This window comes from Anopheles ziemanni, chromosome 3, assembly GCF_943734765.1.
Source record: "Anopheles ziemanni chromosome 3, idAnoZiCoDA_A2_x.2, whole genome shotgun sequence".
In the NCBI taxonomy this organism is placed as follows: domain Eukaryota; kingdom Metazoa; phylum Arthropoda; class Insecta; order Diptera; family Culicidae; genus Anopheles; species Anopheles ziemanni.
Genome location: NC_080706.1, coordinates 95,229,715 through 95,340,650, shown reverse-complemented (window position 1 = coordinate 95,340,650; position 110,936 = coordinate 95,229,715). Strand labels below are relative to the sequence as shown.

Below are 110,936 nucleotides of genomic sequence, written 5' to 3'. Positions count from 1 at the left end.
TTCCTCCCTCGCACCGAAACTCAATTCCATGCACTTGCTACGGACGGCACACTCGACACAAACAGATAACCATTACCGACCGGCCACGCCGAAGGAAAACGGGCTCCGGCTGCAGAGCATGTTTTTAACAGATTGCTTCAATTTATTTCAATTCACTTTCGGCAATTTGCTCGGGAAACCCGCGCAAAACATCACTCGTTTTGCATCACTGATTTAATTTTCTCTTGATGATTACACAACCTGAAAGGCAGAAGAGAAGAAGTACTACAATTAGTGCAATGATCTTGTTTGGTTCAGAGTTGGAATTAAATTTCCCTTTTCATCATGAAAACGTGGTTTGTGAGTTCGTCTGATTTTGAATTACCACAAAAGGTTCCCCCAATACCCATTCGTACTTGTAGTTTCCCAGTACAAATTTTCTTAGCATGTTTTTCCAGACAACTTCTTTCATGTTAAAGTTCAAAAGGATGAAGTAATCGGGACGACGGTCGTTCGCCCGAACGACTTCTTCATACATGCGGAAGTCATTGGAAAACTTAAAGCGAAACCAAAGGCACCCGTTGGAAGAAAGACAAGGCAGGCCTTCGGGGAGGCATTAGAAAATGACGGGGGGGGGGGGGGGGGGGCGAAAGTTGAACCAAAGTCATTTAAACTTTCCGTACAAGCCTCCAAATAGTCCTCAAGTGCATCCGTTCCGCTCCGTGGCGAGAGTTTTGCCGCCTTCGGATGCAATCTCAGCTCGCGAATGAAAACCGACCGCGCCGAGTGTCGAAGTTGAAGTGAAAAGTTCCTGAACACTTTCCCCATCGATGAAGCCGACACCTTTTGCTCCGCTGGCTCGAACATTCCCGCGCAAGGAGCCCGAACACATTCGGGGCGGTGGTGATTTGCATCGGTACAAATTAAATTAATTTGTTAGCGAAAGTTTCCCGCCCAAATGTGCAGCAAAAGTGCACCATTGGCTGCTCCTGGGGGTTGAGCTAACTTGAGCTGCCACACAACGCAAACAAACACGCCGCGAATTGAACACCCAAACGTCTGCGCTCATTCGAACGAGCGAGTGTGAAAGCCGTGAACGTTGTGCTACTTTTTGCTCCAAGGTTCAGTGATTTCTGAGTGGAGTGGGTTTGCCACGGGGAACTACTTAGCCTTTTACCACTTTTACAGCGCCCAGCCCGGTGTCAGCTTAAGGGTGTGAAAATCTGTGAAAAGCGTTCCCCCATCCCAGCCCTTCTTCCGTCGACGGTCCAATAAAGAGTCTTTCAAAAGATGCTCGTTTGCTAATTTCATGATTAGAACTCCCGGCCCGGAACGACGCCCAGCTCTGTGAGGCTGCAGTTCCTCTGGCCCGAAGAATACGCCGGCCTCCATTTGCCAGAGCTGACTAACACATTCGAAACGAAATGCGTCTTATGCGCCCTTGTCGACCAAGCGCCAGAAAGTCTGGATGGCCGGGAGTGCTTCGCGGCGGTTCGGTGCAATAGCTATTAGGAGATTAAATACTTTAACTAAAATTAAGCTGAAACACGAGTTTCAGACCCCCTCCCCCCTCACTCCTCCTCCCACGGACGGGGTTTCCTTTCTTAAGGAACTCGAGATCGCGACCCGATGCTGGAAGGAGTGCGTTTCGAAAGTTGATTAGAAAAGTTCTCCTTCCCAAAAAGTTTACCCACCGAAGGAGTCGAAGTCCGCCCGGTTTTCCACTTTGACAACCATATCAGCCATGTGTGTGTGTGTTGGTGTGGATCGATCCATTAGAAGTGCCCGAAACCGGTCAGAAGGGATGCGGATGGGGTCGGAACGGAAAAGCGCATATGTTTCCGTGCTGCAGAATGTTGTACGGCTGTTCTTCTTCAATAGTTGTTCGTTAAGAAGTTTAATAGAAACTAACCGTGGGAAGGAGGGACTGGCTGGCTGGCTTGGTGTAATTAATTCCTCCGCACTACTACCTTCTAGAATCGTGGTATTTCGTAGGAGTCGAAGCATGCCGCTTAGATGACTTAAGAGATTACCTCAACATTTTGCCGTTAGGTCCTCGGGTGAAACATGATACCGCTCGAGCCACGCGCCGAGGGAACTTCTGGAAAGCCGTTGCACTTGAACATGGGCGTGATTGTAACGAGAGTACGGCTTCCTTCCTGTACGCAAAGATGTCTTACACTTCGGAGTTACGCCGCCCCCCCCGATTCCGGATTAGGCTGACTCGTGACACGGAAACTTGGGTACCGTTGATATCGACCGTTTGAAGGCTTAACTTGGATAACGTCAATTGTTCCATTAATGGCGTGTGAAGCTCAACATTATGCTGCGTACCTTCCGGGTGCCGTAAAAAACTGTATTTATTTCGGCTCGCTCCAAAACCGACCGAAATCAATCAAAAGCCCATTCGGAAAAACCGGCCAAAGGAGCTGCTCGGTTATGCATGGTCGATGCGAACGTTTACTCCATCACATGAATCATCCTGAAGGGTCATCAAAAGTCGTTAAACAACGTGACCCCCGACGAGAGTCTCCGCACCCCCCGATGGAAGCGGGGGATGAAGGATGTGTTATGCTTTCTAATCACGACTCGGCGTCCCACCGAATTGTTTACCTCAAAATGGGGTATCTGACCCCGGGTCGATCCGATTGCCGATTCCGCTGCGTCGTAAATCGATCCCCAATTTCTCGGCGCGGTTTTCGGCGAGTTTCGGCCGCCCACGAGGCTCCCCATGAATTTTCCCTTTATGAATAATGATTTTTCAATCCAATAAATCTTCCAGCAGGCCTCTTACACCGATGTTTCACGCTCCCCGGGGACCAGAGCCCGGGGGTTTTTGACGGTAAGCATGCTTACCCGAAAGCCCGGAATCATCGCGGCACGATCTCCTCGTAGGGTTTCGCGCTGACTTTTGGAGGGGCGAAACACACACACAGTCGGTTTCAAAGGATCGAGGCCAAACACCAGCGCACCTCCGCGGCCATTACTCGCCGCACGGCGAAACCCGTCGATATCCTCGCATTCCATTACGATGTAATCCAATTCAGCCCATCTGTTCCGAAAGTGCACAAGTTGATTCCGCGCGTACGGCTTCACGGCCCGGCCCGTGGAATGGAAAAACAAACTGATTCTGCTTCTTTGTCATGTTTTCCAGATCAACCGTAGCCTACTCGACCCGAACCAGCCGGCTTTCTGTGTGTGCTTTCCTGTTTCTGTCTTTTTTCTCTCCATCGTATCTGTTTTGTTTTACGAGTTCGGATTTCGACTGCTCTACGGCTTCACGGAGGACACACACACACACACCGGAAGACCGGAAGCCGGCGACGTCCAACCAGGCGCAAATAGAGCGTATAAACTCGGGGAAAGAAATCCTTTTAGCCTCATTACGGGCGGATGTTATTCTTCATTATGACTTTATGCTCGGCAGGCTCTGGAACTACTAACGATGGGCAGTGCTATGTATGGATTGTTGCTACCGGCGACGTACTGAGCCTAGACAGATCGGTGTGGAATGGACGCAGTAGGCAGGAAGTAACGCTATTTGTGTCCACTATTTTCACTTCCTTCCAACCTTCGATACTATGCCGTAAATTCGATATTCTGAAACCAATTTGAGATGCAGCACAACTGTGCTATTCCCTTTTTTAGGTTAAACCCTTAAGTGAGGTAGAATGAAATTAACAGCGATATAAATAAACATTTGCCTGAACTCGGCCATCGAACTAAATTATGAAATGTTATACAGATAAACCATCTATATCTATATATATATAAAATTTGGTTAGTAACACCCCGGCTAAGTGAGGGTAAAAACAATTTGAAAAATCAATAATACTCCAACAGTCCTTCCCAGGAGTGTTTCCAAATGGCATCCCTAGCGGTTCCCATCGACTGCTTCGCTTCCGGTGAGCGTTCAGTTCATTCCAACGTGTTTGTTGTAGCTTACCTTTAGCACCTTTTAAACCCCACCTCTCGTTAGACGGCGGGAAGCCAGTGGTAAGCTAATGGTACTCGAAGCTTTTTCGCTTTTCGAATTTGTCTTTCATTTTACTTTACCTCCGACTTTATGCCCCCACGCCAGGCATTGTGGCTCGGAGTGGAGTGTTTTATTGCGACCGAACGCTCGATTCTCCATTGTGAATTACCATCGGAAGGCACTCGCCACCATTATCCGCTCTAGGTTCGAGTGTTGGGGTGAATTCTCCATGATCTGATTTGGATACCGAAGAGCTGCTCAGGACGCATTCGGTACGGATAGTGGGTTTTATTTCCAAACTCCTCATTCGAAGGTGATTTATAGTGGATCATCAAAATGAGCTTCCCATCAACTTTATCGACACACATAACCCTGCTCATATATGACTTCAAAACATTCACCCCGCCACCCTGCGAAGCAGTAAACCCGCTCTCCTTCCTCTCGGTAAACAGCCCCTTTTAATGCTTTTGATTCACAAAGTTAACCCATTACGACGGGAAGTACCCCCGAGGCCGTGGAGCGGAGATACTTCCCGGGACTTGAGTAAGTTTGGTTTTTGTTTTGCGCCATTCCAACACTTTACCTTGCCGAAATAAACGCCATCGATTGCCACGTGCAAGGTGAAAGTGCTCGTTTGCTTTATGAACTATTGGTTGTGGAGCAGTCTTACATCGAGTGGCGTCCTGGGCGACGGACGGTATTGTTGCTCGCGTTGTTTTCATTGTGCCCTCGAGTATCATTATCATAGGGAAGAAAGTGTGTTATTGGGTCCATAAACGGGAAATGTTACGGGACGTACGAAAACAGAATCCGTGACCTAGGATCGATGGGAAACAAAAACATACATAAAGGATACAGCAAACCTGCCTCGTTTGCCCTGAAGTAAAAGGCATGGCGCCCGATGAGCATGAACAGTCTGACAAGGCAGTTTTTTTTTTGACATGGCAGAACTCGTTTCCCTCGCTTTAAGGGGTGAGATTCGCGAAGAAACAAAAGAAATCCATATATGGGGGCCCATAAAAAATCGTCATACGGATTGGAGCCATCTGACAGTGGAAGATAACGATGGTCAAATAGTCATGGGCGCCATTTTGGTGCACTGCTCTATGAAAGCGGATGACAGAACTCGGCCAATGGTCGCAGTGATGGCTGCAAATAGGCAGAACGCTAGTCGCTCTGGTTAGGAATAGATAGAGCCTTTTTGTTCAAATGCTAACGTCCAGCTCAGAAATGATAATCCAGTTCGGTGGAAGAAGATTCTTCCAGGTCGCTTCACTGGACGGACATCAAGTGAGCTCTGGAAGGGTAGAGATCGGATTTCCTACCAAAGAAAACACGGAGAATGCGCTCTCTGTACGATGGTCCCAATTCCTGCTCTCCAGGGATACGAAAGAATGGTTCACTGTTTCGTTCTGCAGCTAGGATTAAATAAAGGCGCGTGCTTCTGTTCCTACACTGACAGACCAGAGTAAGCATCATGTCCAGCAAATAAAAACATGTTAGTTAAAGCACTAACAGCGAGTAGTTATCTTTTACGTCATGCACAAACTACAACTAAATTTTTGCTCAGAAAACATTAAGCGATGCGTTACTGAAGCGATTATACTCCGATGCAAAACGTCCTCATAAAAATAATCTCTCCGCATATTTACATTTTCCCCGCTCGAACAAAAGCCGACTTCTTTTAGAAACACCACCAACAGTAAAAATCTGTCATCTGCAACCAATATCTTCTGCGATGTCCATTGGTGCTGAATCTTTAACCATCTGCAAACGACCGTAATCGAATTAGGGCTGACCGTCCCAAGAAAACCGGTGTGTCCATCGTCGAAACTTATGAATAATTGATGTTCTACTTTGAAGCGTGGAGCGAAAAATCTCCATCGGATGCGACAAAACGATCCGTCCGGTCCGGGGTGGTTTCCGGGGTTTTTTTTTTCTCCAAAGCATCCCGAACTGGAGCAAAAAACATGGACGATCCTGCGGGGACACCGTTCTTTTTTTTGCGCCCTCTATTTCCCTTTTCCTACGTTCTTTTCATCTTATCGGGTGGATTCGGGTTGGTTACTTTTTTTTTTACTAAAGACAGGAAGCATCCTTTTTCAAAACGGCCCACAGGAAAAAAAAAGGAAAAACTTATTCACATTTCGGGAAAGATATTTATGCAAACTAAGCCTCAAATCCTATTATACAAGTGTCCCAAAAATTGAATCAAACTTTTTTTTCTCTCAAACCTGAACACGGCCCGTCTTTCTTTTTCACTGAGCTGTGGTTTCTATTTTCACACGCCCAGCTTTGTGTGTGGCGTCCTGCGTCTGGTAGTCACATTTCGACGTGACGGATCTACGCGAGAGAAGGGCCGAGGGAGCTACCCTTACTGTGCCCGTAAATGAATCGCACGTTCATTTTGCCTTCGTCAACTTGCGACAGAAATCTCACGTTTCCTTGCGTTAGTACGTTCGTCGCCACTTTGACCGGCGAAAGAGTTTTTGGGGAGATAAAAAAGCTAACAAATCAATGTAAACAACTTTTTGACAGTTTCAGCAATGGATGTCAGACCTTCGTTCGATTCCAGGAGGAATAAAAATAATATAACCAACTGTTTATGTAGTTCATGAGTACAACATTTGATTTTGAAGAATAAATTAAATGGCATTAGTATTAATCACATTGGCACAAGAGACCATAAACAGATAGAAACTGAAATAAACAATGAGACCTAGATTTGTTACACCTAGGTCTACCTAGAAGATCTAGGGTACCTAGAAACAATGAGACCTGAAGTAAACAATCAGACCTTCGTTCGATTCCACGAATAAAAATAATATAACAGTCTGTTAATGTTCATCACTAGTACAACATTTGCTTTTGAAGAACAAAGTAAATGGTATTAGTAATAATCACATTGGTACAAGAGACCATAAACAGATAGAAACTGAAGTAAACAATGAGACCTAGATTTGAATATATTAAATATTTTGAAAGGAAGGGAAAAACAAAATCAACTTGTTTAATACAGTTAAAAAGCAACAACAGTTCATTTAAGGTTAATGAAAGTACCAACAAAAAGTTGTCCCATTATAAACAGTAAAGCTACCTTCCCTTTAATTTCGGCAAAAAAGGGTTTCTTTTTGCACTCTACCTCAGTCCAACGGTAGTACGATAATGAACCATCGTTGTTTAGTGGAAGCGGGTCCGGTCCAGCAGACAAAGGGAACAGTGATGATAATTTATTCTAGGCTACCACCGCAAGTCCAAAAATACCAGTGAAAACTCGATGCCAACAAGCCAAACGTAACTCAACAGCGTTCGGATAATGAGATGGGAGACGGGAAAAGTGTGATTTGATTCAGTTCCGATTCCCTTTGGTGCACCTCATTATTTTTGCACGTTGCGGTTTGTCAAAGCGAAAGCGTGGATGTTAAAGAAAAGATGCTTTGAAGCGCGTCGGCAACATTCGAACGCAAACATGTTGGAACAGATGCAGGTGTTTTAACAAAAAATCAGTCAGTCTGCATCCTGAATGCCAGCGCTGTTTTGTCGTGATTAACATATCAAATTGCGTAGTGGTCAGTTGGAAATATATTTCTCATGCTGTCAGTCGGTGCAAATCCTGACATCTTATTTGGAAAGCTGAATCCGCAGTCCAACCACAGTCGAGTGCCACTCTGCATACCGCATTGCACAAATCGACTGCTTTGCGTGCCGATCAACAAAAACAACGATGTCAAACAGTTCCACCACAACTGGATGACCGCACGGCACAGTTGTCCTATGTCGCTAGGACTAGGAAGTGAAAAACAAATATCACTCGATACGGTCGAACAGCTACGGAAAATTAAAGTCAAAATCGCAAACCGACAGCAAACGTTTACTCAAGCGTAGGGGGAAATTATGCACTCGGGTTCCAAAAATTCAAATTTATGTTTTGTTTACAAACTTTTCGGCAAGCATTCACCAGGGGCGCGGGGTGGTGATGAGGGAATCTTCCGGGATGGGCAACGGTTGACAGAACTAACCGTATTTAGATTTCACATTCATGTTTTCCCCACATGTTCCGCAAAACCCTCGAACCCATCCGAAAGGATTTCGGATCGACAGAAAGCTATAACCGGAAAATGAAAACAAAAAACCATGCTGAGGGGGTGGGAAAAGCGGTCTGATTGGCGCTGGCAAATTACTGAGACCAATATGAACGGTGATAAATCTTCTCACACCATTCGTACGTACCCCCCCCCCCCCCCCCCCCCCCCCCCGTACCTCTACAACCCGGAAAACGGTATTTGAATATCATCCCTTTTTCCATCACTGCAACTGTTCCGGGGATGAGCTGGTCGGGTTGTTTGCGATGCCCTATCTGTTGCCGCAACCCGTTAGAACCGAACGGCTTCCGTGGGACACTTTTCATACCCTCGTTCTAGCACAAACCCATTTCCCGGGGCTTGTTTATTTTTTTTTTTTGAGCGAAAAATGGGCTGCGTAAATTTTCGGATTTCTATCAACTTTTCACCCGCTTCAGCCCAACATATTTCGATCGGCCCTATCCTAGCTTCCGGCTCCGCTGCCGGGAAATCAAGTTCAATTCATCCCCTTTTTTTTCTCTGTGTGTTGTTAGAAATGTCTCTCTTTTTGACATCCTTTGCGCGCAACAACCGCGTAATGCCGAAACGAGCGATTTACGTAAGCATTCGTACTTGTTTTTTTTTTCTTTTCTGCGCATTCCGAAGCGTTGCTGCGTGTCCTATTTGCGAAATCCCCATGTTTGCCGTTACTGCACGAGCTCTGGAAAGGATATTCTTTTAATTCCACCCTTGCAGCATCATCCACTCCGCCAGCAAGCCAGTGAGGCAGAAGTTTAATTTTCTGTTTCATTTAAAATCCAATGAAACTGTAGCTCAACGCAAGCTCATATATTTATACACACGCCCGTGCGTTCGCATGTTGGCGCTATAATTTCGAGCGTGTATTTTTTCCTTGTTTCCGGCTATTTTATTTTTTAAATGGAATCCTGTTTGGGTAAAACCCTTCGCTTTTTTTGTCCTCATTTTTTCTCTCTAGGACCCATCTGTGCCCGGTGATGGCGCCTTTTGAACGTTAGAATGAACTTTATCGAACCCTCGATTCGATTTAACATCATTCAGTGCCATCGCGTTCCCGAAAGCCGTGCCTGGAAATCACTCATGCGAATTATGTAAAAACCTTTTACCATCACCAAACGCTCCCACATTCCCGCTTTTTTTTTGCTTTACCCCACTTTCAGCGTTTTCGGGGGTAAATGAGAGTGATCCACATGGATAATACCCGGTGGCAAAAGTTGTCACTTCCACAAAATGGGAAAACATCGTAGCAAAGGGAAACACGAGCAAACACTCTCACACACATCTAGGCGTGGGTGAGAGAACAACGCCACCCCGTTAAACATACCACGGTGGCCATAAAAGTGTTTTGATGCCAGTAAGCAATTCGGGAGCTTAGCGGGCCCCAAAAAAAAGCGGTCTTCCCCTCGCCAAGCTCGACTTACGAGAAAAAAAGATGCCCAGCGGATGCTAAAATGGATCAGTGCCTATAAAAGCGGTAACGGTAGCCGGCTTGTGGGGGATTTTTCTCGATCCTACCGCGTTGGCATGCTTTTGGGTCCCCGAGCCGATACATTCTTTCCCTCGCAACTAAACTCAACAATGTGCGTAGGTGGATGAAGTTGGTGCAAAGTGCTAATGGCATATTTTTAAAAATCCCCCCCGTCCTTTGTGCAGGCGAAAAACATGCACGGAAACATGAAACAGTTTAAAAATTGTCCCCTGGCCATGTTTTGTTTTTCCGCCACTCACAGCTGGCTTATCTAGATATCAACTCAAACCGGGTAACATGACCAATTTCACAATTTTAGAAGATAAAACAGAAATAGATAATTCAGTCTAAAGCTGGAGTACTCCGAAAATTTCATAGCATGCGCACATGTTAGAACAGTTTATATTGGACTACTTTGATTCGTTTTTTCACGAAAAAAAACCATCCGGGTCCAAATTGGACGAATATGCAACGGATATTTAATCACAACGAAATCGGAATCGGCTGAAACAACCCGATTACGGGATGGATGAGAATGAGAAGCAAAACGTGCAGATAAAAAAAAACTTCGTGAGTGGTTCTGGATTGTAATTTAATAGTTTCCATTTTCTCCCTGTGCCCCACCGGGCTCCGAACCGTATCGTATTGCGGTTTCATTAGCGTAGCAATAATTAAACCTACCCACACGTTCCACCAAAACCCCCCGGGTAGTTTATTGCGTGAACGTGGATTACCGGGCGCCTCCATTTGCCTGTTAATTTACGTCAGGCTTCCCGATCGATCGTTACTCGGAACGACGACACTCGTCAACCGAAGTGCAGCAGCAGTAAAAGCGGGATGAAAGCCTTCGGTTTTGCGGGGAAGTATGCTATGCTTTAGTACTAACTAATTATCACACCTTTCGAACGGTGAAATTAATGCAGTACGTTTCAAACGAATCATGATTGAAAAAAAGGTTGGGGAAAAACCGATAGCTCCACAATCAGACCGATGATGGAGTTTCGATTGCTTCTGCATAACGATGAAACATCTTCCTTTATATCTTGATCCCACTCATGATATTTCGATGGTATGTTTATCGTCTTCGTCTTCCTGAGTACAATCAGCCCACACTCATATCCGTTCGTACCATCGAGCTTTTCCGAGGCTTCCTCCCGGGCAGACAAATCACTCCTCACCGGGAATCATTCTCACTTGCATAGCGTATGAGCCGACTATTATCCCCATTTTGTACACAAGCGAATTCCACTTGGCTTCCGATTGGAAAATTCGTATCCGCTTCATTCAGCGCTCGCTCTTCTCAACAATCATGCAAACAGCAATCAATAACAGTTATAATAGAAACGTGTTCCGTACCGAGAGCAGAAAGACATATTTGTTCGATTTCTACACTTTTGCCACCATGCTCCGCAAAAAGAAGAATGGTTTCGAATTTGAACGTTTCGTTCCCATTTGACCTTCTTGACGGGTTTTGGTTTTGTTGATTCATATTTTTGCTGTACAACAAACGGGTCCCTCACCCTCGGGTTGATTTAAGGGATACATGCATGTTTTTATCAATGTCGTGTCGTGTATGAGCAACGACGATGTCTATGGGAAGGTTTATGTGTTTGCATGTGTTGCCTTCTTGTTTTCCTTTTTTGACCCAACACCACTTCCTCCTGATTGGTTCGATTGCATTCTGTGGTCACTATGCTAAAAGCTGTGGCTGCTTGAGAGCCAGAATTGCTTGAGGATGGTATCCTTGGAGTTTTACGACAAGCTGTAGAAACGACACGTGAATATTGGTTTTCTGGTCAGCAAATAAAACCTACCCAGCGACGATTGTTTTCGGCTTCTCGTGGTCATGTGTTCTTGTTTGGACGTACAGCAAAATTCTTCGACCTACACCAAAAACCCCACAACAGCCCATCCCGAAAGGGCATGTGCATGAGATCAGCGAATATTTTCATGGGTCATAAATCTCATCCACATTCAATTGCGAGGCTTGTCGAAACCAGACATAAAAAAAAAGCGAGAGGTAATGGACAAACTGCTGCTTGTGCTCGGGCGAGCACATTTATGTTTTGCTTTGATGTTATGTGAAGTGATTGAATTGATTGGTTAGTGAGTCAGTGGAATACATTTTGAAAACCCTGCTCACGTGCACGCTTTTTGCTATGAATTGTACGCTTCGATATTCTATCACGCGAATCGCTAGCTGAATAATTCATTCCAATTGAAATACAGTGAACTACAGATAATAAAAATTAAAATTAAATGTGAATTGTTTTTTTTTTTATCCAATCCATTGATTCCTCAAACATCATAGGAAATAAATTTATTTAATGTTTAATAAAAATCTTAAGTGCAATAATACCATGATATTAAGGATACTTTACGTTCCTGAAATTATTTCAAAATCACTTTGCTTTTCTATTTCAAATCGACTGAAAACATCATTTAATTTCCGAAGCCAATCACAAAATTCTGATTTCCGGAGCTGAGAGAAACATCAAATCTTATTTGCAATAAAATACAACACGCTGATTCTCCGACGACAGTATTACAGCATTTTAGATTGCAAGAAAACTCTTGTCAAATCAGTGCCTATTTCCCATTGCATCCCGTTTTTCCTCTCGTGGACAAATTTACTACCATCCTGAAGTGATTTAGTTAAGTTTTTCTACTTTAAACGATTTCCTTTTTCACACAATTTACTTGTAGCCCGGTACCATCAATTTCATTTGAACAACATGGTTCGAAGCAGCTTCAATAGAGGGAAACGGAGCTGAAAACGAAAAAGAGAAAGAGAAAATTCGAAACCACCGCTTTTCCGGATGCATTTTCCTGAATGTACAGCTTCGTTTTTTTCTTCATCCGATTACCGGTGCCAGTTTTGGATCGGAAGCGAAAAGTGCTGTCTGTTCGGGGAAAGAAAGAACCGAGAATAAACCACCCCTTCCATTTTCCTCTTTCCTCAGTCCACCCACCCACCATCTTGACGTGCAGTAACGTACGAACGAATCCGGTTCGTTGGTACCATTTCGTAAGAGAATTCCGTCGAATATTTACATTTTATCTACAATTTAAAATTCATTCCGACCAACCGGTGCAGCTACGTGTTTGTACAACGAAACTGAAACGAACCCTCGGTCCCGCAACTGCACGATGATGTTGACGTAGCAAAGTGTTAAGTAAAACAGAACGAGTGGCGAGCGGGGCGGGACGGATGGGAAAATAAATAAACATGATCGAAAGGTGGTCCTCGATACGAGCGGACGGAAGCATTTGGGTTTCTTTTGCCCAGGAACAACTTAGGAACTTTGGAGCTGCAACTGCATCGATGCAATGGTATTGGGAATGAGGCGGGTAGAACGGAGAACAACTTAAGTGGAGATGGCACCCATGCGATTCTGTTAATGAACATTCCTCTTCCCTTCAACGCGCGGTGTAAAGTAAGTTCGCACTCGGAATTGTAAAAGAACACAAGGCTTGAGCCGCAAAAACATGGTAATGTTCATGAAAACATCCTTAGAAGGATGAAAACATCCACATTATGTTTCGTACCAATCCAACGTAATAGTTTTCTCGGCTTCGTGACGCGTAGGAAACAGAATTGTTACGAACGCAACGAGTGTCAGATGACTATGATGCAATTGATTATTACTGTCAAGCCAGCCTTACTTATCTTACGAGATCCTGATAGGCTTTTACAAGACTCTTACGGATTAATACTTTTTTTCTATACTTGATTTTCCGCCTTTGCTTGTTGCTACGCTCCAAGGGCATTTATTTCAAAGAGGCATTGAATTCATTATACCTTTCCAGCTAGATAATTCTAAATCCAAGCTAATCCTTCCTAGGAAATTGAAATGTTTTCCATCCCAAAATGCCTGTGTTCCAATTAAGCCGCATGCCGTGTGTGCCACTAACGATGCTCAGCCGACCGTGAAAACGTTCAAAAACGCCAAGAATGTGTTTTTATTTTCCGGGCTCGACAATCCGCTGCATAAACCTTATTTGCGCATTAATGTGACATCTACCATCTACCGTAAATGAATATTATCCGACGCACGGTTCCTTTGATGTGCTGCACATGCTGTAGAGCCTCCTCCCCGGCACAAAAGGGGGTTTTCTCATCAACCGTGCGCATAAAACATTTTTCTTGCATTAAGCGAGTGCGGAGCGAAAAGAATGGCACCAAATCCTCACAAATCCTTCTCTCCCGACTGACCGAGTTCGTTCCAGTGAGGATGTCGTAATTGTGTGAGTGTGTGTGTGTGTGTGTGTACGTGGTGCAGTTTTCGGGTCAAAGGATCGCGGCAGTATGTCTTGCGTTGTCAGGGGCAACACTTTGAAGCGGGCGCCGCACACAGGAAGCCACCCAGGCCGTCGAGTGCATCGTTGCATGCGGCCCTTGCGAAAGAAACCACCGAGCGGAACCGCTCTTGAAGATTAACACTTCAGGATTCACTTCCACCCCTGTCCGGAATCGAGAAGCCGCGCAACCGCGTGTAAAATATAGTTGAACTCCTGCGGAAACTTTATGATCTTTTCACGCTTTTCCCACTTGGCCCCGGACGGCAGCTCGGCAGCGCTTAGCGATGCGGTTGCACGGTTCGAGAAAAATCTTCCCGACGCGACGTTCTAGCCACTGAAAATGTGTCCATCCCATTATACCACCAACTTGCTCGACATACTATGTGTGTGTGTGTGTGTGTGTATGTGTCACGGTTTCTGTGCACTTGTTTCAGTACCGTCCCTTTAACGGAACGAAGGCTTTTGTTTTATGTCTTCCAGAAAGACGGTCGGTGAAGACGTCTGCTTCTCTCGCTTTTCTCCAAAGGAAACCCCCCGAGGCAGGATTTTCCAACCCATTCTTGGGGCAAAAAAAAAGGAACCGTACAGAACCGGTTGCGGAAGAAGAAATTAAAGTACTCGACCACTTCGAAAGGCTTCCTGAACTTTGTAAAAAGATCTTCGGCCCTTTCGCTGGTTGCAGAGTGCTTTGGAAGGTTAGATTTATAATGTTTAGTAACAAAAAAAAACAAGGTTGACCTCGTGAAGGTAGTAAGCAAAAACAGTTTTGTGGCAAAAAGTAAGCAAAATATGGGCTACAATGTTAAAGAGAGTGTTTGAATAAATCAGTAAGGTATTATAGAGAACATTTGTTCCTACATTCAAATATAATTAATTCTTATTTACCATTTCCTTACAATGGTGTTCTAAGAAGGATTACAATCAAAATGAAGCACTCTTCTCTATTTAAAACAAACCCCTGCCTCCTGTACGGTATGAAAATAAGCCACCTTACAGAATAACAAGTAACAAGTAAATAAAAGTATATAAGCAGAAACACCGTCAGCTTTCCCATCAACCGAGGCTCCGTCTTTCACGTAATTCGCTATATATCGCTGCCACAGCGGGTGTAAAAAGCACTCTGAAGGATAAACGCAAGAGTTATGCACACTAAGACACTGACATGCGACCGGGGTTTTTCCTGCGCGCGATGGAAATGATGCGACACAAAAATTTCATTGTCCCATTTCGGTCGTAGATCTGCGCGGGCGTCTCTTCACCTCCACCAGATCCTTATTCCTTTCCACTTTCGCTTCTTCACAAACACAAAGACACACATTACCCATCAAATCAGCTCGGTGTGTCTTCCTGGGGGGGGAAAAGGAAGTACATTGGAGCTGCGAGCTGGAGCGATTCACGTGAACTCGTGCGTTTCCCTCACAAGGCGCACCTTGATTGCCGTATGTGTTTGTTTGTCATTCCGTCCCAGGACACCGAGCTGTCATAAAGTATGTGACAAACGGGAGGAGAATTCTTCCGGATTAAAGTTTTGTTTGGTTGACTGACGGAAGCTTTCATTTAGTTTCCTCATCCAAGAACAGGTTGAGGAAGTTGATGTTTTAAATGTTGGAAAGCTTTCCCATTACTGTTGTTAATCTCTGATCGTTTTTAAAATCATACTAAATTTATCTGAATCTCTGCCATTCATGATGGTTCAATAAATAAAGCTGCCAGAAACAACACTCGTATATTTGCCAGAGCCGAGATTTGAGCAACTCCAACCAGTTCCCATTAGCTAGCACCGGTATTCCCGCGTAATTGTGTTGCCTACTGCGTTCATCCGATGATTTGGTTTGTTCGTTTTGCATCCTTTACGCAACCTTTTTTCCCCGTGCAATACGCTTTCAGACGATGCCACGCGGAAGGATCGTAAATATTTGATCAACTATTCGCCGAGCTTTCAATTCACTTGTGCGAGAAACGGACCGAAGCAAAATAGCTGCACCGGGGAAACGGGGTTTGTGGCCAGCATTTAGCAGCTGAAAGGTTGATGATAATTTCATTGGAACTTTTCGCTTCATTCCGACGGTGCTTCCCGGATCCTTTCGCCTATCGAATCATCGATCTCATCGGGACTCATTTCTCCGGTGCGCTTTTAAGAGCCAAACGGATCGACGAAAATCGAAAGCGAACGGTGAAAAGGCGTTTATTGCTTACCTTTTTGGATTTGGATTCAACTTCGTCCGACGTGGCCAACATGGCCCCGGGGTTTCTACTTCCAATGGGGGAAAATTAAATTAAAATGAGTTTTTTGTAGTTCCTTCTCCGAATCGGAGGTTAGTGGTTTTTTCGAGTGTAGTTTCTCGGTAGTTCCGTTTCCGTTTGGTTCGCTTTCCCAACATGCGCGATTCCTTCATACCGCTCATGCATTGCACAAGGGTAATTTAAACGAAGCACATCGGAAGTTTGAGAAACAAACGAGAGTGAAATAAAAAACTATTTAACAACTTTTCTTCGCTGAAAACAAAGTTAACAACATTCGAAAGCCGTACGAAAAACCAACACAAGCACACTCGAAACTTTCAGGCGAAATTCAATTTTCATTCCTCTGTTCCATGTTCATGTGATTTGCATCGTCCGGTGATAATTTGGTACTCCCGGGCACCAAATGGCCACCACCGCTGGCGGCGATTAGCCACCGTCCGGGGAAGCCCGTTCCAGCTGGTTCACTTCAAACTTTTTACCTCACGAAAAAAATGCTTTTGCGCCAAAACCAACCTTTACCGTCGCGAAGACCTTTTGCGAGAAGGTTTCGGCAGCGCGATAATTAATTCAGGGCTCCCCTCTGGTGCGAGGAGCGGGGAAATTCAATGAATGGAAAGTAATTTCGTTTCCACATTTCAATTCCCATGGAGCGCTTTCCCTTTTTCTCACGGCGCACCAAGTGGAAATTGGCGACATTTGAAAAATTGATTTATAACACAACGCTTGTGCTTTTGGGGAAGTTCATTATTCAAAAAACGAAAAAAATACGTTATAAACAGCATAAATGATTAAGTTGATGTTGGCTCGTTTGGAACCCAATTAAAGCCACTGTGCGGCGTGTGGTTATACGACTTTTTGCTAACAACCCTGAACAAAAACTGGTCGAAGGGATTTAGGCTATTCCCTTGAGCTCTCGAGTAGCGGAGAGAACCAGAGGAAATGGCTTCACTCCCACAAAATGAAGATAAAGATTAGCCCAACAGGCAAATCCTCTTTTCCCTGTAACAGGATTTTCCGTTTTTATTTCGCATGGAAACGCAGCTCTACATGTTGATTTATTTATCTGGTTGGTTCGAAATTAAGCACGCTTGAACGGATAAACCGCTCGCAAACAAAGTGCTAACAGAACACCGAACCTGCAGTTCATCATGTAAAAACCTCCTGGCCAGGGTATTTCATTTGGGAAACTAATAGACGAATTAAACCGAGGAACCGTACACACTGGTACATTCCCCAAAAGATTTCCCTTCAATCGCTCATCAGAAGCCACCGGGGACGGACAATTGCTAAGGTGTTTCCCGGATGAGGAAAGTTGAACACACGCGTTATCCTTTTCCAACGAAACGATATCCTGGCTTCTTTTCCGCTCACACACACGCAAACAAGAGCACAAATCCACTAACATCACGTATGCATTGCGGTCAGACGAGTCCTTTATCCCACAATCAGCAGCTATCCTTACCGACTTCTGTTCCCGTTTTTCCTGTTAGTAATACCTTTCTCTCGCTGTTGTTTGCACAAGGGCGAGGGTTTGGCAGCGAGGAGAGACGTTTCGAATGATGATTAAAATTTGTTCCCCCCCCCCCCCCCCCCCCCCCCCGGACCGACACACACACACCCACACACATAACACATTTTGCTTAAGCTTGAATCCTTCCCTGTGCAAACACCTGATACCTGGGGTTTGTTTGGCAAGTAGATCCTCCGGAGGGATAGTTGGCTTTTATTATTTTCCTCCGCAGCACTGGCTACCTTCTCTTCTACTGGTGGCATGCTTTCCCCGCGGCCAGAAGTCCATTGTGAACACAATTCTGTGTGTTGCTGTTGGCACAAACCCCCAATACAGACGATGGTTATGCTGATCGTGTTCCCTTCCAACCTGCACTCGTCAATGTATGAAAAATAGCATCGTCCTATGCTTGGGAAAAATGGATGCGAAAATGGACAAGCGCAAAAATGCGAACCTCTTTTGGTCCGCACGTTCCCTCGATGATCTGCCTCGAACCGAAAATGGCAACTTCAAGGGGCTTGACCGGCTTAAAGTGACTGGATTGGACTCGTCGTTGGTGCTCGGTTGTACATCGAATGTGAAGGTGAATGTTAATATGAAATTCAAATTACGTGTTTGAGAACATTAAACCCATCCAGCGGCGGCGATGGCGGAATGGTGACCACCCCCGGGCGAGTTTGTTGACCGACCCGAAACGCAAAAAGGACGCGTCAGTTGGATAATCGTAGCACATCAACATTCTAACGCCAACGCTAGGCTCAAGAGCGAAAGTTCCGGGCGATCCTTCCTGGCGAGCTGGCGTTCGCTGCATAAATTCCACAAATGAATCGTTCGCTGACCGCGCCGTCGTCGCCACTGGGGGAAAGGGAAAGTCCTGGGAATGTAAACATGGTTGGAATTTTTAATGACGCGCACCAACGTTACCCTCGACCGGCTGCATGCGCGCAGATGTTGACCGACGCCATTTTTTGGGGGGGAGGACGCAGAAGGAGAGTGCTACGAACCCGACACCGGGACGCGTTGGAATCCATAAAAGGATTATTATGTAATACCGTCTGCGTGGCGAACATGCTTCGGATGATCATATTTTTCACGCACTCCAGGGATAACACAAATGCAACAGAGGGTACAAATTTAACATAACATGGTTCTTTTTATCGTGAGTTAAGTGGTTTTAAGCCTCATTCACGAAATTCTTTTCCATTAGCTATTCATTTATCTGAACAAAAAATTTTTTAATAATCTATTGAAACATTAAGGTTACAAACGGGAGGTTACTCCGCCAAACGTCGAAAGGAATCAGTTTTATGATGCGCCGGCAACACATTAATCTATCACTTCATCAAGCCGCTAAATTCGCCCTGGAAGAATTCGCGTGAAAATAAACATTAAACTACGCTCTACCGGATAAAGGTGTACGCTGGTGCGTTTTTCCTTCCCGTTGTGGGAGCATGGAAATCCCCTTTAGGCGCTCCTTTGGTGACTGCATAATCTAATTTATGGGTCCATTTCGTTTGGCCCGATTTCGTGGCGATGTCAAAAGGATCGCAGCGAGGGTACAGAGGCAAGCGGACCGAAAGTCCCTGGATGAAGAAAATGGAGCCAAACGCTCGTAAAGGCTTTCGATAAAGGCCAACCGAGATTTACCCGTGACTCCGTATAGCAACAACAACAAAAAAACGGACATCAGTTTCATTGCGTTGGGCTGGTCTGGGCCGGGGTCGGCGCGAGGGTTTTCGGCTTAACGTCATTTTCTTTTCAACCCAACTCACTGTACGACGGTGCTCTAGGGAAAAATGATACGCCAACTTTACAGTTCGGTGTAAAAATACACCAAGAAAGTCCAAAATGAAACGAACACCCCTCCTAAACGAGGAAGCATGTCCGGATAAATTTTGCACCAAGCGTAACCTCGCAACGGGGAAAGACGACACCTCGGCAGGCGAACGATGAAGTAGGACAGTTAACGTGGGAACCCGATCCAGCGTGAACGAGGGACGCTTCTATGCAAGATAGCGATAAACTTTTAACGCTACTGGCAGGGATCCGTTGGAAGTAAATTGACTTGACAAGTGATACAAGCAAAGAACTCGTCGGATCTCGAATTCGTGTTTCGACATGCAGACAATATTATTTCAAGCCTGCAATGCGGATGACTACCTCGGAACAAAGCAGATGACATTGCCACATACTGGTAACATTACGATGGTAGAATTTCAAAAGCATCACAAATCTTAATCACCCAATAGGAAGATGCATGTTATTGCAGGACGGGAAGATACAAATCAACAACGAATACAATTGACACTTATCTCAATACACTTAACTAGAATATATTAACCCTCCCTTAGCTTAATGCACCCAAAAAACTACATTTAAATCAGTTTCGGATGTTTCAACATGTAAGAAGTTGTATCGAAAAAACTAACCACGTATCGTGTAAATTCATACAAAATAAATATTTATTCTTCTTACGCCGTTAAGAACACATGTACGTCAGGACATTTATCTACTTTGCAATGAGATTAATCGCTCGCTCGTTTTGTACGGAGAATGTGTTTTGTGGCTACGTCCACTATCTCATTTGAAATACCCGAAAGAAACCATTTGTTTTAAAATACAGTGGTAACAAACTACAGGCTGTAAAATTCAGCTGCACTACGACGTGATACGAGATTGGTGTACAATATATAATTATAAGTATACGATTAAATTTAAAATTCATGCGAGAACCTTCATTGTCTCATTTCTGTCATTGTTGTCGATGAATGTGTTTTGTTTTTTTTTTTTTGTTTTTTCTTAAGTAAATCCAGCTAGACAATGCACTAATTCTTTTCATTTTATAGGCATGCGTATGTCAACCTTCGTTCAATCAAATAAGCATATTCTGATTATCAAATATGTTGCTATATTTGGTTTGGGATTCCTCATTACGTCGACCACGCGGTCGTTGGGTCGATCGTTGGGTTAAAATTTATGATTATACTAATTCATTTCAATGGCAAAAGTAAGTATTTAACGTAAAATAAGCTTTGTCATGGCTAGTGTTATGTTATCGTATGAAAACAGATCTACGAATCGATTAGTAAATATACGAATATATGAATATGTACGTAGAAAAATGTGTTGCACGATCGTCGTTCGCTTCGTTTAGTGTTTATAGTTATCGTTCCTGCGTATAGCGCAGCAGAGTAAAAGGGAGAGTATCAGTGTCAGCAGCTCGATGGCCACAATCGCGGCCCCTACATAACAGATCAGTTTCACGTTTTCCTTTATTGCTTTCACCACTTTATCCATGCACCCCTAGAAAAACAGGTGGAGAGAAATTAAATTATAAAACAAGAAATCGACAAGGGATTAATAATTGAGAGCGAGACAGTGACGGCAGTTCATCTCAGTCCCACGTTCAACCAAGGCGTTACAGACATGAGTACTCCATGTAAGCAATCTTAGATCAAGGTACTATTTTTAGAACAATGTATTGCCCCAAGGCATAAAGCGATGAGGCCCCTGGTCACATATTTCTTCGATGAACATGTCCCATTGGAATAGGCGAGAAATGCCGAACCGATGCGAGATGACGTCTGCCACGCCGTTCAAAGCGGCACACATGTTCATGATAGGGCGTTACCAGAAGAGTAAACCCAAGATGTTCGCACGAACATGAACACTTATTCGTAAGAAAATAATTCTACTCACGTCCGAAAATATATGTGCATCTTCCGTTTTCGATGCCACGAGATGCATCTGTGTTGCTCTTTTGCATTCTTCCGAAGAGATATTGGGCACGCAGCATGTTTCCGGGACCTTGTAGTTCGACGGTTGATTGGAAATCTCGATGCTAGGTGTCGGACGCTCTACGTTATTAAAAGCACTGGACTTCCAATCATTTGGCCCTTCCGCACCACAACACTTGTACTGAATGAATAATTTGTATTATTATAGAATATTAGCAAGCCTAGCTTAGTGATGCATACGTGTTTTTGGAAGGCGTCCAATGTTTCCGTGCGCGTCGGAATGATGCCGTATTGGGTCTGCACCGCTTCTTTTACAGCCGAACGCACCACATTGTCCAACTTGTCGGAATTTTGAAACGCCCAGGCACCGGCAGCCAGCTCAGCCACGAGCACCATCAGCAGGCAACAGAAAAACTACGAAGAGGGTGGTGTACGGAAGAGCAAACCCCATTTCTTAATATTCATTTTCATTCAACATGGGCTACAAGATTGTTAACCATTACCGATGTAAGCATCCATTGAGATTCCTTAAATGCACCACAGCAGCCAAAAAATGCAACGACTAGCATCAGCCCACCAACGGCAAGAAAGATGTACAATGCAATCAAGTAGTGCGTTTCGTTTTGGGTAATGGAAATCAGGAAGGTGGGGTCGGAAAGCATCCAGATGGCCAGCGAAACGATCAGAAATCCGACAACCTACATCGAAACAATCCATTACTCCATATTTCATTACATTGAATGTCCAAAAGTAAGTATGATTGTTGGGATATTTACCCAAAACAATAAATTCACAAGCACCACAAGGTATTTCACCACTGAACAGCACCCTTTTATAGCCATTTCGATTTCCTTTTCTTTTCAAGGAAGTCACAAGCAGAAAACTACACAGGCAAACACTAGTGTTTCGGAAATATTTCGGATTATTATCACTACTCGCACAGCAAACGCCCTCGGTTTACAATTTGTTTTGCTTCTGAAAAAACGCGTCAACTTGGACAGCAAAAGCTGACGCTATTAGTCCTACCTGTTTATACCTGTGTGGTTCAAGACTCATCATGTCAGTTGTCATGTTGACAGCGAGACATGACCAAGATCAATCTTGTGACAACCTTGGTTGTTTGGCCGTTACATTACCACCACGTGCCACTTTGTAAATAAACTTTACGCATGTAGAAATAAATGCTACACAAAATAACCATTGAAAACATGCATTCATGTAATGCTTCACCCCTAGGCGGAGATATTGGAGTGTATTGTGTTTGTTCATTCAACACTTGTACTGCTTTTCCACTTCTCACTCCCACAAGATGTTGCTTTCCATGCTACGGTTGATAAGGAATTGGATTGCGCAGTGTTAGTTTAAAAACGGAATATTTGGAATACCTGTTTATTAATTTTACTGAAAGTTTGGAGCTTACAGTAAATTTGAAAAAAAATGAATTTAAAATTAAGAAAGTGAAAGCATTGTTTGAAAAAATGTATTGTTTGTCTGGTTGGTATAAATCTATTTATAATTTGATTCTGCACACAACCAGATCAGATTGAAAGATGCATTGCCAAAAAACTTTCCAGATGATTCAAATTTAAATACCAATTGTTAAAGCTATAAGCTGCTTCCTCATAGCTCAGATGATTCAATGTTCTTTTAGTTGTTTCTGAATGTCTTATCCCATTTCGTCGCATTAATCGCTTCTCATTGCGGAAGAATTGCTGTAATATATAAAACCGAAGAGTTACGAGCTTTTGAATGCTACAAACGTATCAATTATTTTATAATATTTGCATACTCATGCCCAAGAGATAATATCGAGAACCGTCGACGACCCGGAAACATGATAGAGCATGATGAAGAAAGCTATTCCCTCGTGTAGCGTTATTCATATCTCGTAAAGTTATTATAATTTCGTGCCACATGCTTCCGAATAATGTAATATGCTGCGCCATTTGTCCTCGCTCTCGCTCTACACTGGCAGGGACTTCCACTGTGACCAAACCGTGGAACCGTGGGGAGGAAAAAAAAAGATGACAACACGACGCGACGGCACACACACACAGAGCGCGTCGAATGCGAGATGTCGAGATGAATTATGATACAGCTTAATACAGCATAATCATTAGCATAAAAATGAAACCATCAGGGTGACACAGCGCCATCGAGCGCAAAATGATTTTGTGAAAATTCCCAAAGTGACATCAGGAGCAACATCGAGTCTCGTGCTGGAGTTTCCCGGTACCCCTTCCAATCGGGTCGGCGTCCACGTTCATTGAAAACGCGAGGCTCTTTCCGAGACTCTGAAAGCGATTTGTTCAGCAATTCCCAAAGCTCCCTAAGCAACGAAGAATTCCGCGAACCCTCGGAGGAACAATTTCACCCACCCGGACCAGTTCACTTTATCATAAAGCTATCACACGAACATGATATTGATGTAATCATTCTTCCGGGAGTCATATAAGCGAAGTCCCGGTTCAGTCGTTTGCAAATCCAATCGGAAGATCAATCGAAAGAGGAAGTTAATAAAGCCGCAAGTAGATTTTCGCTTGGCCAAATTGCACAACGATGAGTAAGGGAGCTTTGTTTAAATAGATGGCTTTGTTAACACAGTTTCATCACGATACATACGGCTGGCAACATCAATCACGAAAGGAAGTAAGAAAAATTGGATACCCCACCAATCGACCAAGAACATTAAGGAAAAGGATCTTATGATCGTTAAAATTCAGAAAACGTTTCCAGGATGCCCTCAAATTAATCTTAGGGCAAGATTTACTACAGGAAAAAAGAAGAAGAATGGATTTAGGCTGTGAAAAGTAGGCCATATACTAAAGACAGCTGTTTTAAGATTCAAAACTTTTCCTGTTCCAGCGATATAGCTAAGCGCATCCAGTAGACCTACTGCCGAAACGACGGACGATTCCTTTGTTTTACTGATGTTTACCGAGGTGGAAGGATTTGAGGTGATGTCTTGTGGGCATCTTTTGGGTCACTTCCGAACATGCCCTTTTGAACCGTCAATGGGGAAACTTTGGCACCGACGGCAACCGACGAACGAAATGGCTGCGTCGTCCGCCAGTTCAACACACAAAAGCAACAAACAGATTCAAAGATGAAACGGAAAGTTGAACGAAAGGCTTTTCGGTACAGACATGAAACAAAAAGAACGATGGGTGAACCCTTGTTAACAATTCATTTATATGTTCGTATCTGCGCTTCTCTTTTGAAATCCGGTTATTATGTACCGGAATGTTTTTCAGGTCACGTGGATCGATAGAGCGATGCTGTTCCTCAAACAAATATTGATCTGTTTTCTGAATATGTTTGCTTGTTCACTGAATCTTGCAAAGGATTATTTGGGTGGCTTCTTTGAACAGCTTGTAGAAAAAAAATTAACAAGCGAATGAAATTAAATTCTGTTATTTTCATTAAATTAAAATATATTGTTCTTAGACGACTAATTCCTCGAAGACTGATCCTATTAAACCTTCCTCAGTCTTGATGCAGAAGGCGAACCGGGAGTGATGCATTCTGTCACGTTATCCCTATTTTACTGGCTTGCTCTGATTTTCGAGGCGAAACGAAACCGAAGCTAATCATTCATATCGATCGTTCTGCAGTGCCATTCTTTCTGGCGGTGATTAATTTTCCCGCCTTTGCCCAAGGATAGACGAGGCGAAGAAATGACTAACGCCAACCCTGAGCGGCAAGAAAAACGATTGGTGTGTCGCGTTTGTGTTTTTTCTCGCCGAGCACAACGCTAAAGGTAAAGCCGGCAAGCAGGCTTGATAAGTTGAACTCATCATAAATATTCATCAGCGTTTTGACCGGATTTTCCATGTGGCACCGGCTCCTCGTTCGTCGTTGGATCGTTCGCCCGGGGCACGCTCGTGACTGTAAAAAGCCTCCAAACGATTTCGACGCCGCAGGCAGAAGGAAGACAACTTCACTCGAAAGAATGACTAATTAAGCTTGCCCACAAAACGACACTACTCCAGGTGTTTCCTGCTGTGCGGAGGAGGGCGCATCATGCCATCGGCTGCCAGTGAGGGGGAGGGGGTCCTTACCGAAGATATTCCCGCTCGGAAATTCCAGCAGAAGTTGTGAGCCAAACTTCCAAGCACAGAGTAAGACAAAAAATATGCTGGATGATTTATGAAGCCTTACACGGATGATGGATCAATGATGAATGTGGGAGGAGATTGGAGAAAGTGGCGGGAACAACTTTTCCGATTCAAAAGTGACTAAAGCTTTCCTTCCTTCTGCCATTAGAAGGTGTGGGAGGAGGTAATCTTATCGGCTGTGATGGCGGAAAAACTTTTACTAACGAAGGTTATATCTCATTTGATAAGGTTGATCACAAGAAATCCAATTGAACTTCGGAAATTTCGAGCGGTTTTTTCAGTAACCTTCTTTTGAGAACGAATATAGAAAATAGGCTAGAGTATAATTGTTAATTTGTAATAAATTTCGTTTGTCTAAAATCGCGTACAAAGTCTCCATTGTCAAATTATCACAATAATACCAAGGAGCATCTGTAGCTAGTGTTCAGTGAATGGTCAGATAAAAGCATCTAAGTTGAAAATCTTTAGTTACTGTCTTCTACGTCAAAAGTTGAAGAAAACTTAAGAAAAGAATAATCCTGCTCTTACAAAAACCATCTTAATTTTAACGTTCAGCAAGGGAGATAGGTTCAGGGGTGTACTTTCATAAGCCATCATAAATTTCCAATGCAAAAGAATATAATGTTTCCAGAACGGATTGATTGCATGCAAACCCATCAACCTTTCTTCACTTAGAGGTTACCGGTGCATCGGTCGACAAAGAAACGTCACCTGGCCACAGAAACGACCAAATGATACGTGAGCGGTTTACTATTCCGTTCCAGTGCACCGGATTTAGCAGTTTTTTCACGTCAAAAAGTCCATCCCTGCCAGATGACCGCACTGCGGATCATCCGTTTGTCAAAAAGCTTTCGCTGAGCGAAGGAAAAACGACCGTGGAAAAGAAATACACTTTTTGGTGTGGGTTACCTGCACAAAGCAGCAACAAGATTGATAGAGTCCCTACGCCACAGGAAGACGAGATTTACCATGGAGTATCAATGTCCGTGAGTCCGCTCGAGTGCAGCACAAATCGTTTGTCAAGGTGCGCCACGTTGAGAACGTTATTTATAACCAGATGGTATGGAATTGCTTACTATTGTGCTTCGTTTTGAATTTACCCAAAAAACAAAAATTCTTATAACTCGGTCAAAGTTTCAGAGAATATCCTAGAGCTATTACATTTTGAATTTGTGATGAAAAATTGAAGCAATTTAAAATGGGAACACTGTAATGTCGGAAACGTTGAGAAGAAAGACGTTGCTAGGCTCTTGGGAGCTTTTTACAGGACCTTGGAGTCCTACCACCTATCTAAAAATAAGCTTAGACACATTCCTGACACATCCTGCTCAATTAACGTGATCCTAATTCATCGCCACCCTTTTAACGCGGGAGCTGTTACATGGCGTTACAAGCAAGTACTTGAAATCCACCGTTGTTCCATCAAGTACCTTCTTATAAAACATCGTCACTTTAACACGTTAAAATCCTTGTTGAGCGCAAACTAAACGTGACAGTGCAGATTGAATCAATTTTCATTATGTTCGTCGCAAACAAAATGGAATTTACTGAGAAAGAAATGAAAAGACTACAAGCTTTCTTTAAAATTAAATTACTGTCAAAAGTGGAGATAACGTCAAATCGTTATGCACTAAAACTAAAGCTTTTATTACTTATATAATTTTCTGTGGAAATATGTGATATTGTCAACAAGTTTATTTACAACAATATACTTCCAGTACTTTTTACAAGAAATTGAAGCAAAATGTTAACACTTTCACGCGGTCATAGAATACGTCCATCATAAGCCACGTTTCACTCAAAATGCGCTCGTTCTAGTTCACGGAACACGATATCTGACGATCCTACATGACAGGGCTATGAAAAAACAAAACCCAGTCCCGTACGGGGTAGATGTTATGTACTTTGCACCGAATCGAAAACAAACCACCAGGCATACCGCAACGGTTAAGCTCGCCCAGATTTACGCCGAACCGGAAAGAAGCGTCCCAATTAGCTTCTGCGCGTACCGTCTTCATCTTGCCCCCGAGTAAATGAGACGTCCACAGCAGACCCAGGGAAAGTCGCTGAACCCAGCGTTCAGGCACCTTTTCTCGGCGTAGGTTTCCCGGTTTGCAGCGTAATAACGATAGCGCTCATTAGCAGCACCCCGGCTGAAATGGGACCCGGGTTTGTGTGTGTGTTTGTGACGGGCTAGGGGGGATGGCGGCAGAGAAGCGGGAAGGGGTTGTTTGTAAACCGTGTTGATGGGGATGCTGGGAGAGATAGTTTTTAAGTTGCTGCTCTATTATTCCACCTCGTTCGGAAGCGGTTTTGCTTTCACTTCAGGCCACAGTAAAATCGACCCGAAGCGTTATCCTTGTGCAGTTGGAAAGCAAAAGCAAAAACAAAAGCTTGCCCACTACGGCGGGATGCCACCGGAAGGAACGGTATGCAACTGTCACCTGCAGGCAGTTCCTGGGTCAGTGCACACAGCACAAACACGGTCCAGAAGGATGCTTACACAAAAACACACAGACAGTTTCACTCGAGTTCGAATGAACAAGTGAGAGACGATCAGGAGCAGCCAAGCATTCTTAGCATGTTTAATTAAAAATTGTGCTCTTTGCATTTTCCTCACCACTATTCTTTTTCTAATTATTCTTCTTCTTCTTCTTTCATCAATCAGATTTTTCATATTGAACTCTCCTTGCTTTAAAGTATCATTCGTTTCATACTTGTTTACTCTACTTAAACCGTCAAGTATGCTATTCGGTATGTGTATGGAATTCAGCATCGTTATTTATTCTCAACGTTTGAAGAGAAAGAAAGAACTTGTGAGGAATTCCCCGCCATCTTTCAGGGAAAAAATAAACCTTAAAATACCTGCTGCATTCCATTGCAAACAACACGGGTGGTGCAATTCAATTAATTCTCCCATAAATTCCAATACCAAGGTGATAAATCTCCAAGCAAATTTAAAATCCACTCTAGCGTAACTGCAGAAGCTCTGGCAATTTGTTTTTTTCTTTAGTTATTCTTCTTCGCTATTGATGGCGAGCTAAATGCACTCGTCGTATGCTGCACCCAAGCTGCTCCGTTTCGTGTGCCTGTTTATTCACATCTCTTTGACCACATTCGCATTTTTCCCAGCCCGTATGCGCCCATTTGCTTCTCTTAGCCAACCCATTAGGCCACGTCTTTTGTCGATGGCTGTGATTTCGAACCGAGGCTTAGGTGGTTTCTGGTTCCTCGCCTCCTATGATGTCCCATGGGAAAACCACCAACCGAACCCCGTACGCCTATCAAAAGAGTCGCCTATCGATTTCGGAACAGCCCGCCGGTGTTATTTGCCAAGCAATCGAAGGATATACAAACGACTCCGGATACGCTGGACAGGTGCAAACAAGGACGAGGGATGGGGGAAAAAAACGGAGGGAAAAAATGGCAAACGATGCCAAATTAGGGATACAACACGCGAACGTGAAAGGATGCAAAAGAAGAATCAGAGCGAACAAATTGTTGAGATAGTACCGAAGGCCTTCTTTTTTTCAATTTTGTGAGTATGTGTGCTTGTGTGTGTGTTCTGCAGGTTGCGGGCCAGATTCTGCCCGGATGCGGAAAGTTCAAAGCGTATCCCGGGCGAGATGCTGGGAATCCAGAACCGGGCGGCGTAAAGACGGGTGCTGTACGTAGTATCGAATATCATCAACGAGTATAATCGCATATTCTCTGTCCGGAAATAAAAGAAAAACTCCACACAACGCAGGCAGGAATGGCAGGCAGGATAATAAAAGAAAAATCCGAGCGACTCTTTTTCCGCATCAGCACCGCACTAACGGATAAAATCAAATAAAAGAACTGATAGAAATTCATGAGACTATCGTTAGATGGCTATCGGGTGCGCGTTCGTATTGTGTACGGAACCGCTGGAAACCGAAATCCTAGGCCCAGTGGGAATTTCATGCTTTTTCCATACTGATTTGGACATTCTTTCTTCCTTTTTCTCGCATTCTAATACATAAAAACTCCCGCTAAACTTCCGGTAAAAATGTGTAGACTGCATTTAGATTTCCACGCTTGCTGCGTGGAGATCGAAACCAAACTTAAATACACTAGGCGTTTGTTCACTTCATATTGCCTTATCTGTAGACTTCTTCAACAGAGTCAATTTAAAAATGCTTTAAAAATTATATATTATTTTGAGAATTCATCTTGGTAAAACACGATGTTATACTTCTTCAATTCTTCAACGACTATATTATCTATCGATTTGTTGTTCGAGGAAAACAACATCTTGAATTTTATAAAAAGATGCTGCCAATAACTATACAACATACTTTAACACAGCAATCTCAACCAATCTTGCAAAACACATTCTTTTCGCCGCAAACAAACCACCTACTTCCCGATCCCAACGGTACGATAGAACAATCCCTCAAAACCAAACGAAATTCTTCTCCAACCGAATACCGGTTCCTGAACGACGTTCGCAGCTCGTAATGAATGGGTTGCAACATAATCCACAATCATCCTCAGCCAAACAAACAGCCCGTTTCATTATCATTATATCTCCCCGTTGGGATGGTTTTCCTTTCGTTCCGTTCTCCCGCCTTTCCGCCAGCAGGACTCATTTCTATTTATCGCGTATCATGTTTATCTCGTTTGCTCGATGCCATTTTCCACCGGCGAACAATAACACGCTCCGCAACAACAACTATAATTCAAACAAACAACAAAAGCGGCCAAAAGGAAATGGGGGGGAAAAAAACCAGTTGGCAGAAACGAAGGAAAATCTTTCTCCAGCCGCCTCGAGGGTTTTTCTTCTCGCCCGCACGATGCCAAAGGTGGTTTATTATGTGTGTCTTCCAATCGACCTTTTCGTTCGTCCTTTCGTTAAAATGGCAGCTCCTGCGGACGTGTGTGCTGCTGGCGGGGACACGGGCGTGTGTGTGTGTGTGTGCTTGTGTGCAAACGCCATTCGTTACCCGACCCGCTTTGTGTCGTCTCGACAGCGAAATGGCGACAAAATGCTACTTTTAAGACCACGCGCACCGAATGTGACAAGCATCTCATAATCATTTTCGTCCACGTGCCTCCATTCTTTGCCTCCTTCCCTGCGGGTTTCTGCTCCATTTTGTGACACACATACGACGTCGTCGTGGGAGAATGAAAACGATCGTGGTATTAGCGTCCTTGGCGCTGACTGTTTGTTTATTTTTTCCCTTTTGTTGATGGTCGTTCAGTCAGCCCGAAAACCTGGCTCATGTTGTAAAACCGTGATCTTTTCTCATCAAAAGGCATCAATTTCACACCTCACCACCCCTGCCGTACCCTTCGCCCCGAGTGTAATTCTAGGATTAAATCAACAACGTTTTACTTCTGCCGACTGCTCGGGAACGTCGTTTGCCGATTTGTTGTTTGCGCCGGTAGAGTGGAGGAGAAATTTGCCAACCATGGCCTCCCGCACGTCATCGCCCGAGAAAGACAGAGAGGCAGACGAACGTTTGTCAAAAGGCTTAGAAGAATTTTCAAAATCTCACCACTCAGTCATCGGGGTGCCATCTGGACTCGTCCGGCGATCGATCCAGCCAGGTCTTCTAGCAGCAAGTGAGCTGCTAAATCCTTACCAGCGATACGCTTTTACAAACTGCTAGGCGTTAAAATCCATCAGTAACGGAAGACGTGTCGGGATCACTCCGTTCTCTCAACACCCCCCGGATGATGAACGAGGTTTACCGAAAGGCTCAAACGCTCACACGCACAACGTATCGCCGGCCATCGCCATATCGTTTGGGAGGAACGTGAAGATGATCCATCCGATGGCCAAACGAACCGAGAAGCGCTGGTGTAAAGTGTCTTATGTACAAACACGAGGAAAAAAACTGGAGCCGTTTCAAGCGCCTTCGACGATCCATTGAGCGAATCCGGCGCCATTTTGGAGTTTTGGTCATTTACTTTAATGTGTTTATCCCTTAAATCCCGCACTTTTCAACCAACTCCAAAGCAAACAAATTTTAACCTCCGACCACAGTTATGGAGCGCGCTCGGTTCCGTTCAACAAACCACGAACGTGACGTGCGGAATTCACGTTACATTTAACCGAACCAACTACCGGCACAAATGGCAGGACGAGGGCAAGAAAAAGCAACACCAAGTCGACCAAGTCAAAGCTCGCTTTTCGGCACAGCTTGCTGAGGTGCCCGCTTTTCAACCCACCGCCATAAGGTAATGCGAGGTGAACGTTCTGAAGGTCAGGACCATGGTGGCAATAATTATAAATCATTTCTTTTTCGCTCCCGTTCGAAGAACGAAAGCACGAACCGCCGCAAATCGGTAAAAGAGTAGCTCCTGTTTACATTTACCTCCGATGGCTGTAACGGTTTTCTCTTCTTGCCTTTGGGGGGTTTGTTATTTTATGCTTCAATTTGTATGCCTCGATACACACGCACGCACGATAAGCCAACGGGCGAGTAGGAATTGAATTTTGATGGTGTTACTTTATTTACCACATTTTAAGAGAAGAGAAAACGTTTTCAACTGGCTCAGGATATACGAAATGGAAGTCTGATTTCCTATACATCAAGTTATTAAGAGTAAAAAGAAAACACTTTTCATACAGTTGATATTTCCTCACTATGTTAACCTAATAATTGAATCTGACAAAGCAACAGCTTCAAAACAGATTTTAAGGAAATCCAAAAATAGATCTTTTTATCCCATTTCATTATCAATTCTTACTTGAAATTAAAATACAAGAACAAATCAGATTACTTCCACCGTTCCTTTTTATGTTTGCTCACGTGTTTTCTTTCTCTTCAAAAGGCAGTGACGTGTTTTTATTTATTTAGTTTCTACCTTATTCTCTTTCCACATTTTTTTAAAATATTAAAAAATTGTTTTACGTACTTTTAATAAAATATTTCTCTCCTTTGCACGATCGCATGGCAAGATTTATTAAAAGACGTGTTTCATCTTTCCGCCGCTTCGTTCAATAGAGCTCGGTTCGGAGTGAACCGTCTTTCAAGCCTTCTGAGAAACCAAACCCCGGATCTTGTACCGTGTGATTAGCTTAACCGAGGACTCTTTGAACCTATCTTCCTTGAGTGCAGGATGAGACATGGCAAATGTTCATTAGCAAGTGTCTCGGCTTACCGTCTTATTTTCTTTTTACGTGCACAACATCAAGCTTACAGGAAATAGCTAAGAGTATGGTTAATTAATTACAACGCAAAATCCATCAGTTCCGGTTCGCATTCACGTGGACAGGAAATGATGGGCCTTTTTCCTTTCATCTCGTTCATTACAGGGTTCCTTCTTCCGGCATTGTTCTCAACGTGAGCCGGACCTACGGTTGGTGACACAATCAAATGGATGGATGTCAAGGCACATTTTCTCGCTATTTAGCGCAAGATGCCGTGATAAGAAGGAGCTAAAATACTTTGCGGAGTCATCAATATTCAACCAATTTGAAATGTTTCTTCCTCAAACATGCGTATAAGAGGAAAGATATGAAGCTTCCTGCTTTTCCGATTAAACCAGGTCGCAACTAATCCAGCTAAACGTTGCCATATCCGGCGAAAGGTTTCTTCCTGTTACCTCGAAGATTGCAATATTCATCTAAAGCGGATGCCACATAGGAAGATAAAGAATCGAAGGTAGTAGAACACCCCATGCGGAACCGGAAATTGAAGCCTCGTCGGTGCGGTAAATGAGCAACGATACCGTTACACGTGGACGTTTCCGAAGGGCGAAAGGAAAGTCGGCGAAGGAAGGAAAACAAATCAAATCATTCGTATTCTTTCGCAACGGATGAGAAACTCTGCATCGAACATCGAACCCGATGTCACCGATATCTCACTCGGGGTTTGGCCGGGGGTAAAAAAAACCTATTGCAGCTAACACCGGAAGTTCGGGAAAATTCTTCCCATCCCCCGGGAAAGGATATCCCAAGCGCGAGCTTATGCACCATCTGATGAAACACGGTTTCCACATACGCCCAGCTGTTTCCGCTTCAATTCTACCCGAAGAAGGTTGCTTAAGAAATGGTGTCAGTGAGTCCGCACGAGGTGTGACAGTGCGAACGGAGCATTTGTAAATTTTCACGCTCTTTTGGTTTGTGCTGCTTTTCCGGCCGAGCAGAACACGGTTTCCTCTTTCCTTCTTTTTAGTTACGGAAGAATAAGCTCGTGCGAAATGGATGAAACAAAGTAAGTTACTTCTGCGAGTCGCGATTTTTGCCGCACACAAAGACATTGTGGTTTTCCGAACGTCTGGTAGAGTCATTTTCTCGGTAAAACCAGGGCCCTGCCAACGAATCCCATCGAGCTCTGTTTCAATGGAGATTCTCCCTTTTCCAACACCTGCCGTTGCTTTTCCAACTATCCGCTCGAAAGCTGTTGAACCGAATGAAGCAACTTTCTTGCTGTGTTTCCCTCAACATCCCTCCATCACCTGCATACCGTGAAGAAGAAAAAAACGATCATGAGCATTTGGCAGCACAAGTGGAATCGATTTATTTACGCTTGCACAAATATTCCCCGGGAAAAGGCGAAAAGCGCTCCACCTCCGGGCGGTTTTATCCTTTCGGGTTACAAGTCAAGCCCGAACGCCCGAAGGTTTGGAAGCAGCGCGTGTGAAGTGGCCGTAAAGCGGACGTGGGAGCCGGCGTCTCACAATCGTGACACGTGATGCGTGACAATCAACATCGGTGGAAGTGGGCTGGAAAAATACACTGTCACACAGTATGTTAGGCATTTGTGCGCACGACACCGCCCGACCACCCCCATACCACACTCGAACGGGTGCTTGCCGGCACAAGTGTCATTCCGAGAAAAAGGATGTCCTTAAGTGCTCCGGAAGAAGCCGCAGCCCATACGGGTTTCGACAGCTTTTCGGGCTAGATTTACTGTTGACATGATTTTGACGCCACTCCTCAAAGAAGGGGGGGAAGAAAAACGATGTGGGAACCTGTTTTTAAAGGCACCCCCTTCAAAAAGCCTTAATGGATCCTAACACTTCACACTCACACGACACACACACTCACACGAAGGGTAAACGTATCGGTGGAACAGGTGACTACAATTTGCATCATCGACGTGGTAAATGATTGTTTGCCGGAGTTGTGGAACAACGGTGCGGAAAACCCTGTTGAATCGTGGAAAAATGATGCCCAGCTCGTTCTACCTTTCGCCCAGGAAGTTGGTGAAAGCTACCATCCATCTCTGGTGTGGCCTCGTTGGGAGGTGATTGATTGTGACATGATAGACATGGACAAAGCAATATGCTGATCAGATGATTTCGAGGAAAAGCCGATCCAATTGATTGCCCGGAAGAGTAATTGGCGTCATTTTGAAGGGAAAACTACATTAGAGCATATTTCTCTTTTATTCGAACGCAAATGGATATTGTTGTGATGCGTTTTACATCCTTTTCCACCAGTGGGCGCTGTTTCAATGATTGCATTTGCAAATATTACAATTGGATTTTCATTTGTTGTGTTCATGTCAAAAACAAAGTGCATTGAACTAAAAGGTCAAAACGATTAAAAGTATTTACAAATTGCCTGTAAAATACCATTTTCCAGCAAAACAAACGATTGCCTGACTTTTGAAGTTTTTCAGTGAAGTTAATCAAGAACAAATGAAATACTTGCTTGACAATCAAAAAGTTGCTCAAATTTCGCATCATCTATGACAATTATTTCTGAACCAAAATTAATTGATGCTGTCAGGGCAAACGAAGCTAAACATTTCACCCATATTTCCCTGCCTTTGTAGAAAATTCCCTCTCATAACTAACATGCGACCTTCTGGTACCAATTTCGGGACAATTACTTGCAACTCATCGCATCCGGAAAGCAGGACACCTATAAGTATAAGGGAAACAACAACGACAGGAACCATTTTTGGCCGGAGGAGCTTTAGTAGACCGACTAGCTGGTTGACTCTTCGGTTACACTCACATCACCAACAATCTGACCAAAAGGTTTCGGGAATGGAAAACGAGAGGGAGAGAAGGACATGATGCTTGGGAAAACATTTTCCTCGTTTCGGAAATTCGAAACTGCGGAGAGGGAAAAGATCACACTAGGCTAAGCATTTTTCCTCCGAGTTTCAGATTCACTACTAACATGGACCATCAGCTGCCTTGCATCGAGCACAATGCCCATAAACTTACATTTCCGCATCCGGAGCAAGGTACAAACAGTGGCGTAAAAGTTGCACCGAGGTTTTGCGATGATCGATGGAAAGAGAGCGAGCAACACAGAGGTTGTGAGTCTGACCGATGTACGACGAGCTGGCTCGACGAGTGGCGAAAGTTTGTGCTGGCAGCAAAACGAACAAGGGCCCGCGGTGAAGACTCGGTCTTTCCCGTCGGTGCCGTGCACTGATTTTCCGAGCGAAAAACATGACAGCAGCATTACATCCGCTTGGCCGTTGCAATCCCTGGTTCGGGCAGCTGCAACTGGCACACTTCCCTTACCTTTTTTTCCCGGTCCCGGTACTTGTCATCCAAGGTAAAAGGACACACTTCAGCCGGACCACCCGGGGATAGGTGAATCATGGAAAAACGTTTCAACCCGTTCCTGCGAAGGAGTGGACTTATACGCCTTCGGAAAACGGACGACCAACGGCGGCGGGAAAAAACGGAACCGGACCTTGCAGCTTATAGCGTCCGCGTGAGCCCCGTGTTTGCCCGTGTCGTGTGTCAAACTTTCTCCTACAATTTTCCAAAACGATGGCCACCTGATGGGACCACCTGGCAAGAGAACGAGCTGGACATTGTACGCTTTTGACCTTCACTGTCAGAACAGGAGGAGAAATGTGCGAAAAAACGTCCGGTGTTTATAAGCTTCAGCTCAGCTTGTTTTCTTTTCCCTCTCGATTTTCACACACCATCCCCAAAGGAAACACCGAAGTGTCCGAACGGCGGCACGGTGGGCTGATTAAGCATTTATGCTAATTAATTAGCTTAGCCCTAACTCTTGTTTACTGCTAACTCGAAATGGTTATACCTTCGACCAGGTGGTGAGAGTTTTCCAGCACCACCAGCACCATTGCCTCGAAGAAGACGCCTCCCACGGCGTTCCGTGTGCGTCCGGTCCGGAAAAAGGTAATAACATCCATGAAACAAACTGCGAAAAAGTTGTTACCAAAACCGGTAACGAGGACGCGCGGCCCGGCTTTTTCGCCGTCGTGAAACAAGTTTTATGGTTCGAGCATCGAGTTCGACCAACTATAATCGCATCGTCCCGTCCTGTCCCACAGTTTTCCCACTTGAAACTACATCGACGCATGCTGTGCAGTGGCAGGGGGGGATGGTGGCGACGTCTGTTCCAATTATTTACAACTCAACCAACCTGATTATGCCCTCTCCACCCACCGTTAAGTGGCCCTTTGGAGCAGGTTTGCGTCAACATCCCCTTTTTCGATGCGAAAGCTAAAAACGCAATTTCCATGCCCGCCTTTTGTTTCCGTCGTTTTGCGTTCGGTACTTTTTTTTCTCTCGCGCGCCGCAGAGATCCGGCTCATTTTCCGTTTAATTTATTTCATCAATGAACATTCACCACAGTGCTGCTTTCCCGTTCGCAATGTCAATTGCATTCAAATGGTCCAATCGAGCGTACTCCCCGGTGGCGGTGGGGGCTTTTCTCGATAGTTTTATTCCTTCCGTTCTTTCGCCACCTGTGTGTGTGTTTGGGTGCGTGCTTTCGAGAGGACATCGATGGAATTGCGGTTCATTGATGGTTAATTGGCAAACTCAAAGGGGGGAGGAAGAAATATTGCTAGCAAAACAAACGAGCAAACACATTGCATTGAGCGTGAGTACTAATAACGATCGAGCTGGAAATGTTGGCATTTGTGCTTCTATACATTAGAACATCAAGTGCTTGTTAGCCCATACAGAAGCGACTTGTACAGAAAAAGTTTGTTATAATAATTTCAACAGCATTCAACGTACGTTTTTTCCCCCCTATAAAACCTGTATCGTTCAACCATTTTTCCGCATGAAAATGAATGTGCAGAAGAACTGACAGGCGTGTTTTTTCCTCGAAATCGAACTATCAACATACATCATCATCGGTCCATTCAAGTGGAAAATGCAACATATATCAAAGAATGAAAACCAATGAATGGCTGGTGAATGATTTCGGAAACAATTTTTCCCCCCCAATCTTCCGTTATTTCCATCTCTCGTGCCAAAAACATACATCAATCATCCATCAACACCTGTCTAGTAGTGATCCCTTAACCGTGCTCTCATGCTGTTGCATCTGCCACACACGTATCTCTTTCCAAACAAGAGCAAAGCACACAAAAAAGGCGAACCGAACACACGCCCATTTGCTCCCATTATTTTCCACCGGGAAAATCGCTGATGAAAGACCCCGGCGGGGATTCGGATCAGCCTTTTGTGAACTATTGTTACATGATTGGAGATGCCAATATAGATATTTGTGATGCGCGAACAGCGAATCCCACTCTCCAATCAAAACTAAATTTGATGCCCGGATACGATCGTTGCTTCATTGTTCGAATTTCAACCGACCGCTGATCTAACATTTTCCTATCCCGATCCGATTGCACAATGCCAGAAATAAATGATGATTTAAATCATTCACTATGAATGAACCGGCTCGTGGATCATCGTATATCCGGCGTGGAGAATCAAACTCGGTTGCGTTTTCAAAATTTCCAACCGTATACTATTGATAAATCATACCGAATGGTTCGTACTGATCATTTCATTCCCAACCGTGCATTTAATTCGATAGGCTGTGATGAGAAACCAGAGAGCATCGAAGTGTTGATTTCATGCAACTCAACGGAATATTGATTATTGCGATTTCATTCATTTCATTCATCCAGCGAAGATCACTTCTATGGAGAATTTATGCCTCAACGAAGGCCCGTTTAGGTTAACATTCTTTGATCCAAAACCGCGGCTCTTAGCCACGCTGGTCCTAATTAGAGTAAATTACTTCACCGACAACCACCCAACCGTCGCTAACCATCCACGACGGGAATTCATTACTTACCCGGCCCGGCTGGTAAATCTAATACCAATTACGATGATTTTGACGCGACCGCGCGTTCGTTAAATGCCACCAAATGACGTCGGAATGACAAACGATTATGGGGCAGTTTGTCAAATTTCGTTCCCTCCAAACAAACGCCCTGGCCTGGTTGGGAGTCGACGACATTGTACCGACACCAATCGAGCGCGTCCGGTTGAGCACGGTGAAACTTTTCGCACCGAATCGCACCAGCCTGCCGTACCCCCGTACGCCTGTCGGCGTATTTTGACGACTCGAGCGAATTTATTTATTTGAAGGTGAAACAAAACCCCGAGTGGCTCGAAGGATGTAACGACGACGACACGGCATGATTGTTTAATGGCCGGTCGATTTGGTCTCCGGTTAATTTATGGCACTTTACTGCTCGCTACCTGTGGATGAATGGGAGGTACAATGGGGGAGTGGGAAGCGGGACGGTTGGCCCATTTATCACCATGATAGGCGCGAACTCGCTGCTTTTCCTCATTTTTAAAGCCGAAGTCAAAAGCACTCCACAATTCAGCAGTTTACTTCTGTTAACATTTATTGTTTCAGTTCGTTGCTGTTTGGTTTCTTAACCACGCTCGTTTGTTGGTTCCATTATAGATTTCAGACATTTTAAAAAGAGCCTTCATTAAAAAAGAAAGTAAAAATTTCTTTTGAGAATGGGAAAGGGTAAAAAGTATTTAATTTGTTCTTTCTATCCTATAAAAGTGGGATATCAATTCTCAAGCTAAACAATTTTCCTTCCTTTGCATTTCAAATGAAAGAAACATTATTTAATACCAATTCTTAGAAATTTTATGATTTTAAATTGTTAACACTGTTCATACGAGACTGGTTTATAGAAATATTCCATACATAAACTCCTTCGAATCATATTTTACAGGTATATCCTATCGATTCATAAATTCCAGAATAATTTGAAAAAGAAACTTTCCTCGCCCTCAATCACTATTCAATCAATACTATGCACTTCGAGTAAATTGTCTGCCATATTTAATGGAAGCAACCGGAAAGGAAACACCATCGCCCGAAGAAAGTCTAATTGAAATCACTGCCTGCTCGGAATATGATTTTAATGGATTTCCCTTTCCTCCGAGCGCTGAGGCGAAACCGAAACCGGTCTCGGAAAGCTTTATTATATTGCAATGGTGCGCGTGAAATTGAATTCCCCTTTTTGTCCGTCCGCCATTTGCCGGCCCACCCCACCTCTACGGCACGTTCGTTGGTCTCCAATTAGAGGGAAAAGATTATTGGAGACGACGCATTGTGCGCCCACCCCACACCAACAGACGGCACACGATAGCGATTCCGATGAATACGATTTCGGAAATCTGTTCAAATTTTGGACATTGTTACGATCGTAAAAACTAACGACCCCGGCCCCCGGGCGGTAACTTTCTTGAAAAGTACCGGGCGTCTCCATTCGGCATGCCGAGCTCACCAAAGCAACCAGGCGCCTCCATTACAAAATAAAATCTGGTGTCGTTCGGCGTGAATGCTGACAATAATTGTCCCAAAACAGCTCCCGGCAGCGGTGACAGTTTGTGTTAACGGAATATAGTCTGCCCGTGGTGTTTGTGTCGAGTGGCACTAGGTCGTTGATTTCGTTAATTTTTCACCAACCAATTTGACGTTGACACGTGGAGCTTATATTTGAAGGGGCGTAAGTGCTTCCGGCAAGCGTGCATATATATGAAACCGTTTTCCATCGAAAACCCTTCTTTGGCCTTAGACAACTTTATTTTTAAATTTGATTTCTTATACCAACCACCCCTGTTTCAACCAGCTGTCACCGTGTGACTTTCCGGCCAAGTTTGCAAAAAGCAATTCGGAAAAATATCGTATTACACAGAAACATTTATCACACCAAATGGCTTCCCACGGTGCATGAATTTTCCCCCCAGGGGGGCTTCGTACTCATTGCTCTAAATATTTACCAAATTTTAAAAGCTCTCGATTAAAACAAGTCCTCCTCGAGTGAAGAGGGAAACCGTTGACGCTCGAGTACTCCGTACAACATTGAGTGAGACTACACACGCGTCCCAAATGCGAACCAGCAGTTTCATTGGCTCTCGAAAGCGCGAGGTGAAACAATACTCAACATGGGGGCTGTTTCCATCCATCACGCTTGGTCATCGCAAGCTTTTACCATCGAGATCGGGGGCAGCCTTTCGGTACGCTTTTCCCCAACGGGAACGAAGCGAAAAACAATAAATAAAACAAAAGAACAAATGAGGCATCACTACACAACGGAGCTTAAATATTTTCCGTGCCAAGCGGAAACCTGCTACCCGTTTTGTTTTACGCGCACAACATACATTTAAACCGTGGCACAAAAATATCGCAACCTGATTTCTGTTTTTCTTTCCCCCACAAAATTTTCCAAAACCGGAACCAAGCAAACAGTTTGCATGTGGAACAACGAACAGTGTGTGTGTGTTTTTTTTCTCTCTTGTTTGAAGATGAACTTCGGCTCACAACGTTGTTGAAGAGATTGGGCCAAAAGTGATGCTTGTGGTCACCCACAGGGCACTCTAATGACAGGCACTCTCGCCTTCCGGTGCAGAAATGGCTGATGAATGTATGTATTTCCCCCCTCCCCTCTGTCCCACCCATTTTACAACCATCAACTGAACCGGAAAGGATATCAGAAGGCTTTGAAAAAAGCGGGCGTGTGTGTGTTATTTTAGTGTTTTTCGACCGTCCGTTTGTTCAGTGCGGAGAGACACAGTGAAGTATTCTTTTCCAACACCGTTTCATGTCAACCGCGCGCCCTCTCGAAATAAACCGTTGTTGATGGCCACTACACCTCTCTCTCTCGAAAAAAAAAAGTTGGGGTTCACCCTCAAAGGTAAATATTGAAAAACACGTATAAGCTTAAAGCTGTACCAGGATAGCGAACGGTATTTGCTACACACAACACACTGTATTTAATTAGCTAGCAAACAGCTACGGCAAACATTATCGTTTCTTTCGCGCGGTGAGAGATTTATTTCGGTTGTTTACGATCGTCATGGAAAACATCAAAGTTGAAACGGTTGTTCCTGTTTGTTGCACAATGACATAATGTTTGTTCAAGAAAACCTAATGAATCACAATTTAGAAACTTTAAACAACGAATAGGAAACGCTTTAAACTACTCTGCGCCCCCCCTCGATGGCCATCGCTCGCAGATGGCAAAGAGTTGATAATAAATGAGGCCTACAGTGTACCTGACATGCTGTAGTTTGTGATTTAAGTTATACGAGCAACTCGACGCCACAACAAGCGAAGTGAACGAACAAAAACCCGCAAACCCGGAAAACCGAAACCACAACCACCATGTAAAGCTACACATCATCTGCCGCATGCCTGACACCAAATCGGAAGCGTTCGGGTTTTGGGGGATGCAAATATGTGCGCCCACCCACGAATACCGGGAGTGCCTTTTTCAGCTAGGAAAGAATTTTCACCATTAAGTTCGGGCGCGATGTTTTGTTGCACAGTTCTATATTTTTGCAAATGTTTCGCACGATAAAGCGGCAATTCGCCGGATTGGAAGTGAACGCCGCACACAAACACACACACATGCACTGACTTATGCGGAGTACTTTACCGTAGGGGGAACTGCCCTTTCGACGACTCTGCTCGTTAACCTCGGGCTCAGGCACCGCAAAACTTTGGCACCGAAATGCATCGCTTCGAGGTCCCAAGGTTCCAAGGTTCAACATGGCGTCGGCAATCGGAAGCAATGCACTGCGACAACTCTTATCCTTCCTTTCCCACACACTTTCCCCATTGCACTGCAGGAGTGTGGATTTCGATCGAGGGCAACGCAATCCTCTGTGCGCGATATCTAGCTCCGAGGGCATTCCGGCAAACCGAAACAAAAAAGTACTTGAGCAAGGAAAGAAACGCAAAAATACAAACCAAAACCGTAGCCAAACTGGGGAAAAAAAGTTAATTAAATTTTGCACTCTCTCTCTCAAAACTCTCGAGGGTCGGGAGGGGCCAGACTTTCTGGACCGGCGCCAAATGTGCTAATCCGGATAATTGAAATTAAAAATTAACAGAAAAACAGCAGAACGTACATCTAGCGCCCGGCTGACCACTCCCGGCGGGTTGGTATCTGAACTTTATTGGACATCTTTTCCGGTATTTTCCACTCAAAGTCGGGAATGCGTGAAGCAATGTGATCGTCCACTGTTGACCGTGGCCTCCGGTGACGCCATACCTAATGGATATCGCATTAGAAAAGATGATTGTGTTGCACCGGTTTCATACAAACCACTGCTACCCTATCCACATAATGCCCAGTCAAGAGGCTAATGGACTAATTTTATGCTTCGAGGGGAGCTTTTTTAAATTCTTTCCACCTGTACCTAAGACGTGGTTTGTTCCACCCGTCAATCCATGATGTAGCTTTAAAACGGCAGCTGGGCGTGAAATTACAACGGCTTCAGCTGTTCGTGCTGGGTGGAAAACGTAATGAGAACCTCCGGGAGCGAACGCCCCCTCCGACTCTAAGAGGATGAAATTTCGACAACCACAAGATACCAAAGTTTGTCACGCGCCTTTCCACTTTTGCCCGAGTGAGCGGTGGCGGCGGTGTCGGGAAGCGTAATTACAAGCACTAATTAAGCCCATGATAGATGTCGATTGGAGATGGTTGGCACCTTTCCCGCACCAGAACGACGCCCGGGCATGATTTCAGGATTTAAGGTATAATTATGAATCATTCGCAAGATGCTGCTGATGGTTGCGAAAGCTGGCGGACGGCTGGTCCTGGGATTAACCACAACGATGGCGTTGTCGACTGCGAATGCCAAAACACCATCTTCCTCCCTCCAAAGTTCCCGGTAAGTTGGGGAAGGTTAACGATCCGGAAAAATGAAACGACAACCGTCGTCGCGGTCCAGACAGGTCGAATGTGTCGTCGCGGTCACGGCAGCTCAAGATGGTAAATGGGCAGGCTGTTTATCTTTTGGACGGGGGCGGCACAACACCTAGTCAGCAAAACGCAAGGTCCAGGGACGTGCCGACATGATGTCTAGGAGTTAATTAGGCTACTTCGCTGCCATTAGAAGCTTCATTATCATCATCAACGCGGGAGCGGCGAGGAGAGTTTCATTGCGTGTCTAGTATTTATCATTCCCAGAACATTGTTGTCTTCACCGATTTTTACCATCTAAGTTCAACGAACCTTTTCTGGGTAAAAGTACTTAAACTCTCAAGCAAAAAACCATTACTCCCTCTTCTAAATTCATGTGTCTTAAAATCGTCCATTTCGATCTTTCTACATTACGCGTTATTGGGGGTTTCTTTAATGCACATAACTGTGGCTTTAAATACGATTGTTCGCCTCAGCTCTTACAAGCAGGTTTCCTTAAAGCGATAGCATTTAAAAAGCTTTAATTGAATTAAACCACGTGCCTCACCACATATAATGGTAGACCAGCACACGAGACCCTGCGAAGAATGAGCTCAAGCCAGTAGCCTCGTTTTAGACAGCTTACATTTATTCCAGTTAAGGATACTCAAAGGAAACCTTAAGACTCTGACACATACACACAGCTGTCGTCACAAACCAAAGGACCGGATCTTTCTTTCCAAACCCCGAGCAGGTCTTTCTTTTCATACTGAAAACTCTCTCTCGGTAAAAAGTACCTTTGAGCAATCTTTCCCCAACAAGCCAGCGGATGTAAAGATGCAACGGTGTCTCCTCCATTCCTCCACTTGCCTGCAGAGCCTCGCTTCGTTTGCCAAATGCTAACCATGGACTCGTTTCGAAATGAAATACCATTGTTGACAAGGCTTTAACACAGAGAACGCTTCAGTGGAGTGGAGGTTGGCAACTTGGCAATAATAGCAATGCGTGCAAATACATCCATCCTACGCTCATACCTTTCTGTGTGTGTGTGTGTGTCTGCTGCGTTACCAATGCTCCTTTACATTGGGACCACCCCGGGGCCAAGTTTTGAGTGTTGTAAGAAGAGAGAGAGAAAGAAAAAGGCATCCTTCAACTTCATCTTCATTTCTGCTGCAGACGAGCAGTTCTTCAAAAGTCTCGTCGTCTTTCCCAAAGCAGCAGCAGCAGCATCGTCGACGCGAGCGTCAGGGCATCCTTTTTCACCATTGTTATCCTTACCACTCCACGCGTGAGGTTTGTTATAGCTCGTCCCACTCATAAACTCGCTCCGGGCGATAGAATAAACGTTTTACTAACCTTAGTTGGGGAATGTAAAATATCAGCACAAATGGCGCACCGTCGTGCGGTGACGATAGGTACGGCTATATGGACATGTGTTGGTGTGTGTGTATATGTGTATGTGTGTTCCAGTTTGTGGCTTTGAATAAACGACCTAAAAGCTGCAGAAGAAACACCACCAAAGTCAGCAGAATGAATCATTTTAATTTGAAGATATCTTTCGTGTTCTGGCAAACTACCAACTGTCGGCCATTAGCAACAGCCCTGCTCTTTGTCAAGCAAGGTAGTTTTAGGTTAGGCATACATACATACACCGAGTACTAGTTCTCAGCACATCTCACTTAACGCTAAGTTTCAATGAATTCTCCTCGGCGTGACGCTTTTACGATTAATTCTATCAGTCAAAGACGAGTGTGTGTGGCAAATGAATTCATGCTAACTATTCAAACCGCTTTTGTAGAGTGCTTGTTAAACTAACAAGTACTTCCTAAACGCCCTTTCATTGGAAGAGCTCACACTTTTGCATGATTGAATAGCATCTTTCCACGTCAACTCAAACGCATTCACGACCATTCCGCTCCGCAAGGGGAGGGTGGAGCCATTAATTTTCCATTTTCCACACTTTTTCCAAACAAAAGCCTTAATGAGGCCGAATTTGGAACATGATTAATGGGTCTTCACCGAGCACCATGTTGGATGAATTCACTCTGCGATGTTTGCGCATCGGCATGAGAATGCTTTTAAATATTTACATTTGATGGAAAATAAGACTCTCGTGAATTACACAATCAAGAATATCAAGTCATATATACTCCTAAGTTGCAAATTTGCTAATTGGTGAGAGTTTTATGAACGCATTACGTTTCCGCTATTAAGAGTTAATGAACCATCGCAATGTGTTACCATTACTTGGGGCGTGGGAAATGAAACATCTACGCTTAAGTGGAGATTCACGTCCACTTCCTGGCAAGATATGGATGGCAATTATTTATCAATTTAAACTGTCGGATAAAATGTACCCACCGAAAGCTCCTTGCGGCGAGAGACGTTTTCCAAGATTACATTATGGGTATCATTTCTCACCATATACATTTCGGAAAACTTGAAGCCGGAAGGGCGTTCGCGGTAAATAATAATCCATTTTCAAGCCACATTATTAAGAAACGCACCCCCCCCGGATGGGGCGGAAGCGCCGACCTGACCGCAAGCTATCCTACTCTCTCATCCCATCCCTGAAACTGTTGTCCAACTAATTAGATTAATGGAAAATGCTATCGTCGTTGTCTTGGCCGGTTTTTCGGTTCCCAGCACCGACAGTCATCTGTCCGAGCTTAATGCCAGCCGAAACGAAGACATCTTGCAGAGCAGGCGGTAAGAAGTAAGGTTAGGGATCCAAACCCACTCCCCCCGTCCGACATACCGCTAATGCCATTCCGGTGTACGGCCCACAAACAACAGCGCTTTAATTAACTATTTTTGCGCATCGCTGGTTTGTCCCAGTGACGAAGCGGAAAGGTGGGAACCGGAAAAGTTCCCGGGATGACTCCGGAAACCGCACCGGCATTTCTGCGGATAGCAAACACCCACACAAACGTCCGCCCGGAAGCCTTGGAGTCATGTAGAAAACTTTCCGATACAAACACGATAGGTTCGTTCGAGTGATAAGAGGCTGGATGCTTTAGGGCGCGCTGATGAACTCCCATCGCAATCCTAGGGTGCGTCCATCCTTGGATGACCAAGGAGTTTCGCTGAACGGGAAAATCTCTCGAAACGCGCTTCAAAGAAAAGACACTGTCCGTATTTATCTTTCCACCCAGGGCTGGGGAATGTTCGTTTCTCTGTCATGATGCTATCCACATTAAATCGGAAACTGATCTCCTTTCTTCCTTCCGGTGCTTTAACTAAAGGCAACGTTATCGTTGCAAAGCGTAGTTCCATCCCGATGCTGTCATCCATAACGCTGTTACAGATGACCGGCAAGCGAGGTGGGCAGAAAGTGCCTGCGGAATAATTTATGTTGCCGCAGTGGAATTTTTCATTTCTCCACGCCCCAGCAGTGGGTATTTCCACCTCCGATTTGTCACTCCTGACAAGAGATGTGATGTGTTTCACGTGAAACATTCGGTCCATGTTCATTTGTCAACACGCCATATTCCTACTGAAAACATTGGAATGGGATTTCGACCTGTACTATGGTGAGGAAAATTCAACTTCCCTTCGGTATGAAATTGAAATAAACATCTTTGTAATGCTGGTGCGAATCACCCCGGAGGAGGAAGGTAAGCTCTCCTTCATAACCACCGTAAAATACTCCAACTAACGAGCTTTAACCATTACGCAAAGGGGCAGATGAATCTAACCCCTCAATTTTAACCGAACAATCAGCCGGCTCAAATTCTCAAAGACCGGAGGGCAGGAAAAACAAAAGTGCTCCCAACGGAAGCCGCCACTACAACAGCTGCTGTCTTGATTAAACCTGAAAATTCATCCCCGTCAAGCGTCTACACGAAATGCCAATTTGCAAACTCATTTTCACTCTTTTGCTTTTTCCCATCCGTGTTGTTTTTGTTTGCCTTCGTACACGGGGGGCCCTCCCGTTTTCGACTTTCACCTGTGCTGTCCGGAGGGGAGGACGAAGACAAACTGAAAATGATAGGCTGAATTAAATTTAAATAAATTACCTTCTTGCGGTACGGTTTTTTTTCTGTCCGCCATTCATGCCCTCGTGGCAAGTAGGCTTATCATTCTAGCTGTCCTGATGGAGGTGCGCGTACTGTTCACGTGAATTTTCATCGAACTCTACCCACGCCACGACTCAGTTTTGCGACCAACCAGGTTTTGGAATCGACGTAAGAGATATTTGTTTACCTTGCCTTGTAGAAACGACACCCACAACCGATTGAACCACCTGCTAGCACATAATGAATGATGGATTGTGGTGTTTGCCACGTTTCAAAGGCGGCTATACAAAGGCATCACTTATTATTGTAAACGGATATTTGTTTTCAGCACTTCGTCCCATCGTACCATGGTGAATCTGTAGGATCTAATTATGAGAAAAACTCACGAACGGGTTGTGGTTCGATCGGTCATAGGCAGTTTCACTTTTATTTCATCTGAAGTTTCTGCCATCTCCATGCGAAAAAATCTGTTCCACTTGAGCACTAACGTACAACTTCAAACTTGATACAAATAAATCAAAATCAAATTCCATTTCCATGGCAACATAACAGCTGAAAAGTTGCGCTGATCCCACGTCACGTTCCGATTGAATTATAAAAGCGTATACATGCGCTTCTCGGAAGGAACGTTCGGTGAAGCATCTACCCAATTTGGCGGCCTGTTTTTAATGTTGTGGAAAATTTGCTTCTTTTGTCCGTTTTTTTTTTTTTTGCTTTCGAATCCAATTCAGTTTCGCTAGGCTTCAAGGGGAGAGTGTTTTTCTATACATTTAAGGTAGCTGCTTTTGTTGCACACCCGGAAGTCGCCCGGTCAGTCCCTTTTTCCTCTGATAACGTTTAGCTCGATTAGCTTTTGTCTGCTTTCAAGGTAATAACAAATAAAAGAACCTTTTTTAACATGGCCCAAAGAGTGGCCATTTTTTTTTTTCGACCAACCGTGAAGGCACATTTGTAAGTGGAAAATTTTTTGACGCAGAAGAAATCGCCAGCCCGCAAAACCCGTTTTACCCCATTCATCGTGTTGCGAAGCAGCGCTTACCTTGCGTTTCCATTGGCAACGAATCCGAATGTTTCACCAGCGTTAAACTCTCCTCGAGCAAGAAGGTCCACAACGACAGTTCCACTCGTAAGTTAACGTTAAATCGATGTAACCTATTTCTTTATTTCAACACTCTTCACGCCGCACGCAACCAACACTACTATTCACTTTAACTGTAGAGAGAGGAAAACAGCAACGGCGTACAACAGATGCATCTTACCGGACGATTATCACACGGGCGTTAAATATCATCATCATCACCATTACTATGAATATTTTATAATCCCAGCGTATCGTAACCAGCACGTTTCGTGCGGTGCAGACATACAGGAACACACTCTTTCACACGCAAGCACCAACGAGAAACACACAACAACACACCAGCGCAATTTCGGTATCGACCCTCGCAAACCTTGTGGGTGGGTTTTTCCGACGTTTAACAGTAACACCTACGAAAAAAAAGAACCGTAACAAAATGAAATTGATAAAACGAACTGACGGAAACCATGGACGGGGCATAGTTTCCGGTTTCTATCACCCACGATGATTCTGCAATTCCTTGAAGTGGGTTTTATTTCCAGCAGCTCAATAGAGATATATGATCACTTGTTGAATTCGATTTATAACTGGCTAACACGAAGGAACTTGCCCAAGTCCTTTAAAATAAACGAAACAATTGGAAGAGATCTTTAACGTGGTAACAATTATCAATCATTGCATTTTAACTGTCGCACGGTGCGTTATCTTGTCATTAAATTCCAGTGTCATCAACTACGTAGCGTGTATCTGTACATCAGAAATCTGTTTGATAAGAATAATTGATTTCCGATAAAACACTCTGTTGGCACCAGGTAACTCTAACTGCTCTTTAAGCAGTTTCGGGGTAGATGATTGGTAGTGTTTTATTATTCATTTCAAACATCGCACGAAGAATGTCAATTTTTCAACACACCTCCGAAACATCACCTTTCCACATTTTTTTGTGCTTCATCCGGCCCACCGGGAGGGGTGGTTGGGGAAATTTTCATCCTTTCCACTCGCCATCAATTGTTGTACACACTTTCTAAAACCAGGCCAGGCTTCTCGGAAGCGGTTCAGCCGTTCCAAAACACTGGCCCCAGCATTTCCAAACAATTCATCTCAAACACACCGGCGCCTACAGCACCACCACCACCACCACCCACACTGGCAGGGAAAGCGAAGTGGAATGAATTTTTCATTTCCATCTGGGACCGCTTTTGCTGCAGCGTTTTGCAGGCCCCCCCTCCGGAACTCCCCGGATGGCTTTTGCTCGTGGAGGCTTCCGATAAAAGCGCACTGAAATTGTTTCACCGTTTGTCGGCACACACACACACACACATACACCGGGAACATACACACACGTACGGCACGTCGTTTCGGGCACGCCCGGAGGGCAACATTGTCCAGCCCTCGGGGAGACCGGAAGTACGGCGCGGTATTCCACCTGAGTAAGCGTTTGCTTTTGCCAAGCTCCGTTTGTGACTTCATACAACGGTAAAACGCACGCTTCAGGGCCAGTGCAACCGATGCAACCGATCCCTTACTCGGGGTTTCGGTGGTTTGCTTATCGATTGCAGATAAAACGAGCCCGCGCCCTCAGGCGGAGCAAGAACGTGGGATGAGCTTTCCCACCGCTACCAGCCCGAATTCCATGCGACCGCCTCCAATGGATTCGTACCGCCGACACCGAACACGCCGCGCTCCGGTCGAGGTTGGAATGATACTGACAGGCGATCTGAAAAGGCGCCTACGATTTCGTGCCACGTGAAAAGCGTGGTATCTCACGCCGATTCCACTCACTCTCATGCTTTAGTTTTATCGCAAGTTCCCTTCTCTCGGTTTTCCAACAAGGACGATTACGTTCTCTCCAAGTGGAAACACTTTGGGGTTTTCCGAGAGTTCCTCCGAAAATGTACGTACAGTTGAAAAAAACATCCCAGCTGACATTCGTCGACTTCCCAAGAAGAGTTGGTGTGAGAACCAAAAAGCAGCTGATTCTGAGAAATTCAGTGGTTTCTGAGTTCCTTGAAACTCACGTAGAAACCAAACCGGCCGCTTGTTGACAAAATGGCGCTACTGTCGCCTCAAAGGATGCAATATCTGGTAGCAACAAACAAGTATTTCCACAGGTTTGTTGCATTTTAGTTTGAGATTTTTTTCTTCTTTAGTTTATGGAGTATATTTTAATAAATTTTATATTTTGCTTTGGATTCTTTCATTATTAGTTTCAAAATTTAAAAAACCATTTATTCTTTACAAAAAATTCATACATTTTTTCAAAATTTCCTTACCCTTGACAAACAGAAAATAACGAATGCAACGAAAAGAGAAACGAATCGCGATAATACAGCACGCAGGGCAGCGAAGGGCAGAGAGGGAATATTCTCATATTGCAAAAGTTGAACCAGTGTTTCGCCACGGCCAAGAAGCTCATCTTAACTCTAAACCGAACTGGGAAAACTGATTAAGCAACTCTGAAGTGCGGACCATGTAAAATCGCTCGCTGCCGGGGGAACCCGCCTGTCCAACCGGTGAAGTCAACGTTCCCGACACCCGGGAGACGCAGTCAAGAAGGAAACTTTTTCCGCTTTTGCAATTGACTGCCTGTCGAGCTGGTTGCCCTTCATCCCTGAGGGGGGCTTAGTTTTCTTTTTCTTTCCCTCCTGCTTGGCACACGGATTCACATCAAAACCATGACGTACGCGTCCATGCATCGAACTACCACCAATCCATCGCTATGCTAAACTGGCTGTTCTTGCCTTGCTGCTGCATCATCTTGTTGGAGTTTTAGTGAATAGGGTTCACAGCAAGACAAAACACAGGTTTATTAAAAAATCTTTCGAAAATATCAGTCTCAATACCTGTGTCTTACACTTTGGTGGTAAAAACAACCCCAAAGTCTTAACTGCACGTTGCCAAAATAGTACCACATACGTTCGCTATCATCTGCAACAGACGAAGACCAATCTTTCACGAATCAATTGCTCGCCAACACTATACGAACGATCCAATTCGCTCGATGGATTGAACTGTGTGTAAAAGGGATCGTTTTGTTTCGTAATTTGTACCGCTTCGTTATACTTCTCCTCGGCGGTAGTGTCGTGCATGCGATGCGACCAGGGATGAAAAGCGTGAAGGAAAATGGACGGCAGCAATCGCAATTGGACATCAATGTCGTCGTCGTCGCTGTCGCCGATGTCGTTTGTCGGTGGGCCAATTTCACTTTTCCCCTTCCAACAGCATCGGCGCAGCTCGCGTAACGTTCGCTTATAATGCCACCGCTCATCCGGCACTACTTACCGAAGAAATTGGATTCTGGTTTTATTTCCCCACCTTACACCGGGCAGGCGCTTGTACCCGCCATGGTGGACGATGTTGTTCGCGAAAGCAAGCGATGGAAATCGATTAAAGCGGAAGCGACGGCATCGGTTGAATGTCGCCCAAATTAGATCAGCTAATTCTTGGCGACTTTAATTTGGTCCAGTCTAATACCGGTGCAGTTGGGGGGGTGAACGAGTTGAGCGGTAAACTGGAAGATAAACATCTAAAAATGCGATGGGTAGTTCCAGGAAATAGGAGCTTATAATTTGATTTGGCGGTGCACGAAATTAAACAACATTCTCTGTCTATCGATGCTACTATACTGTTTCCATCTCACAAAGATGTACCGATCATTCGAAAGTAATCGTAGAAGCCACCCATTTGGGAAGGAAAACCCCCGTACTTATTATTATCAAAGATATGTTATCGTGTAGATAAAACTTATCACAAACATCACAATTATCTTAGATTTAATTTGAATGCATGCTTTATTCACCGGAAAGAAGCACTCGAGCCTTATCAAACCGTTTAGATGAAGTTAAGAATCCAGCTGCGCACGGAGGAGATACGCGTGAACACATCCGGACGACCAACCGCACAGGGAATGCCCCAGGATACCACCCCGATGGCGTAGTTGTCTAACACAAGCGCGCCACCTTCATCACCCTGAAATGTGCATGCAAACGGCTTTGTTAGTGAATGTTTCGATAACGCCAAAACTCACTGTTCACGTACATCGCAGATACCCTGACCCTCGCGCGTCAGCGTGCACAGCGAAGATGGTCCAACGCGCCACCCTTCGGCTCCCAGGAAGTTGGCACAGTCCTCGTTGCTGAGGGTGTTGACGTTGAGGAACTGAAGAGCGTTGGTATTGCTACCTCCAGCCTACAATTGGTAAAATCCTCGAATGACAAGGGTTCAAACTTTGAGGAGGGAGCTTGGTAAGTCACCTGGGAAGCGCCCCATCCGAAGACACGAGCTCGGACAGCAGTTCCGATCACTTCCGCTGAAAGCGCCAGAGGTTGGATCGACTGCGTCAGAATCAAAGGCAGAGCCGTCTGGAACAGGGCCACGTTGTTCTCGAGCGTGTTGACGTTATAGTTCGGGTGGGTGATGATTTGAATACCCCAGTAGGGTACGGCAACAGTGTTCAGGAAACGGGAACCAGCCACAGCCATCGTGGCCGTTGCCAACCGTCCCGATAGACATTGGGCCGACGTAAGAACGAACCGGTTGCTGAGCAAGGTACCTCCACACTGATGTATGTTGATGGAATTGCGCAGCGAAACCATCCACGGGGCGTCACCGGCCACTGCATCGATGCCACCGACGACACGCCTATCCGGACCAGCTGTTGCGGCGGAAAGACCTAATTAGATCCAGCGTCTTTTCCTCCTTCTCAGGAATGTGTTATAGCTACCGATAGCTGCCGCAACCACCAGAATGGCGCTCAACATCAACACGAACTGCTGCAAACGAGCCATGATGGGAATCGACCAGAATTGACTGACTACTGTGATGGGCTTCCGTTTGGCGGACACATTTTATGGGCTCGCACCGTGATTATCAGCCGCAGACCCCCACCGATTCCAGAGATTAGATTTGGTGACGTGCGTTAATGGCAAGTCACTCAAACTCAAAGAAAATTCCATCTACAGCTGATATCCCTTATCGGAGGGGGTCTGGGGTACGATGTGTAGGAGCAAGATATCGTACGATTGACGGAAACCTAGACACCGAAGTGTGACATCAAAAACTGGTTTATTTTGAAAGGTGGATCAGTTTGAAGGCTCCCTGACCGTTCCTAGCTTGAGCAACAAAAATGGAGTAGCTCACATTACGTTCGGATGATCGAAAAGGAAACGGGAATCTCCGGTCTAGTTTTTTCCAAAATCGAATGTTTATTTTATGATGCACCTTTTTCTTTTAGGACGTGGAATGTCTTCGAGCGGCCTCAGTACACTCCAGTCATTGCGGAAATCCAAGCACGGAACGATGCAACGCGCACATAGACGTCCGGATAGCCGGCCGCACAAGGAATGCCCCACGAAACCAAACCAACGAGCTCACCATCGTTCACCAGCGGACCTCCGGAGTCTCCCATGCAGGTGCCCTGTGTCTGCCGGCTATAAGTACACAGACTGGAATCGACCACGACTCGGTTCTGCAGGCGCTCGAACCGCACCTTGCACTCTTCGTTGCTGATCGTACGCAAAGCGACGTACTGCATCACGTCCTTCTGGTTCGACACGGCTGTAAGTGAGGACAGACCCCAACCAGAAGCGAGAACCGCGCGTCCCTCCGGAGTGAAGGTGCGTGCCATCCTCACCGGGAATACCACCGAGTTGAACGACATCGCCGTACGGGTGCGCACTATGGCGACATCGTTCTCCTGTGTCCATTCGTTAAAGTTCGGATGCACAATGATCTCCCGGACGTCGTAGCTGTGGCCTCCGATAGACTTCGAAAGCGCTCCAACTACGGCCACCATCTCGGCGGGCTTACGCCCGAGGCCACAGTGTGCAGCCGTGAGGATCCAGCGATCACCAATTATGGCGCCTCCGCAAAAGTGAAAATCTGCCAAAGTGCGCAGCGACACTTGGTACGGAAATTGACCCATTACCGCATTGAGACCACCGATGATGCGTCCATTCCATGGAGACGCACCTAGGGATTCATCTGAGGGTTACAAAAGTTGGAAACCGTTAGCGATAACCTTTCACAACTTTTCAGCAAACAACGGGACCCGTACCAGCACTGGCCAGTGCGGCCAAACAAAGCACCACCAGAGCGGAATAACGGTTCATCTTGGCACACAATTCACTTTCTACTTGGTGCGGGTATCTACTATGTCCGTTGCGATCGTTCGTACTATTTTATAGTAGGCTCTATTTCATGTTTTTCTTTTTGCTATATCACCTGCCAAAATTCGACACTCAACGGTCGCAAAACTGACAGCCTACAAACCGCGATCTGATTGCGATACGATAACGGTGGCAAACGGTAAGCTCTCGCTGGATCTTGTCACCTCACTGTCAGTTGATTATGATTGAGCGCTGCGCCGTCTGGCTGTAGAACCGTATCTCTATGCTCCATTGCGTTTTCGGCTACTTCTACTTAGGGCATAGCATTGCACTTTTATGAAACAACCTGCTTCACACCACGTTCGTGGTAAGAAAAAGGTGAGAGAGTATAGCGAACTGCATTTCAGGTTTTAGAGAATAACCGAGGGCCACAGGCCAGTGAAGATAATTTTACACATAATTTTATAACACCTCAAGCTTTGTGGGGCACCAACATAATTAGGTTCGGTTTTTTTATCCAAACATGGAAGAAGAACCATGCCTATAAAATGTGCTCAACTTTTTCTGTACGCTGGCGAACATTTGCTCGACTTCTCTGAAGTAATAAGCTTCAACACCGAGCGTGACCCGAAGGAAAGAATGAAACAATGGCCATTAGAGCGAGAGAGAATGCTGACCCACTGAAAGCTCCCGTAAGCTTCAGCTGCTCGAATAATGTGTTTCGTTTAGAGTTGTGTAATTTCAATTCAAATCCATGAATCTAAATGGCTCTTTGTATTGGTTTCGAAATACATGTATCTTTTTTGGGAGATTCATGAATCCTAAAGATTCATGAATGTTTAAGAAAACCAGAAAAGGGAATCCCAAAAAATGGATAGAGAGTTGTCGTTTTCTTGGTCGCACGCCAATACATGAATCGTGAAAGATCCATGATAGATTCATGCAGATTCATTAAGGTTTCGACAGGAAATTCATCAATCTTTCAAGATTCGAATCCCAAAAGATTCATGCATCAATCTGAATGAATCTTAGGTGAGAGATTCATATGAACGAATCTCACCAAAAGATTCATAAGGCACAACACTAGTTTCGGACGCTGTAAAAAGCTCACGTTCAGCACCTCGGTAGGATATGGCTCTTTTCGTTGATCCGATTCATTTTCATGTTGGTTGTAATTTTTCGATCTTTTAATTTGTGTGATGAAACTTATCGATTAAGGATTTATTTTACTAGAGCATGTTTAGATGAGAGTGTGGGCCAGAATCCAGCCACGGTGGGACGAAACGCGTGCATACACATCGGGATAACCTTCGCCGCAAGGGATGCCCCAGGAAACGATTCCGTGCAGTTCGGCACCGTGCACCAGCGGACTTCCCGCATCTCCGAGACAGGTGCCCTGTCCGACCGGGCTGCTGCTGCACAGAGTCGAATCGTAGATACGAGCGTCGTACGGTGCGGTGAAGCGAGCCCGACACTCCAGCGGAGAGATGATGTTGACCGCGATGTACTGCAGGTTATCCGGGAACTGAGGGTTTGAGAACTGCAAGAAAAAATTTTTGTTTGGTGAGAGTTCAAAATTGGTTAACGAGAGTGATTGTACCAACCTCAGTGCGTCCCCAGCCCGAAACGAGAGCTCCGTATGCCACATTAACGTTGTACGATCCGAGCTGCACGCCCTGCACGGCGTCACTCAGAACCATCGGGGAAGCAACACGGACGACCGCCACGTCGTTGGCAAGCGTCTCCGACGCAAAGTTGGGATGAATGATGATGCGTCGTAGGCCGAGGTTGAATCCACCCTGGCTCAAGCGGTAGGCACCGACAACTGCGAAGGTATCGCCCGGAGTACGGCCAAGCACGCACGACGCTGCCGTCACGATCCACTGCCGGTTGAGGACGGCTCCACCGCAGATGTGCATGTCGGTGACCGTGCGGAGCGACGCCTGGTAAGGGAAATCACCGTCCCTCGCATACTGCCCACCGACGATACGACCCCTCCATTGCTGATACTTAGGATCTTCCGCAAAGTTTGCACTGACGGCCACCGTCAGGAAGCCGAGAATCAACACAGTGGCGGCGGTACTGGCGCTACGGAACATCTTGTCACTTCGTTACACTTTCTATGGAAATTGTCCTCCACCGTGCGACGATCACACGATTTTATACACCTACATGTGGCTAATAAAACGAAAAAGAAGGGCGCTTATCATCCAGAAACAAGCAGCAGCCATCGCAGCTGCGCCTTTGGTTTGGATTAGGATTGCCGATAAAATTCGCCACAACCCCCACCACACCCTGAAACGAGACTATTACAGCACATTGATAACAGAAGGAGTAACATTCCACCTATCAACGTGGAGAAGTGTAATCAGTCTCATGGGCGCTATCATCAAAACGAATGCAATCCTACCACGCACCTGATGCAGGTGTTTATTACAGGTCAATCAATGCAATTAGCTAACTTAATCGACTAAAGCTTCCCTCGGCGCTTATCATGCAAGACTGAATGATAGAGTTGCAAACCGACAAAATAGAAATATGTCTATCCGACTAATTCCTACCCGTCATGCTCGTTATCATGGCTATCGCCAAATATAACCCTAAAATAGAAAGCTATAAGGTAAGTGCCTTGCTATGTCGCTTTGATAATTGAAATATAATCGTTTGTGTTCCCAGAGATTATTGTCGATCAAACCCCGTCTGCGCGTGATGTATATTTTTGGATCGAGCCTGGTTTCAATCGTAGCCATGAAGCTTCGACGCTACATTGATTGTAAACTTGTGTCCATGAGAAAAAAAGGATATGGAAATTTCGAAGTTGGGCATCCACATTCCTGTTTTGCTGATTATGATCTTCATATTTAGAAAACTAAGTAATAAATACAAAATACTTCGCTTATTTACGTTTTAAATTGCAATGTTTATTCACTTCTTCAATTTCTCATTTTCCAAAAATCATACAACGCTATTATCATTTTCCTGTAATCCAGAATACTAAACAGCATTCGCAAGTATCCAGGTGACATAGGAAGCAACCCGAGTGAAAACGTCAGGACGTGGGAATCCACAGGGTAACGCAACCCATGAGGCTACCCCATGTAGTCCTCCGTTGTGCACCAGTGGGCCACCTGAATCTCCTTGACAAGCTCCTTGACCTTCCGGATTGGTGGTGCATATGGTACTGGTGAATACTGTTAAAGTTTGTGTGACATCGGACCAGGCATCGTAGCATTCTTCAAAAGAGATAATCTCCGTGTTGAGGAATTGCAGATGATTTGGAGTGGGTCCCTCAAACTAAAATGTATAGAAAATGTTATCAGTCCTTCACTTCTAGATTTACCTTCATTTATCTTTACCTCAAGGTCGCCCCACCCAGAAACAACAGCCGGACCACTTTCAGCATAATGAGCTGCGATTGGCATCGGTTGCACTGCCGCGTTATAAGTGATGTAAGGGCTCACTTTCAATAGATTGATATCATGCTCATAAGTATCGTTATTGTAATTTGGATGGTTGGTGATCCGAACCACTTCGTGTGTAACACCTCCATTGTTTAAGAAAATGGAACCAACCACTACAAATTTGCTCCTTGTTGCGTCCACGTCACAGTGAGCCGCCGACAAGATATAACAGTTGTTGATGATCGTGCCGCCACAGAAATGACCCATGTTAGCATCCCTTAAAGACGCTTGATACGGAAACTGGTTCGGTGCCGCATCTTGACCTCCAACGATGCGTCCAGGATAGTTATCGGGAACCTTAACTAGAAAGTGTAGATGAAGAGTGCGTTAAAAACCCCCAAATAGAAGACTTCTATGAGACTACCTACTCCACCCGAGAGCCGAAGTGGCCAAGCCGATGGCGATCAGAATGCTCAGACGAAACATTTTCTTGAACCGGCCTTCGATTGAATGATTGTCTTGCTGCTAGAGATTCCTTTTATATGCTCTTTTCTTTTGGCAACATTTAATTGAAAAGCTCGGACACATTTTCTACACGTAGAGCCTATTGTCAATAAGGCGTATTTCCAGGAAATTGCACTCAATCACCTAATTTTTACACAAAAGAACCGGTGATGGATCAAATCAATTTAGGTTATCTTAATGTTTTATGACAGTGGCACCAATGATGTACGACACTTCTTTTGCCGTGATTTGGACATTTTCCGCGAAATGATGGCTGAGGTCAACATTTGTAAATAAAAGGAATAATGTAGCTTAGCGCAAACAGTATTAATAATAATAATTTAATATAAATAAATTCTTGTTATTACTATTCGAACATGATTGTTAAACCTCATTTGGCTCATAGTTTTATCAACAGTAATTTATATTTAATTAATAATCTAAATTTCAACCCTTAAAGGGTAAAGGGCTCATATAATTCAAACACATATAATAATGTGTTACTTCAATCATTTTCGGTAACATTTCTTCATTACATTTTTTTAAACCAGCCAAAGGCAAAGCTCCTATTTTTTATTTTTTTTTTATCGAGTTTTTATTTGTTTATGGGGCAACAACTTCTTAGAACCCTTGTCAACCAGTCACCCTTGTTTAGTAGTACTTAGTTTCACAGTCTCGTTCATTGTAGAACAAACCCAACTTTTCTTGGTTTTCCCAGCACTCAACTAAGGCAGTTGTTTATAAAAATCCTACATGCAGTTAGCTAACGTAATCTACTAAACCCTCCCTGGTCGTATGTCAGATAGAAAATAGGAGTTGAATTGCTTGTGCAAATAAAAAAATGAGAAGCAGGTGACAAATTTACATATGTGACATTTGTATTCAAATGTATTTAAAATGTATAAAATTTAATCCTACACATTGCTGTCACCAAAAGTGTCAGTATGATTTGTAAATATGATATATAATAAATAATATATAATAAAATTCTTTCTGCATAAAGCGCATAAATTGGCATTGGCTAAATCAAAAATAGTTTAGGTGTTTCCGTTTAACAACTGTTCGATACGTCAAAAGATGAAGTGGAGGCTTAATATCTGTTACCCCTATCGCGGCGTATTCAGACTTCCTTGCCACTACACAATCAGACTTCCTTGCCACATACATAATTCGATCCAGTATTTCATAAAGCAAGTAGAGTTTATATTTGAAGCTTTAAACAGGGTGTCGAAATATTTTTATATTGCATCATTTATTTTAGATTATGTTCAATCGCTCATATTCGTAAAATCAGATATAATCGCTCATATTCGTAAAATCAGATATAACGCGAATGTGTTACACTCGAGTTGCTTAAACCGCATTAGCAAGAATCCAGCTGACAAAATAGGCCACCCGAGCATAAACATTGGGACGAGGATCGCCACATGGTCTTGGCCCCCATGAAACTACCCCATGTAATCCTCCGTTATATACCAGTGGGCCACCTGAATCTCCAGAACAAGCTCCTTCACCTTCTGGATTGAGAGTACATATGTTTGATTCCAATACTGGAAAATTCCCTGATGTATTTTCAGTACACTCTTCATTTGAAATTATCGGTGTGGGTAAGAATTGCAGATGATTTGGAGAGGGGCCATCCGTCTAAAAAACATGTAGTAAATTAGATATTTGTCACTTAAACAAATAATTATTTTCATCTGTCATTACCTCAGTACTTCCCCAGCCAGAAAGAACGGCCTCACCACTCTCTGCATAATGTGCTGCAATCGGCATCGGTTGCACCGCCGCGTTGTATATAATGTATGGACTCACTTTCACCAAATTAATATCGTTTTCGAAAGTATCCACAACGTAATCTGGATGGTTGATGACCCGAACCACATCGTGTGTAGCGCCTCCATTGTCTAGGAAAATTGATCCCACCACTACAAATTTGGTGTTTGTTGCCTCCGGGTCACAGTGAGCCGCCGACAAAATGTAACAGTTGTTGATGATCGTTCCGCCACAGAAATGATCCATGGAAGCACGCCTTAAAGACGCTTGGTACGGAAACTGGTTCGGTGCCGCATCTTGACCGCCTACGATGCGTCCAGGATAATTATCGGGAACCTTAACTATGAAGTGTAGATAAAGAGTGTGTTAAAAACTCACAAATAGACGACTTCTATGAGACTACTTACTCCACCCGAGAGCCGAAGTGGCCAAGCCGATGGCGATCAGAATGCTTAGACGAAACATTTCCTTGAACCGACTTAAAGTTGAATGACTTTCTTGCTGCTAGAGACTCCTTTTATATGGTCTTGTGTCTAGACGACATTGTATTTGAAAAAGATCGGACACAGTTTTTACACTTAGAACCTGTTGGCAATAGGCAACGATTAGGTGATGGATTGCGAATTTCCAGGAAATTGCAATCCATCACCTAATTTTGCACAACTCGCGTGCACTAAAGAATTGGTGCTAGAATCAAATCAATCTAGGTTATCTCGATGCTATATGATACTGGTGTCCAACATTTCTTTCGCCGTGATTTGAACTTTTTCCTTGAAATGACCACTGAGGTTAACATTACTAGATAAAAGGAATAATGTAGCTCTGCCTCGGCATACAGGTTTGTTCACAATAATTTATATTTTAATAAGAATCTCAATTTCAACCCTTTGCGCTCATACAATTGTACAAACCATGTACAACATAAATGTGTAGAAACTATCCTGAAAATAGAATAAAAAGTCTGTTGACTCGAAGGTATCGATGAAGTTTTTATTGGAACATTTGAATAGTTTAAGCCGTAACATACGTTTGGACTTAAATGTAGGGAATCAGTTCATGGCGTGTTACCAACTGCAGGACTGACTAAAAAAAAAAGTTAAGAATACATTTTAATACAGTCATTTTTGATAACATTTCTTTATAATTTTTTTTAACCTGGTAAAGGCTAAGATAACGGGGTGCCCATGGCGCAGCGGTAGCGCGAGGAAACACCACGCCACAGGTGTGGGATCGAATCTCTGGCACCCCCCGGTATTACGAACGGCTGACCACCGACCGTCTTTCGATCACAAAAACTCTCTTCGGAGAGAGGCCTTATTCCACTAGGGGATGTCGTGCCAAATACAAAAAAAAGGCTAAGATTCCAAAGAACTTATTTTATTTACTTTGTTATAAAAGGCTAAGATTCCAAAGAACTTATTATTAGTCGAGTTTTTACTTGTTTATGAGGCAACAACTCCTTAGAACTCATAACTCTTGGAATCTCATGTCAAATGAGCCTGTCACCCTTGTTCAGTCTTACTAAGTTTCATAGTCTCGCTCATTGTCGAACAAGCACAACTTTTCTCAGTTTTCCCAGCACTCAACTAAGGCAGGTGTTTAAAATCTAACCAATGCAGATAGAGTCCCAGCGTGCAAAATCGTCATGCTTTCTTCTTTTGTTGTTAACAATTGTCAATTAGACAGAACGAGAAAGCATGAAGATTTTGCGCGCTGGAGTAATCTACTAAACATTCCTTTTTCGCATGTCAGCCGAAAATTAGAAGATGATTTTCTTATGCAAATGAGAAAATGAGAAACATATTCATAAGTCAAATTTTTATTCGTACCATTTATAATCAAATGTATTATGAAATTTAATCCTACATGAGTTCGTCATTATCGTCAGCAGAAATGTTTTTATAATTTTAAAATATTGAAATCATCGTTTTTATTCCTTTAGATTAATACCAATGGATAGCATTGATAGATGTTTTCGGATCAAGCCTGATTACGAAACTCCGTAGATAATCAGCCATTTCCATTTAACTAACAATAAAGTCTATACGATCTTCTACCAACAACATAAAAATACAGTATTCGAGCAGAAATTTCATAAACGCTGGAATGAATATGCGAAGATAATGATGCGAAGAAATATGAAACGCCTTCAAAATGATGTCATAATGCAATATTTATTTAACAAGTTACTCGATTGTTCGTTATCATAAAATCCAATCCAGTCGTAATCTTTATCTGATGAATCAGAATATTAAACAGCATTAGAAAGAATCCAGCTAACATACGAGGCAACCCGAGTGTAAACGTCTGGAAACGGACCTCCGCAGGGATCCTCACCCCACGATGCTACTCCATGCAATCCGCCGTTATGGACCAATGGACCGCCTGAATCTCCACTGCATATTCCTTGACCTTCTGGATTGATGATGCATATGGAGTTGGGAGAAAGCACTATGTTTCGAGTTACACCGAGTACATTATTACACTCTTCGAAAGAAATTATCTCCGTATTGAGATATTGCAGATGATTTGGAGATTCGCCACCAGTCTAAAATACATGCAATATGTTTGACGTTTATGATGCTTTCACCATTTATCCTTAAAAAATTGTGTTAATATCGTAAACTAGTTATTACCTCAAGACGACCCCATCCAGAAACAACGGCCTGACCACTTTCTGCATAATGTGCAGCAATTGGCATCGGCTGCACCGCCGCGTTATAAGTGATATCAGGGCTCACTCTCAGCAGACTAATATCGTGTACCAAAGTATCATCATTGTATTCTGGATGGTTGATGACCCGAACCACATCGTGTGTAACACCTCCATTGTCTTTGAAAATGGATCCCACCACTACAAACTTCGTAACTGTTCCGTCCGGGTCACAGTGAGCAGCCGACAAAATGTAACAGTTGTTGATGATCGTACCGCCACAGAAATGAAACATGGTATCATCCCTTAAAGACGCTTGGTACGGAAACTGGTTCGGTGCCGCATCTTGACCGCCTACGATGCGTCCAGAATGACTATCGGGAACCTTAACTAGGAAGATAAAGAGTGTGTTAAAAACTCACTACTAAACGATTCTATAAGATTACTCACTCCACCCGAGAGCCGAAGTGGCCAAGCCGATGGCGATCAGAATGCTTAGACGAAACATTTTCTTGAACCGGCTTTCGATTGAATGACTTCCTTGCTACCAGAGGTTCCTTTTATATGTCTCTTGTGTCTTGGAGACATTGTATTGCAAAAACTTGGACAATCACACATTTCCTACAAGTAGCAATTGTTCTTAATCGATCAAATTTCCAGGAATCGGCACCCCATTTCGTTATGTCACCCAAGTCACGTGCACTAAAGGATCGGGGTTGGATCAAATCAATCTAGGTTATCTCCATGCTATATGACAGTGACAACCTCGATGATCAACAACGCTAACTACGTTTGCCCCGATTTGAACATCGTTCATAGATAAAAAGCAAATGAATTTTATACCCCAACTGTAGTAATTAATCGTAGTCTGCTTAATTTTAAGACTTTATTGTTATTTTTATTGAAAGTTTGTTATGTTTATTAATCATTAGCAAAGACAGTTAAGATTCATGTTGCTCATCTAAAGCGACTTGCATCATTACGAACTCCTCATTTTTAACCCCCAAACCTTTTAAGTCTTTATAACTGTACGGTACCTAGCCTAAATGTTACGGTTTTCTTCTTTGCTATCATAACGACCGTCTACGGACATGCCTGCTCCATTAAAGGCTTACTAGTCTTGTTCCCTTTCTGTACGTGGATAGTCCGCCCTCTCGTAGAGGGCTGTGATGAATAGTTTAACAACCATTCGGCTGGTTCTTGGTTAAAATATGCGTTTCTTTACTTATACAGTCCGAAATGCCAATGCTTCAACTGAATCCAGATTGTTCAGTTAGTTTTAACTGAGCATTGGATAAATTTTCCATTGTCTAGGGAAAAATGATCCAACCACCACAAATTTCGTCATGCCCGCCTGCAAATCAGCTATGATTCGTGCCCGTCTGCCTTAAAGACGCTTGGAATGGAAATTAGTTAGGTGCCCCATCTTGACCCCCGGGATATTTTTTGGGACCTTAACTAAAAAGTATAGATAAAAAGTGTTATGACTTCTATGAGACTACTTACTACACCTGTGAGCCGAAGTGGCCAAGCCGATGGCGATCAGAAGGCTCAGACGATACATTTTCTTGAACCGGCTTTCGATTGAATGACTTCCTTGCTGCTAGAGGCTCCTTTTATATGCCTTTGTGCTTTGACGACATTTTATTGAAAAAGCTCGGACAATCACACATTTCCTATACGTAGAGCCTGTTATCAATTGAAATAATTTCTAGGAAATTGCATTCCGTCACCTAATGTTACGTGCAAAAGTCACGTGCACTAAGGAATCGGTGCTAGGATCAAATCAATTTAGGTTATCTCAATGCTATATGACAGTGGCACCAATGATGTACGACACTTCTTTCGCCGTGATTTGAACATTTTCCTAGAAATGATTGCTGAGGTTTTTAGTCGATCGTTTTCTAGTCAAACTGCTAAAAAACCTCATGGTGTAGTTCTGAGAAATAGTTTTCTTATTTGTATTACTTTCTTGAGTCTGTATTCTGTATCGATTACTAATAAACAATACATATAAGGTCTTATAACTGATAATGAACTTAGATATTATGGCATTTTGAAAAACAGAAAAAGCATTCTTTAGCTCGAAGGTACCATCTGGTTCTGGCACAAAATTTTAATTTTTTAAAGTTTAGAATTTTTGCAAGCAGTTCGTGTTGATAGCTTGGCCAACTCCATGATGACGGTCTAACAGTATTAAAAACTAGATATGAAAACTCTATTGCTTGACTTTTAGAACTGCTATAAAGGAACCTGTTGGGGCCTTTACTTTGTAGACCAATCATTGATTAGATTAGAGATTGATAGACCCCTTATTGCATACTATGTCTGACTTTAACGTCGTTGGCCACGTGATTGCCACAACACATCCTCTGTCAGTTTCCGTTCTCATCTCTAGTATAGCGCTTCCTCTGGTATATTGTAAACGTTATCCCCTAAAGGGTACTTCATTATCGCCAGCAGGATTGATATAGTAATTTAGTAGTTTAAAAATAATTATTTGTGGTCTTAAAGAATAACGCCGGCGAGAGCGGACTGTGGCTGATAGATATGTCTAGAAACTTCGTTAAATATTTTATGATGTTAGCATTCGTTCGGTATAGAGGAGAGAGAAACAAAATCTAAGCTAATAATTTAAAGCTTAAGCTTAAAATTTAAATAAACACGCTTATGCTGCTCATCTACGTTTACATTATAACGTTTAGAAAGTAATGTAAAGCTCGTTTAAAATTTTATTTTATGCAATGTTTATTTGACAAATATCTTAACTATACGTTTTCATAAAATCCAATAAAGCCGTGCTCATTTTCTTATAATTCTGTTCCTTAAACAGCATTGGCAAGAATCCAGGTGACATAGGAAGCAACCCGAGTGTACACGTCAGGACGCGGAGCTCCGCAGATTGATGGTGCATATGGTGGCGTTGTATACTGTATACGAGCCCGTCAATCCTGACCAGGCATCGTAACAATCTTCAAAGGAGATTATATCCGTATTGAGGAACTGAAGATGATTTCGAGAGTCACCCCCAGCCTGAAAGAGAGTAGTAAAGAAGATGTTATCAGCCTTACACTTGTACATTTACCTTCATTTATCTTTACCTCAAGGTGGCCCCATCCAGAATAAACGGCCGGACCCCTCTCTGCATAATGTGCAGCAATTGGCATCGGTTGCACCGCCTCGTTATAGGTGATGTATGGGCTCACCTTCACCAGCTCGATATCGTTTACCAAAGTATCATGATTGTAATCTGGATGTGTGCTGACTCGAACCACATCGTGTGTAACACCTCCATCGTCCAGGAAAATCGATCCCACCACTACAAATTTAGTATAATTTGTATCCACGTCACAGTGAGCCGCCGACAAAATATAACAGTTGTTGATGATCGTGAATACTCAGAATGCTCAGACGAAACATTTTATTGAACCGGCTTTCGATTGAATGACTTCCTTGCAGCCAGAGATTCCTTTTATATGTCTCTTGTGTCTTGGCAACATTGTATTGCAATAGCTCGGACACATTTCCTACATGTAGAGCGACATCTTCGACGTACTACAATGTTAACTACATTCGCCCCGATTTGAACTTTTTCTATGAAGTGAACGCCGAGTTTATTGTTTGTAGATAAGCAGCGAATGAATCTTGTGTCCCAACTGTAGTAATCTTAGTCTGCTTAATTTTAAGAATTTATTTTTATTCCCATTTTATTTTTCATTTATATTTTTTATGTTTTATCTCGCTTCCCCTACTTGTAATAATTTGATTCGCTTGCTAAAACTATATGATTCTCTGAGACGAAACATACAAATTAATAGCCCGGTCCTTAGGTAATACAGGATACGCTCTGCGCAAACGGATGCCTCGCGCGCCCTTATGTCGATCCCAAGTCGAAGAGTGTGATCGTTGGATGCTGCACATTGACCCCGATGGATACCAGGCGCCCACATTAACTGATAACGGCTTCTGTTTTTAGTGAAAAACCCAAGGCTTACCCATCTGATCAAGTCCCATTACAACATTATTAATCATTAACAAAGACTGTTAAGACTCAATTAGCTCATCTAAAATAATTTGATTCATTACAAAAAACTCAATTCTCACAATTTTGAACTATGTACTACCTCTTGCATTGCTTTTTTTTTAGTGACCGGCATTGTAAAATGCCTACCTTGGTTTTATTTTTTATGACAATTGACGATTTGATGCAAGACTGAAAGATAGAGTTGCAAATCGACAAAATAGAAACATGTCTATCCGACTAATTCCTACCCGTCATACTCTTTATCATGGCTTTCGCCAAATATAACCCTAAAATAGAAAGCTATTAGGCAAGTTCCTTGCTATTTCGTTTTGATAATTGAAATATTATCGTTTGTGTTCCCAGAGATTATAGTCGATCAAACCCGCCTGCGCGTGATGGATATTTTTGGATCGAGTCTGATTACGATCGTAGCGAAGAAGATTGTATGCTTCGAGGCTACTTTGATTGTAAAATTATGTCCATGCGAAGAAAAGAAAAAATTAAAAAAGTTACAAAAGCTAATTTAGTAAAAAAGGATCTTAGCTGAATTGTGGCAGGGATTTAATGAGCAAGTAGGATTCATTTCGAATGTTTAAACTTGAAACTCCAAATAAAACATTCGAAGCTGGTCATCCACATTCCAATTTTACTGATTATATTCTTCAAAACTCAAAATTGAGCAATAATAACAAAATTCAATGATTATTTACTTTTCAATATGCAATGTTTATTACTTATTCAAACATGTTTTCCTAAAATCGTGGAACGCCGTGACCAATTTCTTATAATTCAGAATTTTAACACATTCTCGTTCAGATACACGCATAGGTGTAATGGCTCCGCATCGGTTTGCATCCGATCACATCATTTTGGTATGCTGTTAACGCTGTCTCCTGACATGCGCCACAGCTTACTGGGTGTAAACAAACATCAAATGGAGTGTAAAAGAATTTTACAAGGCGCATTGCTGTTCTACGTAAAATCGATTAAAGATTGGAAAAGAATGATTAAACAAGGCGGCCAGATACGGAGGAACTGGTGTAATCGCGCCGGTCGTAAAGCGTTGCAACACCTTGAATTGTACGGACATTAAAGTGTTAAACAGCATTGGCAAGAATCCAGCTGACATAGAATGCAACCCGAGTGTTAACGTCAGGACGTCCATCTCCGCATTCAATTGAACCCCATGAGACTACACCGTGTAGTCCTCCGTTGTGCACCAGTGGGCCACCCGAATCTCCCTGACAAGCCCCTTGACCAGCCGGATTGGTGGTGCATATGGTGGTGTTGAAAATTTCAAAAGAGTGTGGATCTCCATAGTAGGCATCGTAACAATCTTCAAAAGAGATAATCTCCGTGTTGAGGAATTGAAGATGATTTGGAGAGGGTCCCCCAGTCTGAAAAAGAGAAGTATAGAAGATGGTTTCAGTCTTTTACTCCTATATTTACCTTCATTTATATTTACCACAAGGTGGCCCCACCCAGAAACAACGGCCGGACCACTCTCTGCATAGTGTGCAGCAATCGGCATCGGCTGCACCGCCGCGTTATAAGTGATGTAGGGGCTCACTTTCACCAGATTGATATCGTGTTCCCCAGTAACATCACTGAAATTCGGATGGTTGATGACCCGAACCACTTCGTGTGTAGCACCTCCATTGTCAAGTAAAATTGAACCCACCACTACAAATTTCGTATCTGTTCCATCCGGGTCACAGTGAGCCGCCGACAAAATATAGCAGTTGTTGATAATCGTGCCGCCACAGAAATGACCCATGTTAGCATCCCTTAAAGACGCTTGGTACGGAAACTGGTTCGGTGCCGCATCTTGACCACCTACGATGCGTCCAGGATAATTATCGGGAACCTTAACTAGAAAGTGTAGATAAAGAGTGTGATAAAAACTCACAACTAGATGACTTCTGTGAGACTACTTACTCCACCCGAGAGCCGAAGTGGCCAAGCCGATGGCGATCAGAATGCTCAGACGAAACATTTCCTTGAACCGACTTTCGATTGAATGACTGTCTTGCTGCTAGAGATTCCTTTTATATGGTCTTTTTTTTTGTCAACATTTTATTGAAAAAGCTCGGACACATATTTTCTACACGTAGAGCTTATTGTCAATAGGGCGTATTTCCAGGAAATTGCACTCCATCACCTAATTTTGCACTAAAGAACCGGTGATGGATCAAATCAATGTAGGTTATCTCCATGCTATATGACAGTAACACCTATGATGTACTGTACTTCTTTCGCTGTGATTGGGACATGTTCCTCGAAATGATGGCCTATGTTAACATTTGTAGGTTAAAGGAATAATTTAGCTTAGATCAAACCGTACTAAGCTATTTCTGCTAAATTTTAAGCGTTTTTTCGTTCTTCTGAAAATAATAACTATTTACTACTGATCAAAAATGACTTTTAAACCTCAGTAGACTCATAGTTTTATCATAACTGTAATTTATATTTTAACAATAATCTTAATTTCCACCTACAAACCTTTTAACTCATACAATTCAAACCATGTACAACATAAATGTGCTAGATATGACGGAATTTTGGAAAATTGAACGAATAGTCCGTTAAATAGAAGGTTTTTATTGTCAGATCGTCAGAGTCTTTATTGGAAGTTTTGAATAGTTTAAGCCGTAACATAAGTTTGCGCTAAAATGTAGAGTGGCAGATTATGGTGTGTGAACAGCTCCTCGACAGACTACCAAAGGTCTTAAGAATACGTTTTAGTACAGTCATTTTTGATAACATTTGTTTATAATTTTTTTAACCTGGTAAAGGCTAAGATTCCACAGAACTAATTTTTGTATTACAAATACAGTATTCAAGCAGGAATTTCATAAACGCAATTTCATTGATGTAACAGCAACGTACACTAAGAAATGTTAAACACCTCCAAAATTATGTTATAATGCAATATTTATTTAACAAGTTACTCGAATGTTCGTTATCATAAAATCCAATCCAGTCGTGATCTTTATCTAATGGTTCAGAATATTAAACAGCATTTGCAAGAATCCAGCTTACATACGAGGCTACTCGAACGTACACGTCGGGATTCGGACCTCCGCAGGGCATTCTAACCCACGATGCTACTCCATGCAATCCTCCGTTATGGACCAATGGACCACCTGAATCTCCCTGGCACATTCCTTGACCTTCTGGATTGATGATGCATATGGAGTTGGGGGAAAGCACTATGTTTCGTCGATTGAAACCGAGCATATCTGCACACTCTTCGAAAGAAATTATCTCCGTATTGACGAATTGCAAATGATTTGGAGAGTCGCCACCAGCCTAAAATACATACAATATGTTTGTCGTTTATGATACTTTCACCATTTATGCTTTACAGAAATGTATCGTTATCATAATTTAGTTATTACCTCGAGTGCGCCCCATCCAGAAATAACACCCTCTCCACTTTCTGCGTAATGTGCAGCAATCGGCATCGGTTGCACCGCCGCGCTATAGGTGATGTATGGGCTCACTCTCACCAGATTGATATCATGTGCCAAAGTATCATCATTGTATTCTGGATGGTTGATGACCCGAAGCACATCGTGTGTATCACCTCCATCGTCTAGGAAAACTGATCCCACCACTACAAATTTCGTAACGTTTGCATACGGGTCACAGTGTGCCGCCGACAAAATGTAACAGTTGTTGATGATCGTGCCACCACAGAAATGACCCATGGAAGCGCCCCTTAAAGACGCTTGGTACGGAAACTGGTTCGGTGCCGCATCTTGACCGCCTACGATGCGTCCAGGATAATTATCGGGAACCTTAACTAGGAAGTGTAGATAAAGAGTGAATTAAAAACCCCCAAATAGAAGACTTCTATGAGACTACTTACTCCACCCGAGAGCCGAAGTGGCCAAGCCGATGGCGATCAGAATGCTCAGACGAAACATTTTCTTGAACTGGCTTTCGATTGAATGACTTCCTTGCTGCAAGAGATTCCTTATATATGCTCTAGTGTCTTGACATTGTATTTGAAAAAGATCGGACACATTTTTTACACGTAGAACCTGTTGTCAATAGGGCGAATTTCCAGGAAATTGCACCCCATCACCTAGCAGTTGCACAACTCACATGCACTAAAGAATCGGTGCTAGGATCAAATCAATCTAGGTTATCTCAACGCTATATGGCACCGATGTTCGACAGTTCTTTCGCAGTTATTTGAACATTTTCCTCGAAATAACCACTGACGATAACATTACTAGATATAAGGAATAATGTAGCTCTGCCTTAGTCGTACGAATAAAACTAATTTAATAAAACTAAGATCTATTCATTACTAATCAAAATTGATTGTTAAAACAAGTTCGGCATAGAAGTATGTTAACAGTAATTTATATTTTAATAATAATCTCAATTTCAACCCTTTACACTCATACAATTGTACAAACCATTTACAACATAAAAGTGTAGAAACTATCCTGAAAATAGAATAAAAAGTCTGTTGACTCGAAGGTATTGATGAAGTTTTTATTGGAACATTTGAATAGTCTAAGCCGTAACATACGTTTGCACTAAAATGTAGGGTATCAGTTCATGGTGTGTTACCAACTCCACGACTGACTGAAAAAGAATTTTAAGAATACATTTTAATACAGTCATTTTTGATAACATTTCTTTAGGAGGTAAGGGGGTGCCCATGGCGCAGCGGAAGCACGAGGAAACACCACGCCACAGGTGTGGAATCGAATCTCGAGTCTGGCACCCCCCGGTATTACGAACGGCTGACCACCGATCTATAATATACCGTCTTTCGATCACAAAAACTCTCTTCGGAGAGAGGCCTTGTTCCACTAGGGGATGTCGTGCCAAATACAAAGAAAAGACTAAATTCCAAAGAACTAATTTTTTTAAATACTTTCTTTTATGTCGAGTTTTTACTTGTTTATGGGGCAACAACTCCTTACAACTCATAACTCTTGGCATCTTATGTCGAATAAGCCTGTCGCCTTGGTTTAGTCATTCTTTGTTTGATAGTCTCGCTATCGTAGTCAACTAAACCTTCCCTTGTCGTATGTCAGACAGAAATTAGAAGTTGAATTGTTTGTGCGAATAAAAAAAACGAAAAACATCAACCACTCCAATATTAACTCCCCTTCCTTGCTTGCGGCTATGCTTCATTCTACCAACTCTACGAGCGTCTGGATTGACGATACATACAGTTGGTGGAAAGCACTATGTTTCGAGTAACACCGAGTACATTCCAAACTGGCGATTTTTGTCTCGTTATCATATCGTTACCATCTCGTTTGTTAATTTTCGATCTCCATAACGAGACAAAGTGTCCAAAAAAGGGGTGGGGATGCAACATTCAATCGGTTAAATTGTGGTGGTGTTAGTGCCAAACAGAGGTTACGAATGTGTGCGTGCTATTTCACCATAATGGCACGCACACAACTATATAATCCATTTCGGATGTCAAATGAGACGGAGAAGACGGTGTTGTATTCTGCCCGAGCCGCCAACGCAGAAATTTTTATTTTTCGTAGAATTCCTCCGTTTCTTCAACATTCTGCTCTCCCAAGGGCGGCTTCTTCCTCCGGTGTTATTTCTGTTGAACGAAACAAACCAAGGAATAGAATTAGTGAATCGCTGTTATAAATGGTTATGATTTTGCACTACCACTTTGTTTACTTACCGATTCTAAGATCCGGCCAACGCATTCGCCTGACACTGTTCCCGACTTGTTGATGGATCCTATTAGTTTCCGTTTAGGTGCCATGAACATTGAAAATTCAACACACTTTTGCGGAAGGTACAACACTTTACACTTTCTCACTCGACTGTTCTAGCGCTGGATGTTTCGAAGACTGAAAACTTCATCGCGTCGCGATTGGCAGTTGGTGCGTGATGGCATGCATACAGACGACCTTTTTTATTCTCTACATGATTGACCGACATAAAGTGCACCAACACACATTCGGGTTGCTGTGCAGTGTGGGAATGCTACACGATCGGCTCCGCTATTGTAATGTGTCAGACTGAAAGGGAAGATGTGAAAGGGCAGATGTGACTTCTCCCCTAGCACACCGGTTCATCATTAGAACGAGAAGGAAGACAAAGTGTGCAAGAGAAAGCTGACAGTTCTAGACTCGCGGGGGTAGGAATCTGTAGAAACGGGGCAATGTTGCATGTCGCCGTCAGTTGGGTTATCACACTCTTCGAAAGAAGTTATCTCTATGTTGAGACATTTCAGATGATTTAGAGAGCCGCCACCAGCCTAAAATACTGGTGGTTCGTTCGTTTATGATACATTCACCTTTTATGCTTCAACAAATTGTGTTGTTATTGTAAACAAATTATTACCTCCGTATATCCCCGTTTTCGAGCAAACGTCCTACTTCATCCTACTCACCATACAAAACTGCTTGATATTTGTTTCGTGTAGGACGTTTTTGAGGACAATTTGCTCGAAATCGCCTAACGAGTTGCCGTAACTACATGATAGCAGCAAAAAAAAATTAACATTCTGTCAACCGGGACCCTTTCTGCATAATTTGCAGCAATTGGCATCGGCTGAAATTAAAATAGTTTATAAATAATTAATAGTTATTGAAAATAGTTTCCGTGCAACAGCTGTTCGTGATAAATAAGGTATTGATGTACTTATCTGAAAAAAAGAATTATTTCTAATGCTAACCAGTCACGCCTTTTACCAAGTGAAATGTAAAATAAAACCCAATGAAATTACACCATTATCTTTCTTTTGGAATTAAAAATACATTACATAATTCGATCAAGTATTTCATAAAGCAAGTACAGCTAACATTCAAAGCTTGAAACAGGGTGTTGAAATATTTTTATATAGCACCATTTATTTTAATGAACATGTGTTACGCTAGAGGTGCTTAAACTGCGTTAGCAAGAATCCAGCTGACAAAATAGGCCACCCGAGCATAAACATTGGGACGAGCAGTACCACATGGTCTTGGCCCCCAAGAAACTACTCCATGTAGTCCTCCGTTATATACCATTGGGCCACCCGAATCTCCCCCACAAGTTCCTTCACCTTCTGGATTGTAAGCACATATGTTTGATTCCAATACTGGAAAATTCCCTCCTTCATATGCTTCAGCACACTCTTCATTTGAAATTATCCCTGTGGGCAGGAATTGAAGATGATTTGGAGCGGGGCCATCCGTCTAAAAAAATGCATCAAATTAGACATTTGTCATTTACTCGAATAATTACTTTCATCAGCCATTACCTCAGTACTTCCCCATCCAGAAACGATGCCATCACCACTCTCAGCAAAATGTGCAGCAATCGGCATCGGTTGCACCGCCGCGGTATAAGTGATGTATGGGCTCACCCTCATCAGATTGATATCGTTTTCCAAAGTATCATCATTGTAATCTGGATGGTTGATGACCCGAACCACTTCGTGTGTAACACCTCCATTGTCCAGGAAAATGGATCCCACCACTACAAACTTCGTATCTGTACCATCCGGGTCACAGTGAGCCGCCGACAAGATATAACAGTTGTTGATGATCGTTCCGCCACAGAAATGACCCATGTTAGCATCCCTTAAAGACGCTTGATACGGAAACTGGTTCGGTGCCGCATTTTGACCACCTACGATGCGTCCAGAATGACTATCGGGAACCTTAACTATGAAGATAAAGAGTGTGATAAAAACTCACAACTAAACGACTTCTATCAGACTACTTACTAGACCCGAGAGCCGAAGTGGCTAAGCCGATGGCGATCAGAATGCTCACACGAAACATTTTCTTGAACCGACTCTTGATTGAATGACTTCCTTGCTAGCCGAGATTCCTTTTATATGTCTCTTGTGAATCGAGCAATGTCTTGACGACATTGTACTGAAAATTCGTATCCAAAACACACATTTCCTACAAGTAGCAATTATTCTCAATCGGTCAAATTTCCAGGAAATGGCTTCCCATTGCCATATGTCACCCAACTCACGTGCGCTAAAGAATCGGTGCTGGATCAAATCAATCTAGGTTATCTCCATGCAATATGACAGTGACATCTTCGATAATCGACAATGCAAACTACGTTCCCCATATTTGAACATATTTGAACATCGTTTATAGATAACAAGCAAATGAATCTTGTGCCCCAACTGTAGTAATCTTAATCTGCTTTTTGTTATAAATTTATTGTTATTCTTGGGAAAGTTTTATATGTTTATTAATCATTAACAAATACTCTTGAGACTCATTTAGTTCATCTAAAGTAACTTGCTTCATTACAAAAATCTCAATTTCAACCCTTTAACCTCTTAACTCCTACAATTTAAACCATCTACTACTTTTTGTATACGGAACTGTTACGCCGATTGCCGCGTCTAATTTGCAACGTTTTCCAGGAAGCAATTGGCATAAAAGTTGAGTAGTATGGCTGAGTAATGTAGTAATAAAAGAGCACCAACATAATAGCCGAGGATCATGGCATGGACGACGGTATGGAGCGGTAATGAATGTATATCGCCTTCCAAAGTATAAACATTATAATGACCCGAATCACATCGTGTGCAACATCCCCATTGACTAGGAAGAATGATACCACCACCACAAATTTCGTCATTCCCGCCTGCCTTAAAGTCGCTTGGAATGGAAATTAGTTAGGTGCCTCATCTTAACCACCTACGATGCGCCCTGGATAACTGTCAGGAACCTTATCTATGAAGATAAAAATTATGTTAAAAACTCACAAACACTTGATTACTTCTATGAAACTACTTACTCCACCAGAGAGCCGAAGTGGCCACACCAATGGCGATCAGAATGCTCAGGCGAAACATTTTCTTGAACCGGCTTTCGATCTAATGACTTTCTTACTGCTAGAGATTCCTTTTATATACACTTGTGGCTTGGCGACATTTTATTGAAAAAACTCGGACACTCACACATTTCCTATACGTAGAGGCTGTTATCAATTGAAAGAATTTCTAGGAAATTGCACCCCATCACCCGATGTTGCACAACTCACGTGCACTAAAGAATTGGTGAAAGGATCAAATCAATCTAGGTTATCTCATGTTATATGACATCAATGATGTACGATACCACTTTCGCAGCGATTTGGACATTTTTCATGAAACGATCACTGAGGTTGTCGTTTTCTAGACAAACTACTAAAAACCTCATGGTCTTCTTCTTCTTCTTTTTGGCGTAACGACCTCTTGGTCATGCCTGTCCGTTAAGGACTTACGAGACTTGTTTCCCTGTTGTACGTGGATAGTCAGTCCTCTCGTACAGGGGAGGGTCCGGTCTCGGTTGGGATTCGAACCCACGCCGTCGAGGTGGTATAGCTCTTGGAAAAACCTCATGGTATAGCTCTTGGAATCCTAGTCTTCTTATTTATATTACTTTCTTGAGTATGTATCCTATTTCCATCACATATAAACAATTAGGAGGAGGAGAAGGAGGATAATACAACGATTATTGTGTTCAAAAAATAATGTAAAATTCGTTTGTTTTTTTTTTGCAATGTTTATTTCGAAGTAATCCAATAAAACATACTCAGAAAATCCAATAAAGCTGTCATCATTTTATTATAAATCATAGTCTTAAACAGCATTGGTGAGAATCCAGGTGACATAGGAGGCAACCCGAGTGTACACGTCAGGACGCGGAGCTCCGCAGGGTGTCGGAACCCATGAGACTACACCGTGTAGTCCTCCGTTGTGCACCAGTGGGCCACCCGAATCTCCCTGACAAGCACCTTGACCATCCGGATTGATGGTGCATATATTACTGTTGACTATTACTAACGATTGTGTGATATCGGACCAGCGATCGTAACAATCTTCAAAAGAAATAATCTCCGTGTTGAGGAATTGCAGATGATTCGGACGGTCTCCGTCAGTCTTAAAAAGAAATGCATAGAAGATGTTATCAGTCTTTCATTCGAATAATTACATTCAATTATAATTACCTCAAGACGACCCCATCCAGAAACAACGGCCTGACCACTCTCAGCAAAATGTGCAGCAATCGGCATCGGTTGCACCGCCGCGTTATAGGTGATGTAGGGGCTCACCTTTATCAGATTGATATCGTTTTCCACAGTAACAGGATTGTAAGCTGGATGGTTGATGACTCGAATCGCATCGTGTGTAACACCTCCATTATCTTTGAAAATTGATCCCACCACTACAAACTTCGTAACTGTTCCATCCACATCACAGTGTGCCGCCGACAAAATATAACAGTTGTTGATGATCGTTCCGCCACAGAAATGAAACATGGTATCATCCCTTAAAGACGCTTGGTACGGAAACTGGTTCGGTGCCGCATCTTGACCGCCTATGATGCGTCCAGGATAATTATCGGGAACCTTAACTAGAAAGTGTAGATAAAGAGTGTGTTACAAACTCACAAATAGATGACTTCTATGAGACTACTTACTCCACCCGAGAGCCGAAGTGGCCAAGCCGATGGCGATCAGAATGCTCACACGAAACATTTTCTTGAACCGGCTTTCGATTGAATGACTTCCTTGCTACCAGAGATTCCTTTTATATGGTCTTGTGTCTTGATGAGATTGTATTGAAAAGTCATTTCCAAACACATTTCCTACAAGTACCAATTGTTCTTAATCTGTCAAATTTACAGGAATTGGTACTCCATTTCCTTATGTCACCACAACTCACGTGTACTAAAGAGTCGGTGATGGATCAAATCAATCTAGGTTATCTCCATGGTATATGACAGTGACATCTTCGATGTACGATAATGCAAACTACGCTTCCCGATTTGAACATCGTTTATAGATAAAAAGCAAATGAATCTTGTGCCCCAAATGTAGTAATTAATCTTAGTCTGCTTAGTTTTAAGAATTCATTGTTATTCTTGGGAAAGTTTTATATCTTTAGTCATCATTAGCAAGGACTCTTGAGATTCATTTAGCTCATTGAATGTAATTTGCTTCATTACAAAAACCTCAGTTTCAATCCTTGAACCTTTTTATCTCATAAATATAAACCATGTACTACCTTATGTAAATGAATGTTCGGTACCTAGCCAAGACGTTACGTTCTTCTTCTTTTTTAGCAAAACGAACGTCTACGGTGATGCCAGCTACTTGAAGGATTTACTATACTTGTTCCCTTTCTGTACATGAATAGTCAGCCCACTGTCCATGCCGCTAGGCAAAGTTCAGTTTCGGTTGGGATTCGAACCCATGCCGTCGAGGGAGCGAAACCTTTGTAAAGTACATCATTATCTCCAGCAAAAAAACAGAATTAGCATGGATTGTGTACTTCCATGAGACTACTTACTTCACCCGAGAGCCGAAGTGGCCAAGCCGAAAGTGGTGATCAGAATGCTCAGACGAAACATTTTCTTGAACTGGCTTTCGATTGAATGACTTCCTTGCAGCTAGAGATTCCTTTTATATGCACCTGTGCTTTGAAAACATTGTTTTGAAAAAGCTCGGACACATTTACTACACGTAGAGCCTGTTGTCAATTGGGAGGATTTCTAGGAAATTGCACCCCAACACGTAATGTTGCACAACTCACGTGCACTAAAGAATCGGTGAAAGGATCAAATCAATCTAGGTTATCTCAATGTTATATGACACCGGTGATGTACCATGTTACTTTCGCAGTGATTTGAACATTTTCCATGAAATGAACTCTGAGGTTATCGTTTTCTAGACAAACCACTACAAACCTCATGGTATAGCTCTTGGAATCCCAGCCTTCTTATGTGTACTACTTGCTAGAGTCTGTATTCTACATTTGTCGCTCGGAACCCATACAACTAGCAGCGCACTTAAATTTGTTGTAACGTGTGACTTAGTGGCTAACGGCGGCATCCAATACAAGGGCGATTAGTAGGTCGAATCCAGTCCACAGCACTTCATAGTTTTGCTTAGAGAGTTCCCCGCATATTGGGTTCCCCTTCATGTTGGCAGGCCCCCGCAATCCTGAAGAAACTATCTGGCTGGTCATTGCAAGGTGCGAACTAAGCTCAAGGCATTCTCCAGAGAACAAGCCGGGGGCTATTGGCCGAGCGGTTTGGTTACTGTATTCCAGCGGTAGCACCGGTTAGAAAATCGGCTCATGAGCTCTGGGGCTCTGCGCGGCGTGGGTTTCGAATCCCAACCGAGACCGGACTGGACTCCCCCACGTACAGGGGACGAGAGGACTGACTATCCATGTAAACTTAGGGAAATAGTGTCGTAGGCTCTTAAAGGGCCGGCATGACCAAACACGGTCTTTACGCCAAGACGTCCTCGTGGCCAACTTCTCCCGACGACTCGTCTCACAGATTGCGCACCCTCCTCTCTATATTCCTACATGCCGGTGTCTGCTCACCCAGAACAACCCCTTGTTGCATGAAATGTCTGACTTAAACGCCGTTGGTCACACCACATCCTTTGTCAGTTTAGGTCCTCATCTCAAGTCTACCGCTTCCTCTGAAATAATGTACATGTAAACCGTGAAAAAGTACTTACTTCATTTACGCCAGTAGGATTGATTTGAGGAGGAGGAGAGAAAAACTAAATCTAAACTAAGAATTTAAAGGTTAAGCTAAGAATTTAAATATACACGCTTATGCTGATCATCTACGTTTAGATTATTGTGTTCAAAAAGTAATGTAAAATTAGTTTAAGTTTTTGTTTTTGCAATGTTTATTTAACAAGTAACTCAACTATACGTTTTCATTAGATCCAATGAAACCGTGATCATTTTCTTATAATCCAGAATATTAAACAGCATTGGCAAGAATCCAGCTGACATAGGAAGCAACCCGAGTGTAAACGTCAGGACGTGGAAATCCGCAGGGTTGTGGAACCCATGAGACTACACCGTGTAGTCCTCCGTTGTGCACCAGTGGGCCACCCGAATCTCCTTGACAAGCGCCTTGACCATCCGGATTGGTGGTGCATATGGTGGTGGTGAATACTGTTAACGCTTGTTGGACATCGGACCAGGCATTGTAGCAATCTTGGAAAGAGATAATCTCCGTGTTGAGGAATTGCAGATGATTTGGAGGACCTCCTCCCGTCTGAAAAAGAAGGAAAACAGTGGATTTATTAGCATTTACACGAATCATTCCTTTCTTCGTTATTACCTCAATTGCGCCCCATCCAGAAACAACGGCCTGACCACTCGCTGCAGAGTGTGCAGCAATCGGCATCGGTTGCACCGCCGCGTTATAAGTGATGTAGGGGCTCACTCTCAATAGATTGATATCATGTTCAAAAGTATCTGGATTGTAATTTGGATGGTTGATGATCCGAACTACATTGTGTGTAACACCTCCGTTGTTTAGGAAAATTGATCCCACCACTACAAATTTGCTGTTTGTTGCGTCCGGGTCACAGTGAGCCGCCGACAAGATATAACAATCGTTGATAATCGTTCCGCCACAGAAATGACCCATGTTAGCATCCCTTAAAGACGCTTGGTACGGAAACTGGTTCGGTGCCGCATTTTGACCACCTACGATGCGTCCAGAATGACTATCGGGAACCTTAACTATGAAGATAAAGAGTGTTTTAAAAACTCACAACTAAACGACTTCTATCAGACTACTTACTCCACCCGAGAGCCGAAGTGGCCAAGCCGATGGCGATCAGAATGCTCACACGAAACATTTTCTTGAACCGGCTTTCGATTGAATGACTTCCTTGCTACCAGAGATTTCTTTTATATGCCCTTGTGCCTTGACGATATGTGCAATACAATTATTGCAAAGTCATATCCAAAACACACATTTCCTACAAGCAGCAATAGTTTTTAATCGGTAAAATTTCCAGGATATGATACTCCATTTCCTTATGTCACCCAAGACGTGCACTAAAGAATCGGTGATAGACCAAATCAATCTAGGTTATCTCCATGTTTTATGACAGTGACATCCTCGATGAACGACAATGTAAACTACGTTCCCCATATTTGAACATTTTCGATGAACTGATCGCCGGGCTTATTGTTTATAGATAAACAGCAAATGAATCTTGTGCCACATCTGTAGTAATCATAGCCTGCTTAATTTTAACAATTTATTGTTATTATTGCGAAAGTTTTACATCTTTATTACGCATTAACAAGGACTCTTGAGACTCATTTAGCTAATCTACAATTTAAACCATGTAGGCACATACATATGTAAATAAATCTGCGGTACCTTGTCTAGATGTTACGTGTTTCTTCTTTGTTAGCATAACGACCATCTACGGACATGACTGCCCCATTAAGGGTTTACGAGACTTGTTTCCTTTCTGTACGTGGATAGTCACTGCCTTTTCAACTTTTACAATCCGAAAGCCCAATGTTTCAAATTAATCCGTATTGTTCAGTTAGTTTTAACTGAGCATCGGATAAACTTACTCCCGTTAACACTCCTTGCCGTCGTCCATGCCATGATCCTCGGCTATTGTGCTGCTGATTCGTTCTTTGAGCAAACTAGCTCAACTGTTGCACCGATTACCTCGCCTATCTAGCAATTGTACCACATCGTGTGTAACATCTCCATTGGCTAGGAAAAATGAACCAAACACTACAGGTTTCGTCATGCCCGCCTGCACAACAGACATGAGTCGCACCCGCCTGCCTTAAAGTCGCTTGGAATGGAAAGTAGTTAGGTGCCCCATCTTGACCTTCTGGATAACTATCGGGAACCTTAACTATGAAGTATAGATAAAAAGTGTGATGACTTCTATGAGATTACTTATTCCAACCGAGAGTCGAAGTGGCCAAGCCGACGGCGATTAGAATGCTTAGGCGAAACATTTTCTTGAACCGGCTTTCGATTGAATGCCTTTCTTGCTACTAGAGATTCCTTTTATATGCTCTTTGTCTTGACGACATTTTATTGAAAAAAACTCGGACAATCACACATTCCCTACACGCCTGTTGTCAATTTGTAGAATTTCTAGGAAATTGCACCCCAACACCTAATGTTGCACAACTCACGTGCACTAAGGAATCGGTGCAAGGATCAAATCAATCTAGGTTATATGACACTGACATCAGTGACGTTCGCCACAATTTTCGCGGCGATTTGAACATTTTCGAAGAAATGATCTTTGACGCTGTCGTTTGTCGATAAAAATCGAACGCTATTGCTCCTATTTTCGTATTCTTTTTATTTATAAGTATTTCTTTTCGCTCTAAATAATGTAATGTGTATTTGTCACTTACAAACATAACTTTTAAGTTACCAGACTTGCTGCTTTGCCACAATAATCTAAATTACAGCCCTCAAACCTTCCTATAGAAATTTTAAAAAAATAGTAATTACTTTTTGTAGGATAAATCTTTTGAACCTAGCCCAAATATTAATACGTTTCTAAGAATGTAACATATCTAAATACGTAACTCCGATTCTATCGTTTGATTTACAGTGTTTTATAGCAACTTTTGAAATTTGCTAAAGCTCTGATGTAATTCTGCGCCAAAATGTAGGCAATTAACGACGCATGATTTTTGAAATTTGAGAACATTACATTATTGTCTGCTTCTTAGTTCTCCTAACTTATTGTGTAGTTTACCTCAAATCTTCTCTCAATCACATCCCATAAAATATGAATACAATTCTTTACATTCCGTTCATTTGGTGTTATATATAATTATATAGTTCTATCGGTTTCCGTTACCAAACGGGACTTTGTCAAACGTGGAAAACCGAGGCTGACGAAAACCGGGACCAGACTGTACATTGTTTTTCATTGCACTTTCATTCATGGCATTACGTCATACGAGAAACTTTGGCGCCGTCGAACCACGTGAACTCTACTCGATACTAAGCTTGCTATTAAGGACGCCAATGTTGCTCTGATTATAGTTAAACTACTTTTAAAACCACCCATCAATGGTGCCCTCAAATGGGATAGCTTATCTTTTATTGTATAGAAGTTGATCTAGCGCGAAATTTCTGGTCATTGTTTCGAATTGCGGACGCGTCAAATAACTACCCAAATGAAGACAACGAAGTGCGAGAAGCAAAAGATAGAGTTAATTTATTGCACTTTTTTGTATGCATTTCTAGGACCAAGAGACGAATGACCAATAAGGTCAAAGTCTCTAAAATCTAAGGAGGTAAAAGAGTAAATGAGGCCCCGGCCGCCATGTTTTCGATCGTGGCTACACCTCTTGTGAACGTTTAAACTGAATGTATGCAATTGGTGATACATTAATTCGTTAAATTCAACCTACGAATATTTGAACCGTAGTGTGTACCGTTAATTTCTGCTACGCAATCAACCTAGGGTGTGCGGTATGAGGGGGGCCCACGGGCCCCGCTTATTTCTGAAAACTATAACAAACTCTCTTTTTCGGTAGACCTAGCGCAGTCCGCTCGCTGCGCTCGCTGCGGGCGCGCCGCCGTTTCCAAATCATTTCTTCGGCTAAACTCATTGTTTCATGCTGTCCATCATGTGTGGTATAGTTTACTTACTAGTAACTTAACATGTAAAAGTATGTTAACCCGCATTCAACCTCCACTGCGTGATTAGTTTAAACCGTTATGTTCTTTTAAGCGAACCGTTAGCGTTCAAAAATCGAAACGAATGCATGTGTCGCGCTTTGCATAGCTTCAGGCGCTTAATGTGAACCAGCAGGAAGAGGAGAATCTAGCCCGGGGCCTCATTTAACCCCTGGTCACAGCGTTTTTTCCCATGGGAGAGATAGGAGCTGTCATGGGCTGTCACCGCAGACGCAAGACCTTGCGGTTTCTGTACTAAAAAATCAAACGAGTTTGATTCTTGCCGCAGACTCTTGCGTTTTTATATGTCAACAGTAAATATTGTTCCTAGTAGACTTTAATGAGATTGTATGCTCACATAAGTGGTATATTCAAACATAAAAGTATTATTTTTGGCAAAAAGCTGTGCTCGATTGACAGATCAAAAACGCAACCGCATGCGGTTGCGGAAAGCTGTGACCACAGGTTTACTCTTTTACCGTCTAAACTTGATATTTCTACTAGTACACACAGAAGTCTTGAAAATTAATGGATACCCCGTACAAAGGATGTGCTGTTGAGCAATAGTCTATTCATGCATTAACGGCGTAATTTTCTCGGTGGTTTAGAGCGTTTCAAACATATGATACTGTAGAATCATATTATCTTATTTTCGCTTGTCATCCCGTGATACTGTACTAACTGGGTCCTACGACCGATCTTACCTAGGCTTTCCCCCGCTTCAACAACAGACATACACTTTTCTCTTACAGTGTGATTGGAACAACAGCTGTTGCTGCTATGCTGCGCATACCCAGCAAGGCACACAAATCTTAACGAAGGCGTAAGGCGATTTTGCTCGAAAGTAATGTTGATAAAAAGATCCTTTATTCACTACAAATCAATTCCCGTTCGCATGATCACAATCAAATACATGTCTTTAAACGATCTAACGACCATTTAGACAGCGTTGGCCTGGATCCAGCCGATGAAGGAAGAGACGCGAGCGAACACATCAGGCTGGCCAAGTCCGCACGGGATGCCCCACGACACAATACCGTGCACAGCGCCTCCCTGAACCAGCGGGCCACCGGAGTCTCCCATGCACATGCCCTGGCCGTTCGGGCTGAGCGTGCAGACGGTCGAGTCGAAGATGCGGCCAGCGTTGCCAGTAGCAGTATGGCGATTGCGGCAGTCAGCCAGCGTGATGATCTGGGTGTTCAGGAACTGCAGGTGGTTCGGGATACCAACGTTGGCCTGACAGAGAGAGAAGAAACGGCTCGATTACAGCAGATGCTTGCCGAGAGCTTCATGCAGTGGACTTACTCCGAGCTGACCCCAACCGGAAGCGACGGCACCACCGCCGGTGACGAAGTTTCCTCCGAGAGCGATCGGCTGGACAGCGGCGTTGTACGTGATGACCGAGGCGGTCTGCACCAGCGAGACATCGTTGGCGAGCGTGTTGGCGTTGTAGCTCGGGTGGTTGACGATGCGGGCCGTGCCGTGAGCAATTCCGCCAGAGTTCAGGAAAAGGGCTCCGACGACGGAGACCGTGTTACCGGTGGTGCGGCCAATGGTGCAGTGAGCCGCCGTCAGGACGTAGCGGTTGTTGATGATGGAGCCGCCGCAGAAATGGGCATTGCCTGCCGAACGCAGCGACACCTGGTACGGGAACTGGTTGGTTCCGGCGTTCGTTCCACCAACGATACGTCCAGCCCACTCGGTGAACTCCGGGGACAGTACTAGAACGACGAGTAAGCGATTGATTAGACCCAAACGTCTCCCATGAGTCCTTGGGATGTCGTGTACATACCGTTTCCGAAGGCCGATACGGCCAAGCCGATGGTGAGCAGAACGCTAAGACGGAACATTTCGATGAGCGGTTTCCTACAGGATGAAAGTACCGTCGCTACTGGTTGTTTTTATATACCACCCACCTTATCTAGCCTAGTGCTAGAGGGTGCTAACCCCTAGACACCGCGGAACGCCAAAAGTCCAAGGATTTGAAAAGTGTGTAGCAGCGGATTTGATTTATTACGGTCCAGTTATCGGGGCACTGATAAGAAATAAACACACTCTCAGAGGTGAATGGGAAGGGGGAATTGACCGGGGGATTTCCCAGAGCACCTATCACCCTAGGGCTATATACTAAAGTATGTCCAAATCAATTGGCATTTAGTAACCTATTCTTGTTTCTCTATCTTCTATCTATCTATCTATCTATCTTCTATCTATATCTATCTTCTATAATATATAAAATTTAGCAACTTGTAAGGTGTACGATTGTACAAGTCGGTAGTCTGCTGCAGAATTAGGAAAACAATTCCAAACCAACAGTCCCGCAACAGAAGAACTGAATTAGCGTCTTCATGCGCTTTGTTCTCGATTTGAAGTCACTAACTTGCCACGGATGTTTAGTATTTTCTTTTTTTTATCCACAAATATGGAAGATGAACAAAACTTGCTAAACGTTTTTACTTTTGACATAAAGTACCGAACAGCTGTTCCCATTACATAGCATTGATTGCTATAGCAACCAGCTTGATTTGGGAAAGTGTAAGGATACTTGGATTATCAAAATACTTTTCAAGCTGAAATTGTGTTTTGAAGCAATTTTAAAATGAACCGTAGCACCGGGCCCAGGCCTTATGAAATACTTTCAATAGTGAAGATGCACAAATCAACCAGAACGCAATCCAGAGCTAACTCCGATGGAAAAACACGCAGAAACTGAAGGAGATGTTTGATAGACAGTTTTTAGCAAGAAATAGTTTCAAAGCTTCCTAAGATTGATATGAAGTCGGACAGTACCGATTTCAATGGTTTGAAAAGTGACCCAACTGGACGTGAAATAAAATGTTGAATGAATGTTACACTTGACTAAAATTCCATATTTCACCTCCTAGATAGCTTTCCCATAAAAACTACATAGTACAGCCCGTGCAACCGGGCAAATGAGCTAATAGTAAACAAACTCCGTTACAGAAAAGGCAAAGGTAAAAAAAAATGTATACAATTTATCTCAATTATCCATCGAAATGGTAGATTGTAAAAGTTTTGTTTTGCCAAAAATAAAAGCGTAACTCAAATCGAAACGTCATCGTTGACTTATGGCGATAAGTTGTGCGTTCGTTCGATGCATATCTGTATTTTTTTTTATATAGGTCTCGATGACCGACATCAATTACGGAATAACCAACAATGCCACACATGTAACGACACCGATCACTACTTGTTGCACTTTTAACGGCTCGTGGCGTGGCGAGGACGTTATCAGTCCGATCAAAGTGATACTACGACGTCACGGGAAATGTCGCTTCCAGGTTACAAGGTGAAAACCCGTTCCCGGCCCCCCCTCGGCTTTGAATCAATCTGGGTAGTCAAATTGCACGCGACAGTTACAACTTTGGAGTCACTTAGGATGGCCTAAAAATAGTCGCTAGTCAACAACGCCATCAGTCTAGCGAAATCGGGTCCATTGTAGAAGCCACCGAACGATTGCGGTGTCGAACCAGTTACTTTTTACGTGGTTTCTGCAATTGCAAAATAATGTCGGTTGTCGATAGCACGCTGATAAGCCAAGGAATCTGAATTAAGCAATCGGTAATCTTACGGAGCTTAGCCAAGATTATCCGTTATTGGAGGTTCATCGTCGGTCGTACTGATAAGGGGTTATCCCGAATTGGAACAGTGGTTGAGGCGTGATACCGAATTAAGGGTTCAAGTTTTGGGAAATTCTCACCATGGAGTTGTATATCATTTAATCTCGTATTCAAAGATGACTCAACCGATATCCGATAGTAGCAATGTTTTCTCTATATCTCTCTCAAACATGTTGTGAAGTTTGCAAGGCGTGGGACAGAATGGAGGAAAATCAATTTAGCTCCCTTAACCCCGGTGGGGTGTCAAGGAACTGCTTCAAAAGTTCTTGAATAAATTCGCCCGCCGCTCCTTCCCACTTCCCTTGGAATCAATCCAACTCACCCGAAACGAATGAAACGGTTATTTCTCCCCCGGGGGGAATAACCCGAAACTAATCCAACAGAGGAACGTGCACCGTACGGCATGGCGCGAACGACAATCGCACCCGGATGCTAATGTGTTGTGTCGCAAAAAAAAAAACGGGTCAAACAAAACTTTCCTACGCCTCCGTCGTCCGGTGAACTTCCAGTACATATACGGCGCACATACATTGGGACGCCTAGCTGACTCCCACCCCCGGGGATCCTATCGATCCAACAACGAATCAGACCTGGGGCGGTTCGGGAATCAAAGCACCGGGCACACTTCCTGTGCAGCAGCTCATCCATATGGACGCACCCGAGGCTTACGGCTCCAGCGAGGATCCAGAAGTGCGGCAGGCTTTCTCTGACAGTATCCTGCACATTTTACGGCCCTTGTCCGTGCTCGAGGTGGCGTCCAGGGTAGGTTCACGGCAGGGCAAGCTGGACCGTGCCTCGCCGGATGGCTCCGACTCGACCCGCAGTGCGCTCTCGGAGCCATTCTCCGATCTGGATGAGTCGTACATCCTGCTGGATCAACGGAAAAAGGTGAGTTTTTGCTGCAACACTTCCGTTCCCAGCCGGATTTAACAACTGGAGTCCCGTGTTTCAGAAACCCGGCAAAGATGACGGTGACGACATGATGTTGCTCAATCAGTTCACCTCCGAGTTCCGGCAGGTGTACGACCAGCTCGTCAGCGACAAACAAGACAGGGTTGAAGAAAGTATACTTCCTCCGGATGACTCTCCAGAGGATGGGATTCCCACCTCGGACGAGCCGATACCCACCGACTTCGGAGTGACGGACACGGACAGCTTTAGCCCACAGTTCCAGAGCTACATCGCTGAGATGCTGCGAAAGTGCGACCTCAAGTATCATCTAGACGAGAAGAAGAAGCGACTCGATCAGCACCGACGACGCCATCGGCGGGTGCGGAAGGTTCAGCCGGTTGATCCGCGCGATCCGTCGGAACCGGCCGAGCGGGACTCGCTCTCCGGCATGTGGCGAATGCTGGATGCCGTCTCCGAACCCAACGGGTTCCCCATCACCGACGGGGAGTACGACCTGTACGAAGACGAACGGTTCGAGTGGCTGATGCGGGAGAAGCTTCCCTGGCATCGGCTGGAAGTGTCGAAGAAGAAGTGCGAACAGTGGCTCAAGATGGGCCCAACAGTGACGAAGGCGGACGAGCGCCGATCCCGCGAGTCTCAGCGAGCCTCGGGACATCGGCGATGGTAAAAGCGAAGGAAAGCCCAATGCTCAGTCAGTATTAGGAACCGTTGTGTGGTAGGACCTTGTGGAAAAGACGAAAAACTCTCATATTGGTGGTTATGGAATTCCATAAACATTAGTATTGAGCTATATAAAATATAATAAGCAAGAGCTTTGGTTTATCCACTCAAAATGCTTTCGTTTTACTTCTGTGAGAGAAAATGTTTGGGAAATATTGACCTTCTACAGCAGTGATGTCAAACTCGTTTGACCTCGCGGGACACATTTTATCCCAAAACAGGTTTGCGGGCCAAAACGTAGAATTGATTGGATTGATGAAAATTTGTTCTTATTTGTGTGTTTTTATACAAACACTCAATCATGTTTTACACTTTCATATTTTTTTATATTGTAGTACTTGTTATAAAATTTACAATTTCGAATAAAACAGACGGTTTCTTGATCTATCGTTTTTGAAATTTTAACGAATTCACATCAAGTTTATTTAAATATATGTTGCAGTTCCACACTATTGTGCATTTTGGTAATGATTTTAGAAAAGTAAAGCTGGATTTTTACTAAAGCCAACTTATTGCTCCACATCTGTTATTTTATTTAGAATGCTCTTGTAGTTCATCACGTTTGTTTTCTATGAACCCTATTTATTCGCTTGTATTGAAAAATCTGTGTGAAATCTTTGCTCTTGTCAACCGCTATATGTCGGCGTGATGTTGATCAAAGTAGTATATCACTTTCTTATAGAAATTGTTTAAATTGATGTTCGTTCAGTTCTCTTGCAATTCGCAGTTCTTGGAGACATTCACAAAAAACATATTGCTATTCAAACGAAAGCTAATACTGAATGATCCAAACTTTCGATGTATTGTTTTAAAGGGGTCGCGGGCCGCATCCAATGGGCCGCATGTTTGACATCCCTGTTCTACAGCAATTATTTCTATCTGAGCAAATGACAAACAATCCTTGAGTTATTAAGTTATTGCTGAACATTTGATTTAAGATACAAATCGATCGAAGCGTGCATCGTTTTTCAATGTCTTACGATCAATATGACTCGCTTTAAAGCCAGCATCAGAAAGCCACCGCCGCCGCCGGAGCCTGAAAGTAAACTCTAACGTGCCTATTCGAATTAATTAAACGAAAACTTTACGCTCGTGCCAGCGAAGCAAAAATGACACTGCTGGGAAAAGTATGCTGTTTGTGATAAAGCCACGTCGAAGGAAGATGGTACAGGACACCGGTGCGAACGATGCGAACGGCGCTTCCTCAATATCCTGCTGACGTGACGTGACACGGTACGGTGTGCCGCACAAAAGCATGCGGCAAACACACGCACGTGGCGATCGTGCGTGCGTGCGTGCGTGCGACCGACAAACACGCCAACACAAGACCCTGGTATTAGTAATGCTGGGAAGCCCCCGGGCCAACACACATAAACCTGCTCCCGGTTGGAAATGACTCAACGCACCGGCACAATCCATCGTCTGCCGGTTTGCGGCAAGCAACAACCGACCAACCGGCATTCGACCGAGGTGTGAGGAAAAGGAAAACACAGGGAAACGTGTGCGCGGGACGAACTTTTCCGTCCTCCTTCCACCTGCCTGATTTTACGATCCTTTTTAAAGCTTCCTGCGTCCCTTCCTTGGCAGCTTTTTACTACAAAATTTTCCCCACCAGAGAAGACACACAAAAGTGCAAAGTACGTCAGTGTCATTCAGATATCAGGGGAAACCGAAAGCCCCGGACCCGGTTTCGGGGCGAACAAACGAGAGGGAGAGCGATGCTTTTGTTTCGTTTCATAAATTTAATCAAAACTAATGACAACGGCATTAGTATGCCAAGTCAGATTTTGCCAATTAATTCAGCACTGCGTCTCCTGGTGGGGTCCGGTGAGAGGGGGAAGTGGTGGTATCGAGCCTCGAGTGAAAATTTATTGAAGCGAGAGAAGACCGGGAAATCTAAAAGGGCCATGCTTGGGCGCTCTTTTGCAGCAAAGGAAAATAACAAATAAGTGGCATTTTGAGACACACTTCGGTACATGCGGGAAAAGGATGAATGGTTGCCAAAGATACGAAAAGATAGAAGAAAGAAGAACGGCATTTTTAGAAACCATTTTTAAAATTTTATCGATTGTCGATTTTGTGAAAAAATGATTTGAAATTGTTTTATTAAACTTACATGTTTCACAAAAACAAAACTCTAAAATTAATCCCTCCTTCTTTCAGATTTTGGTCGTACATTTTAGAGGATTTAGAGGAAAAATCGATTTATGCTCGTTGTTCAAGAGCTTTTTGTCCCCCGTTTTGCATGAAGCACATCCAGTGTGAGCTATTTTTGGAATGTCGACGCCATGAAAAGGGTCGTCGGTCGGGGAAACGTCGTTTGTACGAATGCAACGGATGTTGCAAATGTGTTGCATCGTGGTTCGGGACACTCTAATGATCGATGGAAGGTACTTCTAGCCTTTCGTCAGGGGCAGGACATTACCGGGAAAACTTGTAAAGTAAACTTTCACCGGGAAAAGCGATCTTAACCAAATGCGTCGGGGCGGAAACGAACCGTTCCCTTTTGGGACGGTTCCCGTTGACGAACGTTGGAGCGGAATTTTTCGATAATTAGTAACGGGAGATGGATCCACTTTTGTGAACATCATTTTGGACCCCGAAACAAGGTGAATAAATCAGTTTTATTGATTGGGATTTGGAACGGAAAAACGGAAATATTCCTAATACTTGTTTTATTACCAAAAGCCACAGAAGAGGGGTCGACGTCCAACCAACGACCTGGACGGTTCTTTCGGTCGTGGTTTTGCGGTCATAAATGGTGGCCAACGAGCTTAATTGAATTAAACCATCACTGACCGACCGCCGGATGCCGAGCCTTCCATCAAGCAGCATTACATCATTCTTGGCACTCGTTAACCAGCTACGGATGAGTTCTGCCGTAAGCCGAGACCGGGCTTTCGTGGACCTTCATTCTTCCCCCACGCATCTCCCCACCTACCCCATCGAGGTGCACTTGTCAAGATTGTTCGCAAATGTTTCGCTTTTACGAGCCACATCCCCCCCTCCCCCAAAAGCCACCATCTAAGCCCGGAAGCCCCGGCGAAGTACACAACTCGGCACAACTTTATGTTAATTGTCATAAAGGATTACAGCGGAGCTGACGGTAAAGCTGATGGTTGACTCCGTCTGTGGTGGTCCGTGGTCGGTGGAAAAACTCCTAACTTCAACCCTCCCAAGCCAAAAGGGACGAAGTGGATCCGCAAATCGCTGACTGCACGCGGCGTTGGTGTGAAGTGAAGAAAAAGGCGACCACCGAAATATGAAAGTGAGTGTTGTAATTTATCTTGATAATTTATGAGGTGTCGCTTCCAACCCCCGTGGGTGGAGCGAGTGAGCGGGCCGGGATTGAGGAAAGCGCCCCAACGTCTAACCGACTCATTTATGGAAAACGACAACGAGCCAAGGGATTAGGCAACTCGACGTAACCGCAAGATGAAAAACTACGACCAACGACAACGCTCTTACGTAGGAAAACCCCCGCGCAAACGTATGCTGTGTTGCTCGCGAATCGGAACCAGCTCTCCCTCAAAAAACCGGTGCCAATTTACGTACTTACACTGAGGCAAACACTGGAAAGTGCACCTGCACTTACTAAATGCAAGCAAGCTTGCGGGAAAACTCAAACTGCGGTTGGAAATTCTACGTCGGACGGGATGTGGAAATCTTTCCAGAACCAGCCGAAGACTCACCAAAAAACCAACACCTCCCCGACGTTGCCTGCTTAAGAGGATTAGGAATGCGTTTTTGGTGGCAGTTTAAGTTCGTGCTCCCCCCCCCCCCCCCCCCTTTTCCCCGCAGGGAACAAGTTTCCCTACCAGAGAGCGAACCAAAAGCAGCTGCGCAAAAACCAAGCCCGGCGGACTCATGAACACGTTCTTCCGTTTGTCTTGACCGAGGCGTGCAAGAAGTTGGGAAAAGCGGGTGTGTGTGTGTGTGCTTTTTCTGTTTGCAATAGTTAAATAGTCCTTTCCCCGGGCAAGTACTACTCAGCACAAGATTTTTGCAAGACAATTCACTTTGCTTAACATGCAGGATATAATGGAGCCCGCTGGTGTGTTCAAAGTTTTCCCGTGCATGTGGATGAGGAAAAACCCAACCGTAGGAAGAAAGGTGGAAGTATTGTTCAACACACGCCAGAAGCGCTCTCGTGTTTAGATGAAAAGAAACTCTACTCGAACGACTTTCACTTTATCTGAATTCAAAAAAAAAATCCTGGACGTAGAATTGAGTGAATAATTCAATGCTTTGCTGGTTTTCATTGGGAAATAGCTTTTCATTTGACCATTTCCTTTTTTTTTAGTTGTAAATGTACTAGCCATGCTACATTGTATGAGTCGAACGAAACCCAATTGTGTGAAAGAAACAGTTTTCCTAGTGGAATCAGTGTTCAACCAAAGCCTTTCTTCTCAATAGCCACCTACGGAACGTATTGCAGATCCTTTTCAGAAGAATCTACGACCGCATGTGGGAAGAATCTTTTCCTAAAGGAATTGTTTATTTTGCCTATGCAACGTGTAACATCATTTCGCGTATCATAACCGCAAGCTTCATTCAACAAAACTCCATGGGACCTTGAGCTCGTTTGCGACCGAGACACAAAACGACAAAAGATACACCTGAACACAAGCGTTTCCCAGGATAGACATTCCACGTCAGTCATGTGAGATGCATGCAAAACCGCGTCAGTTTCAACGTTTGAGAGCTTAACATCTTTTGTGAAACATTTTTCCACTCCATCGACCATTGGAAGACGAATGACGATATAATCTTTTTTTGCGAAAAGTATACAGAATCCCTTCACCAATAGACGTCCCATACCGACTCAGACATGGCTACATCCGGATCGGACAATTGAAGTAATTTTATGCTTCTTTTTATCTTGTTTTGGTGGACTTTTGTACAATGAGCATCAAAAAAAGAATTCATACGATAAGCCGGTCCAGACATGAAAACAATAAATGAGTAAGGAAAGCTTTACAAATGTCCTTCTTCGGGAACAAGAACTATTCACTCGCGGCCGCACACAGACACACATCCACCAGGAAGGAGTTTCTAACCGGGTTTAGAAATCGGGAACAAACGGAAGGCAAAGTCAACTGGCGCGAATAAAATCGTCACTAGATAACCGGTGTCCTTATGTCATTCGCAAATAAAAACCAAACCCAGAGACGAAGTGGGAGAGGAGAAGAAAACCCTCCCCCAGCGAGGACGAAGGGAAGTTTCGCCGGATTCTGGTCCCCCCGACATTCGGGGCCCGGATGTGGCTTTTTCTTTTTTGGAATTCACATTTTCATCATCGAGATCGGATGCCATGCCATCGTGGATAGCCCCGGGTGAGGAAGGAGGGTGGGGATGTAGTTGAGAGTTACGAAAGAAAAATATGTTGGACATACATTTTTTATCAGCCACCCACTTCTCCCACTTCCATCCTCCGACCCGAAGGATTTCTCTCCCATGGAAATAAAAATCATCCACACACGCACACGTCCTTAAGCAGCAGCCAAAGGGAAGAAAAGCAAATGGAACATAATGGTGACGGGCCCTTTATGCGGCCTGCTTCTTCTCCCCGTGGCAGAGTGGCAAGAAATAACGATCTCACAATAAAACCTCGTCTCGCAGGGCGATACCAACGCCAAGCAGCCACCTTAACTCTTTGCAGCAAATTATGGTACGGCGAAGTGTTAACAAACTACGCGAGACCGTGTCCATTTGTTTTTTTCCCTTTTCCCTGGAATCGTCAGGAAAAAGACGCCAGCCAGACAAAGACACACACACACACACGCACACCTACCCGTCAAAGTATGCAAATTACAGCAAATAAATTCTCACGCCATTCCATGTGCCAAGCAAAGGGCGAGGAAAAATATGGAGAAGCTCATTCAACGCCGGCCGTCGTCCCCTTGCCGTTTCCCGAAGCGAAGGATACTCCAGTCCGTCTTCCTGTGCCTGGTTGAGATTGGGATCGCCAAAGCCAACCGCATGCGACCGAGGGGTGTCGTGCTCGTGCTGATAAGACCAAGCGATGCGGGGAAAAGCGGCAAATAAAACAGGTGAAAATGAAGATACATACACAACTCGCACCGGGGCGCTGGCAACAACTAGAATGTTAAATAATCAAAAAGGCATTCCTTGGCGTCGTCATCGTCGTCGTCATCGTCGTTATGTCACTTAGTCACAGCGGGCCGCCAGCGAGACGATGTTTATCGTCTGCCGCATCTCACTGCCGGTGTCTGCAATTGTGTCACCGAGGATCCGGAGCCCAGCATTCCATTCCGCTCATCATCCGACATTCCGGTGAACTTCTGCTTCACGACGCAACGGCTGAGGAAAACACATATCTAGGTAAGCATGTGTTCAACATTTCCCAACCCAAGGAGCAAAATTTTGGACGCACACAAACACACACGCCACAATGGCACATAACAAACAGAACGATCGCATCAACCGAGATGGCATGTGGTACGCAAATCAGAGATTTTATGAGAATTGATAGCTCGAAAAGAATGTCGAATGACATAAAAAAAGGGGCACTAAATTTGCATCTTTTCAGTACTTTTCATCCCGGCACACCTTTATGGCACGACGGTCGTCACCATTACCTTTTTTCACCAAAAGATCAGATTGATGCATCATCATCAACATCATTGGCACCACCAGGCATACGGTAAGGGAGGGGAGGAGGGCAAAGGTAATATCCATACATTTTATTAATATTCATTTCCATCGGCTTTCCTCTCGAGAATGGATGCAGCCAAGGTTCATCATTGAATTATTAGTATCAAACTTTTCCAAACGGCCTCCCTAATACCTGGTGTAGAATGCCTTAAAAAAACGGGAAATATAATTTAAGCCACTTTTTTACATTCTAACTAAAAAAATGTGTGTCCTCTACCTCTCAAGGGACCAGATTGAATCATAAATTAGTCATCAATATCGTAAAGTGTGACCACTTCAAACATTTCCTGTGTGGGACATAAAGTTTTAAAGCTTTTCGTTTATTTTCCTCCCCTTTTTTATGGCCCCCGAAGAAACGACCAACCATTCGCTAGCGAGGTGACCCGAAGCTGTGTCTTTCGGTGAAGTGTGGTTTTTGGAAAATGTCTTAGTTTTCCCCCCGCCAACCCGCTCGAACCGATACCCGGGCCGAGAGCAACAGGTCGAACTTCTCGCGGTTGCAAGAATGCACGCTTCTTTGCCTGGCATCTTCTAACCAAATTATAAAAGCGTACGTACGCTGCTCGGTTGTGGTTTGCACTTTACGGAAAAGTTTGCTAGTGGGGCTGCGTTTTCTTGGGCGACACATGTGCAACTTTGGCAAAGTGGCTCCTGTATGAACAGCTCGCGAAAATAAACTGTCGGTGGGAAGACAAACAAGCGAACAGACGGACAACTAGCTCAACGTAAATACAGTGCTCCGTTATTACCTGCTCCAAAGCGGGGTTGGTTGATTTTGGTGAAAAGCTTCCTTGGCGAACAGGGAACGAGCTTCTGTCAACGAGCACGCAACCCGGGATGAGTGCATTGTAATGCGAAAAGAAACTACACTCTGCATCCCTTCACACAATGTACTCTTGCTTGATGCAATCGCTTTTTACCCCAGGTCCTTTTAGCACGCTTTTATCCCTCGCCTTCCCGGGCTGGCGGCTTCCGGTTTTGTTCTTCTGCTACAAAACGAACACACCTCTCCCACGTAGCTTAACCGTGATCCCTTTTTCCACCGCCTCGTGGGACAGTAGTTTTCCGACGCGTTAGCCTTAAAACGATCTGGCAAGAGTGAACGGAACCAACAGACCCTCCTTCTTTCCCCCCGGCCGACGAGAGAAAGGTGGTCGAGCAAGCCGAGAAGATTTCCACGCAGCGTTAAGATTCGTAGAACCGACAGAAACACTCCCCCTTCCCCTCTTCCCCCCCATTGGGGTGATCCTGTTGTTGCTGGATTCACGATCTGGAAAGATAAATTCACGCTCAAATTGTACCGACGGGACGGGAGGACATGACAACGGGCCCGAAACCCTGGTAGGGGGAATAAAAGGCGGAAAATGAAAAGCAAAACACACATCTCCCGGACGGCCGGAAACCAGACGTCAACGGAATGGTATATGGAATAGAAATTCCTCTCTTTCTCTCTCAGGACATTCCTTTATTCCCGAGGCCAACCCCACGGGCCCCATCCGTGCGTGAGAGTTTTTTTCCCCAAAACACACGTTAGGTTGGCCACCAACATCATCGTCGTCGGGTAGATAAATTATACGCCATGTCCACCCGCTCCATCTGACACTCCTCCCCGGGGGGCGGAAATCAAGAAATGCATAAGAAAACTGCACTTCCTGCGATCGCATTTTGCTTTTCCGCTGCGCCGCACATTTCAGCTCGGCACCGGAAGCCGGCCAAATGCACTGCACTCACGCCCGTACGCATGTTGAAAGCGTTGAAAAGATCTGCTTCGAAGCAGGAACGCAACGAAAAAAAAACCAGAGTAAGGTAAGCTCGGAAAAGTTTCCGGGAGCCGTTGCGAAGAGCTAACTCATTTCGCTGCATTTCGGCTCGGTGAATAATCTACAAACACTTGTTTTCCGGCATCTCTTGCTGTTGGTTGGTAGGAAAAAAAAAAAACAAGACAACCACCAACCACCCACGGTGCCTTTCTCCATCCATCGGCATCGTTGTCGACATATTGTTACTATGAGAAAGTTTTCCACTTTTCGGCACTCTCATACACTGGAGGAAACAAGAATAGCACCACCCTGTTTTTTGCCAATATTTTTTATATTTCCATAAAATTGGAGCTTTTTCGTGTTTGGTACGTTATTACAATCAGTTTCACAACTTTCCAGTAGATTACGGTCGCTTTAATGCGGAGAATTACCATTTAAACCGAAAAAAACCTAAAAATGGGGAGGAAATAAAAATAGCACCACTTTGGTTTTCTGTTCAGCAATTGAAGATATTCTAACAAAACCTCAATTAAAATAAAGTTTAATCATTTTATTAGTAAATATAAGCTTATTTGTATCTAATCCCTTCAATATGCTGGGATTTGGAGGTACAAAATACATTTTTTCAGAGAGTTCTGCTCATGGCGCTCCCAGCATTCACGAATACGAATTAGCACGTAATTGTTGCTTCATTGTTTGACATTTGAAGTCAACCACGATGACCATGAATAGGCCAAAGGTTTTTTACGCGATTAGGATACAAAGAGCCTGCTGGCCACCTTGATAGCTCCATTCTTATATCAGGAATTCAGCCTGTAGTTAACATCAACTCATGGAATCCGTTATATTTTTATTGGAAAACGAAGTCTAAGCTCATCCATGTTTAATTTTGTGCAATTAATCTTGTTTCTAGTATATCAAACTTCATTCTCAGTCAGATGCATGGCAAGGTAAGCTTTCGTTGCAGTGAGAGAACTCCCCATATCAATGGTTTAACACCAAAAACGTTCGGGCTCATTTTAACACCAGGTTCTTGTTGAAGATCTAGCTAAAAGTATTGTCAAAAATGTAGGAAACCAAGAATGAACTTTATTTAGCCTGAAAAGAACTTTTTTTCATGCGTCGCTGCAACAAGTATACCTTAAAGCGAATTTGAACCGATTCAATGCATGTCGCTCTGTCATGTTGGACTTGCGGAATCTTTGTGGCTACTTGTAGTTTTCCCCGTTCAACGTAATTTGCTACAAACGTCTTATTGGCATCTTAAGTTGAATTCTGCATGATTTAGAATCACTATTCGTCCCTGGTTTGCTCCTTATTTATAAATTATTCGCATATCCATCTCCGTCAGCTGGGTTTTACTCCCGCGTTGGTCCTTGTGGCCGTCGTTACCGGAATGTTTCATCAACCCTACAGCTATGATATGTAATCGGAAGGTTTTTAGAACGATTTTCAGGGAACAGGCCTCTGCTACCATGGTCAGTTTTGATGTTTAGCTCGGTTTTAACGAAGCGATGCTGTTCCTGACCCATGTCTTCTAAATGGCTAGGAAAATCAAATAACACACGACTAATAATATTTAATTTCTATAGTTTAGGTTCCATACTAACTACTAATATCTTAAAAACTCATTTAAGATTATTAGTTTTTTAAATATCTTCAATTGCTGAACAGAAAACCAAAGTGGTGCTATTTTTATTTCCTCCCCATTTTTAAGCTTTTTTCGGTTTAAATTGTAATTCTCCACATTAAAGCGTCCTTAATCTACTGGAAAGTTGTGAAACTGATTGTAATAACGTACCAAACTCGAAAAAGCTCCAATTTTATGGAAATGTAAAAAATATTGGCAAAAAACAGGGTGGTGCTATTCTTGTTTCCTCCAGTGTATATCGATGCATAAGGATGAAGTATGCCTTCCGCTATGTTCAGAGGAGGTTTTATATTTCTCCCTCAATTTTTACGTAGCTACTTTGTTGAAACTCATCAACGCAACTTTTATTGTTATTGAGGAGATTTATCGAAAATTGATAGTGGTATTGTGTATGTTGAGTTATCGATTACAACTTCAACAATCTAGTAGTCTATAGTCATCTAGTAGTCCAGTCTGTTCTGAGCGTGGAATAAAAGAGGATTGTAATAAGCGATGTACATAACCAACAGTGTATTGGTTTTTACCGATTACCTAATTATGGTTAACTCAAGGATAAGCGCTAAAGCATGACTAAACAAACACAAATGAACCAAACTGGAAGATTAGCAAATGATGGTACATGTAATTTCCATCCTTCCATTGGAGATTAGTACCCTCGTGTGGTCATATCAATCCCGAAATGTATGCACCTCCATTGCACAAGCTGACAATTTAACGCCCATCGTGATGCACCAAGGCGTTAAAGGGCGCCAAAGACAGTGAAAGAAGACCCACGCCGATCCGCGGAAAACCGCAACCGTTACATTCTAATTGCCTGCTACTATTAACAGTGTTACTCCCGTGGCCATGGGATGCAACGCGAGCGACCGAAATAATGCAGATTCCATGTATCGAGGTTTATAAGACGACCACGACATCCTTGATGACGACACGCCGAGGCCGGGGCGCTGGAATCTTTTCACGCTCGACATGGCACGGCCACAACCGTGCAGCACAAGCACTTGCATCCGCTGCGAAAGGATAATGGCGTAAATGCATTATCCAGGCTGCGTTCCGGCATCTTCACGCTGGATGAACAACGACAGCGACCCCAATTGGCAAACCGGTCCGTGAGACGGTGAGTCATCTTGTCATCCCCCTTCCAGTGCATCCACTCATCATGTTTTTCATACCCTGCGATGCACTCAGCAAAGGGTGCACTTTTATGCTGCACAAGCCGGGGTTAAGATGGTGCTCCGGATTGCACGGCCCTTTCTTTTATTACTTCATCGCGCTGTAAAGTGTGGCCCTCAAAGGCTTGAACACATTGCAACTGCCTCACGACGAGTTCATGAGATCTTGCTTCGTCCTTTAGGGATTTCAAAAAAAGGAAGGAAATCTTCGGGCAAGACGGCAGGCTAGTTACCCTGAAATGCAACCAAGTGTGCGGATGAAAAATTGGACGAAATGGAACAACCAAGTTCGTTCAAAAATGTATCCGCATGATCCGCACCCATGCGCTCCCGGTCCTAGTCCTGGTCAATTATTCATCAATCCATCCATCTATCCGCAATCCGACAAACGGTAAGGTAAAGTAGGGACCAAAATAAGATCCGTACGGACGTCGAACGGGAAGGCAAAAGTTCCCGGAAAAAGGGCACTTTCGAGTAACAAAGGTATAAAACTTGGTCGCAGACATTTCCTTCGAATGGGCAAGTTACAAAAGATGGTGCGAGTTAGATCCTCTCTCGATATTAGAGGCCACACTAAAAGATCGTGAAATACGTTCAAAACATTTTATTTTCACCTACGTTCCATTTAAACAAGGGTTTAAAGCTTTTGAATCAAAATCAAAGCAGCCTTTTCCCGTTATGTCACATGCTTGATGGAAGAAATTTCCACAAAAATCGACCTGAAATCAGAACAGCAAAGCCCAATGCGGGCAGACGAATGAAAAAAAAGGTATCCCCCCGTTTGATCTTATGAATTATTGCTTACATTTGCCGTATGTGCAGGCTGGGAACCGGCATCGATGCTGCAAGCAGTGGGCAAGAGTGATCCGTTTTCTCAAAAACTGCATAACTCCTAGAAGCGTGTGAAACTTGGCCATTCCCACTCCGTCATTGTTTCCGAGCGTCTAGAATGCTTGCTAATGGTTCATCGTACGAACCAACTCGAAAATTTCTCCTGGTCAACAATCACCTCGGTTGGAATCTGACATATTCGAACCGTCGGAAAATGCTCCGTTCGTCCGAGCCTGTCGGAAGCTTATAAAAAATGCAGCCATCGCTAACGATGGATTTCAGGTTTTCCTGCTCCGTTTTTTGCCGTCATTCTCTTCCTGTTAGCCCGGATATTTAGATCGCCTACCAATTCCAATTTTCGATACGACAAAGAGGAAGAAACCGGTTGGGATTTTTTTTGTTTTAGCAGGAAAGAAACGAAGCTCTTCGAGAGCGTAGCAAATGAAGAAACACGATCCCATGTGAGATTGGATGGGGTTTTTTGCTTTGTTTATTTGCCATCCTTATTGCCTCCCGGCGTGAAGGACGACGGTGCTTATGAACGATAGGGAAACAGGAAACAAAAACGGCAATTCTATTGCTCGTTCAATCGTACATAAAATTGCATACAGCAAAGAGCGTAGCAAATAGACTATCAGTGCTGGTTGTTTCTTTCATTGTGTTTTAAGTTGCGTTTTTACTTTTTTCTTGCGCATAAATTGACTAAAATTGACACCGTTTTGGCATTGGCATGCATGGGTGCCACGCTTAAGGACGCCCGGACTGCTGACCTTGCTGTTGCTGGTGCTGGTGCTGAGTGTAGATGAGCAAACCGGCTGCCATGAGCAGTCCCGTGACCAAATAGCTGCCCTCGATGGCACCGATAAAGCGACGAATGGTGGCCAACAACCAGCGAAGCGGCCCATTCCACGATGGCTCCGACAAGGGCACGGATAGTGGGAAACTCATCTGCTTAAGCTTTTGCTGCAGACGCGCATCATCAAGCGAGGACACGTTGAAGTAGTCGCGCAGGCGTTCACGCACCCAGAAGTCACTCTCGGCAAAGGATGTATACGCGTACCGGTACAGGGAGGCACGGATGTACTTCGGGGGCTTGGTCGGCACGTGTTTGCCATCGAAAAGATCCAATACCGGGCGCTGGTGCTGCAGAAGTCGCTGCATCATCGGATAGAACCACTTTTGAGCGTCCGTCTTGGAACCGGCTGCATCGTAGAACTTGAAATCGAACCGTGGAAAGTAGAACCAACCGTAGGAAAGCGACGAGGCGCGCTCGGGCGTCCACGGTTTGTAGGGAAACCCGAACTCATGCCAGGTATCGTTTGTGTCATCCGTGTACTCGAGCACTATTTCGTGCCGTTTCGGACGCATCTTTGTCAAATGTGTCCCGTACTGGTTCACCACGTACAAGCTGTGCAGGCCACCGTAGGCACGGGTCATCACGGGGGAGGTGATAGCGGAGCTCGGCAGAAGTCGCGAGTGTGGCACGAACGACATAAGGAGCACGGTAAACGCGACAATGGTAGAGATCAGCAGGCCAAGATTTTTAGAAAACAGACGCATCCCTTCGGCCTAAACAATTAGAAAGAAAAATCAGTTATGGGTCCTCTGCTGTGTCCCTTTTGTTATTCTCCTACTTACCAAACTTCCTACACTGTCTTGGGATGCTAGCAACTTCAGAAACTTTCTGATCATAAGACCGAAAACCATCAACGGAGCTGCCCAAATCATTGCATACATCACATTCAGGTACTGGTCCTTCGTAAACGCTGGCTTAAACGAAAGGAAATCCTCATTCGAAAAGCCAATTCCGAAGCATATCCACGATCCGACGGCCATAAGCAACCCTATCACTTTCACGATGCGTCCACCATGACGATCCGGATCGTTCGCAACCGGCGCTGTGCGTCCCGGAGACTTTCGTGGTGAACGTTGCCGTCGTTCGCCTCCAAGATACTCCTGCGCCCACACAATAAGTTTGTCGTTATCGTCCAGCAGCGTCAGCATGAGGGTGAGCACGAGCGGGGACAGAAAGCCGTAATTTCCACATCCGATAATGTTGAGGTGAAGAAATACGTGCCACCCGAGGGCAAACCGACGCACGGCTTTGCTCGGGGCGAAAAACAGCCACGGACAGACGAGTTCGCTTAGGTACACGTAGATGGTGCTGAGACGATGGAATGCATCGGGAAGCTGATAGGTGAACCAGCTGTACGATGTCGGCAGGGGCATTGTTTCGTAGTGCCGCTTCAACCCATCCAGTGACCACCACAATGGGCAACCGCTGGCCAGCTTGACCGAGCCCGAGGCGAACATGAAACGAAACACCAGCCACTTCAGCAGCAGCAGTGCAATTTCTTCCATCGGATTGCGACCGTCCGATAGCTGCGCCGGAGCCAGCAGGATACAGAGAAAGCCGGCCTCGAGGAGAAGATGATCGGCTTGCTGACGGAAGGATTGTGCCACCTGGACCAGTGAAAAGTAGAGCGTCCACATGGCGATGAAGCTGACCAGACGGCAGTGCGCGCGCGAGACGAGCCCAACGAAAGCGATGGTTGCGCCGGCTAGACACAGCAAATCGATCGCCTCGTGGCCATTGTCCAGACCGATGAATGGAGCAAATTGAAGTAGGTTCAATCGTTCCTTGAGCGTTCCGTTCACCAGCACTCGTCTAGCCGGTAGAATGCCCGCATCGCCGTACAATCCTGCAAAAGACAAATCCGGATGATTTCGAACCGTGTCCTGGGGTGGACGAATTAATCGAAACACTTCAAATGTATTCCGTCCTATCCTAAACAAGATTCTGAGCTACTGTCTTGTGTCATCCTTCAATCTACCCATCGAAACAGACCAGCAAAGGAACTTGCCATCTTATGATTGACTGCCCTTGGGGAAGCAACAGAAAGCCACAAAGCGACGCGGACGAGCGAATCGATTGCCGAGATTCTTCTTAAATTGAGAGATAATTAAATTACAACATTCATTCATTCGATTCGCTCGCATGAACAAAGGGAGGGACAAGGGTGGTTGCTTACGGAATCAGATTACCGAGAATGGGTCGCCGGAGTCAACACGATGGATCATACAACCAGTTTTAGAAGTTTCCGTATCCTTGAAGTAGATTTTCTAATTCAAGTTGAAAGCAAAATTATGTCCATAAAACACGCAGGATTTTTTATATATCCATATAGCTTCTTCTTCTTAGCGTAACGACCGTCTTGGTCATGCCTGCCCGTTAAGCGCTCAATAGACTTTTTCCCTTTGGGTACGTGGATAGTTAGTCCTCTTGTACAGGGGAGGGTTCGGTCTCGGTTGATATTCGAACCCACGCGGTTGAGGTTGTGAGCCCCGGAATTACATAGCATTAACGGTAAGAAATTTAAAAAAAATTTCGGGTCTTCGGTCGCTGATAAATCACTATGCCTACAAATTTTGATTATGAATAGGTTTAATCCGTAACAGTTTTTAGGAACAACGAGTATTCTTTTATAACATTTCTCATTGAAAACAATTTCCTTACAAGTGTTGTAGACAAGAACTAAATATATTCGTAATTTCATAATACTAATTTGAAATGAACAGACTCAAAACAAGTTGGATAAACACTGTACAGCTATCTACCGTATAGTGCCATCTCTTTTCTACACACTCTATTTTCTCAAAAACAAGAAAATATGGCAATATACTATTTCGTTCAAAGTTGTTTGTCTTAAAAAGACCTTTAATTTGAGGGGTATATCGTACAAATCGGGTTAGGCTTGGAAAAGTTATTAACAAATTGGCTATTTTAACCACTATTTCAAACCGTGACCAAGGAGGTTACAGTTTGCTCAACTAACCTTGGTCGCTAGGTAAATGCAGCCCACTATGTTTTTGATCGTGCAGACCCCTTCGATAACTATTACAATTTTTGTTTACCCACTTACCTTCAGCTTGACTGTAAAAGCTAACGAATGCCATCAAATACACGCCACACATTGCCCGGAGAAGGATATTTCGTACCCGTGGTACGTCGTTTATCTTTTGTACCTTTGCTTCATTGCTCTTGTCGTTGCTAACCTTTTCCATGGTTATGCGGTTGAAATAGGAAGGAAATGCCGGGTAACTTTCCACAGAAACTTTTCTTTTCTTCGAACAGTTCTTTCACGGGTAGTGAAATGTTTGCAGAAATGATAAAATAAGTACGTTGTTCATTTACTACGCCGCTGGTGCAGCTATCACGGAACACTGGTTCTACAAGAAATCAAAACAAAAACATCTGCGCATAACGAACGAAATGCACATTGTAAAACACACTCCAAAGACGCGCAAGACGTTGTGTCAGCCGTCAAAGCATAAAAAAACAACGCGATCCCCGGAAACAATAATACCGGCGTCGAACACAATCACAATTCTTCGCAAAATGCACCGCTATGGAAAAGACAACTGTTCCCGGCCACTGTTGGATGATAATTACCTATCTGATGTTACTAGTCGTTCGATTACGTTTCATCACGTACTTGACCGAAATCGATAACTTTGTAATATGATCCCATTGGAAAGGCAGCAGGCAAGAACGGTAATTTACACCACTTTTTGCCTTCGAACTGCATCGGGAGGAGCTTTATTATTTAACACGATAAGCGCTATGCGGAAATTGTACGATTCGAAGAAACGCCGGCCTACCAAACCGGCTTTGTCGGTCCAAACAGACCGACGTCGGCAGACGGGAAAGAACGCTGTTGGTCCCCCGGAATCGACGTTGCCCTTTACGTGTTAATCTTCGTTTTGTTATCACGTAATGATTTCAACTATAACTTCGCGTGTGCATATCTACGCTCAAGCGAGCAAAATGGATTGATCAAGCTCGAGCTGCAACAGGCGTATCATGCAAATCAAAACGAAGATTTCTGTTACAAAGAGATTAAACCCAGCACCAAGCATTTCTTTCAGTTTCCCCGGTTCATTAAACCCAAACAACCATGGCAATATATACGGTTAAAGGATATGAGTTTATTATAAAACTATTTGTTCTCGCTACTGATTTACATTATTCTGAGCGTCATTGAACTCGAACAATCGACGCCCTCTCGAAGGCTGCTTCTAGCTGTTCGATCAGCAGGCGATAGCCAACCTGCTGGAATTTCGGATAATTGTGTTGCCATAACGGTAATGCTTTCGGGTTATGACAACAAAATACATCAGAACATCGAGGACTTCTCGGCTGCTTACTGGCGTGCTCGCGGATCGTTTCTTCTTCCCGGGTAAAACTGCGTACCGGGGACGTGCGCTCGTCTCGGTCCCGCTGGTAAGCGCCTTCCATGGATCCACAGTCCAGTGCGTAGGTAAACGGGTAATAAGCAACCACTAATATTTCTGATAATTTTACTGCCATAACGCTGTCATGGCAGTAAAATGTATCAGAACGTTGCAGATGCACACGGCCGCATTTCTTCGAGTAAGCCATTATCTGCGAAAGAAATGGACAAACATTTCACGACAATTATAACCTCACTCCCGTAACATGCAGACGTGCAATCTTACCTTTTCACGATGAGACCAACTATCGGAATAGAAAATGTCAAATTTTCGCATCTATTTATACCCCTTTCCAGTGCTGCCAGCTCTATCATTCGTGAGATCTTGACTGGACGTTTGTTTATACTTAACACTCAGGGCGTTCAATAAATTACCTGAACTACAGCTGTTTTCATTCCAATTTAATTTGTTTTTAATTGAATGAACATAAATTATAGCAATAAATGATGATATAACGAATAATTTTCGCAAGCTAATTAGCTTTTCAAAAGATCATCAATGCTCAAGGCATATAAGCATAAAATCTTTGCAATCTTTTTCATAAGATACCGGAGGCCAAAGCATATGAATTTGATAAATTTCCTTATTTTGCCTAAATGCCGTATTTTTCTCACAACTTTCATAAATATGTAGCAATGTCCCCTGCCACAGACAGGTAAAACAGAGCAACGGTAAAATAATTGCTTTTAATCCTGAGGGTAGTTTGACGAGTGTGGTAAACTGAGCTATTAGTTGGTAGCCGTAAATAAATATATTCATAACGGAAATAAGTTTTTAACGTATGTTTGGGAAGTAATAAGTGCATGCCAAATCGACTCTTTTACCTGTAACCCTTGCCGAGGCGAATCGAATAATTTGCCTAAAGGCACATTTTCGGTTCAAGATAGGAAAAGGACTGCTCGCAATTCTGTACTGTCGTACATCGGGAACCGTTATATTTTGATGCTGCTTCACAATTTCCTCCGAACACAGACACCACTTTGGCAAGAGCATTTTCCCGTTTCTGCTTGACCCATTAACTCCCTCTCCCTTTCTTGGTGATTATATGGGAAATGGGGCCCTTTAGGACATCGGTTCCTTTGCGGAGAAAAGCGGTTCGAAGATAAAGGTGCGGCAATTTATTACGAACGATAAAAATGTCGTCAAAGGATACATGCGATCTATATTGTGGGTGTATGGTAATCCGCCTCAAGAGGACACACGCTTGCCGATTCCTGGGGGAGTTTGTCGACCCATTCAAAAAACTTTTAGCCAATTTTTTTTATTCTTCCGTGTGACCTTTCGCAAATAATTTCATATCACTCAACCGTATCGATCTTCAACATGTCGTTAGAAGGCTTTAATATCCGACTCCATTTCAGCAGCGCATTTATCACTGGCCAAAGGGACTTAATGTGGAGTAGACTAGGGTAGAAAAATAAGGTCAGGATTATTCAATACTCCCGAGTGCATGAAAAGTATGTTATGCAAAGCAACTGGAATGTTGTAAACAGGGGAAAATGAATTTGAAACCAAAAACAAACTTACAAATTCTACCGGAATGCCTAGAAACGGGATCTCTTTTAAAATCCCTTGATGACGTCGAAGATCAGGTCTCGCACCAGACATGACTTCGTTCTCTCTGCCAGTCAGCAACCAAATTGAACCATTCAAAGCGGGATACAATTCCACCAACCAACTTCCTGCATATAATTTTCCTGCATTTCGGAGCCTTCCCGGTTTGGAGCGTAAAAGGAAAAACATTTACGAGGCCAACCAGGGTGGACTGCTTTACATAAAACAGGCTCATGAATATTAAGGTATGGCATTGCAGACACGTTTTTATTTAGATGCTGAATTTCTTCACACCTCCAAGCCGGGGGAGTCAATTTGTCGTTTGTGCGAATACTTTTTTTTTGTCTCTGAACTTTTCACCCAAACGGCCAGGAGCATGTAAAGGGGCAATTATGAATGCGAAAATTCCCATGCCATGCCCTTTGCCGTGTTAGCTTATTGACACATTTTTTATAATTTGTATGCTAATGTGGGATCAATAAAAAAAGGCTTGCACCTTGGGAGTCGTTTTATGACAAGGTAATGCCATCAACATGATCGATTTTTGCTGCGAATATGGAAGAGAACTTTCACTTTCAATCGGTAACATCGAATATCATTTGCCAGGTATTTGGTGGCAGTAGAAGATATACAACTGTATCAGGCACATTTCTGCAAGAAAACGAGGAACAGCTTGAAACGGAAACAGCTTTGGTTAAAAATCAAATTTAAAAGTTTTGTATTGAAGAATAACACAAAAAAATGAAAAAAGTTTCGCTCTTCAATGTTGCAAAAAGGATAAGAACCACAATCAAAAAGTAAACCTGTTTGGACCACCTAACCAACTCGTCCCTCGTGTTCTCCAAACCAAATCCTTAAGCAATACCGGATGTTCCTTTCCTACACAGCGGTGTCGATGGTACTCTGGGGAAAATGGGAATATTTTCCCCAAAACCAGCAGGGGCCGTGTGAAACAAGTTTTGTAAGATAACACGGTGGAGGAATCACTTTTCTCGAGTATCCGATTTACATATTTTTATACGCATAGATAAATAGTAATCAAAAGCAAAAGACTCTGGTGTTTGCTCCTTCCGAAAGCTACTTCTGCATCACGAGCGTCAGTCGCTTTTTTTCGTTTGCTTGTGTGGAATGGAACATGCAATCAAACCTTTTTCAAAACGCATGAGAATGAAGAAATTAAATACATCTGCTGCTGGTTCTGGGTTCACTTTATAATCCAGATTTTAGTTAAACATATTATTGCTTGATAAAAAAAAGGAAAGGATGAAAAAACATTCACAAGCCTAATGATAATTTTTTCCGCTTTTATTAATAACGCTTGAACCATTTGTTCCCCCGAATTTGAAACTTCTTTGTTCGTCAATTGCTAAAATTGGATCAACCGTCTTATTACACGCTAGATTTTTTGTTCCTTAATAATTAACCAATTCATACGCATTTGGTGAAGGGAGTTTTCTTACAAAAGTACACAAGAGAAGGATGATTCCGCTGGTCACTAATTGACCGAGATTTTGTCGAGCATGTCATTATGTTTTGTGTTTTAGTGGTGTTTGCGCAAAGAGTACCGACCTCCTAGGAGTCCGTTGGGCCTCGTTTCGTGAAAGCCTTTACACGGTCCTTCTCACGGTGAGGGACTTTCAAACCGATGCACGTCCGCGGCTAGGATGGAAGTCGTACCGCAGCGGTCGTATTAGGCCCTCGTCGTCGGTTTCAAAGTCCTGACCGACGGAAGCGTGGATTCGTTGGCCACCACCGACGGTCGCCGCCGGCGAACGCAGCTGCGTCATTTCGCAATCCATCAGCGGGTAACGGTAGCTCGTATCGATGTAGCACCCGTTGCCGGCCTCCGTCATGTCGAACTTGGTCGGACAGTTGTGGCACACGGTCAGTGGGTTGATGACCGAGATCCGCTCGTAGCATCGTTCGTCCACACTGTCCCCCGTGTTGCCGGTGATGATGTCTCCATCCAGCTTGACCGCTATTTGGAGGGCCTGAAAACGAGCACCGTTTCGTTTAGTGTTGCCAAGTGCTTCGGTCGAGTCGATTAGTATACCCATACCTGTATGGCCTGTGCTTCGTCACGCTTTTCGTCCTCCGTGTTCATCGTCACGAACCGCAGCACGAGCAGATTCAACGAGGCGGCCACCACAGCCAGCCCAAAAAGGATAAAAATCAACGCAAACGCCACGTACTCGGGCTTCTTGTTGAGGGCATTATCCTTCTGGAGGGCCACCATATCGCCGAAGCCGATCGTGGTCAGCGTGATGAAGCAATAGTACACCGAGTCGAAGTAACTCCAGCCTTCGAACTTGCTGAATGCGGCCGCCCCACCCGCAATCGTCAACGAGCTCAGCGTCGTCACGACCAATATAAGGTCCACCTCCGATGCGATCGCTTTCTTACAATTGAACGACGTTTTGATCGCGTGTACGATCACACTGCTCAGTCGGTTCACCCGCTCGCCGATGCTCTGGAACATCACCAGCCCCAGCGGAATGCCGATGGCCGCATAGCACATCGTAAAGATCTTCCCGCTGACGGTCGAGGGCGTCGAGTGGCCGTACCCGATCGTCGTCAGGACCGTGGTGGCATAGTAGAACGCACCCGAGAACTTCCACTGCTGGCCCGCTTTGTGTGGCTCCGATTTCATAATAACTGTCTCGATGACTTTGAAGTCCTCGGCGCTAATGTTGTACCGAGTGATGAGGACATTTTCAATCGCTAAAAAAGAAACGTTAAAAAACGATAACCCAGTTTGGATGCCGCATTCTTCCTGTTGCGGTCGGTACCTACCACTCAGGGCCTTCCAGCGTTTCTTTTCCGTCTCCGACTCGAGAGCATCGAACACTGCGGCTCCAATTAACAGATACGTGAACGTACACACGATGAGGGAGATGGTCCGTACGTTTTGCTTTTTCATGCCTGGTTTCTACCCTGGACCTGGAATGTAAGAGAAAAATCACATTAGACCCACAAACTATTGATGCAAACATGCCCCCATACCATACCCTTCTTCTGGAAGTATCTGGTGTCGTGTGTGTTGCGTGTGTCTCGTGTGTCCGACCAGGAACACCACACACACCGTGGCAAGGGTTACTTTGGCACGTGAACTGAGGAACACCTAGTATCCGATGAAGACGTCGACGTAACGCTGTAAAAAACACGCTTCACAGCGCCTACTGTTGATCTTAGCTACGTGGTATCATGATGACTATGGAAGGATATATGGTACAGAGTACAGGGTGGCCGAGTCGGAAGAATGTGTTGGCACGGGGTTCGCGATTTGGCAACGATTGGTAACGCTGATTGGCAGCCTATCTACAATTCCTGCGTTCCACCTACAGCACGCTGTTCGCTGACGGATGCTCTACG

General features: G+C 43.9%; 14 protein-coding genes and 1 pseudogene across 15 annotated transcripts; 1 reads left to right on the top strand and 14 right to left on the bottom strand.

Moving 5' to 3' along the window:
• Window positions 1-20,057: 20,057 nt before the first annotated feature.
• Window positions 20,058-22,238, bottom strand: LOC131287323 (tetraspanin-2-like). Of its 2 annotated transcripts, none has more exons than XM_058316361.1 (5): window positions 22,093-22,238; window positions 21,820-22,014; window positions 21,557-21,730; window positions 21,279-21,497; window positions 20,058-20,882 (listed from the first exon to the last, which is right to left on the bottom strand). In XM_058316361.1, the coding sequence occupies exons 1-5, from the start codon at window positions 22,156-22,158 to the stop codon at window positions 20,730-20,732; spliced, it is 807 nt and encodes a 268-aa protein (XP_058172344.1). In that variant the 5' UTR covers window positions 22,159-22,238; the 3' UTR covers window positions 20,058-20,729. The 2 variants fall into 2 exon arrangements, with proteins under 2 accessions (XP_058172344.1, XP_058172345.1); XM_058316362.1 differs by having other exon boundaries at window positions 21,820-22,035; window positions 22,093-22,206.
• A 30,018-nt stretch (window positions 22,239-52,256) lies between these two features.
• Window positions 52,257-53,212, bottom strand: LOC131287721 (chymotrypsin-1-like). Its single transcript, XM_058316797.1, has 4 exons — window positions 53,149-53,212; window positions 52,679-53,079; window positions 52,464-52,613; window positions 52,257-52,394 (listed from the first exon to the last, which is right to left on the bottom strand). Exons 1-4 carry the CDS (start codon window positions 53,210-53,212, stop codon window positions 52,257-52,259), a joined length of 753 nt encoding a protein of 250 aa, XP_058172780.1.
• Window positions 53,213-53,682: 470 nt separating this feature from the next.
• Window positions 53,683-54,535, bottom strand: LOC131289303 (chymotrypsin-2-like). Its single transcript, XM_058318530.1, has 2 exons — window positions 54,481-54,535; window positions 53,683-54,407 (listed from the first exon to the last, which is right to left on the bottom strand). Exons 1-2 carry the CDS (start codon window positions 54,533-54,535, stop codon window positions 53,683-53,685), a joined length of 780 nt encoding a protein of 259 aa, XP_058174513.1.
• Window positions 54,536-55,772: 1,237 nt separating this feature from the next.
• Window positions 55,773-56,631, bottom strand: LOC131289401 (chymotrypsin-2-like). Its single transcript, XM_058318650.1, has 2 exons — window positions 56,137-56,631; window positions 55,773-56,072 (listed from the first exon to the last, which is right to left on the bottom strand). Exons 1-2 carry the CDS (start codon window positions 56,629-56,631, stop codon window positions 55,773-55,775), a joined length of 795 nt encoding a protein of 264 aa, XP_058174633.1.
• Window positions 56,632-57,526: 895 nt separating this feature from the next.
• LOC131285926 (chymotrypsin-2-like) lies at window positions 57,527-58,419 on the bottom strand. Its single transcript, XM_058314779.1, has 3 exons — window positions 58,362-58,419; window positions 57,873-58,295; window positions 57,527-57,765 (listed from the first exon to the last, which is right to left on the bottom strand). Exons 1-3 carry the CDS (start codon window positions 58,417-58,419, stop codon window positions 57,527-57,529), a joined length of 720 nt encoding a protein of 239 aa, XP_058170762.1.
• A 1,371-nt stretch (window positions 58,420-59,790) lies between these two features.
• On the bottom strand, window positions 59,791-60,678 carry LOC131285925 (chymotrypsin-1-like). The gene is made up of 3 exons (XM_058314778.1): window positions 60,621-60,678; window positions 60,148-60,554; window positions 59,791-60,081 (listed from the first exon to the last, which is right to left on the bottom strand). The coding sequence occupies exons 1-3, from the start codon at window positions 60,676-60,678 to the stop codon at window positions 59,791-59,793; spliced, it is 756 nt and encodes a 251-aa protein (XP_058170761.1).
• A 1,713-nt stretch (window positions 60,679-62,391) lies between these two features.
• On the bottom strand, window positions 62,392-63,374 carry LOC131285924 (chymotrypsin-2-like; annotated as a pseudogene).
• A 4,613-nt stretch (window positions 63,375-67,987) lies between these two features.
• LOC131285923 (chymotrypsin-2-like) lies at window positions 67,988-68,886 on the bottom strand. Its single transcript, XM_058314777.1, has 3 exons — window positions 68,829-68,886; window positions 68,356-68,762; window positions 67,988-68,287 (listed from the first exon to the last, which is right to left on the bottom strand). Exons 1-3 carry the CDS (start codon window positions 68,884-68,886, stop codon window positions 67,988-67,990), a joined length of 765 nt encoding a protein of 254 aa, XP_058170760.1.
• Window positions 68,887-69,902: 1,016 nt separating this feature from the next.
• LOC131285922 (chymotrypsin-1-like) lies at window positions 69,903-70,822 on the bottom strand. The gene is made up of 3 exons (XM_058314776.1): window positions 70,765-70,822; window positions 70,292-70,698; window positions 69,903-70,202 (listed from the first exon to the last, which is right to left on the bottom strand). The coding sequence occupies exons 1-3, from the start codon at window positions 70,820-70,822 to the stop codon at window positions 69,903-69,905; spliced, it is 765 nt and encodes a 254-aa protein (XP_058170759.1).
• Window positions 70,823-73,780: 2,958 nt separating this feature from the next.
• LOC131285921 (chymotrypsin-2-like) lies at window positions 73,781-74,665 on the bottom strand. Its single transcript, XM_058314775.1, has 3 exons — window positions 74,608-74,665; window positions 74,140-74,546; window positions 73,781-74,074 (listed from the first exon to the last, which is right to left on the bottom strand). The coding sequence occupies exons 1-3, from the start codon at window positions 74,663-74,665 to the stop codon at window positions 73,781-73,783; spliced, it is 759 nt and encodes a 252-aa protein (XP_058170758.1).
• Window positions 74,666-76,476: 1,811 nt separating this feature from the next.
• LOC131285920 (chymotrypsin-2-like) lies at window positions 76,477-77,375 on the bottom strand. Its single transcript, XM_058314774.1, has 3 exons — window positions 77,318-77,375; window positions 76,845-77,251; window positions 76,477-76,776 (listed from the first exon to the last, which is right to left on the bottom strand). The coding sequence occupies exons 1-3, from the start codon at window positions 77,373-77,375 to the stop codon at window positions 76,477-76,479; spliced, it is 765 nt and encodes a 254-aa protein (XP_058170757.1).
• A 6,914-nt stretch (window positions 77,376-84,289) lies between these two features.
• On the bottom strand, window positions 84,290-85,200 carry LOC131289636 (chymotrypsin-2-like). Its single transcript, XM_058318933.1, has 3 exons — window positions 85,143-85,200; window positions 84,656-85,071; window positions 84,290-84,586 (listed from the first exon to the last, which is right to left on the bottom strand). Exons 1-3 carry the CDS (start codon window positions 85,198-85,200, stop codon window positions 84,290-84,292), a joined length of 771 nt encoding a protein of 256 aa, XP_058174916.1.
• Window positions 85,201-87,639: 2,439 nt separating this feature from the next.
• Window positions 87,640-88,570, top strand: LOC131289020 (uncharacterized). Its single transcript, XM_058318212.1, has 2 exons — window positions 87,640-87,879; window positions 87,944-88,570. The coding sequence occupies exons 1-2, from the start codon at window positions 87,640-87,642 to the stop codon at window positions 88,568-88,570; spliced, it is 867 nt and encodes a 288-aa protein (XP_058174195.1).
• A 12,607-nt stretch (window positions 88,571-101,177) lies between these two features.
• On the bottom strand, window positions 101,178-104,780 carry LOC131287046 (lipase maturation factor 2-like). Its single transcript, XM_058316061.1, has 3 exons — window positions 104,639-104,780; window positions 102,354-103,417; window positions 101,178-102,284 (listed from the first exon to the last, which is right to left on the bottom strand). Exons 1-3 carry the CDS (start codon window positions 104,778-104,780, stop codon window positions 101,463-101,465), a joined length of 2,028 nt encoding a protein of 675 aa, XP_058172044.1. The 3' UTR covers window positions 101,178-101,462.
• Window positions 104,781-108,981: 4,201 nt separating this feature from the next.
• LOC131287404 (two pore potassium channel protein sup-9) lies at window positions 108,982-110,484 on the bottom strand. The gene is made up of 3 exons (XM_058316449.1): window positions 110,358-110,484; window positions 109,624-110,285; window positions 108,982-109,555 (listed from the first exon to the last, which is right to left on the bottom strand). The coding sequence occupies exons 1-3, from the start codon at window positions 110,482-110,484 to the stop codon at window positions 109,202-109,204; spliced, it is 1,143 nt and encodes a 380-aa protein (XP_058172432.1). The 3' UTR covers window positions 108,982-109,201.
• Window positions 110,485-110,936: the final 452 nt, after the last annotated feature.

Excerpts from the sequence above, each read along its gene's own strand:
- LOC131287323 (XM_058316361.1), bottom strand. The coding sequence starts at position 22,158 with ATGGCTATAAAAGGGTGCTGTTCAGTGGTGAAATACCTTGTGGTGCTT. Across the intron at positions 22,015-22,092 it reads TTGTGAATTTATTGTTTTGG|GTTGTCGGATTTCTGATCGT; the intron begins GTAAATATCCCA and ends GTTTCGATGTAG. Across the intron at positions 21,498-21,556 it reads TGGACGCCTTCCAAAAACAC|TACAAGTGTTGTGGTGCGGA; the intron begins GTATGCATCACT and ends TTATTCATTCAG.
- LOC131287721 (XM_058316797.1), bottom strand. The coding sequence starts at position 53,212 with ATGGCTCGTTTGCAGCAGTTCGTGTTGATGTTGAGCGCCATTCTGGTG. Across the intron at positions 53,080-53,148 it reads GGTGGTTGCGGCAGCTATCG|CTGGTCCGGATAGGCGTGTC; the intron begins GTAGCTATAACA and ends CCGCCGCAACAG. Across the intron at positions 52,395-52,463 it reads AGGGTCAGGGTATCTGCGAT|GGTGATGAAGGTGGCGCGCT; the intron begins GTACGTGAACAG and ends TGCACATTTCAG.
- LOC131289303 (XM_058318530.1), bottom strand. The coding sequence starts at position 54,535 with ATGAACCGTTATTCCGCTCTGGTGGTGCTTTGTTTGGCCGCACTGGCC. Across the intron at positions 54,408-54,480 it reads GGCCGCACTGGCCAGTGCTG|ATGAATCCCTAGGTGCGTCT; the intron begins GTACGGGTCCCG and ends TGTAACCCTCAG.
- LOC131289401 (XM_058318650.1), bottom strand. The coding sequence starts at position 56,631 with ATGTTCCGTAGCGCCAGTACCGCCGCCACTGTGTTGATTCTCGGCTTC. Across the intron at positions 56,073-56,136 it reads CGGGCTGGGGACGCACTGAG|TTCTCAAACCCTCAGTTCCC; the intron begins GTTGGTACAATC and ends TTTTTCTTGCAG.
- LOC131285926 (XM_058314779.1), bottom strand. The coding sequence starts at position 58,419 with ATGTTTCGTCTGAGCATTCTGATCGCCATCGGCTTGGCCACTTCGGCT. Across the intron at positions 58,296-58,361 it reads CACTTCGGCTCTCGGGTGGA|TTAAGGTTCCCGATAACTAT; the intron begins GTAGGTAGTCTC and ends TACACTTTCTAG. Across the intron at positions 57,766-57,872 it reads TGAGGTAAAGATAAATGAAG|AATGCTACGATGCCTGGTCC; the intron begins GTAAATCTAGAA and ends TCTCTTTTGAAG.
- LOC131285925 (XM_058314778.1), bottom strand. The coding sequence starts at position 60,678 with ATGTTTCGTCTAAGCATTCTGATCGCCATCGGCTTGGCCACTTCGGCT. Across the intron at positions 60,555-60,620 it reads CACTTCGGCTCTCGGGTGGA|TTAAGGTTCCCGATAATTAT; the intron begins GTAAGTAGTCTC and ends TACACTTCATAG. Across the intron at positions 60,082-60,147 it reads CTGGCTGGGGAAGTACTGAG|ACGGATGGCCCCTCTCCAAA; the intron begins GTAATGACAGAT and ends CATGTTTTTTAG.
- LOC131285923 (XM_058314777.1), bottom strand. The coding sequence starts at position 68,886 with ATGTTTCGTCTGAGCATTCTGATCGCCATCGGCTTGGCCACTTCGGCT. Across the intron at positions 68,763-68,828 it reads CACTTCGGCTCTCGGGTGGA|TTAAGGTTCCCGATAATTAT; the intron begins GTAAGTAGTCTC and ends TACACTTTCTAG. Across the intron at positions 68,288-68,355 it reads CTGGGTGGGGCCACCTTGTG|ACTGGGGGACCCTCTCCAAA; the intron begins GTAAATATAAAT and ends TCTCTTTTTCAG.
- LOC131285922 (XM_058314776.1), bottom strand. The coding sequence starts at position 70,822 with ATGTTTCGTCTGAGCATTCTGATCGCCATCGGCTTGGCCACTTCGGCT. Across the intron at positions 70,699-70,764 it reads CACTTCGGCTCTCGGGTGGA|TTAAGGTTCCCGATAATTAT; the intron begins GTAAGTAGTCTC and ends TACACTTCCTAG. Across the intron at positions 70,203-70,291 it reads CTGGATGGGGCGCACTCGAG|GCTGGTGGCGACTCTCCAAA; the intron begins GTAATAACTAAA and ends TATGTATTTTAG.
- LOC131285921 (XM_058314775.1), bottom strand. The coding sequence starts at position 74,665 with ATGTTTCGTGTGAGCATTCTGATCGCCATCGGCTTAGCCACTTCGGCT. Across the intron at positions 74,547-74,607 it reads CACTTCGGCTCTCGGGTCTA|TTAAGGTTCCCGATAGTCAT; the intron begins GTAAGTAGTCTG and ends TTATCTTCATAG. Across the intron at positions 74,075-74,139 it reads CTGGATGGGGAAGTACTGAG|ACGGATGGCCCCGCTCCAAA; the intron begins GTAATGGCTGAT and ends GCATTTTTTTAG.
- LOC131285920 (XM_058314774.1), bottom strand. The coding sequence starts at position 77,375 with ATGTTTCGTGTGAGCATTCTGATCGCCATCGGCTTGGCCACTTCGGCT. Across the intron at positions 77,252-77,317 it reads CACTTCGGCTCTCGGGTGGA|TTAAGGTTCCCGATAATTAT; the intron begins GTAAGTAGTCTC and ends TACACTTTCTAG. Across the intron at positions 76,777-76,844 it reads CTGGATGGGGTCGTCTTGAG|ACTGACGGAGACCGTCCGAA; the intron begins GTAATTATAATT and ends TTTCTTTTTAAG.
- LOC131289636 (XM_058318933.1), bottom strand. The coding sequence starts at position 85,200 with ATGTTCCGTCTTAGCGTTCTGCTCACCATCGGCTTGGCCGTATCGGCC. Across the intron at positions 85,072-85,142 it reads CGTATCGGCCTTCGGAAACG|TACTGTCCCCGGAGTTCACC; the intron begins GTATGTACACGA and ends TCGTCGTTCTAG. Across the intron at positions 84,587-84,655 it reads CCGGTTGGGGTCAGCTCGGA|GCCAACGTTGGTATCCCGAA; the intron begins GTAAGTCCACTG and ends TCTCTCTGTCAG.
- LOC131289020 (XM_058318212.1), top strand. The coding sequence starts at position 87,640 with ATGGACGCACCCGAGGCTTACGGCTCCAGCGAGGATCCAGAAGTGCGG. Across the intron at positions 87,880-87,943 it reads TGCTGGATCAACGGAAAAAG|AAACCCGGCAAAGATGACGG; the intron begins GTGAGTTTTTGC and ends CCCGTGTTTCAG.
- LOC131287046 (XM_058316061.1), bottom strand. The coding sequence starts at position 104,780 with ATGGAAAAGGTTAGCAACGACAAGAGCAATGAAGCAAAGGTACAAAAG. Across the intron at positions 103,418-104,638 it reads CTTTTACAGTCAAGCTGAAG|GATTGTACGGCGATGCGGGC; the intron begins GTAAGTGGGTAA and ends TGTCTTTTGCAG. Across the intron at positions 102,285-102,353 it reads AAGACAGTGTAGGAAGTTTG|GCCGAAGGGATGCGTCTGTT; the intron begins GTAAGTAGGAGA and ends CTAATTGTTTAG.
- LOC131287404 (XM_058316449.1), bottom strand. The coding sequence starts at position 110,484 with ATGAAAAAGCAAAACGTACGGACCATCTCCCTCATCGTGTGTACGTTC. Across the intron at positions 110,286-110,357 it reads ACGCTGGAAGGCCCTGAGTG|CGATTGAAAATGTCCTCATC; the intron begins GTAGGTACCGAC and ends TTTCTTTTTTAG. Across the intron at positions 109,556-109,623 it reads ACGAAGCACAGGCCATACAG|GCCCTCCAAATAGCGGTCAA; the intron begins GTATGGGTATAC and ends GCTCGTTTTCAG.